Source organism: Ursus americanus, chromosome 2, assembly GCF_024610735.1.
Source record: "Ursus americanus isolate L20-20 chromosome 2, mUrsAme1.1.p, whole genome shotgun sequence".
Taxonomy (NCBI): domain Eukaryota; kingdom Metazoa; phylum Chordata; class Mammalia; order Carnivora; family Ursidae; genus Ursus; species Ursus americanus.
Window position 1 is genome coordinate 22,177,452 of NC_142128.1, and position 105,092 is coordinate 22,282,543.

Sequence of the window (105,092 nt, forward strand, 5' to 3'; positions counted from 1 at the left end):
GAGACTGCTTCTCCCTCTGCCTGCTGCTCCCCCTGCTTGTGCTCTCTCTGATAAATAAATAAATAAATAAATAAATAAATAAATAAATAAATAAACAAAATCTTAAAAAAAGAAAATCATAAGATAAAATACATTTCACAGTACTGCACTGGATTTATTGAAAAAAAAAAAAATCCACGTGTAAGTGGACCCAAGCAGTTCAACTGTGTGTTGTTCAAGGGTCAACTGTATAGACTTTCAAGTGGGTTCCCTATGTTGAGCCCCATGCCTTACCCCATCTTTTGCTGGAGCTGATGCTTCTAATTCCTGACTGCGTTAGTTTGCTGGGACTGCTATAACATACTAACATAGACTGGCGGTTTCAACAACAGAAATTCGTTTTCTCATAGTTTTGGAGGCTCAAAATCCAAGGTCAAAATGTTGGCAGAGTTGGTTTCTTCTGAGTCCTCTGGAGAGTGTAAAGGGTCATCTTTTCCCTTTGTCTCCATGGTCCTCTTTCTGCACGTGTGTATCTATATCCTAATCTCTTCTTTGTATAAGGGCATGAGGCTTTTGGATTAAGGGTCCACTGTAAATGACTTCTTTTAAACTGAATCACCTCCTTATTTATTTTTTAAAGTTTTATTTATTTGAGAGAGCAAGTGGGGGAGGGGTAGAGGGAGAGAGAGAATCCTGAAGCAGACTTCCTGCTGTGCAGGGAGCGTGATGCACTGGGCTGGATCCCAGGACCACGAGATCTTGATCTGAGCGGAAATCAAGAGTCGGATGCATAACTACTAGAGCCACACAGGCGCCCCCTGAATCACCTCTTTATTTTTTTTTAAAGATTTTATTTATTTATTCGACAGAGATAGAGACAGCCAGCGAGAGAGGGAACACAAGCAGGGGGAGTGGGAGAGGAAGAAGCAGGCTCACAGCGAAGGAGCCTGATGTGGGGCTCGATCCCATAATGCCAGGAACACGCCCTGAGCCAAAGGCAGACGCTTAACCGCTGTGCCACCCAGGCGCCCCTGAATCACCTCTTTAAAGACTACCTCCAAATACAGTCACATTCCGAAGTACTGAAGGTTAGGACTTTAACATATGAATTGGGGGGGGGGACAAAATCCAGCCCATAACACTGACATATTCGAGATGCTACAAATTGGTTTGCTTGTTGTTTTCTTACTCCTTGCAAATATTTGATATTATATTTCTCAGTTCTGTTACTATCTTTACCTAATTTCCAGCTTTTGAAATTTCTTAGCATCTCTCTGCGGGATTAGCTGTTACTAACTTGACAGCCTTACCTCCCTCTTCTATAGTTCCCTTGGCATCACAGGGAGCAAGCCTAGAATTACACTTCTAAGAATCTCTTTCTTACTGTTTGCTAATGCGATGTGCCTGTAAAGAATTTGGAAGATGAAAGAGACGTCATTATTTTCTGGTGTCAGTTGTGGGCAGACAGAGGAGCAAAGAGCGGGACCTGAAGTTCTCATTAGCTTCCAGGCGCGTTACTACGTGTCACTTCTTTTAATGCTGAGGGTAGATGAGGAGACAGTGGGTCCTCCCAGAGCTCTTGAGCAGGGCTGGGATTTAGGGTGAGGTAAGTGAGGCAGGGTCATCCAAGGGCAGGGTCAGTGTCTGTTTTTTTTACTTAAAATGTTGACATTTTGTTCATCATGCATTCTTTTCCATAAGTTTGTTTTTTTCTAAATATTGCCTTAAAATGTTCTTTATTTGAATAAGTGAATTGGGATGGTTTATGTATGTGTCAACTCGACTGGGCTCTGGGATGCCCAGGTAGCTGGGAAAATATTATTTCTGGATGTGTATTTGAGGGTGTTTCTAGAAGAGATTTGAACTGGCGGACTAAGTAATGATCACCCTCATCAGTGCAGGTGGGCATCATCCGGTCCCCAAGGGCCCGAATAGAATGACAATGCAGAGGAAGGGCGAGTTTGATTTTTTTTTAAAGATTGTATTTGTTTATTTGATGGAGAGAGAGACAGCCAGCGAGAGAGGGAACACAAGCAGGGGGAGTGGGAGAGGAAGAGGCAGGCTCCCAGCGGAGCAGGGAGCCCAACATGGGGCTGGATCCCAGGATCCCGGGATCATGCCCTGAGCTGAAGGCAGATGCTTAACGACTGAGCCACCCAGGCGCCCCTGTTTTTTTTTTTTTTTTTAACTTGAACTAAGACATTCATCTTCTCCTGGCCCTGGACATTGGCACTCTTGGTTCTTAGTCTTTCAGACTCAGACTGGGAGTGACACTATTGGCTCTGTGATTCTGAGGCCTTTGGACTGAATTATATCACCAGATTTCCTGCTTGTCTAGCTTGCAGACAGCAGACTGTGGAAATTCTCGGCCTCCATAACCACATGAGCCAATTCCTAGAATAAATCTCCTTTTATATCTGTCTATATCTATATCTATATCTATATCTATATCTATATCTATATCTATCTATTCCATTGGTTTGTTTCTCTGGAGAACCCTAATACATAGTGCTTTGGTGCTCTCTTAAAGTTTGTGTCCAAGGCGACTGCCTCACTTGCCTTACCCTATCCCTGGTCTTGACCTTGGAGAGGCACAGAGCTTCTGGGTTGCTCCTGGGATTCACTCACTTTGGTGATGCAGGCTGAGATTGGTGACAGTAGCTTGCTTGCCCTGCATTCCCCATCCTTCCAATGATGGAGTAAGCCTCGACATCCCCCTTCCTACCCAAAATACACAGAATGACTTCTGTTCTTCTGATGGAACCTTGATTCATACAATCTTTCATCAACTGTATTCACTTTTTTCTGACCTCTTTTATGGATTTACATCTGTTTTATTCTTTTAATCTCATCTGAGTAATGTTTTGGTATGGAACAGAGGAAAATTTAAATGTTTAATCTGCACATTTTTCTAGAAATCTCTCTATCCTCAAATTCCCAGAGTTCTGAATCTTTTGAACAATTACTCATCACCCATTGCATCATATCAAATTATAACCAATTGCATGTTCTCTATTTTTGTGGAAATTTAACTCTTCAGTGCTCCTCCTCGCGGCCACAACGTCTTACATTATCTGACCTTTTCCTGACCTCCTTAACCGCATCTTTGGCCAGTTCCTGCTTTGCTCAATTTGTTGTGGCCACCCTGACCTGCTGCTCTTCTTCGGACGTGCCAAACTCATCCTCAACTCAGAGATTTTTGCACTACCTTGTCCTTCCATCTGGAACAGACTTCCCCAGATTTGTCCCCTACCTTCATTCACTTCTCTGTTCAAATATCTTTCCCCAGAGAGGCTTTCAATGTTCTATGTTAAAGACTGTCTCCCCTTACTCCCCATCTCTTTCCTAGGTTTTCATTTCCTTCAAAGCAGCAATCCGTAGCTGAGATTACATAATATATTTGTTTATTTGCTTATTTTCCCTCTTGAATGGAAAACATTTTGTATTTTGACTGCTGCATCCCCAGAATCTTGTATAGGTGCCTACCACATAGTGAGCTTTCCAATATATTTTTTAAAGATATTATTTATTTATTTGAGAGAGAGAGAGAGAGAGAGAGCGCACACATGTGCACGAGTGGAGGAAGGGGCAGAGGGAGAGAGAGAGAATCCCAAGCAGATCCCATGCTGAGCACAGAGCCCACTCGGGGCTTGATCACACGACCCTGAGATCATGACTCTATCTGATACCAAGAGTCGGATGCTTAACCAACTGAGCCACCCAGACACCCCACTCCAATATTTTTTGAGAGTTTACATTGGAATGGATCTCACAATTCTCTGATTTTGGCAAATAAGTTCGATGTTTTATTTTTTTATTTTCCATGGTATTCTGGTGTCACGGGCATCCGCAACTCCTCCAGGGTCTCCATTCCCTGTTCCTGACTCCTGTCTGTGATGGTCTTACAATTCCCAGGAGGATCTCTGGCCTCTGGCCTCTGTCACATGAGTAAGGGTCAGAATCCCCCTCCATTTGGACATGCCTGATCTCGGAGACCTGGAAGCTGAGAGCCCCTGTGGGAGCCCCTCATACCAAGCAAGTGTGTAAGTTGCCTCTTATGATGCCCAGATGTGACTTCTCCCACAAAGGGATTCTTATTTCCTCTATCATTCTCAAGTCTTCCTTACAAAAAAATATTGATTATTCGATATTATTTTTTTAATCTACCCTATCTTTTAACTTAAATGTATTTTAATACTTTTTTATGTTGGAATAATTTAGGTGTGCAGAGAGTTGCGAGGAGAGTACAGAGTTCCTGTATAAAATTACCCAGTGCCCCCCAAGGTTGATGCAACCATGGTACATTGTCGAAACTAAGAAATTAGCCTTGGTATAGCTCAAGTCCAGGTTTTACCTGGATTTTATCAACTTTTCCAGGAAAACCCTTTTCATGTTCCAGGATCCAGTCCCGGATACCTTGCTACATTTAGGCTTCATATCTTGTTAGTCTTCTTTGGTCTTTGACAGTTCCTCGGTCTTTGATTTTCCTGACCTTGGCATTTTTGAAGAGTGCTGGTCAGTGATTTTGTGGAAAGCCCCTAAGTTTGGGTTTATATGAAGTATTTCCTTATGATTCGACCAGAGTTATGGGTTTTGGTGAAGAATATGATAGAAGTTAAGTGCCTTCTTCATCACATTGTATACTGGGGTTCAATGTTTAATTTTATATGTCAACTTGACAGGGCCATGGGGCGCCCAAATATTTGATCAAACATTATTCTGAGTGGGTGTTTTTTTTTTTTTTATGAAAGTAACATTTAAATTGTTAGCCTGAGTGAAGCAGATTGCTCTCTCCAGTTGGGTGGGCCTCATCCAATCAGTTGAAAGCCTGTCTAGAACAAAAAGACCAACCCTCCCTCAATTAAGAGGGAATTCCTCCTGCCTGACTGTATGAGCTGGGTCATTGTTTTTTCTTTTTTGGCGGTTTTTTGGTTTTTTTTTTCTTTCCTGCCTTTGGACTTGAACTGAAGTATTGGCTTTTCCTGCTGGCCTTAGGACTAGAAGTAGACCATTGGCTCTCTTAGGCTTGATAACTGCAAATCTTGGGATTTGTCAACTTCCATAATGATGTGAGCCAATTCCTTATAATATATCTCTCTTTCTGTTTTCCCCCAATCTCTGCCCCACCCCATCTCTTGTTCTCTCTCTCTCTATATATACATATGTATATATATACACACACGTCCTATTAGTTCTGTTTCTCTGGAGAACCCTGGTTACAACAAGGGGTTACTTAATATCGACAAGGGGTTACTTAATATCAACCTGTCTTATCCCTGGGTGATGTTAACTTGATCACTTGGTTAAGTTAGTGGCTGCTAGGTCTCTCCACTGCAAAGTTACTATTTTTCCCTTTCCATACTTTGTTCTTTGGAAGTGAGTCACTAAGATCACATTCAATGAATAAATGTATTTTGAAACTTCATATCACTGTAGCAAGAGTATAATCAGTGTTGCTATAAATAGAGGGCAAATGTAAAAATGAGTAGAGGAAAACAAAACAATGTAATTAAAATCTATCTAGATACTTGTTTGGTTATCCCACTGTAGGTAACAAATTACCCCATAGTAATGAGTTAAAACAATACGATAATTTATTTTGTCCTTGAGTCTGCAACCTGGGCAGGGCTTGGCAGGGAAGTCTTGTGCCTGCTGTAGGGCATCATTGGGCGGATTGACCCACATCCAGGATCGCTCACTCACATGGCTGGCAAGTTGGTGCTGGTTGTCAGCCAGAGCTCAGCCAAGGCCTGGGGCTCAGGGCTTTGGGTTTGGTTCCATGTGGGCCTCTCAGTGTAGCCTGGCTCCCTCACAGCATGGATTCCAAGGGGGAACATCCTAAGAGAGAGCAAGGGAGACAAATAAAAGGTACATCGTGTTTTATGATCTGGCCTCAGAAGTCACATTGTGTCACTTCTGCTGAATTCTACTAGTCAAGATAGCCATGAAAGCCCACCAAGTTTCCAAGGGGAGGGGACAAAGACTCTCCCTCTCACTGGGGAGTGGCAAGGTTCTCAAAAAGCATGTGGGAGGTAAGCTACAAACTGTCCCAATAGTGTTGCCTGCTGAAGGCTCTGAACTGAAGCCTACTCCATTGGTGTTTAAGAGAGAGAAAGAAAGATATTAGCAAGTGTCGGAGCAATTTACAAAACATGCTAGCCCCACACTGAGATTGTTCCTTTTAAAAGGAAATGAATGGAAAGGACATATTTTTCCTTTATTTTTTTAAGATTTATTTATTTATTTATTTAGGAGAGAGCAAGAGAGACCACAAGCAGGGAGAGCAGCAGGCAGAAGGAGAGGGAGAAGCAGACTCCCTGCTAAGCAGGGAGTCTGATGTGGAACTCGATCCCAGAACCCTGGGATCATGACCTGAGCCGAAGGCAGGCACTTAACTGACTGAGGCACCCAGGTGTCCCAAAAGGACATATTTTTCTTATCATGTGTTTCAGAGTCTATAGAGCTACTTTGAACTGGAGCCTCCTTGGCATCCAAACCTTTTCATGTCCCTGCATCTTTACACATGTGATTCTCTCTTCTTCAGGTTCCCTTACTCCCTTCTCTGCCTAGAAAACTCATTTTCACTCTTCCAAACCCAGCTCATTCTCTGAGGCAAGAACAACAACATCCTGTTTATTCTACCCCTTATTTATCCCTAGCATTATAATTTCTCTGAGACCTGTTTGGCTTCCCACGTTCACTAACTACATTTTGAATTCCTAAAACATAGGAACCACATGTTATTTGTAGTTAGACATGTTTGCCCATTTTACCTCTTCTTGCCACACCCCACCCCCACACTATATTTCCTACCTGGCCAACTCCTATTCATCCTTAAAAACCCAGATTGACTAATACTTTCTAAATGAAGTGCTTGCTACCTCCACCCAACTGAATTATTAACATCATCTTCTATAATCTCTCAGGATCTCATTTGTATCTCTAGGACGATGTCTGGTTGGCACAGTGCAATTCTATTGATGGTATACCAGTCTTTCAGGGCTGGGAATGAGTTAAATCATCCTTGTCCTAGACCAGTTCCCCAGCACCAGACCATGAGATGAGAATTCATGTGAAGCAATTTATTCAGGAAGAGCTCTTGCAAGAAATTCCCAAGAGGGAAGGGAAGAGGTCATGGAAAAGGAAGAAGTCGAGCAAGGATGGGATAAGGGGCAAGGTCTCAGAAAGAGTATCTCTAGCCTAACCCTGCAGGGAACTCTGCAATGTTACAGCTCACAATTTGTCCTGACTGGAGGCCAGGAAGCTGGCTTCCATACTCCGGCACCCAACTGTCATTGGCTAAGGGCCACCCCAGAATGCATAAACCCTAGGTACTTCCAGCTTTCTGTGTGAGCAGACAAGGCAGTGGCAATAGCCCAAAAACAGTCAGAGGTGCCGCCATTTGTAGCAAAGCACACAGCTGGGGACAGGCACACAGAAAAGGCAAAAGGATCCCACAGGATCTGGGTAGGGCCCCAACAGTGTCAGCTACAATCCTGGATCTTAGTGAATGTCCTTGGAAAGAAGCAATGACTAGCAAATAGGGGAGGCCATCACCACACTGATGACAACAGAGTCACAGATTGAGGAATGGATTTAACTTGCATCCATGGCCCTGAGCTAAAAATGAAAATAAAACCTGAAGATAATTCTGTGTAAGATTTCACCAGCAAACTGGAAAACACGGATGATTTTTCTAATGAGATAAAAATGGCTGAAATTAATTCAAGAGCAGAAAGAAAATTTAGACAGACCAGTATTAATGGATGAAAGTAATGGATGAAAAGTGTCACAAAGAACAGCCTGCTCCGCCAGAGCTAGAGAGTAAATTGGGTGAATTCTATAACCTTTGAAAACACATCATTTAAATTGTTCCAGACCTAAAGAAAATAGGGACACTTCACTGTTGTTTTTAAAAAGCTGGTAAAACTGAACCCTGACAAGAATACTGAGCACACACACAGCCTACAAGCTGGCTTTCTTATAAAAATAGATGCGAATTTCTCTATGAAATGTTAGCAAGTAGACGAAGTGATACACTTGATGCTATCAATATGGCCTATCACATGGTTAGGTTACAGTGGACATTTGTCATTTCAGGCTGCCTGGCATTCTGTGGTCCTCCTTTCAGAGGGAATCTCAAGACAGATGGGAGGCAGCTCCATCTCCCTGTAGGGAGATATGGTCCTGTCCCTATATCCCAGCAGCCTGTGACCAGAAGTAGGATCTAGTCCAACCAATGGGTGCTTCCACTTTGGGCTTAGGATTTTGAAAGCTGGGACAGCAAAAGCTCGGGACAATCAAATTATTCAAGTTATTCAGAGCGGCTATGGCAGAACCAAGAGTCCAACAATGTGGCTGCCACTGTCAAATGGTGATGCCAATCTTGGGGGCAAGGGCGCATCCAGCTTCACTGATGGTGCCATTTTAAGTAGAATTTTCAGGAACAGGTCCCTGGCTGTGTACTTTCTTCTTTGATTTCCCATATCTGATTCTGGAGCTTTTCTGACAGTTCTGTGAGCTGCTCTATATAAGCCCCTTTTCGGCTTAAGTTAGTTAAAAGTAGTTTATGTTGTTTGTTACCCAAAACCCATGATGGGTATATAGTTAAAGATAAATAATAATAATAATAATAAAATTAAAATTAAAAAAAGCATAAGCTCATCACTGTTCATGCCCAGAAGGCATTTGATAAAATTCAAGATCCATTTCTGATAATAACCCTTTCTGAAGGAGGAATAAATGGACACCACTTTAATGCAATAAATAATATATATCTCAAACCAAGAGCAAGCATCATGCTTAATGGTGAGGCATTGGAAGCATTGCTGTGAATGTCAGGAACAATGCAGGCTTTCCCACTCTCATTAATATCACTTAACAGAATTCTGGATGGGCAATTAGACAAGAAAAAAATAATGGTGGGGTACAAATATTATAAAGGAAGAGGCCAAGTTATTATCTCATGCATTGATATGAGTTCCTGAAAAACCCAAGAGCATCAACAGAAAATTAAAAGAAAGAACTAGAGTATATCAAGGTGGCTGGTTACAAAAATAATTTTGTCCTAGGGACAAACAACAGAAAATACAATGGCATAAAAATATCCCATTCATAATAGCAACAGAGAGGAAAAAACTCATTAATGTTACACAGACCTACAGAAGGGAACTGTAATATTTTGAGAGACATTGAAAATCCTTGTGTAGGGGTGCCTGGGTGGCTCAGTCAGTTAAGTGTCTGCCTTCAGCTCAGGTCATGATTCCAGGGTCCTGGGATTGAGTCCCAGGTCCCAGCTCCCTGCTTGGTGGGGAGTCTGCTTCTCTCTCTCCCTCTGCCCCTCCCCCTACTCGTGTGCTCTCTCTCTCTCTCAAATAAATAAGTGAAATCTTTAGAAAAACCTCCTTCTGTAATTTTTAAAAGAAATACTTTATTCTCAGATACGAAGGTAAATATTGTGATGATGTCAATTTTCCCTATATTAACCTATATAAATTAATCCCCCCTAAGGATTAAATTCATCTGAGAGAAAAAGGAAACAGCCAGTCAAATACTAAGAGGTATTGTCCTACCAAACATTGCAATATATTCGAAACCTATATTATCATGGAATATAGAAACACAACAGCGAGGTAGAACAGAATGTTTAAGAACTCTAAATGTATGTGGCATTTAATATGTGATAAAAAGTGACATCATAAAGCAGTGGAAAAAAGTTAGATAATTTTTTTTAATGGCTCTGGGACAGCTGGCTAGCCATGGAAGGTGGGTGAAAGGCAAAATCCCTACCTCATTTCTCACCCGAAAATAAATTCCAGATGGAGCCAACATTAAAAGTAAGGCAAAAGAAAAAAAAAAAAGGAACCATAATAGCACTAAATGAAAACAGAGCGAGTATTCTTATGATTTTGGAGTGGGGAAAGGCTGTTTCTTAGTCATGTTTATAAAAAAAAAATCAGCCTTTTTGAAAAAAAAAAACTGATCAATCTGACCATATAAAATAACTACAATTTTCTCTTTAATATCAAAACATTGTAAATATGGTGAAAGGTAAATAAATGGTATAGACCAAGGAATAATGTAATTCACATACAAAGTGCTTTTATTAGCCAGACATTTATAAAAGGAACACATCAAAGAAAAAATGGGCAAATGATGTGGGTAGGTAAATCACACCAGTAAAAATACAAATTGCAAAAAAAAAAAAAAAGCATTACTAGTCATTTTCTTGCTTGCAAACAACAGAAACTGACATGGGTTAATTTCAGCAGTAAAGGAATTTATAGGAAAGCTATCAGGCTAGCTCCCCAATAAACAGAGCCAGAGAAACAGGCTTGGGCAGAAACCCAGGGAGGCAGAAACCAGTAAGAACTTCCACTCGAGCAGCCAGCTGGACCCTCACTGCCACCATCGTTGGCACTGCCACCACTTCATGTCTACTGAATATAGAGCCCCTAGATTCACTGATTTGCTGTGTTGTCTCCAACTAACCTTGCATCAATGCTTCCAGAGCCAAGGCCCAGGTGGAAGCATCTGATTGCCCTTGCTTAGGTCACTTTCCTGGGCTCTGGCATCCTGGGGTTGGAAGGGGGAATACCTGCTCCCCTGCTCCTGCCCATGCGTCACAGTGGGAGCTTGAGCTGTCCTGTCTAATTCGGGATCCTTTCCAAACAGGAAGTCTGTTTAGATGCTAGATAGCTAAAGAAACAGCACATGAAGTTCAGCTTCATTCTTACAAATATGAGCACATAACATGACATCTTCGGGTCATTGAATTTGCTAGTGTAAAAAAGCCTGAAAAACTCAATGCTGTCTCCATAGTGGAAAATGTGCGCGCGCCATTCACTGTTGGCAGGATAAAGCCTTTCTGGAGGTCAGCTTGACAATAGGTGTCAAAAAATGAAATGTGCATACCCTTTGAGCCGAGGTGTCAGTTTAAGGCAATAGTTGCAGGGATGGACCAATTATGGATCGCGATGATTATTCACTGCATTGCTCCTTCTAATTTGTGTTTCCCTGGTGCAGCAGGGGTAAGGGCTGGGTACAGAGAGGGATGATGGAAGATTTACTATAGAATGTTGTTTGGGGTGGCTCTTAAAAGACCATCTGGGTGCTCCAGTTAGGAATTCTTTTCCAACCCTGTTCTGGCCAAGATAGGGTAGGTTGGTTTTGGGGCCCTGTGGGGACCGGTAAACCCGGAATGGTGAGAGGGGCCAGATTGGGAAGGGGGTCATGTGTCCAACTAAGGAGGTCCCATGTTGTTTGGATATATTTCTGCCAAAGAAGCAATATGCTATAATGATGGCTACCTTACTAGGGATCCAATAATGAATAAGATGAGCCCCTGCTGGATTGAAGCCTACACTTCAGGGCAGGTGACGGGTTGCAAGCTAACTTCTACTATGGTAACATTAGTGTCGTGACTGAGAGGTGCCAAGAGAGCCTGCAGAAGGGACAAGGAGAGGTTAGCTAAGTGAAGAGGCTCAAGCAAAGTTGTTTGGGACAGAGGAAACAGCTTGAGCAATGGCCCACTGTCTAGATCAAATTGCCTGAGGGTATGGAGGGAAGACCAAGACTTTCCATGGTGGGGGGGGGTGGTGGCTGGAGGGCAACGCTAGTGTGAGAAGATTGGACTCACTGGAAACCACCCTCAGGATTACAGCTAAAATACAGTGATTACATTTTGGATTTCAGCTGCATGCTGGTGGGAAAAGGTAGAGGTGGAAACGGGGCGAGGGCAGGGGCAATGTTCAATAGGGATGAGCCTGAGCCCCTGTCTGGTGATGCTAAGGCAAGGAAGTCAGATCTGTGATGGGTTCAGCCGTAATTTTTTGAAGCACACGATGAACTGGGATTCCACATGGCTCGCTTGGACTAGAGAGGAGGGCCTGGGCATTGGGGTCATATTCAGGCTAAGGCTCTAGTATAAAGAGAAGCAGCATGGTAAACTTCCACTGGTCTTTGACTTTCAGTTTAATAAATTTTAAAAAGTAGGATTTGTTACCATCTGCTGTGTGCCAGCCATGTAGGACAGTAAAAGTAAAGAATGATGTTCTGGAAAGCAGTCAGCAGGACAGTCATGTGGACAAGTCCTATTGGTAGATAAGATCAAAGATTATTTACAGCAGCTAGGAGAATACCTGATCTTGACCAAATCTGGATCTGTCTCGGGTTAAACACCCAGCCCTAATCAAAGTGGCTCAGTGTCTTAGTTTGGGTTGTTCTTAGACCAGAGCTTGAGACAAAAACCTGGGTGCAGGTAGTACATTTGGGAGGTGACCCCGGTAGTAGGAGTGAGGGAGTAGTGGGAAGAGGGAGACAGGGAAGTAGAAAAATCCAGAAAAGCGTTCATTATTGAACTGGTTATGGAGGGCAAATGGGGCTGCCTTCCTCTGGGGACTCTCTGAAGAACCCTATTAAGTGCACCTTAGAGTTGTCTCTCCAAAGGATGAGAGGTCTGTGAGTTTATCCGGTGGCTGGTATTTCCCACTGGTTGAAGGTTGCCCCTGTTGGGGGAGAAGGAGTTGTTAATTCAAACTCCACTCTGGTGAGAGTTTTTTGGCTTTGGAGAAAACCCTCAGGCAGAAAAGCAAAAGGGGTAAACAACAGGCATTTGAAGCGGGGGACTGTCACGGTGCAGTGGCTTACACAGTTTATAGTGGTGGTTGAAATTGGAGATGGGCTCCAGGCATAAAATGTGGGTAGCAAAAAGCTTTTGTTATGCTTGATTTCTTTCTAAAGCTGTTTATTCACTTAACCAAACATTAGAACCATGGTCAATGCTGGGCATCTATGGTCAGCAAAACAGATCTAGTCTCTGCCTTTAGAGTTGATAGTCTTTTGCAGATTTTGAGCAAGCAGGATGGTGCTATGAACATCCAGGTCCAAAACGGAGAAGTGCAAAACAAACAAACAAAAGAACGAAAGAAGCAGCGTGGGAAAACTAATTGAGGGACAACTTCTAAGGTCACTTGACATTTAGGGAGACCACACCCCCAAGACCCTTCCCACCACCTAAAAACAAGCAAGCAAGCAAACTTTTAACTTAATGGCTGGGTATTGTGATAAAGGTGTTGTCAGAGTGCTTGAAATTCCACTAAAAGCTATTCCTTTCTTTTGTCTCTCCTTCACCCATGATTTTCATATTTGAAAAAAACTCAAATATGTCTGCAAAGGTTGAGGGCCATTGCATTCACACTAATGTATGAATGATCAGATTGCTTTCTTCCTGGTGTCTAGATGAGCTCAAGATGAAGTGAAGTATGGATATTTTGACTAGGAGGTGGGAATGTAGGTGATTTGGAGGCAAATGTAGAGCACCCTGGGTGGGGGAGTTAGTCACCATAAAGGCCGTGTTTACTTGGCGTGGGAGGCTCTGGCAAAAACCATTTACTCTGAAATGTGGTGTAAGGTGGGGTTTATGTTTTAAAAAGTCGAAGGGCTCTCCCTTCTCTGATTTCTCCCTTATGCAGTAACCAGGATTCAGGCTAAAGGTTAGCAAAGGACAATCTACAGAGAGGAGGTCACAAACCAGTTGATTCTGAGCTAAAGGCAGCCAAAAGATGTACTTTTTTTTCTGCACTATTTCTTTTTCAGTTGAACCAACATTTAAAAACAGGATTCCCAACTTCTCTTTAAAAAGTCAGATGATCTGAGCCCTCAATTTTGCATGGGAACAATTGGATCAGCTGAGTGGCAGCCACCCCCTTTAGATAGATGTTGATTTGCAGTTTGCCATGGTCCCCACCATTCTTTATATTCTCCCCAACACAGAGTTAAGTCTTTTGAAGTATTAATTGGTCAATACGATGATTGAAACACCATGATTCTTTACTCACTGATATGACCTATCTTGGTCCCTGTGATATTTGTGGGTCTGTGACCTTTCGTTTAGAGGTCAAGTCTAGGGGCTTTGAAACAAACTTGGGTTTGAAATGGATACATTGTACCAATCTCAAAGGCACTTTATTGAAAATTAAAGAAAATATTGCATGCTTTGCACAATGCCTGAAACATAGCAGCTGTTATCAGCATCCGTGAGTGGAAAATTCAAGAGGGTAGGCAAAAACCGTGTTAATTTCATACTTTGTCATATTCCCAGCGCCTAGCAGTGCCTGGCATACAGGAGTAACTATTTGTTGAATGAATGAATGAATGAATGATGGTAGAGCTCAGCGTGGATTTAAAGGTAGGTCTGAAAAGGAAGGTAATTCTGATTATACCGTTTCACTGCAAGTCCAAGGTGCCACCTGGAAGACAAGCCTGCCGGGACGTGCCAGACTCTGTGATGGCGTTCCGGTATGCACGCAGGCAGTCCGGGTCCCTCGGGAGCCTGGCAGAGCTGGATTGCTCAGGACTGGTCAGGGCCATGTCCATCACTTCTTCCAGGGTCTGGTAAGGGGCGGCAACCTGATCTCCGCACTTTCCCAAGGCCTCCGCCTTCAGATCAGAAGACGGAGACCCACACCTGGGGTCCATCCCCGGGCACGAGCTCAGCGCAGTCCACGGCGCCAGGACTGTGCCCACACTAGACATGGCCTCCCTCGGACTTCACAGAGCGGGACCGCCCCGGGAGTCGCGAGTCATTTGGGCTGGGTGGAGGGTCACCTCCATTCCCACAGTCAACATGGCAGCCGCCATGGCTTCAGCGCCCGGCGGGCGGTGCCTAGAGGCGGGTCACGTGAGCGGCCCAGCTGGGCGGATCGCGCGCACGCCCGCCCGCCCCGCCGGCAGTCGCTCGCTCTCTGGCTCGCTCGGCGGCGTTCTGAGGTGTGTAGGGCGTCGAGCCCCCCCTACCCCGGCCCCGTGAGGCGCGGCACGGCGGGATGCGGCGGCGGCCGTGGCGTGGCCGCGGGCCGGGCGGGCGGGCTAGGTGATGAGCGTCGGCAGCCGCCGCCATGTCCAAGGTAACGGCGCCCGGGCCCGGGCCGCCGCCACCGGCGGCGGCGGGCGGGAAGGAGAAGCGCTCCTTCAGCAAGCGGCTGTTCCGGAGCGGCCGCGCGAGCGGCGGCGGCGGCGGCGCTGGGGGCCCCGCGGGGCCCGGGCCGGCCGCGCCCGCCTCGCCCTCGTCAGCGCGCTCGGTGGGCAGCTTCATGAGCCGCGTCCTCAAGACGCTGTCCACGCTCTCGCACCTTAGCTCCGAGGGCGCCGCCCCGGACCGCGGCGGCCTCCGCAGCTGCTTCCCGCCCGGGCCGGCCGCCGCGCCCACGCCGCCGCCGTGCCCGCCGCCGCCCGCCTCGCCCGCGCCGCCAGCCTCCGCGGCCGAGCCGGTGCCGGGGGTGGCGGGGCTCCGGAACCACGGCAACACGTGCTTCATGAACGCCACGCTGCAGTGTCTCAGCAACACCGAGCTCTTCGCCGAGTACCTGGCGCTCGGCCAGTACCGGGCGGGGCGGCCCGAGCCCTCGCCTGACCCCGAGCAGCCTGTGGGCCGGGGCACGCAGGGCCAGGGCGAGGTCACCGAGCAGCTGGCGCACCTGGTGCGGGCCCTCTGGACCCTGGAGTACACGCCGCAGCACAGCCGCGACTTCAAGGTGAGCCCCGCCGCGTCCCCACCCCCAGGAGGGGCCCCTACACCCCGCGTCCCTGGGGCACCGTCTCCCGAAGTCTTGCATTTCTCCTTTCCCGGCGGCGCCGCGGGCTAACTAGCGCCCGGGTCTAAAGAGGTGTGGGGCCCCGACTCTAGGACCGATGCCACTGATAGTAAAGGAGACGCACCCATTCATTCATCGGGTGTTTATTAAGGGCTTACTACGTGCCTGGCCCTGTGATGGGCCCTGGAGGGATATGACAATGAACAAGACCCGCTGCCTCCTTGGAACTTAAATTCATGGGGGTGGGAGTGTTGAGCCTGGCGTCAAATCCTTGTTCTGCCACTTAATTAGCAGTGTGACCTCCGGCAGTTTTCTCATCTGGTACCTACGTCATAGGTGGTTGTGAGCTGCAAACAGGTTGATATGTTAGGTCGAACCCAATGAGGTTACCCATTTTTGACCGTTTTTGACTTACAGGTGCGTTCAACCTGGTATGTAAATCGCTTCCGTCGTGCATAGTACCATGTGTATTTGCTGTGTTTATTGTTTTTATTATTAAAGATTTCGGTAAGGTATGAAGGTAATATCAGATAGTGGTACCAATAAAGTAAAATCTGGTGATGTGATTGATGTGCTGGCGGGCTATTTTAAATGGGGAGGGGGCAGGGTTAGGGTGACCTCTTGGAAGAGGTGACCTTTGAACTGAGACGGGAGTCATCAGGGAGAACCAGCCTTGAGGAGGTGAGGCGCAATTGCTTCCCAGGTGTAAGGAAAGTGTGAAAGCCCGGGAGCCTGGTGCGCTTGCGCTTGAACAGTATCGCTCTGGGATCCTCAAACTCTTTCAGTAAAGGGTCATATAGTAAATGGTCAAGATGCAAAATTGAAGCTCTTGTGTAGGTACTTATATAACAAGAGAAAACAAATTTCCACAAATTTCTCATTGACTAAAATAAAAATATGGGTACAATACTTTGTAATTCAGGTCTACTAATGAGAGGAATGGTATTCTTTTTTTGGAAGGGATAATGTTTAGCTTAATTGGACTTCAAAATTAGTGTTCCCTTTCATCGAATTGATTCCAAATATTTATCTCTACAAACCGTTCTTAGCTCACAGGCCCTACAAAAACAGGCAAGAGGCTAGATATGGCCCTTGGGTCCTCATTGCTGTCTGCTGGTGCCTTCAGAGGTGTGGTGAGCTGAGATGAGAGCCACGTGGTGGGCTGGGCCAGATTGTGAGGGTCTTTTAAGCTGCACTAAGGAAATGGGCTCTCATTCTGAGCAAAAAAGAGGGAAAGGTGATTTGAGATCGTAGGAGGGATACTTTGAGGTGGGGCATGGATATGGTGTTAAATAAAGTGAAATCACGTGTTGAGAAAGTTAACCTTTTCCGTTCTGCCTGTCCTGATTATGCCCAAGAAAAGGTCTCAGCAGCGTGGTGGTAGCCTGACCTTAACACCTCATGCTCACTCTCCCACCTTTCTTTTTTCTTCTTCTTCTTTTTTTCTTTTTTCTTTCTTTCTTTTTTTTTTAACAGAGCAAGCTTTAGGTTTAAAGGCCTCAGCAGGTAACAATAGCTAGGATTTAATAAGGTTGTGTTTTCATTGTGTTTGTTTTTACATTTGTCTTCTGTTTCTGGCAAATGATACTGGCTTTCCATGGGTGCTGTAAAGTTTCTAAGATTTATTTAAGTAAAAATAAATGATTTAGGAAAATACAAAATGGTAATCTGAGGATTCAGCACTTGGTTGAGGACCCACCTTGTTGAGGAATAATATTGCAAGAGTGCACCTATCCCCTTTTAATACATTTTATTTATGTTAATGTCTGTTTTTCTCAAAAAGAAGAGGTGATTGCTGTTTGATTTTGGAAATTTGAATGGAAATACTGGACTGGGATAGGGACTGGAAAAAAATGAGATCCATGTCAGAGATCTCAAAATAAGAAAGTAGGAGAGAATGGCAACCAGCCAGCTACTGTACGTCTTTTTCCTTCTCTTTTTTTCTGTTTGCTTATAGTTGCCCGTCAGTAGCCACAGCAATTGCAAACTTTTCAAGGTCAGAGCCCAGTGTTTAAAGTTTGGTTTTCTACTCTTTCCAAAATGTAAAAATCAATTTCTACAGCATTTTTGTATGTGAACATTTCCATTGCATTTTAAGAGGGTTTTTTTTTTAATCTATTAAAAAGCTATGAACAGAAATGGGTCAATAATTCTAGAAATGCAGAGGCTGATTTATAAGCATGCTTTGGCAAAGTTGAACAGATTCTTCGAGGTCCTATTTTTAAAACATAATCTTCTGAACCTTTCGTAGATTTTACATTGCATTCATTCGTTCACTTCCCATTTATTGAGGGTTTACTCCATCAGTTAGGAATGCATTCAGCACGAGAAAGAGGAAGCCCTAATGATGATGTCTTAAGCAATCAAGATGTTGAATGGGCTCACACAATAAGTCAGGAGGTGCATGTTCTAATGTGGTACAGTAGCTTGAAGGACCCAACAGGGACTCAGGCCATTTCTGTGTTTCCGCTCTGTTGTCCTTGGCAATTTTGTCCCTATTACGTCTTTGGCTTTTTATCCTTAATGTTTGTCAAGGCAGGAAATCACTGGGAAAATAAAAGTTCTTCCAGAAGTGCCCCCTCAGCAGGCTTCTGCTGACATCTCATTGACTTACAACCATATCAGTTGGACACCTCTGGCTGCCATGGAGCCTGGAAGGTGGATGTTTGGGTTTCCCTTCCTAAAGGAGGGATTTGCCTCAGAGGCAGCCTGCCAGAATGTGAGGCACTTTGATTTTGGGAAGACACTATACCTGCCTGTGAAGAACTGAGTCCAGTGAGACCCAGTATGTTCCCCAAGACATCACTTCTTACAGCTTAATGTGGGCATCTTGTTACCAAGCTGTGTTTTGGATTTGGTGGAGCTGGGATGGGGTCTGAGATTCTGCATTTCTATCAGGCTCCCAGGTGATTGTGATGCTGCAGGTCCAGGGAACAGTCTTGCTCCCGGGAACAAGTAAAGCATCACAGTGCAGTGGTCTGCAGCATGAATAGAAATTAGCCAGGCAGAGAAGGGGTGGAGGTGGCATGAAAGGTCATGTGGTTTTGGGGGAACACTGAGACATTTGGTGGCTGGTTACACCATGGAGAACAGTGGGGTGCAGGAAGTTTGGAAGAAGTGTGTTGTAAGTGGATTGTGAATGGCTCTGTAGGCTGTGTTGGTTTGGACATTGTCCTATGGAAGCTGAAATCCAGGGCTGATTCTGATCACTCAGGAGAGTGATAGGATCAGATTTCTTCTTCTTCTTCTTCTTCTTTTTTTTTCTTTTTGCCCCTGAATTAGGTAAGTCTGGTGGCACAGTGGAGGATTACTTTTTTCCCCCCAAAATGTTTTATTACAGCCAAATTTGGTGGGTATTATTTTGAGTGTAAAGAAAGTTGAGTTCAACACCAAGAAGGTGGATTTCCACAGCCCCTTGCCTGTTTGTGGCGGACGTTGATGTTTGATGCAGATACTCTTTCCTTGAGTTCACATTCAGCCTCAGAATCCTGCTCAATTCTGGGCTCCAGGCAGCCACTACCAGTTGATTGAAGTTGGCAGAGAGGATAAAACCAATTTGCCATCTTGAGAGTTTGCCTTGAGGTCTCAAAAAGCACTTAGTATGTCTTTGAGTGTGCTTTTATCGTCTTAAAACTTCCTTAAGTTACTAATGGTTTTCTTTGTAAGTTTTCCAATTAGAATTCTTTCTTGATTTCTAACCACATTGATTTATGTGAGCTTTAGGGGCTTGCCAGGTAAACGGATTTTTGGTTTTGGATGAGCCAGATGGTTGTTAAGGTAGAACTTTCATTTCCCAGAATGAAATGAATTGACTGGCCCAACCTTGGTATGCTTTAAGAAATTTCTCTAGCTGTCACTTCTCTTTCTAAGCAGGTATTTTTCTCCTCTTTGAGCAGGGTTCTCAACCTGAGCTCTTTTGCCTGTTTCCTCAACCTCTTCATTCCTGGGTACATTTGGCCTGTCTGGAGACATACGTTGTTGACACAACTGGGGTGGGGGTGCTCCGGGCTCTGCTCCCCTCAGTGAGGGGGTATCCAGCCCAAAATGTCAGTAAGGCTAAGATTGAGAAACATTCCGTTGCAGGAATGTTTCGAGCCTCCTTAAGGCATTTTTCTTACTAACCCAGCCTTTAGAAGGTTGCCTTGTTACTTTTTCTCCTCTGTGTGTATGTGTTTGCGGCAGCACTAGGGTAAAATTTGGACTCCACTGGCATGTCCTTGGTTCATTGTCTTAGTAAAACAATGAGAGAAAATAAATAATTCTGAAACCCAAATACTCAATATGCTGTTTTTATAGGAAATGAGCTTATTGTCTAACTGGTAGGATACCAGCGTGCGTGCTTCCAGGTTTGTGTAGATGCTGATTCTAGTGCTCAGTGCCCTTTTGCAGTCAGTAAAAAGATGGATGGTCATCTCAAGTAACAAAGATATGTTTTATAGCAGCAGGTTTCAAACTGTGCTCCCAAAGAACAACTGGAACAGAGTGATCTACTGATAAAAGAACTGTGGGGAGTCCTTCCAAATTTGCAGTAAAACAGAAAGTAATTAATGAATAGAAATTTCGCTTCCATATTTTTCCTCTTGAACTGTGGTGCCCGGTTGGTGCTGATTTATTAGTGAGGGTTCTCAGGTTATAAAGGGAATAAATATATAAATGAGTAGTGGCAGACAAGCTAGCTAATCAGGGTTATACTGGCTCCATTTCACACCTTTTTCATAGACTCATGTTGGGGGCTCTCATTTTATGCTGCAGACCTATAGTCTAAGTTTTCCTGGTTTGTGAGAAGATGTTTAGATGTCACAGTGGTTCCCAGGGAGTACTCAGACTTCAGGGTACCCCCTGAATTCATTGGAAAAGAAAAAAAAAATTGTGTAGGTCACATTTAGCTTTGTGGCTGAGTATAGAATAGAAAGCATGTCTCTTCCTGGTCAGTTCCCTTGTCTGTCAAATGCTGTCACTTTTGTTGCAGTGAAGCTACACATCTCTGAAGGAGAAAGGAGGTGGTAAGCGTCATCAAATTTTAGACTTAGAAGGAGATGTGGGGGAGATGTGAGCGGCCTCACCTCTTTCTGAATGAAGGAACTGAGGTTCACCTGCTGGCTAGAGACCAAGGGAACAGAACCAGAGTTCTTTTTTCATTTTTTATTTTTGAGAGAGAAAGAGAGAGAGTGAGCGAGCACAAGTGAGCACGAGCGGGGGGGAGGGGCAGAGGGAGAAGCAGGGAGCCTGATGTGGGACTCGGTCCCAGGACCCTGGTATCATGACCCAAGCTGAAGGCAGACACCTAACCTACTGAGCCACCCAGGCGCCTGGAACCAGAGTTCTGACTTCACTCTTTTGTCGCCCCTGCGTTGCTGAGGCACACACTGTGTCCTGCGCCTATGGTTGCCTTATCTTTACAACCTCTGAAATGACGGTTCTCAACATAAAACATAAAGTGGTGGGGGGGCTGTGTTGAAATGTGTAGCGTTTTTTCCCCTCTAAGATTGTGATGCTGAATCTCTGAAAATAAGGTCAGCAGCAGCTAGCTTTATGTGTATGCCATTGCTTCTCAGACTTAGGCGCTTTTGGAAGTCTGTCCTAAAAATAATCCTTTCAGACCACTTAAATGCATATATAAACATGTGCATACGTCTTTTACATCGATGGGCACTTGCTCCGCATATAATTCTGTAATTTGTTTTCCCCATCCCCCTTCTCTGTGGGTAGCATGACTTGCTTTGTTTTTTGGTTGATATGTCTAAGTCCACCTCATTCTTTTTAACAGTTGTATAGAAGTCCATTGAAGGGTGTTTAGGTTGTATAAAGTTTTTAATCATGATAGCTAATCCTTCAACATATATCAAGTCTCCTTTTCTAAAGACTGAGTCTTAAAAGTAGCACTGCTGAGTCAAAGAGAAGGTGCATTTATTTATTTATTTTTAAAGATTTTATTTATTTATGTGACAGAGAGACAGCCAGTGAGAGAGGGAACACAGCAGGGGAGTGGGAGAGGAAGAAGCAGGCTCCCAGCGGAGGAGCCTGATGTGGGACTCGATCCCGGAATGCCGGGATCACGCCCTGAGCCGAAGGCAGACGCTAACGACTGCACTACCCAGGCGCCCCTAAAGGGAAGGTGCATTTAAAATGTGGCTACATCTCACTGGATTGCCCAGCAAAGAATTGTGGAGGACAGGATTCTCTGTCCACATGGTGCATGCTAGGGCCTACCCCCCCTCCCCGACGTGTGCTTCCTCCTATTAGTGACTGCCCTTGTTCATCATTTTTTAAACTTAAAATTATTTTCTATCACAGGATCAGTTTTGTTTGTTTTGTCAGGGACTGTCCTGGCATACTAGGATGTTTAGTAGTGTCTCTGTCTTCTACCCACTAGATGTTGGTAGTACCCCTCTCCCTACCCCAGTCATGACAATCAAAAATGTCTCCGGACATTGCCAAATGTCCCCTGGGAGGGGGGGGGGGCAAAATTGCCCCAGTTGAGAACCACTGATTTGGAGAGAAGGGGAAATAAATGCAGATGAATGAACTGAGGGGGGGCAGATTGTGGGTGGCCTTGAAAGTCTGTCACAATAGTTTAGCCTTGAGGCTGCAGTCAGTAGTGTTTCAATATAGGCTTGGGCTGTGCAGACACTAATTTGATGAAAAGAATGTTTTTGAAAAATTGGTCTGATGGTGAGCACAAATGAATCAGATGGAGGAGAAAATAAATGCAGGAAGAGGGCAATCATAGGTATGAATGGAGGAAAAGGAGGAGGAAACAGTGAGTCCAAGGAACATTTTGGAGGACATCATGATGTTAATGGGGAGAGTCCAAGAGATAGAGTAGTAAACACCAAGGTTTCAGACCTGAGGGATGGAGAAAATAATGGGGATTATCTGATAGAAATGGAGCAGTTGGAAAGGGGGAAATGGTTTGTGGAGTACAAGGGGCAGAAAAGATCATGCATTTAAATTGAACACATGGGGTCGGGGGTCATGAGATATTTAAGAAAGGGAGTCTTGATAGATAGTAGGAATGATGGTGCGATCTGCGACTAGCTGTGCACACTTGGATTCAGCTGCATATTATGTGAGCTATCTCACGTAATTGTATTTTTATCACTGGACAACTTGAAGCAGAGTCTTGGGTGGTATTTTAAGGGAGTCACATACCCTGTCATGGACTGGAGTGGATTCAATTCTTTTCTTTTCTTTTCCTTGTCTTTAATTCCTTTCCTCTGACTTTTGAGCGTATACAAAATATGTATTTGAAGCAGAGTCGACAGTGTTTGGCAGCTTTAGGGTGTTTGAAGAGTGAATAAGAAGTAGGAAATGACCATAACTTGGAGGTATTGGAACAGGGTGTCTGGGGATGGCACTGTTCAAGACTGGAAGCCCAGAATGGGAAACAGTTCTGGAGGTGGGTGGGAAGTTCAGTTTCAGACAGGCCATGTAGTATTTGAACGTGAGAGTCCTAGGAAAACTTTTTTTTAAAAGTTACATTTGTTGAATGTCTGTCATATATCAGGTACTGTGCAAAATGAATCATTTGAGTTTTTGGTGACCCATGCAGAAAGCAGCTGCTCTTGGAATTATCTCTTAAGTCAAGATACAGATGCAATAATACAGGTGCTTATCCTGAATTGGTTTGTTGTCTCCCTTTGTGTGGCGTAAAGTTTTTAGTTTGACTCTGCCTCTTTTGTTATTAGAGTGTGGTTTGATGGATTTTTCCTGTCCCCGTCTATACACTTGTCACAATGAGGGGCTACTAAATAGGGCAGTGTTCACTGTTTGTGTAGTTCTCCACAGCTGTTTCCTATAGTAAAGACTCTGCAAAACAATGACCTCATGGTTTCCACAAAAAAACCTTTTATATATAATAGTGGAAAAGAAATCATTGAAAGCTGAGTGATTTGAAGTTCTGTCTTCTGTAGCTTTTTCCCTCAAAAATATTCTTGTTTGCTCTGCTGATTAATTGTTTGTTGGCTGTTCCTCAAATGACCTTTTATGTTTAACAAACAACATTTTTGCAGTTGAGCACATCGAGATATCTTGTCTTTCATCTGACTGTGATCTTTCTCCATTTAGAAATCATTGTTTGATGCCCTGGACTGTGGCAGTTCCTAGAGGAATTGGCCAGTCACTGAACATCTGTTGCTTCTTCCCTCCGGTTGTTGAGCTTGGATGGTAGCAAACAATGTGTCCACAAACAAACAGTTCACGCTTTAGAAGATTTCATGGGACTGGTCAAGAAATGCCTTTGTTGCTTCTACTGTTAGGAGCCTTTGTAAGCGCCATCACCAGCTTAGTAAATTCTTTTACTTTAATTCTTGGTATTCTATCTTCCTTCCTTCCTTCCTTCCTTCCTTCCTTCCTTCCTTCCTTCCTTCCTTCCTTCCTTCTTTCCTTCTTTCCTTCTTTCCTTCTTTCCTTCTTTCCTTCGTTTGTAATCTCTATACCCAACGTGGGGCTTGAACTCACGACCCTAAGATCAAGAGTCATGTGCGCTTCTGAGCCAGCCAGGTGCCCTTGGTATTCTAATCTGTATTTATTTTTTTTATGAATATTTTTTTTATAAAACAAAGATTTTATTTATTTGTCAGAGAGAGAGAGCACAAGCAGGGAGAGCTGCAGGCAAAGGGAGAAGCAGGCTCGCCACTGATCAGGTAGTCCGATGCAGGACTCTATCCTAGGACCCTGGGATCGTGACCTGAGCAGAAGGCAGATGCTTAACCAACTGAGGCACCCAGGCATCCCGGTATTCTAATCTTTAAAAGCAAGGCAGAGCTGTCTGATTCTCAGGAGATTTAAGAAACAATAATCATAATAATGAAAATACCATTATTTGTGTGGAGCCAGATCATTTACAAAGTCCAGTTGATTCTTGAACAACACTGGTTTGAACTGTGCGGGTCCACCTATATGTGAAATTAAAAAAAAAAAAATATATATATATATATGAAATTTTTTTGAAGATTTGTGGCAATTAAAAGAAACTTTCTAATGAACTGTGTAGCCTAGAAATATCGAAAAAAATTAAGTGGAAGTTAGGTATGTCATGAATGCATGAAATGTATGCAGCTACTAGTCTATATTAATATTTACTACCATAAAATATACACAAACCTATTATAAAAAATAAAATTTATCAAAACTTAAGCACACACAGACTGTACATGGCACAATTTACAGTCAAATGTGAACAAGTTTAAAGATGCAGTATTAAATCATAACTGTGTGAAATTAACTGCAGGACGTGCTGTACTGCTGTGGGATTTTCATGGCCACCTCCTGTTGGTCTTGCGGTGAGCTTGAGTGTTGTGAGGATCCGCTTATAATGCCAGGTGACTCGATCTTCTCTGTGTGAGCGGTTAGTCTGTCCAGGAAGTTGTATATTGCAATAAAAAGTGATCACTCGGGGTTGTCACTATTAGTAGTTAAGTTTTTGGGGAGTCCAGAGTTACAGATTTTCGACTGTGTAGAGGTCAGTGCCCCTAACTTCCACATTGTTCAAGGGTCAGCTGTACATTCACAAAAATTATTTCATTAAATTTTCACTACAGCCCTCTGAAAGAGGCATTGTTATTCCATTTTTGAAATTAGGATATTGAGTTCAGTGCTAGTAAGTAGCAGAGCCTCACATGGTTTTTATGAGGATTAAATAAGAAGATATAAATAAAGGTTTAGTATAGAAAGTTATACTTAGTTAACTATTCAGTAAAAAGCAGGTGGTGAAAATGAAAGCAGTCATTCTAAGTCTGTGGCCCCCAAGTACTCTTCCTCATTTCTAAACACTGTCTCTTCCGATGGACAGTATTGCTGCCAGACTAATCCTAAAGTTTACCCGTGATTACATTATTTCTCTTCTTAAAAATTGCTTTTACTTTTTCTTTTATATACAACACACAGTATAAATTTCTTAGCTTGGTATTTAAGCTTTTCCAGAAAAATGAAGTAAAAAGCATACATAAAACCAGCCCCAGTAAAATTTAGACTCGGTAGACATAAAACCACTGTTAATTTGCTCTAAATGTTTCTAAATGCCTGCTCCCAATTTCTCTACTTACCTGGTCATGGACTGGTGACAAAAAGTTTGCAGATGGGCACCTGTCCATGGATCGTATTTTGAAGAGCACTACTGTAGTGCTTCTCAGAGTCTGATTTTGCCTGTTGTATTCCTGTAGTTTCAATTAAAATGTACTGTTCCCATATTTCCTGTAAAATGATAGATTTAGAGTCTTAATGAGATTCAGGGTTGAGTTTTTTTTTTGTTTGTTTGTTTGTTTTTTACTTCCCCCTTTCTTTTTTTGGTAGTTAGTGTTGTAAACTTTCATCAGAAAGCCTATAATGTCTGGTCGTGTGTCTTGCTATGTTAGTAGACATTGATGATTATTCCTTGATCCATTATTAGTTCATTAAGGGTTGAAAATGGTGATGATATAACTTTAACATTCTTATTAGTTAGAACACTTCTGTAGAGACTCTTGCCCTCACCAATTATGTACCTCAAAGTAAATTTGGAGAAGAAAGGCAACATAAATGCTTGAGGTTTTTCCCCCCTTTATTTTTGGTTTTCAGAATAATTTTTTAAAAAGACTTTATTTATTTATTTGAGAGAAAGGGAGAGAGAACGAGTGCACACAAGCAGAGAGGAACAGGAGAGGGAGAGACAGGCTCCCTGCTTAGCAGGGAGCCCGAGGCAGGGCTTGATCCCAGGACCCTGGGATCATGACCTGAGCCGCAGGCAGACGCTTAACAGACTGAGCCACCCATGTGCCCCTCAAAATAATGTCTTAATTTCCAGATATGGTTAGTGAGCTTTTTGATGTGTATCCGATGTGTTTCAGTTACAGTTATTAACCTTATTGATGCTCAAATTGTGCCATTTCTGGCCAGTAGGAGAAGTAGACTCCTAAGTCCTTTTGACATAATATTAGTAGTCTGTGATGTCAAATCAGAATCCAGGGAAGATATTCCAGGCTCATCTTGGCAGATTTCCTGCCAGGATCTGGGATCGCTCATTTCTTTAAGGAGCCCTGGTTGCCTTTTATTGGCAAATGGCACTGAGAGGTCATAGTCTGGGCACTAGGGGTGCACGTGACGTCTGTGTCTTCTAAGTAGACAGAGCTAGGAGGTATGTAACTTCTTTTAAAGAAATAATAAATCATGAAATCATATCCCATTCAGGATTTCAGGGTTTTTATTTAACTCATTGGTCTTGTATCTGTTTCTCCTTTCTCCTATGCTGAAAATCCTGTTCCCAGCAGTGATGTAAATTCTCATTTGCATTATCTCACAATGCACTCGTAAGTCTCAGGATAATGATCCCAATACTACCACCAACATACAAGTATTTGAAAAATATTTAAGATACCCCCCTCCCCCGCCGTAGAACATGGCCTACTAGGCCCTGTAGAGTAAAATTACTATGTTTTAAAGTCATTTGGACTTTGTCATCAACTGGATACTTAATTAAATTCATTTGTTTCTTTTTGCTTTTGATTTTTGAGCGATTGCTTTTTAAAATTTAATTTTGTTGTATAATTATGTAAAAAATACATGGCATGAAGTCAAATGTACAGCATAAGATCTATTCAAAGAAGTCTAGTTTATCTTTGATCCTGCCACCCTATTCTCTTTCTCCCTAGATTTTATGGTTTATTCTTTCATTGTTTTAATATAAGCAAAGTAGTTTTCTCTTGCTTTATGTGTTTGTGTGTATATTTTTGTGTGTGTATTCCTATTTTTTCTTATTTAGGTAAATGGTAGCACATTGTATGGAATTTCACCATCTTGCTTTTTCCTATAGCTGACATATGAGTGCTTACCACATGCCCTGCACAGTGGATTATTATTTTTTATTTCTTATAACAGTGTAAAGTAGATACATAAATTATTATTTCCATCTTACAGATGAAGAAACCAAAGCATTTCTACAGACTTTTATTTCTGGGAATCTCTAAATTTCCCGTAATAACTGGTCCTGTCCTGTGTATGCATGTTTATGAGTGAATGAATGGGCAGGGACCTAACTTCTGTATCTGCTTTACTTTAAGCAATGAGGGAGGCAGAGAAAGCCTTGTGTTTAAACTGTAGGGAAGGGAATTCAACCTTAATTTGAGGTCCAGAGCTCTCTGTAGCTGGAGAAGAATAATAGAACTTCTCCTGACCAGAGGTGCTCCCTGTAATTATAAATTAACTTGGAACATTCTTTAATCTTACTCTAAAATAAGAGTCCCTTTTTAGTAGTATAGTGACAACTTGGTAAATCTCCCTCATTTTAGAGCCTTTATTCCATGAGAGTTAGAATAAACTAGAAATGCTAAAGAAAAGACAAACTCCTTTAAAAGCAGTAGCTCATGGGAAATAGCTACTAGTTAATCATACCAGGATTTTAATAGTGACAGGAAGGAAAGACAGAGGAAAGTAGCCTCATTTCCCTGCAGGTGGGTGAGAGAGAGAGGAGCATTGGTAGCTCGTTATCATCTATCCAGCAGGAAGAAGGGTTGGTTAGGTTGGAGACCTGTTGGTCGTTACCCGTTGAGGCCCTGTTGTGATGCCAGGCAGCTGAGTAAGCTGTTGTAACTGCCCACACCGGCTTCCTGGTGATTCCTGATTCTGTCTCAGGCTTCAGGCTGTCAGCATCAGAGGATCATGCTAGGAGGAGGGTGAGGGCAGCCAGGGTGCAGGTCTGCTCCTTCTCTTTTGAAAATCTGAACCCATGAGTTTTGAATTTAGTGAGTGATCACTGGGCCTCAGTTTCCTTATTTTCCTTTTCATTGCCGTATGAGGCCAGCTTCGCACATCACTATGTTTGACAACCACTGGTTCCTTTAACGATGGGAACATTTTAGCAGGAAAAACCAACCAGCCATCTCACACATCCACAAGCCCAGCCTGCAAGAGCAAGCCTGGGACATAGGAAGGGGAGCTTGGTAGGAAGAAGACATGGAGGATCCTGCAAAAGGCCACTGTAGTCAAGTGCTGAAGAGAAATGTGTTCCACCTCAAAATTTTCTCCGGGTCTGGCCTTGCAACTCTAATTGTCTTGTAGCTCACCTTTGATGCATGTGTGCTGTAGGTTTTGACCCCTTGAATTGTAGATTGTTTTTGAAGGGGTGGTATTTAAATCTCCAGTGTTACAGAGCTAGATGGCTCAACTGAGGTATCTGTCCCCCGGAGGGTACTTTTCAGGATGATGTATTGTGTGCCCTTGTGTAGTCACTTTACGATCTTTTTGAGTAACACAATATTAGCCCATTCATCTGGCCTTTTGGGGGAATAAGTCTTTTATGTAAGTTATTTCCTAGATAATTATTTGTTCAAGCATCAGGTCTTTAAATTTTTAACTTTATTATTTAATAGTTGACCTGATAGAGTATTTTACACACTTAATTTCCTAGGAGAAAATCCTGGATATATTTTAATCTGTCCTTGGTGAGTTTTAGACTACTGTGAGCATCATCTACTGTGTTTTTCTGTACAGTGGAGGTTTCTTTGGGGCTACTGGGATTGTAAGTCCTGTGGGATATAACGAGTGGTGCTGGGTGCTGTGTCGTTTGAATTCTTATTTCTGCTTTTTTGTAATGCTCTCTCTTGCTTCCTACCATCTTTCTTCATGGTCCTTCCTTAGTTTTCTCTTGCTTTATCCAGTTTTGCTTTATCCTGGGAGCCTATATACCGCCTGCTTCCTCATTCCTGTCTTTTGCAGTTTTTAATCTGCTTCTAGTTAAGTAACCAGACAAATACAGTCAGCTCTAAATAAGACTAAATAAACTGAGTTAGGGCCTGATTGTCTGGCTAAATTAAGAAACTTTAGTGTTTTTCCTTTTTGAAGTCAACTAACTTTTTAAAACTTTTTTGAAAAAGATTTTATTTATGGGGTGCCTGGATGGCTCAGTTGGTTAAGCATCTGCTTTTGGCTCAGATCATGATCCGAGAGTCCTGGAATCAAGTCCCGCATGGGGCTCCCTGCTTAGCCGGGAGTCTCCTCCCTCTGTACCCCTACCCCCCGCTCATGCTGTCTCTTTCTTTCTCTCTCTCAAATAAATACAAATCTTAAAAATAAATAAAAGATTTTATTTGAGAGAGAGAGAGAGAGTGGGGGCAGCGATAGCCTTGCAACTCTAATTGTCTTGTAGCTCACCTTTGATGCAGCTCACCCTGCTGAGTGAGGAGCCTGATGTGGGGCTCAGTCCCAGGACCCGGAGATCATGACCTGAGCCAAAGTCAGACACTCAACTGACTGAGTCACTCAGGCCCCCCTAATTATTTTTAACTTTTTAATGAAGTATGGCATACATACAGAAAAATGCATACATCATTAGTGTACAGCTTGGTGAATTATCCTAAAGTGATAATGTATCAAAAAGATCAAGAAGCGGAACATCACTGGCACTCCAGAAGCTCCTTCCCCAAGTTTCCCCTGTCCCTCCTCCCCAAGGGAACCATTCTTTTGACCTCTAACACCTCTAATAGGCTTTGCCTGTTCATGAGTTTTATTGTGAGTGAAATAATAAAGTATATATTCTTTTTAAAAACACCTTTACTGAGGTGCCTGGCTGGCTCAGTCAGTAGAGTATGCGACTCTTGATCTCAGTGTCGTGAGTTCGAGCCCCATGTTGGGTGTGGAGCCTACTTAAAAACAACAACACAGCTTTATTGAGATATAACTTACATTATCATATAATTCACCCATTTAAAGTGTACAGTTCTATGGTTTTTAGTATATTCACAGAATTGTGCAACCGTAACCACAGTTAGTTTTAGAACATTTTTATTATTCCCTCGAAGAAACCCCATTCCTAATTGCAGTCACTCCTCATTTACCCCCAGCCTCCCAGCCCTGGGTGTCTACTAATCTACTTTCTGTTTCTATAGATTTGCCTGTTGTATAAATGGAATCCTGCAACATGTGGTTTTTTGCATCTGGCTTCTTTCACTTAGCATGTGTTTTCAGGGTTCATCATTATACTTCATTCCTTTTTATGGTCGAAAAAATACTCCATTACATGAATATACCACGTTTTGTTTATCCATTCACCCATTAATGAATATTTGGGTTGTTTCTACTTTTTGGCTGTTATGAATAATGCTGCTCTGAACGTTCATGCACACATTTTTGTGTGGACGTATGTTTTCATTTCTTTTGGGTATATGCCTAGGAGTGGAATTGTTGGTCATATTGTGACTCCATGTTTAACCTTTCGAGCAATTGTCCAACTGTATTGCACAGTAGCTGCACCATTTTATAGTCCCATCAGCAATGCATGAAAGCTCCAGTTTCTCTACATTCTTGCGGACACTTGTTATTGTCTGTCTTATATTAAAGCCATCCTAGCGGATGTGAAGTAGTATCTCATTGTGGTTTGTTTTTTTAAGTGGCATCTTTTCTTTTAGGTAAACTCTACCCCTGACATGGGGCTTGAAATCACAATCCCTGAGATTGAGTCGCATGCTCCACTGACTAAGCCAGCCAGGCACCCCCTCATTGTGGTTTTGATTTGCATTAAGTGTATATTCTTTTTGTGTCTGGATTCTTTTGCTAAAGTTCATTATGAGATAAAATCTATTTTGATAAGAATATTATCTAAGTTATTGTGGAAAACCTAGAAAATATGTAAAAGTTGAAAGAGGAAAATTGAAAATGTATAGAAGTTGTTTGGCATATTACTTTTTTTTTTTTATTATTATGTTACGTTAGTCACCATACAGTACTTCATTAGTTTTTGATGTAGTGTTCAATGATTCATTGTTTGTGTATAACACCCAGTGCTCATTGCAATATGTGCCCTCTTAATACCCATCACCGGCCTAACCCAACCCCCCCCTCAGTTTGTTTCTTAGAGTCCATAAAGTTTCGTGGTTCATCTCTGCCTCTGTATTCCCCCCTTCATTTTTCCCTTCCTTCTCCTAACGTGCTCCATGCTATTCCTTGTTTTTTCTCCCTTCCGTGTGTGTTTTAACATAATTTAATGTAATTGGTATCAAACTGTATGTACAGTTTTGCATTATGTGATTTTCATTTTATATTGTATTATGATTAATTTTTGTCACAAAAACTCTTTAGATCATTGTATGAAGGTATATGATGACCTATTCTGGTTGTGATGAGTATTTTTTACATATATCTTTCACTTTTTTTTAGGAGCAGAAAATGGTTATTGTTCATTACATATATGAATTCTTAAAATCAGTAAGAAAAATACAGTGACTTTGATTATTTCTTTAGGATATATAGAAGTGAAATTCCTGGTTCGGTGGCTGTCTATTTCGAAGGTCCTTACGTCACATTGTGAACCTTATTTTACAGGATTGTGACATTAGCAGTGTGTAAGAATGTCTGTTGTACCCCACTGTTGCAAAATAGAAATCTTTACGTAAGTGGAAAGTAGCATTTTGTTGTTTTAATTTGCATGTCTTTGATAACTAGCGAGGTAGGATGGCTTGTCTCTTCTTTAAAGTGGAAGTATAGGGGCCCCTGGGTGGCTCAGTTGTTAAGCGTCTACCTTCGGCTCAGGTCATGATCCCAGGGTCCTGGGATCGAGCCCCGCATGGGGCTCCCTGCTCGGCAGGAAGCCTTTTTCTCCCTCTCACACTCCCCTTGCTTGTGTTCCCTCTCTCGCCGTCTCTCTCTGTCAAATAAATAAATAAAATCTTTAAAAAAAAATAAGGTGGAAGTATGCCCATATGAAAGTAACATTTTGATAAGTTAGGGAAATACCCTGTTTTGATTTCACAGACTTCCCTTTGTTTTCTGTGTATTCACACACTCTTCCATTTAGCCTTCACCTTCTACAGGCGGATGACCAAGGCCTGAACCAACTAGAATTGGTCAGTCCAGACCAGGCTGAGGCTGGGAAGGTTCTAAACTGTAGTTTGCTAGGAAAAGGTTGGAGCCAGGACGAGCACCTTGTGCTGATTTTTATGTGATCTTATTTTTGTGATGAGGGTTGAAAGAACTGGCAGAGGCCAGGATTGATTTGGAGACTGTACCTGTGTGTGGCTCAGGAGTCAGCCCTGCTGGACTGTCAGGCACACAGTGTTGGGTGTAGAGAGGCGATATGGCAGGCCCATGACTTGAAGGCATCCTCAGCCAGCTAAGATTTATCGGGTTTATGGCACTCCAGGTTTATGGCGATATGAACACATAATTTGTAGTGAAACTTGCTGGATCTGCTTATGAATGATACCTCTTGGTTACTACTAGTTGATGTTTCAGGTATCAAAATGTAGTAACAATAATGGTTCAAAGCAAAATTATTTCCAGAATATTTTGGATCCCTTTATAAAATTGGCTGTTTAGTCAAAAACATTTTAGACATGTTTTTCATCAAATACCAATACATTCAGAATCAAGAGGATGCATACTTTGTCTCTTTGTGTATAATCACACACGCACACACACACAGATAATAGAAGAAATATATGCATGTTTGGCTTTGGGATAGTTCAAGGCTTGACCTTATGCATCCCCCCACTGCTTGTCTTTCTCACCCTGTTCCTCACACTCTCAACTAAGAACTTTGGCCACTGTGCCAGTGAGTAGTGCCACATGCTGAATTTATAAGCCAATTCTGTTTTCTTCCTCTGCTTCATTCTACTTGATCAGGAAGCTGACTTTGGGTTTTTTTCTTCTTCCTAGGGCTAAGCTTTTGCCTCCTACTTGGCAAGACAGGGTGGCTTAGAAAGGCCCTTGGTGGGTGTCTGTAGGCATAAACTCTTTTTTTTTCTGTCCTCCATTTTTCTTTGATGCTAGCTGCAGTCCCCTTTTTCCTCCAGTGGTAAGATTCAAAGGTTGGTATAGGTTTGGGTTTAGGATTACTGTAGGCAGAAAACTTTGATTTGAGCTTCTTAGGTCTGTCTAGTGGAGGAAAAAGAAATTCTCAGCATCATGCGGTCCGACTCACTAGGATTTGGGGCCAAAGCCTCAACTACAAATAAGGTACATTTCTTTGTTTTGCCAGCCCCATCTTCTGTGCAGAAGATTTGGGTTCCCTGGCCAGTATACGAGGGTGTGCTCTCATAAGATCCCCTTAAGTACCGCTTGGTCATTGTTACAACAAATTCATTTTAGAAAACATGGGAAATATGGAAACGTATAAAGAAGAAAGGGATAACTCGCCTAAAACTTGCCACTCTGAGGCAATGACTGTTAATGTTTCGGGGTATATTTAGAAGGATAAAAGACAAAAAGGTCTTTTAAAATGTACTTCAGAAGTTTGAAATTATGTTTATGTGTGGTTTTGTATCTTCTTTCTGCTTAATTGTATTGTGTATTAATTTCTCCATGTTTTCTAAAATTTAAATATTTGTTCCATGGTAGGAATATATAATAATTTTATAGATATTTAGATAGCTTTTCTAGTTTTTCTGTTTTGACTTTTTAAAAAAAAAATTTAAAGATCTTTATTAAATAAATAATTCATGAATCAAGCAGCATCTCATCTAGCAAGTAGAGGAGACTCCAAGGTCTCTGTTTTGACTTTTAACTGTTGAAGATTATTACACTTCCAATGAGTCCTTTTAGCTAAATCAGGACTCAACATTTGCTTTTTTGACTGTGTTGTTAGTCAAATTTTCCTCCTTAAAAAAAAAAAAAAAACTTCTAAAAACCTTGCCTTATTATAGTTGGGAAGAATCTTAGACTGTGTTGGATAATGACGACTGTGTTGGATAATGACGAAGAGACCAAAAAAGAAGATACTTTTGATTTACTTAAGTTACTTGATTAGATACATAAACACATTTTGGTGACCTGAGCTGACTTTAACCTTGGAGTCAGCAAGGCTTGGCCACATCGGGTGTGCTGGGAAGGATGGACGGGATCGGAATTCAGCGCCACCAGCAGAGCAGCTTGAGCATTGTAAGGTGAAGAGCACCCGCCTATACATTTGCTGATGAGAGACAGATGTAGTTCTCCAGAGCCAGACAGATTGTTGTCTCTGTCTTGTTTGCTCTCTCCAGCGTCCCGGGTCACTCAGGCAGGACATGGTTCTCCTTCACATTCTGCAACTCGATCTTCTAACATAGTCCAAATTCCTCCTTACTCTTCAAATAATAACATCTCGGTTAGATAAACTCCCATTTTTTTGTTTCTGGGCCATATTTCAGTCATAGGAAAAATGCAAATTACAACAAAACAAACACTCATTAACAAGGATTTATTTAAAAGCAAATAAGCTCCCAGAAGCCTCAGGCTTGGTAGAGCTGTAGTTCAATCTCCAACACATGTTTTATGTCCACATTGAGAAGTGACATTCCGAATGATCAAGCCCTGTATGATCCTGAGTCATGTAAGAAAAAAAAAATCATTTCTTGAAGGATTTTGGACAAAAATGTTTTAAGGCTGTTTTAATCAGAGGAGGTTGAAGAATAGAGGTAACTTCGGGCAAGTTACTTCCCTTTTCTGAGCCCAAGTTTTTTTTGTCTGTAAATAATGATAATACTTAACAACATAAGGAACTTCTGGGGGTTAATTTTATAGGAAATAACACCTATAAACAATTAGTATAATGCCTGATACATCATAAGCACTCAGTTATTAGCTGTCATTATTGTTACTGTTTGTTTCAAGTATTGTATTTGCTAGGTATTGGGGAAATAATATTGAATAAGACATTCCAGATCACTGTCTAATGGCAGAGGCAGATATGAGGTTATGTGTTCTGGTGATATGAATAAAATACAGTGTAACGTATGATATAATACAGTTATGACAAAAGAGCCACCCATGAGTTTTAGTGCTTTTGGAAGTGAAACTTCAGAGCTTTTCCAGGGTGGCCATGTTCTTTCTGTCTTGGCTTCACATTAGAAATAGAATTATTATTTTTTTAAATCACACTTGAAAAAGGTTAACAATGATCAGGTCCCACTGTAGATAATTAAATCAGCATCTCTGGGCTGCTCCCAGTTTGTGGTTTTTGTTTTTGTTTTTTTAATTTCCCTAGATGATTCTAGTGTGCAGCCAAGTGTTAAGAGCCAATGCTTTAGATATTTTCTTTTCTTTCTCGATGACATTTTCCAGGCTTGTATAGGATAATTCCTTTCTTTTTTCTTGACTTTTCGAACTTAAATAACAGAAGCTGTGTAGAGTTTTAGAGTTTATAAAATGCTTTTATAGAAGCGTTTTTTATGAAAATAGTTTTATAGAGTTTGTAAAATAAATCTTATTAAAGCTTCACAGCAATTCTTTTAGAAAAGTATTCTCATCCCCATTTTGCAGAAAAGATAGCTGATGCTCAGAGAAAACACACATGAAGTAAAAGGTGGTGGAAAGAGGATTTGAATCCAGGTATTCAGAATCCAGTCTTTCTATTTCTATTGCATTTCTAGTGGAAACTTCCAACCGCTGTTTATGTACTTGGGGGTCTTCTCTTGCTGCCATACTTTCTATCTATATAGTTTTATGATCTGTTGTGAAATCTTTGCTCATTGTTCATCTGTCTGAACCACTTGGGGTATGTTCTTTTTTGTATTTCTCCCTTTCATCCCGGCTCTAATGCTCTTGACCCTACTTCCCCCTTAGTTGTAATTTTTTGAAATGCAATACTCTTCTCAACACTCTTATTAAAACTTTCTCTTTTATATAAGATGTATATACCCTTTCCTAGTCTCTATTTCAGCAGTGAGTCCCTGCTACCAAGTCTTTGTGGTATATGCAAGTTTGTTTAATATCCAAATCTACTCTTTTAACAATGCAAATATACCTTGCTGTCCAAATCTATTCAGTTCCTGAGTTTGGATCATGAAAACTTGGATACAAGGGACATCTATACTTAAGTTACTTATGTTAGGTCCTTCTGTAGTAACTCCCTCTCCCTTGTGGCCAAATGCGAACACATGAACAGGCTCTGTGTGGCACTCTCTACTATTCTCATTGAGTTGTCTTTCTGTCTTGGATGGAAGCTCCTTTCCTTTTGTCTCCTTTATTATCTCTCTCCTCTCCTACCCAGCTCTCAGCTCTGTCCTACCAAGGAAGGAGAGTGAGGGAGTGCATTTGAGGGATGGGAGTAGAGGGCATTCCAGTCATAGGGCAAATATGTGTGCAAGTCTGGAGGCCTTATAGTTTCTTTCATGAGCCCATTGTTGCCACGGCTGGCTAATACCAAGGGCCTCTCAGCCTAACTTGTGTTATGTGAAGACTTCCCCACCAGAGGGGAAGATGAGGAGGAAAGAATGGATGAAGGACTCAGAGAACCCTGTTTGAACATGGCTGCATACTATACCCTGGTATGGAACACCATTTTTCATGGGTCATATCTGGTTTTACAGTATTCATCCATTTGTACCAATTTCATCCCTTATGTTTTAGTTTATTCTTCATCAACTTAGTAGTTGTCGCTAAAGGCAGATTCAAAAGATGAAATGTTTCTCAGGACAAGTGTTCTTATTCTGTTCTTTCCAATACAGTCCAGAAACCAAATTTCACTTTTAGATGCCATCTATGAACTCAGCTCTTCACATTTCATCTTTCTCTTAAAATTTAAGTACTATTGTCCTCCCAGGTTCTGCTTCTTACCCAGAATCATTGGAAATAAATTCTATGTTTCTTCTGGCATAGAATCAAGGCAAGTGGGTGCTAATTTGGTTTGGTAAGTTTTGGCAAGCTACCTTTTCCCTGAAAGAGTAACCCAGCTCCTGATCAAATCAATACCGCCATGTCCATTCCCTGTAGGAGGAGATAATTAATAGCCATTGCTTTGTTGCCTTCTTCCTGGGATTGGGTAAAAATGTGTCTTGAACCGGTTTCTGTCTTTTCCCTAGAGCCCAGGATTCTGCTGCTTCTGTACTAGGGTGCTATGGAAAGAAAGAACTTCGTGTCTGGTATTACCATGCCAGTTGGATAGACTTCATTCTTTTTCTTTTCAGGGCCATGCTTCCAACTCCTTTTTGTTCCCCCCTTTTTCTTTATAAGGGGAAAAAAGTTTTCTGTAGATCTAGGCCTTAAGATTTTATTTGAAGGGTAAAGAGAAGTTTTATGAATTTGAAAGCTTTACAGATTTGTTTGACTTTTACTTTATTGTTTAGTAACTGGATATTAAGGATCATCCTAACTGAAGGGAAAATTAGAGTGATGGTCAAATTTATTTATAGTAGGATGTATATGATTTAAACCAATAGATTAATCTTTTTCCAAACACCACACCCACATACTATAAAATGGACATTAGTATGTAAGGTTTATTTTTAGAAGGCTCATATTCCATTTTTCATAGAAGTGACGAATAATTTCTCAGATTGTAGCAAAACTCCTATTTATAGATGACATATTCCAGTGATAACTTTTTTTTAAACTGCAAAAATACAGAAGGATTGATTTTAGGACATAAATAAAAATAAACTAAGGTTTAATTATGTAAAAAGTTATAAAAGGCAAACCAAAGCAATGTCAGATGAGGCCCAAAGCAAAAATCAAATCACTTGTTGGGACTCTAGTGAAAGAGCTTGGGGGAAGATTTGGGATGCTAGGAGTGTCCTTGATGGCCAACTCAACGGCTTTGCTTTATAAACCAGAAATCACAGGTTCCGTGAGTTACCTAAGATAACCAGTGGTTTGTGGCAGAGCCAGAGATTGGGCCCAGATTTCTTTTTTTAAATTTATTTATTTTTATTTTTATTTTTTTATGGGCCCAGTTTTCTGATTCCCACTATTTTTTCCTTCTTGACTCCCACTATTTTTCTTTCTTCTGTAACATGTATTAAAGAATGGTTATTAGATTATTCTGTGTTTTGTCTTGTCTTGGTAAGAAGTAAAATAAATAGTCCCTTGGGTCTCCGCAGTGGGAAAAAGTCACCATTGTGAAGGAGGAAAAAGGGGCAGAAAAAAGAGCCTTTGTGTTTGTATGTGTTCAGGGAGGTTTCCTGTAAAGCGTCCTTTAGTTGTGATGAGGTGATTTAGGGTGGGGTTGACCTGGAGCAGTTTTTGCCCTAGTTACAGAGGTTGTGGAAGTCCTGTTGCCTGTTGAGTCGTGCCCAACAAAAATCTTGTTGAGCAGCCTCTGCACAGCACTTTGTACACAGTGATTGGGGGGATAAGTGCTTAGATGAGTTGAAGCGATAGTGGCAGGAATCATAAATCAGATTTAATGTAGTCTTGATAAAGAATTGTGTATTGTCTCCACTCTGACATTTGATGGACGCTGCGTGAGCTATCCGCTGTGACACATAATGGAGAGCTTGATTTCGGCTAACTTGTTTCTTAGGAACATGTGTATGCGGAGAACTCTCCACCCCCACTGGGAGTAAATACAAGAGAGGGTTCCTAAACCAGACGCTTGCCAGGCTTCAGGCGGTTTGTGTGCCGCAGCCATATGCCGTGAGATTTGTCATTAGCTTTGCCACACCTGAGACTTCCTCTTGGCAGCTGTCATGTGCTTCTTCCCCAAAAGGAACAACCCAAAACAACTAACAAAAACAAAGGTTCCCTGCCTTCCTGTCTATAACTTCTGAATCCATAACTATCTTTATCTCCTTCTCTTCCGTCTCTCCCACCTCCTGTTGAAGGCACTTCTCTACCTCTTTTCTGAATCCCCCCCTTTGCCCCTCACTGAAGAGTGCTCTTTCTGCAGGTGTCTCCCTTCCGTTGGCTCCTTCCCCTCAGTATGTGAGTCCCTCTTCCCTGTAAGTCTCCCACCAGGCAGAGCATCTTTCCTCCTTTCTTCCTTCTATAAACGAGCCTCTTGCATATGAAGGGTGGTCTTCTTGCGGTCATTCAATTTCCTTACCTTTTCTTCTCTCTCACCGTCTCTGGTCAATATTCCGCTTCACTGAAGCTGCGCTGTTGGCTTCTAAACTTGCTGTTCCACAGGACTGTCTCCGTGCCCGTCTTACTTGACTTTCCCGCAGTTGTTTGTGTCGCTGCTTCCTTCTCTCTGACTCTTCTGGCTGCTCTGATCTGCTTTCGCTTCTTTATTGTGACTTGTCCCTTCTGTGCCATCCTTCCTCAAGAATCTAGTTACCTCCTTTTCGCATTAGATGTTCCCTGGGTTTTTTCCTCTATGCCCATAGGGTAAGAGAGTGCTGCTCTGATTTCTTTCCTGAGCGTGAGACTTCACGTCGCTGGGGATCCTGTAGGTGCCTCAGATTGAGCATGTTAAAAGCTCTCCTGTCCCCCAGTCTCCTCCTCTGTTCCTGATTTCGTTATCCATCGAAACCAGATACTAAAAATCTTGGTGTCATCCCTCATTTCTTCTTTGTACCCCTTAATATAGTATCACCAGTCACATGTTTCTTTTCCATCCTGAGTCAGCCACACCATCAGTGGTGCTGATAGTGCTGATGGCTTCTGTTGGTCTTTTTTTCTTTACTGGGAAATCTTCTCTTTCTTCTGTGGCTCACATTTTCCCACTGTCCACACCAAATGGCTGTAGCTTTGATTTTCTTAAATGCATAAGGCCACAAGCCAAACTATTTCAAGATGAAGTAAGGTGTGAGGTATAAAATGTACAGGGAGATTGAGGAACGTGAAGCCCAAGAAAGAAAATACTGGATTTGATGATACAGGAGGTGTCTGACCCTGGAGGAAGTTTTGTAGTATAATGAAGACACTCCACACCCATTTCTCCTTTCATGTACCTTTCTCAGAGATAGCATTCAAGTGGTATCCTTCTAGTCACTGAAACTTTGTTATCAGCGTCCTTCTTTTCCTTTGCTCACTTTATCCAATTAGTAAATTTTGCCGGTTGGCACTTCAGTATTCTCTCTCATTTGTGTCCCTTTGAATTTTTTCCTCCTTGAATTTGAATCTTTGTAAATCATCTTTTTATCATTCACATTTAATTGATCGTCAGGTTATGATGGTTCTTCTTCATAAGCAAGTTGTAAATCTGTCCCTTCTTTTTAAAAATATTTTTAAAAAGAATTATTTATTTTAGAGAGAGTGTGAGGGAGTGAGTGGGGGGAGGGGCAGAGGGAGAGAATCTTCAAGCAGACTCCCCACTGAGCGTGGAGTCTGATGTGGGGCTCGATCCCACTGCCCATGAGATCATGGCCTGAACCAAAACCAAGAGTTGGAACTTAACCAACTGAGCCACCCAGGCGCCCCTTAATATTTTATTTTTAAGTGATCTCTATACCTAACGTGTGACTCAGACCCACAATCCCCGAGATCAAGAGTTGCACACTCCACCGACTGAGCCAGCCAGGCACTCCCCTATAATCATCTTAATTGGAAAATGCAGTGGACAGTTTTTAGTTTTGTCCTGTTTTATCGTTCTTAACGCCATTGATCACTCTCTCCTTCATAACCCTCTTCTCTTGTTGACTCCTGAGACTCTGTTCTTCTGCTTTTCTTGCTGTGTCTTCGGTGGCCTTTTCTTGGTCTCCTTTGAGGGCCCCCAAATATATATTTGTCCTCTGGCTTGATCTCATGACCATGCCTGGGCAATCTCAGCTATACTCATGATTTCAGCTACCACTCATCTGTTGACTCCCAAATCTTTGTCCTTAGCACACACTCTTCCACTGAGGCCCAGATCTGTATTCTTCATTTGTTTACCAGGTACTTCCACTTGGAGGTTCCACAAAACTTTAAATGCAGTGGATTTGAAAGGGGAATCATTGTTATCTTCCCCAGACTTCCTTTTTCATTTTGTCTTGATGAAGAGTACCATCTGTTGCCCATCATCCAGATATGACATGTTGGGGACATTAATGCCTCCTTTCTCACTGTCCCCATTCATTAGGTCACAAATCCTATCGAGTCTACTGCCTAAATTCCTAAATCTCTCAGGTCTTCCTTCATGTTTCTGTCCTCACTGCCTTAGCTTGGACCCTCATTATTTTCTTGCCTCATCAATGCCTTTGTCTCCTCACTGCCCTCCCTTTGTGCAGTTGTGTCCCCTTCTTCCTCCCTACTTCCAAATTCCATACTCAACTGAAATTTTTGAGTGCTTATTATATCTTACTTACATGTGAAATGTTGTGCATGCATTCTTACTTAACCACCACACTAAATCACCATTCTCCCTTTTATTCTGGAAGAGAGTAGGCCCAGGTCTCACAAATACAAGTGGTGGGAGAGAAATTTGAACCCAGGCCGTATGCTCCAGAGCCATGAACTGAGAACCTTTCACTGCCACCCCTCTTCCCACATTCTAGTCTTTGGAAGCAAGTCACTATTGAAGGTAGAGGGTTAAGGTCCAACTCCTGAGAGGGAATTATTGACATTAATTATTTGGAATTCTATAAGGAAGATTTATTTCTTCCCCTTATTTATTCAATCATTTATGTTTTGTAGTTGTGTTTATTTTATACTTGGGCTTATAATTCAATATTATGTTACTTATTTAGCTCTCATTTTTAAGATGTTCAGGTTATTACCAGCTTTTTGCTATTAGAAAGCCTGATGCATGAGTATTTTCTTAGAAGTCTTGGCATGCTGTTTTGATGGTTTCTTTAGATATATTCCTCAAAGTAGGATTGTTAGGTAGATGCATTTAAGTCTTCTGTACATGTTTCTGGGGGTGGGGTTTTTACATTAAGCATCTGTTTTTATATTGCTGTCTATCTAGGAAGTGCTCTAACACCCTTGAGATTTTGCATCCCTCTTTGGGATTATAAATAGTCATCTTTAAAGCCAGGAACTCAACTATTCATGCTGATTTATTTACCTGTTTAGAGTATTGTGTCAAAGAACGCACTGCAGTATCGGGGAAATTCCCAGCATGACGCCCAGGAGTTTCTGCTGTGGCTTCTGGACCGAGTTCACGAAGACCTCAATCATGCTGTGAAGCAGAGCGGCCAACCTCCTCTGAAGGTGAGGGTGCGCACCCCGCTGGGGCAGCCAGGGAGCCTGGAGCAGGGTGCTCCGTGGCGGTTGAGTGAATGGAGTGAGTGTAGATTCTTCTCGCAAACCTCCACGGAGGGGTTGTCGCAGTTTGCCTTTAGTTAATATAGTGAAACCAACTAAGCTCTGGGTAAGTATAAAATTCAGGGATACCTAGAGGATTTTCCCTGTGTTTACTGCTTGCTGGCAGCATAAGATAAGAGAGTTGCTGTGTCTAAGGAACTTAGAGTCTAGTGAGAGGGGACATATTTGTATGTATGACTAGCTTTAGACTGCAATCTAGTGATTCCAGTTTGCTAAGCTGTTTATAATTGGCAAAATGATTTATATAATGGAAATAATTAAGACCAAAGAGTTGCTATTCTCTTGCCACTTTTAAAGTTTTTGATAATTCTGCACTGTATCTCAAAATTTCAGTCTGTGATTTTGGTATGGTCTGATTCAAGGTCCTTCTGTGCCCGTACACTCTGTACTGTCATAGGAATGTGCTTGCGGCTGGCACTCCCACCAGATTGAGATGTACTCAAGGTCAGGCACTGTGTCATATTTATCTTTGTGTCCTAATGCCCTTTGCAGGGCTCTCTGCACCTGGTAGCAGGTGTTCAGTGACTAATTGTCAGGTGGACAAACATGAAATGGCCAATTAAGTATGTAGTAGAGTGGCTGGGCACCAAAGCGAGCAACACAGCTGGCTGGGGCTCAAGCGGGTGGGCACTGTGGTTGGGGTTATTTCCTGGAAGAGGCCGGAGGGAGACCTTGAGAGCTGGAGGGAGATGGGAACACCCTGTGGAAGGACTGCTGGACTGCCTTGGTGGGGTAGAGAGACCAGCACAGGCACGGTCTGTGGGAGAGCGTGTGACATGCATCCTCGTGACCCCTGTCCTGGCTGCTGCGTTCCCATGTCTTTAACACATCCTTTTCACTGGAACATCTGGACCTGATGCACAGCTTGTAGAGGAAGTCAAGGACATTTGTGACTGTTTGAGGTTCATCTTCCATCAAGAATTGGTACTTCTAGGGGCGCCTGGGTGGCACAGCGGTTAAGCGTCTGCCTTCGGCTCAGGACGTGATCCCGGCGTTATGAGATCGAGCCCCACATCAGGCTCCTCCGCTATGAGCCTGCTTCTTCCTCTCCCACTCCCCCTGCTTGTGTTCCCTCTCTCGCTGGCTGTCTCTATCTCTGTCGAATAAATAAATAAAATCTTAAAAAAAAAAAAGAATTGGTACTTCTAATCTGTGAAATTATACTTTCCCTTTTTTTAGCCACCATCAGAGACTGATATGATGCCCGAGGGACCATCTTTTCCTGTCTGTAGCACTTTTGTACAAGAACTTTTTCAAGCCCAGTACAGGTATGAGCATATCAAATTGTCTCTGATGTGATCTGCTTGACGTAGCTCTAGATGACCTTACTGTGTGTGTCTTTCATTTTTGTTTCTGAAGATCTTCTTTGACATGTCCTCACTGTCAGAAGCAGAGCAACACTTTTGACCCTTTCCTCTGCATTTCTTTGCCAATTCCTCTACCCCACACAAGGTAAGAAGAACAGATTTAATGAAATTAAGACGGTACATTCCTGTGTATTCCTTACCTCTGTAGGCTCCTGTTAGGTCTCCTTACTTATTTAGACAAGTAATGGGATTAGTGTTAAATTGAATACAGGCATTGTTAAAACCTCACAGAAGTCTACTGGTCTGAGTTTGCAGGGCGAGCAGGCGTATGGGGCAAGCAAGTCTTTTTACAGTCCCTGTGGTTGTCGTCTGTTCAGTTGCTCATCCGCTGATACTTTGGGGTAGGAGGAGGGTTGTTGAGTACCTTCTAGATTTTCCAGAGACTTTATATTGCACTTTTAATTAGTTGCTTTATTTGAACTGTTCTTCAAAATTTCTGAGAGTTAATGCTGTTGTGAAGAACATACAAAGCACAGAGTCAACTGTTGATGTATTATATTTTGTTTGCCTTTTCCAAAGATGCCTTGATTATTGTTTTCTGGTTGCACTTAGGTCCAGATGAGATTTTTTTTTCCCCCTTTGGCTTCCAAATAAAGGTGTGGGTTAGCTTCAGTTTTGTGTTAATTTCCGATCAGGTTTGTTTTGCTTCTGTATTTTGGTTGAAATTAGTGCCTAATGAGAAGATCTGACTTTGATCTACACAGGCCTCTCTATGTCACCGTAGTGTATCAGGGGAAATGTTCTCACTGCATGAGGATTGGTGTGGCAGTGCCTCTGTCTGGGACTGTCGCCAGGCTTCGCGAAGCAGTGTCTATGGAAACAAAGATCCCTACTGATCAGGTAATAAGCCTGCTCAGGCCAATTATACACATGAGCCAAAAAGTGTTGCTTTCTGTTCTCCTGGAATTTTTTAACAGTCGTCTGCCAAGTATGGTTAAATAGGAATGTAAAACCAGTTGTGCCTATGTTGAGGAAAGAAAATCAAGACCCAAAGGGAGAAAATGTACTTCAAAACTTTTCATGCTTCATTTAACTGTACATATATTTTTAAAAAGGAAAACTGTGACTTGACACCAAGACCTTCTTTCAGCTTTGTTTATAAAGTATAATTATTCAGCCTCTCTTAAACTATCCTGTGGATGCTTATGTGGGCAATAGGAAGGGCATCCCTGTGGTATTTGAACGTCAGAGAAGCTTAGAAAACTCCACTAGTGGCTCTTGAAAACCCCTTTCCATTATGGTGATAAGAATGGATATCTTCTTGCTGTTATAGTACATACAGATGCTTAGTGTGGTTCACTTCCTGCTTAAAGCTGGGTCAGAGACTTCATTTAGATGAGAGAAGGGAACGTTGTGCCCCTTCTGCCTTCTCTTTTCGGGTAATTTTTTGATAAGTAGTTATATTTAAATTGACCCAAAATACTTTTGGTCTGTTTGTGACTTAACATTTTTGCATACAGTTTTTACTCAATTCACTATTATGATTTATTTAGAAAAACATTTATTTTAGATTTACTAAGAAAGATGATTCTGTGGTAGAATAACTTTTCCCTAGATAGCTTCTGGAAGCTGCTGTGTAATCACGTGATTAATAGAGGTATTTTGTACTTTGGCCTCATGTGGCTTCGTTTGGTACCACAGTAAAACAAATACAACCAGCAGTGTTGCCTTAATACAGCGAATATCTCATATTTTCATAGGCCAAGTACTGGCGTGATGATAAAATAGTCATATTCTTCCTTCCTCTCAAGTGCTTTTTGATTCTTTTTTTCCCTTCAGGATGAGGGGAAAGACCTAAAGAGGGAGGCAGGCTGAGGTGTGTGTCCAGGGCAGATCTGGTTGTATCTTTAAAGCTCCCAGTGCTCTCTGGTTCTTTTTGCATGTGGTTTAAATGGCTGATAGAATTACAAGTTTGTTTTTGACCTTAGCTTGCTAGAGAAAGTAAATTATCTTGCATGTTCACCTGCAGAAAAACAACGTGGTCATTAAACTCATCAGAAGAAAAATGTGCTAGGGATATTTTTCTAGGACTATTTGTGGAATGTGCCACTGGCCTCTTTCACCTCACAGACTTGTAGTATGTTTGTGTTGGCAGAGGGGATTTTAGGGGTCCCTTCCAACCCCCTCATTTGAAGGAGGCCCAGAGAAACCATGTGACTTGTTCAAGAGCGTAGGGCTGGTTGGTGGCAGGCTGGGACTGGAACCTCTTCATGCCCAATCCAGTGCTTTTTCTCTAGACAGTGCTGCTGAGCATGTAATGAGCATCTAAATGTTTCCATTGTTTTTCCCCCCCATCTTTTGTGGGGTTTTTTTGTTTTATTGTGAAATACACAACCATTTCAGAAACAGGACTTAGAAAGTGGAAGTATCTTGTCCTAAGTATCTTGGAACTAAGAGTTACTAACTCTGATACTGTGTTGTATATTCGCTCCTGTTTTTTCCTGTGCATATACTACATTCGTTATTTTATAAAAATGGAACCATTTACACACATTATTCTTTATGTTACTTCTTATTTAACTAAGAGATCTTTCCATGTTAGTGTAAATATTTATGGCTCATTCTTTGTAATTACAGTAGGACTATAATATATTTAGTTCCTATTGTTGGACATTTGAGTTGATTTCCTTTTTTTTCCCATTACAAAATCCGTGGTTGTATGACGTTTTTTAACCTGAAATGAAGAAAAGGTACTGATGTAGGAGAAAGTCTCAGAATCAGATGTGGACTCTGTGCCTGCTGCGAGACTGAATAGTCACATACTCGTTGGCAAGTCTCCCAACTCTCTTCAGTTTCTTCCCCTTGTGAGACAAGGGCCTTACACTTTATCATTTCCTGGGGGCTCTTCTTCATGAAAACTTAGAGGAACTCTGGATTCAGTGCCGTAGGGTTCTGAAATGAGAGTATGTTATACATTTACAGAGGATATCGTGCTTCTATGATTCTTTTACTGAAAGCAGATAGTATGGGCTCTGTGACATACTTCAGAGCCCTCTCAAAGTCCCTGTAAGCCCAGATGGGCTGGAGAAGCTCATGGTAGAATCGGGAGATCAATTCGTATTGGCTTTCCAGTTATCCAACTGTTTACATTTTTCCCATTTTTAGATTGTGTTAACGGAAATGTACTATGATGGATTCCATCGTTCCTTTTGTGACACAGACGACCTGGAAACAGTCCATGAAAGCGACTGCATTTTTGCCTTTGAGACTCCAGAAATATTTAGGCCTGAAGGAATTCTCAGTCAAAGAGGTAAATGATTAGCATCTGTTTCCATAAGAGTTTGCAGGTTTCACAACTGTCTACCCTTTGAGATGTCTATTATATGATGGCATAATTTTTTAAAATTATGGTAAAATACACATAACACTTATTTTTATGATGGTATAAATTTTATGGTAACATTTCTCTGGAAGAAGGCAGTCCTGTTTCAGGCAAAGATATTTCCTTAGTTTCTAATCTTTCCTGCTCGCAGTTGAAGCAGCTCCTGAGGCTCAGAACTGAATCTTCCCTCCTTTTCAGTGCCAGTTAAGTGGCTTCTTAAGCATCTTATGACAGCATTTGGAAAATGCATGATGCCATAGTTGCTTTTTTTTTTTTTTTTGCATTTTACATTTTGTTACCTCCTCCGATGCTTAATTTCTAAATTCTAACTCTTCGCTATAAAATGTTTTCTTGATACCTTGCTTTTAAAAAATTTGCATCAATACGCAGCAAAAGGAAGTATAGCTGTGGACAGTGCTGTTCCTTTTCCTGTGGTTTGGGCTGTGATTTGGAACTTAGCCTGTCTCTCTCCTGTGCTTGGAGGATTTGGGGGCTATTTCTGATTTTGAAAGTCACTAGGCAACTCAAACTTTGTTCCTGGCCTTAGTGTTCTTCATGGTTCTGGGGCTTCTGTTCTTTTTCTTTACTCCAGTGATTATTAAAGAATGAGAGGCCCCTGGGAACTGGTTAGAAATGTAGACTGCTGGGCCGCACTCCAGACCTGCTGAAGGAGAAGCCCTGGGGGTGGGGCCCAGCATGCTGTTTTTCACAGGTGATTCCAGTGCACACCAAAGTTCGAGAACTGCTGACCGGAGAGCCTAGTCTCAGCAGTGTCTTCCTACTGCCATGATTTTTAGAACTGAACCTCCCTGCTCATCCTCTTTTCTTCTGCTTCCATACCCTGACTTTTAACTGTCCATTAGAATCTCTGCTTAGAAGTCCTGTGTCGTCTTAACACTCAGCATTTCTTAGACCTGATCCTCCTGCATTTCTTCTCTGGAATCATGGTACCACCATCCTTCTTTTCACCCAAGGTGGATCCAAGCACTTCTCCCTCGAAATTCACACAGAAATGATTAAACGCTGTGTAGTTTTCTTCCTCATCCTCTCGCTGCTGGTACAGCTCACACCAGTCTCAACTGGGCTTTTCTAGTAACTTCTCTACTAACTGTCTTTACCCCTAGACTTTCTTCTGTTAATTATTTTTCCATGGTGACACCAGACTTATTTGGATATACATTTCTTTTTTTTTTTTTTTTTAAAGATTTTATTTATTTATTTAACACAGATAGAGACAGCCAGCGAGAGAGGGAACACAAGCAGGGGGAGTGGGAGAGGAAGAAGCAGGCTCATAGCGGAGGAGCCTGATGCGGGGCTCGATCCCATAACGCTGGGATCACGCCCTGAGCCGAAGGCAGACGCTTAACCGCTGTGCCACCCAGGCGCCCCTGGATATACATTTCTGATCATATTATGTGCTTATTGATTTGCCAGTGTTTCCTCTTTGAGATGAAATCTGAACACCTTGGAAGAATGCATGGCCCGTCATGGTTGGTCCTTGCCTTTCTTTCCAGCCTCTTTACTCTATTCCTTCTCCTTCCCCATGTACCCTATCTAGGTTCCTCTGTATTTCTCAAATATGTCATGTACTTGTATACTTTCCAACTGTTTGCCCTCTTGAGAATTCATTTCTCCAGCTTCTTTCTCAGCTCCTACTTTGTCTCCCCTACACACGCCTCCCTGCAATCTCCCCATCTCACCCAGTCCTAAGCAACCACTATTCTACTCTATCTCTGTAGATTTCCCTAGTTTAGACGTTCATGTGAACAGAATCATATAATATATGGCCTTTTATGACTTGCTTCTTTCACTTAGCATGTTTCAAGGTTTATCCATGTTGTAGCATGTATCAGTCCTTCAGTCCTTTTTATGGTTGAATAGTATTCCATCGTATGTTTATACCACATTTTGTTCACCCATTTATCTGTTTGTTTTTTTTTTTTTAAGATTTTATTTATTTATTTGACAGGGATAGAGACAGCCAGTGAGAGAGGGAACACAAGCAGGGGGAGTGGGAGAGGAAGAAGCAGGCTCATAGCGGAGGAGCCTGATGTGGGGCTCGATCCCACAACGCCGGGATCACTCCCTGAGCCGAAGGCAGACGCTTAACCGCTGTGCCACCCAGGCGCCCCCACCCATTTATCTGTTGATGGACATTTGGGTTATTTCCACATTATGAAATAGTGCTGTTATGACCATTCATGTACAAGTATTTGTTTGGATACCTGTTTTCAGTTTTTTGGGGATACACACACCCACACACAAACTTCCCCTAGGAGTAGAAACACTGGGTCATGGTAATTCTGTGTTTAACCTTCTGAGGAATTGTCGGACTGTTTTTTGCAACAGGTGAATCATTTTTCATCCCACCAATATATGAGGGTCATAATTTCTCCACATTCTGGCCAACATTTATTATTTTCCATCTTTTTGATTATAGCCATCCTAATGGGTGTGAAGTGGTGTGTCATTGTGTTTGTATCTGCATGAGAAATGATGTTGATCATCTTTTCATGTGCTTGTTGGACATTTGTTTACCTTCTTTAGAAAAACGTGTATTCAAATTTTTTCCTCATTTTTAAATTGGGTTGTTTGGGGTTTTTTTTTGTTACTGTATTGTATGAGTTCTTTATACGTGCTGGATTCTAGACCCTTACCAGATATATGACTTCCAAATATTTTCTCCCGTTCTATAGGTTGCCTTTTCACTTTCTTGATAGTGTCTTTTGATGCACAAAAGTTCTTAGTTTTGATGAAGTCTAATTTTTTTCTTCTTTTGTTGCTTGTGCGTTTTGTTGCTTATTTAAGATTTCATCCTTAAATCCAGGACCATGAAGTTTACCCCTGTGTTTACTTCTAGGAGTTTTGTAGTTTTAGCTCTTACATTTAGACCTTTGTGCCATTTTGAGTTAATTTTTGTATATGGTTTGAGGTGGGCGTTCACCTGCATTCTTTTGTTGTATGTAAACAGTCGGTAATCCTAGCATCATTGGTTGGAGATGGCATTCTTTCCACTTTGAATGATCTTGGTGCCCCTGTTGAATGTCCTTATTTTAGTTCCTCTTTTCCTTCATCACCTTACTTCCAGAGGTGCCTCTGGTTTCTGAACCTTTTGGTAATTCTGTACACTGGGGTGGTCAACTTTCTTTACTGCCAGCCTAGGATTCAGTTACCTCTGGTATTCCCATATTTACCTTATTATTTTCTAGGTAGTCTGTTATTTCAGTTTCAATTTTTCTTTGACCTAGCAGCTTCTTTTTGTTTTCTAGTTGCGTTTTCATGTGTGTGCTTTGTTCAAATTGTGTTCTACTTTTAATTACATAACAGTAAAGGAGTACTCAGTTATCACCACCTCCAGAAAGCTTTTCCTCACCACCCCCACCCCCTCCATTAGGCTGGCTGACTTCCTCCTCCTCCCTGCCCCAGTCACATCTTTTGCTAATCTCTGACACCAGCATGTTGTGTGCAAATGATCTTTTTTCTCCTCTGTCCTTCCACCACACAGTGAAATTCTCTGCAGTTGGGGCTGTGTTTTATCTTTCTGTACCTAGAAGTTCAGTATAGTTCCTAGTGCACAACAAGAGCCCAATTAATGTTTGTTCAACTGAAAATTTGCCCAAATCCCCTTTCACACCCTTATTGTTAAGGGTTAACACTAAGTTTCTGTTTTTAAGTGAATTTGGTGAGGTCCGAGGTTATCATCTACTAACCAGAGAGTGCCTCTGTTGGAAGATTGTACCACTTATTGAGTATGTGTTAGCCTCTGTTAAAGCCTTGTAAATAACTTATTTGAGACATATGAAGCTGCTACGTTCCCCGCTTTGTAAATGAGAGGGCGAAGACTTGGGCAGGTTGACTAACCGTTCCAGTCACGCAGCTGATAGTAAGTGGGTGTGCTTTTTGAACACAGCTTGATTTCTGTGCAGTTGAGTGGTACCCCTTCATCTTATTAGGGACCCTCATCACTTTAAAACAGGTCTTCCCAGCCTTCTACAAGGAGCTGGGAAATGAGGTCGTTCATTGTCTCAAATTCAGACTTCTTTTATTTTTATTTTCTCATACCAGCATTTAAAACGGCTGTGGAGTGAAATCTGTTCTTTCTTCTGTGATTTCTTTTTGGTGTTTAAGCTTTAAAAGTATTCTTCTCTTTAATAGCTTGATGAAGATTCCATTTTTTCTTCTAGTTTCTGTATACTTTTTTTTAAAACTCTTAATTCACCTGGAATTTATTTTGATTAACCATATACCGGTCATTTTAAATTGCTGTAATGCTGATGTCCCTTAATAGGTTTGGCAAGTCTCATATTGCTGGATATTTAGGTTATTGCTAAAATGGTGCTATGAATACTTTTGTATAAGCCACTTCTTATTTTATTCTCCTTTCGGTGGTGGTCTTATTTGTGTGTGTGTGTGTGTGTGTGTGTGTGTGTGTGTGTGTGTGTGTGGTGGTGGTGGTGGAGGACTTTCTTCTTTTTTCTTTTTTTTTTTTTTTTTTAAGATTTTTTTTAAAATTTATTTTGAGAGAGAGAGACAGACAGAGAGCGAGCACGGGGGATAGGGAGAGGCAGAGGGAGAGGGAGAAGCAGACTCCCTTCTGATCAGGGAGCCTGACGTGGGGCTTGATCCCAGGACCCTGTGATCATGACCTGAGCTGAAGGCAGACGCTTAACTGACTGAGCCATCTAGGTAACATGGAGGGCTTTCTTCTATTTGCAAGTTGGGGTATAATTTTCTTAGGCTGTACTTCCAGAGGATTAAAGAATTGAACAATTATTTTTAATTTTATTTTTTATTGAGGTATAATTGACATATAACATGTTAGTTTCAGAGGTACAACATAATGATTCAGTATTTGTATATACTGCAAAATAATCATCATAGGAAGTCTGGTTAACATCCATCTCCATGTAGTTACAAAATTTTTTTTTATGATGAGAACTTTAAAGATCTACTCTCAGCAATTTTCATATATACAATATAGTATTATTATAATTATAGCCACCATGCTGTACGTTACATCCTATTACTTATTTATTTTATAGCTGGAAGTTTGTACCTTTTGATTTCCTTTCACTGATTTTGCCTGACAGCCCGCCCCCCCCCCCCGCAACCACTAATCTGTTCTCTGTATATGTGAGCTTGATTTTGTTGTTGTCTTAAATTCCACATATAATGAGATCATATGGTATTTATCTTCCCCTGACTTCTTTCACTTAGCATGATGTCCTTAAGGTTCATCCATGTTGTTGCAAATGGCAAGAGTTCCTTCTTTTTTATGGCTGAGTAGTATTCCGTCGTAATGAACTATTGTTTAGTCAAGCACTTAATTGAGTTTCTACGGAGTACAGGGCATTGTACTAGGTGCTCAATTGCTAAGTAGCTCTGATTGACAGCTCTGTTTTCACCTGATTTTCAGCAACCTGTATCATGCCCATCAATCATATATTTTTGTTCACTTAAATGTAGGTCCATCTAGTGTGGTTGATTGTATTAAAGTTGACATGTCTTATAATGGCTGTGAATCTAGTAAGTGTGGTTTATCTTTTGTTTCTTATAACTCTGGCTCTTTAATTAGAGAGAAGAAACTGCAGTTAGAATATTGAAGATCATTCCACATTTATTAGTCTTAATTTTTTTTTTTTTTTCAATTTATTTGGTTGCTGGTTGCATCATCTTACCTTAAATTTGTCTTGGTGGATCATCTCTGCAAACTTGCTGTTTTAAACTGTATCCAATATTCACTCAAGTGAAGAGGTTGGGTTTTTTTTTTTTTTTTAAGATTTATTTATTTATTTATTTATTAGAGCATGCGTGAGTCAGGGGAGGAGCAGAGGGAGAGGGAGAGAGAGAGAGAATCCTCAAGCAGACTCCCCACCAAGTATGGAGCCCGATGTGGGGCTTGGTCCAAGGACCCCGAGATCATGACCTGAGCTGAAATCAAGAGTCAGATGCTCAACTGACTGAACCACCCAGGTGACCTCAAGTGAAGGGTTTTAAATTTCAGTTTTCAAGTTACATAAAACTAGTTTAAAGGAAATGATGGATGCTTAAGTTATTTAATGGTGGGGTGCCTGGGTGTCTCAGTCGATTAAGCCTCTGGCTCTTCATTTCAGTTCAGGTCTTGATCTCAGGGTCATGAGTTCAGGCCCCACTTAGGCTCCATGCTGGCTACGGAGCCTACTTAAAAAAAGAAAAAAAAAGAAAAAAATTATTTTAATGGCTAGGTAAGTTATCTCAAAGTAGATCATTTGGGGTTATTTTTTTAAATTATCGTTCAAATTACATAATGCAACTTCTTAATTTCTCTGTTGGGTGAATTTCTTTGTAATAAGTGAATGAAAAGAATTTTGAATTGATAGAATAAGTTGTTTTTAATTTTTTTCCCCAGGAATCCACTTAAACAACAATCTAAACCACTTGAAATTTGGCTTGGATCATCGACTGTCTTCTCCTATACAAGCAGCAGTAAAGCAAGGGAAAACAGACTTGCCCCCGACAAGAGCAGAAAATGACAAGATTGTTCTATTAGTGTGTAACCGAGCGTGTACTGGGCAGCAAGGGAAAAGGTAAAATCCGGCTTACTAAAGTGCTGAAACTTTAAAAGTCCAATATTTTCAAACATTTTGAAAAGTGGGGATGAAAAACCTTTACTTTTATTAATTTTGTATTCTGATATGTGTGTATGTGTATAAGTTGACCTGATTTGAGGGGTTGGGAGGGGGAGAATATAAAATTAGGATGATAGAATCTGAATTAGAAAGGCTCTTCAGGCTCGTCTAGTTTGTTAAAGCCTCGGTTCATGTGTTTATTTTTAGCTCAGGTTCCTCATGGGGCCTATAAGGCCTATATCCAGTTATTTAACAGCTTTTTTTTTTTTTTCTAATTCTTAACATATCTACTTGGATGGTACATGCACCTCAGTCTTATGTTCCAAACTGAACTGATTCTCTTTCTCTGTGAATCTGGCCCTCCAGTATTTCCTGTCTCAGCAAATGGCAGCACTATTCATTCAGCTGCTTAAGTCAGAAATTCGGGAGTTGCAAATCTCTCTCAAATCTGTTTCCTCCTAGGAATTTGTGGGAGTTTTAGACTATCTTTTAAAGCAGCTCTCTCACAATAGTAATGTAACCTAAGAAATAATGAAATATGGATATGTATCAGGGACAATGGACTCTGTTTCTACTGTTTTTGAGGGTAGCATTTTATTAGCCTTTTAAAATGTTGCTTTGAAATAACTTCCTTATTTAATGATGGTTAAATAACATAAGTATGAAATATGTTGATTTGTATATTTATGATATTCGTTAACAAATACGTTAGTGTTTACAGTGTGTTGGGCACTGTTGCAACACTGGGGATAGAGCAGTGAACAAGACAGACTGTGTTCTCGTGGAGCTTACATCCCAGTAAGGACAGACCTACTGTAAACAAGTAAACACATGTCCCTTCAGACAGTCCTCACCACTTTGAAGATATTAAAGTGGGCCGGGGTGATGGAGTGCACTGGTGGGGGGCGGCCAGACCGCGCTAGAGAGGGGGACAGGGAGGTCCACCTGAGGAAGCAGCATGGAACTGAAGAGACAATGTGAGTGATGTGAGCTTCTGGGGAGAAGGCTCCGTGGGGAGGGAACATGAGTACAAACACCCTGGGACTGAGGGGAACTTGGCATGTTTAAGGGACAGAAAGAAAGGCAGCTCAGCGCGATAAAGAACTTGCGGAGTCCCTTTTGTGATGCTGTTCTCTTACAAGTGAAGGCATGACCATGTGAAAATAGGAGTGGCTGATTTACATGTGCGTGTAATTTCGTTCACATCACGGTGCTGTTTGTGGAATACTGCTGTGTATAGACTGTTGGAATGGCTTTCTTGATCTGAGTGCCTCTGCTTCAGCCTGAGTTAGGGTTTATCCCTTGGCTCCTTCGTTCATTCATTAAGCATGTATGGATTTCTGGGCGTTGGCTGTTTGGGTTACTGTGATAAATCACAGTTCCTGCTGTCAGATAACTCAGTCTACTGATGGAGACAGGAAGATAGACGGTATTTGTAGCGCGGTGGAGTTAGTGCTGTGGCCCAGATAGCACAGGGAACAGATCAACAGGGTGCTTCCTGGAGAAGAATCCCTCTGTTGGGTCTTGATGTGAGTGAGTAGGAGGTGGCCTATAGGAAGAATGGGAGGGGTGTTCTGAGCAGAGGGAGGTGGCCGCAGAGAGAGTGAGTAGGACACATGTAGGGCACAAAGTAGGTCTGAGTGACCGGGCTTGGGTGAGAGTGCAGCTGGGCCAGGGGTCCTTCACCCTGGTTGCATATCAGAACCACCTGGGAGTTCTTCAGCAAATCTCCGTGCTCGGGTCACATGCACGTGCAGAGTGATGACAGCAGAATCTCGGGGGCTGCACTTGGGCATCACTGTGGTTTAAAGCTCCCTCGCTGATCTTAGTGTACAGCCAAAGCTGAGAACCGGGGTCCTGCCTCTGATTCTCTTAACTCCTGGGAGCTCAGCACGGGCTGGGGCCACATGGCTTCTACTGTAGGCTGGGAGCTAACTTTCAGTGTCACTTACTTGCCCGTGCCTTCCTTGTCAGACAACCAGGCTACAGCCACCTGACTGCTAGACCTTCCAGCCCTGTCTGTTCCTCCAGCACACAGCCCCTTCCTGATATGTAGATCCATGCTGCTTGCCAGATCATGTCCACTCCCGTCCTCTTTCCTCACCACATTCATTGATCCTGTCCTTTTGCTACCTAGTATCCCCTAGAAGCCATTTTGGCACATGAACTGTTAAATTTCCTTTAGAAATCTAAGCTTCTCTGCTGACTTTTTCATCCACTTATGGGAGTAACTATTAAATTTCCTGTTTGTTTTATTTTGAGAACTGTCCTAAACCCAATAATATAGTCGGTCCATTTTAAGAGACCATGAATAAAGAATTACAGTATTAAAGGGGTTGCCATACTTTTAAGGTGATGGCAGTATTTATGTGTGTTAGATTTGGACTGCCTTTTGTGCTGCACTTAGAGAAGACAATAGCTTGGGACCTTCTGCAGAAGGAAATCTTGGAGAAGATGAAGTATTTCTTGAGGCCCACGGTTTGCATCCAGGTGGGTAAGAATTTCGACACTATAGCATAGCATGTGTATGTACCCAAGTGAAGAAACAGTCACTGTGGGAAATTTGAATTTCAGACCTCTGCGCTTAGGGAAGACCAGGCGCTGAACTGGGATGTTGAGGAGCCCTGGTGGAAAGCTGTTTGGTAAAATCAGCTTTGTTCAGATTTTCAAGACTTAAGGATTTACCCCTCATTTTCTGGCCACTGCAAGAATTCCTTGAACTGCTAGGTATTTCTTTATAATATGTATTTATCTAATAAAGATTAGCACAGTCAGCTTTGAGAGACTTTGTAGAACAGCTATCTGTGTATTTTCAAAATTAGAATTACTGTATGAAGGTGTCCCTGGAGGACTTACATTAAGTTAAGGTTCAGCCTAAAGCAGCATGTTACTTGTCCTGCATAACGTATTTGGTATGTAAATTGCATTTAGGTAAATCATCTTTAAAGTGCATAAAAGTGGCTCAACAACCTAACAGAATATCAGAGAGAAGGATTTTGCAAAAGTGTTTGCTGTCCCTCTCATTTGTTTTGGAAATGCCACTGTGACACACATGCCCTTGAAGAGAAATTCAGCCACATTTTCCTTTACTGTTTGATGCAGGTGTGTCCATTCAGTTTGCGTGTTGTCAGTGTTGTGGGGATAACATACTTGCTGCCCCAGGAGGAGAAGCCGCTATGCCACCCAACAGTAGAAAGGTAAAAATTGATCAATCAGTCACCTTCTAGAATTTTATTTTTGCTCCTGTGTAATTTCTAGTGATGTCTTATATAGTTTCTACCTAAGTGTGGTTGGCTTTTTAGGCTCATTTAGAAATTAAGTGTACTTATTTTACTTTTCATTTGTATTTGAGTATGATATACATGATTTTTTGTGAAATCAGGAAAGCTTGGAGTATTCCTGTCAGGAAAGCAAATTAATGTATGTCCCAGGACTACAGATAAATTACACTTCAATATTCAATCAGGATGGAAGTTTTCCAAAGTAGAATTCTTATCATGCTACTTTCCTCCTGGAAATCTTAAATGGAAACCTGTAGCCTAAAAGATAAAAGCCCAACTTCCACTGTGTACGAAGCTCTACACAGCTTGAACCCTGCTTGCTTCCTGCTTGTCAGGCCCCGTTCTTTTCCTCCCCCCATCTTTGACCTTCAACAGTATCAGAGCATGAGGATTGTTGGAAGGTGTGGCACGGGTTCAGGTGTGCCTTTACATGTATGGTGTTCTCTATTGATCATTCCGTTCCTTTGAGCCTTCTTTCTGTCCCTCCTCTCCCTCAGTAGACTTAGTCACTTCACTCTGCTCCCTCTGTGCTTGGTTTGTGGGGGAGAAGGAGAGATGCTGGAGCAGACTTTGTTTCCAGGGGAACTATTATCTGGTCTCTTTTGGGTTGGTGAGAAATGAGACAAAAAGTTGGAAAGGTCATAATATCTAAAAGTGATTGTGGACAGCCATATGACATGAGACTGATTTCTTCCAATCTCTTTATTTCTATACTGGACATTTTAATTTAAGGATTTTTCAGTCCAATTGTAACCTAGTTATTCTAGATACGAGGTCATAATGGTCTCACTAGAAACTTTTTCTGATGAGGAACAATGATGAAGATTTTCAGTAATCACATTATGATATTTAATTTCAAATAGGACATAATCACATAAGTAAAATCAGTTCTTGAGAACATAATATGTGACTTCTATCTCCATGCTGTAGGGCGTTAAAGTCTTGCGGACCAGGTGGCACTGCTCATGTGAAGTTAGTGGTAGAATGGGACAAGGAAACAAAAGATTTGTGAGTATTTTTTTTACTTTATGCTTACAGAATCATTGTTTTAATGATCATTTTAATAGCATCCCTTTGGTCTTTCAGATTAGCTGAAACAAATCTCTCTTTAAGTATCCAAGTGGGTTGCTAATCCTTTATTTAACCAGTTATTTCTTTCCTGTACATTCTGTTGTCTGGATCTCAAAAACCTCAGAATATTTGTTTCCTGCTGATCAGACAAAGCTATTTATTCATTACTGTACAGGGCCAGTTACTTTTTTTTTTTTTTTTTTTTAAGAGCATGCTCAAGCAGGGGTGGGGGAAGGCAGGAGAGGGAGAGAGAGAGAATCTTAATCCACGCTGGGCATGGAGCCCGACTCAGTGCTTAGAGTGGGATGCTTAACCAACTGAGCCACCCAGGCACCCCTTTGATTTTTATTATAGGCCCATTAACTCTAGTAAATTATGCCAAATGCATGCCTTTAGATACAAAGGACAAGAATATACGAATTAATAGTTCATGGCCAATCCCATGAAAACCAACTCCCAAGTGATTTCTTGAAAATAACTTTATAGATACAGAACTTTTTAAGAATATTTTGGAACATAGAAAAGTTGGGTGACCAGTTGGATAATCTGTTTGCTTTCATTACACATTGGTTCTTTTTGGTTATAAATTTATAGTCACATTGTGAAGCTGCAATTTTTGGGTCAGTTTTGTAAGACATTCTCTGATAAATACCTGCCCCTTCCCCCATGGCAGCTTGTTTGTAAATACTGAAGATGAATATATTCCTGATGCAGAAAGCGTCCGTCTGCAGAGGGAGCGTCATCATCAGCCTCAGACTTGCACTTTATCCCAGTGTTTCCAGCTCTACACCAAAGAGGAGCGGGTAAGGAAAGGCCTGGCAGCACTTCTTGGGTGGTGAGGGTGGCAGGGAGGGGGGCGGGGCAGGATGACACCAGAGAAGCATACGGTGCCCCAGAAAAGTCCCCAGATATTCTGCACTCATAATAGGCACCTAAGTGCTTTCCCTTTTAGGACTTTAACAATAAGTAGTTTAAATTACTAGAAAACTTTGATTGAAATGTTCTAGAAGTAAACCTTTGTAGTTAATATTTTCCCTTTTTAACAGTAATACATTGTTTTGGTTTCGATTTAGAGATTTTATTTATTTATTTATTTGTTTGTTTGTTTATTTATTTATTTATTTATTTATTTATTTTTAAGACTTTATTTGAGAGAGAGAGAGAGATTGCGTGTGAGAGAGCTAGCACAAGTGGAATAGGGGCAGAGGGAGTGGGAGAAGCAGACTCTCCACTGAGCAGGGAGCCCGACTCAGGGCTCAATCCCAGGACCCTGGGATCATGATCTGAGCCAAAAGCAGATACTTAACCGACTGAGCCACCCAGGTGCCCCTTGATTTAGAGATTTTAAATCATTTGCGCCAGTAACCAGAATAGTGATTCTTAACTTTTTGGTACTAAGAACAGAGGTGTCAGAACCTATTTAAATTTCAACTTAATAAAAATGAAGTAAAATTAAAAATTCAGTTCCTTAGCTGCATTAGTCACATTTGGAGTGCTCAATGCAGGTATACACAGAAAGTTCTGTCAGAGAGCATGCTTTGGGCCACTCAACACAGTGCTTTGCAGATAGTGAGGGCTCCGTAAATATTTGAATGGAAGAGTAGACAGATCCATGGATAAATAAGTGTCTGTGGATGGGGCCAAGGCCTGTGTGATTTTTAAAACTCTCCAGAGTTATGCACCGTGAGCATCCTTGACTAGAGCACTTGGTGTTCATCTAATCTTGAGTTGATGTTTAGGATCATAATTTTGACTGCTAATTGTTACTGCTCACTCTTGTATGTAGTGAACCCGGCAATTTCAGGGTTAGAGGGGACTTTAAAACCCCTTTTTTCTAATGGTTGATATCTTCACCTAATTGCAAATAGATGATTGTCCAGCCATTATTTGAATACCTTAGTTATGAGGCATTTGTCTCATCTCAAGAGACACACCGTTTCCCCTCTGGATATCTCTGATGGTCACTGAGGCTGCCTTGAAATATGCCCCAGGTTACTACAGCCAAAAGGCATTCTCTCTCCTGAATTCGTTAAAGATATTTGAGGACAAGTCTTAATTTTCTTCCACTTGTCTAACCTTTAAATATTTGAAAATACTTTCAATATTCTCACAGAGTCTTTTTCCCCCCAAGCTGTTCATAGCTAGTTCCTTTAATAATAGTTTTTCATAAGACCTTTTTTTTTTTTCCCCAGTTTGGGGCCTGTTAGTTGGCTTTTTTTTTTTTTTAAATGTTTTAAAAAAGATTTTATTTATTTATTTCAGAGAGAGAGAACACAGGGAGGAGAGGGAGAGGGAGAAGCAGACACCCTGCTGAGCAGGGAACCCAATGTGGAGCTCGATCCCAGGACCCCGGGATCATGACCTGAGCCGAACGCAGACGCTTAACTGACTGAGCCACCCAGGTGCCCCAGTTAGTTGGCTTTAAAATGGGTTGATGGCAGACTCTCTTTGAAACTTTGTCCTATTTGGGATTTTTTGGTTATTGTGTTTTTTTTTTTTTTAATTTGGGAGATGTTTAAGAATGGCACAAAGCTTAAGACTGAGCAGGTCTACTAGATGACAACATTGGTATTCCACAAACATCTCACTGATCTAAAAGGATGAGTTCCAGCTGGCAAGGTACACTTTAGTAGGGATTCATTCATTCAGTAAGTGATTATTAAGTACATACTATGTGCTAGGTGCTACGCATGGTATTAGGGATGTAATAGGGACCAAGCCAGGTGGTGTTTCTGCCTTTGGGCTGTTTATAGTCTAGTGGGGATAAATAAATAAGTCAAGGAAGCAACTTAATGTGGTTGAGAAACAGGAATGAGGCCAGTGTGCCTGGAACACGGGTGAGGAAGAGAGTTGTGAGAGTCTGTCCTGGTCATAAAATAACCCTAGCATCTAAGAGTAGTGCCTGGCACAGAGAAAGCAGTCAGTAAGTACAAACTAGAATGAATGAATAAATGAGTATTACTTGGGGAGTTCAGTCATTAGGTCCAAAAATAACAGTACAGGTACAGAGGAAGAGACAGGGAGATTTAGCAGCAGACCGTGAGACAACTTTGGGTTCAGTTGTCTGTAAGCTCAGTATTGACCCACAATGTCACTTGCCAGCCACCGTTAGCTGCCTTAAGGGTACTTTAAAACAGTGTCCAGAATTCAGATGATGATAGCACTGCTCTTTTCATTACCTCAAATGTTCACGGTTAAAAGAGACTGACAGACCAAGGCGCAAGAGAGCGGCTAGGGGATGGTGCATCTGGAAACCATGACGCACTGAATATCTTTTGACAGAGGAGGGCTTAAGTGGGGATCTGATAGTTATTTTTAGGTGCTTAGAGGACTGTCTGTGGATGAGGGATTGGACTTAATTATATCTAAAAAGCAGAACTTAAAGATTGGAAATTACAAAGGAGAATGAATTTGTCTTAATATGAGGAAGAACTCTCTGACAGACCATCTGAAAATGAACTAGCCGCCTGCTGAGATAGCCGTGCTTCATTGGCTACGCAGAGTTAGCTAGACCAGTGATGCTTCGAGTATGGTCTGCAGGTCTAGGAGCTCTTTGTAGCAGTTTACAGTTAAGCACAGAAATCAGAGACGTTTTAGAAAATGTCATAGCTGTTAGACATTGTCAGGACATTCTTACTGTATCTTGTACAGTATTCGTATTGGAAATTAACAGAACAAACAACAACTTTACCCTTTACCACAAGCCCTGGGACACATATGGAGACTATTAATATGTCACACGGAGGTGCAGACTTACCAGGTGACCACGTAGGTCCCTGCCAATCTAAGTGTCTGAGCTACTTCCATCCACCCAAACTTCTATTTCTCCCCATGTTTCCTACAAACATGATTGGGTCTCCCTGTCATGAAAAAAAAAAAAAAAAAATCTCCTCAGTCCTGTTTCCCTGTCCAGTGACAGTGCCTTCCTTTCTCCTCCCCTTTCTGCTTCATTCCCCATTAGTGGTTTCAGCTCTCTCCCTCCCTCCATCTGACTTGCACTTCTGACATTACCCTCTGAAACGCTCAGTGGCCCATAGTTTGCTCAGCTCTGTGGCCTTTGCTCCATCTCCGTCCGACCTCTCCAGGATCTTGCCATCCTCTGTCCTTGGTGTGCATAAAAGAGAATGCTTCTGTTTGCCTGTTTTTCTGACTGCACATCCTCAGGCTCTGGTGGCTTCTCAGCTTTGGTATTTCCCTTAAAAAGAGGCATTTCCCAAGATTCTGTACTTGACTTCTGTCTGTCCCATCTCAGTAGGCATTGTCATCCATACCATGGTTTCCGTACCTCATCATGTTCATGGTCCCTGATCTGATGCATCTTCTGAACTCCAGGGGGATTTAAATCTCTCTCCAGACATGCCTCATGGGCACCTCTAACTGAATATGTCCCCATTCTGAAACCCTCGCCTGCAGAGATGGCATATGTGGACTTGAAGCCTCAGATTGACGTTCAGAAAGATCTTGTTGATAGCAGGAAGGGGAGTGGATTGTTTAGAGTGGTTCAGTGCTTGGGAGAGAGATCATTTAGGAGACTCGCAGAAGTCCAGGTAAGAGCATGGGTGAGGGCTCTGAATTAAGGCCGTGTTAGTGGGAATGGAGTAGAGGAGACAGGTGTGAGGTGTGGCAGAGACAATTATTTGGATAGATGTGGTGCTGGAGGAAGAGGGAAGGGTTTGAAGGTTTGGGATACGCCCCCCTCCTGCCCCTGCCGCCGGTGCTGCTTTTGGTGGGTGGTAGTGTTGTTGTTGAGGTAAGACATGGAGGAGGAGGAAGTATATTGATGAAAAGGCAGTGGGTTGAGTTTGGGAGTTTGTGGAATTTGAGGTTCTTCTGTGACATTGAATATCCTCTGTGTAATATTTACCTGTTCAGTCATCCCTTTTTGAGAGAGAATTTATTCAGCAAATCTTCGGGGGCCACCTCTGGCCAGGTGTCTCTTGTGATTGTGTTTTTCCATTGACTCCCCATCATATTGGTTTCCAGAGAGATTCTGAGTCCTACCATGCCCTGACCAAGAAGTGAGTGTCGCGCTCTCCTGTAGAAAGTCTTGCCTTAAGTGGCGCTTAACAGAAGTCATTTCGTGCTCCTTGTTTTCAGCTCGCCCCAGATGACGCCTGGCGTTGCCCGCACTGTAAGCAGCTGCAGCAGGGGAGCATTACATTAAGCCTCTGGACTCTGCCTGATGTGCTTATTATACATCTAAAGAGATTTCGACAGGTAGGTAAATCCTCTGTAATAGTGAGAAAAGCTGTGACCACGTTTCTTACACCCCTTCCAGTGGGCTGCATGGGGATTCTTCAGGTGCCACTGTTTTATCAAGTGTTCCCGTCCATGTTGTACAGACACATCTGGCCCAATGTTTGGGGTCATGTTTTGTTCTTACCCAAAGCAAAATTTGAGCATCCTGTGACCCTTTAAATTCTAAACATTTTAGTTCATACTGCAGATATTTTACTTTGTTTTTGAGGACTTACTTTAGATTTGTAAATGTTGTGTTTTAACTTTTGGTAAGTGTACTTTGGGATTTAAAAAAAAAATAGAGCTCCTTTCGGGGGTGGGTAGAATTCTCTTTGTACATAAAGTAATAACGGGTGTCATCCTGCTCCCAAGAAGCTGTCATATAGTTGGGAAGATGAGTCATAAATATATACAAAGAAAAGCTGCTTTGAGCTGTATTACTCTGAGTCAGTTTTTCCAGAAAGGCTATCTATTCCCTGAGGTTAGGTTTGTCCTGGGCAGGCCCCATTGTAGGAGAGGTAAAGAGGTAAATCTTTAAGGGGTGTCTGAGGCCTGGCATAAGGTTTATATCTGGAAGATTAGGAGGAGGTATCTCCCAGGTGAGGTGGGAGCAGGGCTTCGCACGCACGGTGGCCAAGGAAGCGATGTGTGCAAAGCCCAGAGTGCAGATAGCATGTGCCAGAGACTGAAAGCAGGCCAGTTTGGCTGGAGCTCCAGAGGGTGGGGGAAGCTGTGAGTTGAGGTGGAAGGGCTACGCAGGGGCTGGTTGGCCAAGCAGACCCTTATGGGCAGAGTGGGAGTCTGATAAAGGGTTAAGCAGAGAAGCAACATGACCAAATTTGTGATTTGAAGAGACTATCCTGGCTGCTATGTGGAGAATGTGAGGCTGCACAAACGAAGCTGGGGAGATCTGAAGGGAGCCATGGCAACCATCCAGGGGAGGGATGCTGATCGCTTGTGTGGAGCATTGGCAGTGGAGATAAGACCGGAATAGAATCAAAGGATGCTTAGGACTTGCTGGTGAAGTGGAGGTGTCTGGGGTGACACCCACAGGATCCCTAGGGCTGGGCGTTCACTCAAAGGTTTGGGGTCTGGCTCCTATAATAGTAAAGAATGTCCCAACTGCATGTTTCCATTGGGATCTGCAGGTAGACAGCTGGTGAGGTTCAGGGCCCAGCCTTCTCTGGCCCCTTCCGCACATGCACACTAACTTCCTTCACTTTCTGTTTCTTTAGAAGGTATGTCCTCACCCTTCCCACACCATGGACTCAAAACTGCGGCGTCGCTTTTGTCTTCTTTCTTGTCCCTCCCCTATAGCCAGTCACCTCTTCAGCTTGGTTGTGCCTCTGCATGGCCTCCTGAGTGTGTCCCCTTCTCCCCATTCTTGCTGTCAGCCTGGCACTTCAGACCCGTGAGACTTCCCAGCTGGTTGCAGTCACATTGTCTTCTACTTGATTCCTTAGCCTCAGCTGCTCCTCCCTTCGTGTCACGTCCTGTGCACTGCTTCCACAGCTCTGATGACATTCCCTCCTCCCTCAAGCCTCAGTGCTTGACTGCAGAACAAGGTCCAGATTCTTTAGTCTGACCTTCCTGACCATCCAGGGCTCATCCTGCCTTTCTCTTACGAACATTTTCCTTCTCTTAATAGATCCATGGCTCCTTGGGGTGGGCGTTAGCCGTGCCTGGTTAATTTCTTAAAGCTCCCACAGACACAGGAAACATTCAGAAAACAGCTATTGAGCTGATGGTTGGATTTCAGAGGATTTCCCAGTGACCTTAAAGGAAAATACATATTACCCAAGATTATCAACTAAATGAATATATTAAGTCAGTGTTACACGTTACCGTGCTTATTGGGGGAGATGTGGGGGGAAAGGGCAACTGCTGATCCAGCGGCTATTCTGTGCTGGCACTGCACATCGTCTCTTACGTACACGATCACTCCATCCCTGCTCATGCTTCTGTGACAGAGGTATCAGGATGAATTGCCCAGTAATGGCATTTTGTAAGTCAAAGACCTAAAACCCCTCTATGAGATAAGGCAACGGAGACTCAGAGGCTCATCAGCCCGTATATGTAGGTCATTGCTTGCTCTACTTTAAGTGGTATTACAACCTGTTCCTCCAGATAGTTAAGACTGTGAGTGAGTTTCCCTATTTTGTATGTGTCTTGGGAAACAACAGACAGTTAACTTAAACCACTCTAGCTGATAGGGTCTGCATTCCACACAAAACTGATCTACCATCTACTTGCATGAAAATATCATCAGAACTTGTTTTTCTTCTTGCAACAGGAAGGAGACAGGCGTGTGAAACTTCAGAACATGGTCAAGTTCCCCTTGACTGGCCTGGACATGACACCTCATGTGGTTAAGAGAAGTCAGAGCAGCTGGAGTTTGCCATCCCATTGGTCTCCGTGGAGACGGCCCTATGGACTTGGGAGGGACCCCGAGGACTACGTCTATGACCTGTATGCTGTGTGCAATCATCATGGCACCATGCAAGGGGGGCACTACACAGGTCTGCAGTGCGAGAGGCCGGGCGTCTGTGCTGACCCTTCCTTCAGACAGGTTTTGCTTGTGACAGGGTTACTTTTGCTTTAGAACCTTCCTTTCTCTTCTAGTGGACAGTGTGCCAACTTTGAGGGCAGTTTTCATCCTCTGGATCTCTGTCCAAGAGCAAATAAATGAAAATTCTTCCTTCTGTTCTGGAGTTTCATCCTATCATGTTCCTCTTTATATAGAATGGGCTTTGGAAAATGCCGAAAACCCGCAGGTACTTGGGAGGCCCCATAGTTTAGAGACAGGAGCATTGGGCTAGAAGCTAGACACCTCCTCCACACTCTGTGACCTATAGTAGGTGACCTTACATGAACTTGGTGACTACACCAGTGAGCTAGAACCTGCCTCTTGGGGTTGTTGTTGTTATGTTGTTATGTTATATATATGTTGTTACCTAGGAAGAGCTTAGGTACTTTCTGTATTATTTTCCCTTTGTGATGCCTAGGCCATACCACTGCTTTTCTGATTGATGTATAAAAGTTCAGGGTTTTAGTTTATAGAACATTTTAAATGCCTTAGTATTGTTGAGTTAAAGATAACATGTTTTTAAGTTTTTATTTGGAATTTTATTTTGCACTTGTTTTAGCTATAATCACATGGTACATGTACAGCTAACTTGTGTATGAATTCTAGATCAAACTTCCATGATGAAGAACCTGCCTTTTTTCTTTTTTAAATTTCCAATTTTTCATGAACCAACCTTTGTAAAAAATACAGTAAAAATATCATGGTAGTGTCAGATTGCTATTTAAGTGCTTATCTCAGTTTGGGTGCTTATCTTGTTATGGACTGGGACCAGTCTGTGAACCACAATTTGAGTAACACTTGCCTAGAAAACACTTGTGCTGGGAAGAAAAGCAAGTAGAGTTATTTGGTAGATATACTGTGAGACCGTTAGTGACTTGCCATGATGCCTTAGTTGCCTTGCTGTGACTGGGAACAAACCACCCTGAAAAGAAACAGACTGATGCTAGTGCTGGGCTGCTCTGTCACTTGTCTTGGGTGAGTCCCACTCCAGAAGGGCAGCCACCTCTCCAGCCGGGTCATTTCTATATCAGCCCTGACGCTGCTGTTTCACCAGCTCCATGTGCTGCCTCTCTCTCCACTTCTCTCCCCTTCTGGTCCTAGGAGTCCATAGCTATCCATGACTTCCCTCCCCACAGTCAAAGATTCTTATTTTGCTCTTCTTTTCAGGGACCTGTCCCGTGTAGCCCCTCCTTGCCTGGGTCCCTTTCATTTCTTAAGGTTCCATGCTTACAAATATGGTTGTTGCCTGTTGAGGGAGTCACTCTTGGCACCTCTCAGGACTCTGTGCCCTGCCCCTGGAGTGTTCAGTGAAATATTCTAGCACTCATTTATTCTCACTCCAATAAATGGGTATTTTTAGAAAGTGTGATAAGAACGTACCCCTCTGGATCAAACTTATCACACCCCTTGATATATCCTTATAAGATCACATGGCTTCATGAACACTAAGTTCTTGTCTGCTTTTGTTGGTATCTGAATGGTCTTTATTTCTATCTCAGGCTTAGAATTGGAACTGGAGAGAAACACGCATTTATGAGCTCAAATGTTCTTAGTTTGCCAGCGGACTTCCACTGGGGCCTTGTTTGTCGTACCCCTGAGGGAAGCAGGGTGGGGTAGTTTTAAGTGCAAGCTTAGGGACTAGATACACCTGAAACGAGCTGGACCCTGCGCTTCACCAGCTGCTTGACCTTGGGCAATCTGGTTAATCTTTTTGAGCCTCTGTAAAATGGGAGTAATAATAGAACAAATCTCATAGGAGTAGCTGAGAAGTTTGGCACATAATAAGCGCTAAACAAATATTAACTGCCGCTAGTATTAGTATCATTATTTCTAGTTCTATTTTCTATCTCTAATAAATACTAAAATGTGACAACATGCTTATATCAGGGTTTCCCAGCCTCAGCACTCTTGACAGTTTGGCTGGATAATTCTTGCAGTGGGGACTGTCCTGAGCATTGTAGAATGTTGAGCAGCATCCCCAGTCACCCATTCAATGCCAGTAGCACCCTATCCCCTAAGTGTGTCAGTCAAAAATGTCTCCATTCATTGCCACATGTCCCTAGGTGAGCAACATTGTCCCAGGTTGAGACCCACTGGTTTAAATAAATAAGTACATTGTGTTTTCTAAGATTAAATAGAATTTTGTCCATTTAGAATAGTTTAGAATTTCCTGAAACATTTTGCCTGAGCGTGCTAGGCAGTTTGGATTTTTTACCACTGTGTGTGTTACTACATGCAGCCTTAAAAAGCTCTTGAATTAATGATACGAGCCAAAGCACAGGTGTCTGTGGGCAGAGTGGACTGGCTGGTGCTCCCCTCCCCCGGTACTGATGACAAGCTCTTTTTTGGCAGCATACTGTAAGAACTCCGTGGATGGCCTCTGGTACTGCTTCGATGACAGTGATGTGCAGCAGCTGTCGGAAGATGAGGTCTGCACACAGACGGCGTACATCCTTTTCTACCAGAGGCGGACAGCTATTCCGTCGTGGTCGGCCAACAGCTCAGTGGCAGGTAAGGCCAACTTATTCTTTGGCAGTTTTTTCTAGAACAGAAGATTGTAATTAATGGTTCAGAGAACTTCTCCACAAGGTCTCATGACTCTGTGGGGTTGATCAGATAAATCCTCACATTTGTTTTTAATATGGAAACCAAAATGATTGTGGTCAAGGAAATAGGGGTGGAATGTGTGAACCCTCAGAGTTCACATGGAAGCAGGTAGAACCTGTCTCAAAGTGAGCTTGTCATGTTTGCTTGTGGAATGAATGAATGAATGAATGAAAGAAAGAAAGAAAGAAAGAAAAAGAAAAAGTAGTATGGCATGCTATTCTAAAAGCGGGAATGAAACTTGGCTTTGCCATGTTTTGGTTTGATCATCGTCTTGGAGCACATCCCATCCAAGCCACATATTTAATCATCTGTAATGTGGGAGTACTAATAATACCTGCCTGATGGGGTCACTGTGTGCATCAGATTAGGTAACTGTACCTTAGAGCCTTTTAGAAAAGGTGAAGGCCATTAGAAATAGTTCTTTCTGGGGCGCCTGGGTGATGCAGTCATTAAGCGTCTGCCTTCGGCTCAGGGCGTGAGCCCAGCGTTCTGGGATCGAGCCCCACATCAGGCTCCTCTGCTAGGAGCCTGCTTCTTCCTCTCCCACTCCCCCTGCTTGTGTTCCCTCTCTCGCTGGCTGTCTGTCTCTGTCAAATAAATAAATAAAATCTTAAAAAAAAAAAAAAAAGAAATAGTTATTTCTCCCTGTGAGGTCGGCCTGTTCCATTAGAAGGATTGAAGGCTGTAGTCATATTCGATGGGCTGGGTTTAGCTGGATGGGATCTAGTCTGGATGCAGCCACAGATAGTCCAAACAAGGCGATGCATGCTTCTTAATGCAGAGGTTAAGAGACTGTGGCTGAGGACAGGGACATGGTAACATGGGATCACATTAGAGAGTATTAACCCCAGATCCCCTTGTAGCTTGTGAGGGGTAGGTTCGAAGCTGCTGAAAGGCGGCACGGCTGAAGCAGAATGAGCCCCTGCTAGAGTCAAGCCCCAGTCAGTACACCTGCCTCTCTGTAACCACTCACTCCGTTAAGTGAGTGGGAACGCCAGTACTCTAGTGCTTTCCCCTGGTGCTTTCCAGAGCCTGAGATATGCTTGGAAATTACACCCTCTTGAGGTCTATTTGAGACATGTTCAAGAGCAGTTTCTATTGCTCTGGAATATATTTCAGGGCATCCCTGGAATGGACAGTACAGATTGACATACAGCCTGCGTGTGTGCATGTGTGTGTGTTTGTATATTAACATCGTGAAAATGACGTAACGACTCCATAAAACAGTGAGGCTAACAAGATAACGGAGCATGCCACTTTTGTTTGCTCTGTGTCAGAATTTTTTCTGTGTGTGCTTAGAACAGTGTCTGGCAGTAGGTGCTTAATAAATATTTGTAGAAGAGTATGAACGATTCTCTTGCCAGGACTTAAGACCTACACTTTTCATTACGAAGTGTCTGTGCCTATACTTGCATTTCATTACTATAAACATGTGCGAGAGCCTGCCCTCCTTCTTCTAATCTTAACAGGATATTCAAGCAGGCGCAGATCTGCTTGGGGTCTGGGAGTTAACACTGACGTCAGCCACCTCCCAGCTCCGGCAGCAGCACTCTCGTGAGGGTGTGTGCCAAGCCACCGGCCTGGGATTCTGGCCTGACCTCAGTGCCCACTTCCTTTACTGCAGGCTCTACGAGTTCTTCACTGTGTGAACACTGGGTGAGCCGGCTCCCGGGGAGCAAGCAAGCCAGCGTGACCTCCGCAGCTTCCTCCAGACGCACCTCCCTGGCCTCATTGTCCGAGTCGGTGGAGATGGCCGGAGAGAGGAGTGAAGACGATGGTGGGTATGGGTTTTGTAACACATTTCCACAATGGTGTCTCACAGACACAGCACAGGGTCCCTCATGCTTAGGAACTAAGCCCCAGGAAGACTGGGAGAAGGTAAAAGGGCTGGTGGTAGCCCCGTGTGTAGCTGTGGGTTACAATCATAAGTGCCATTTTCTATAAACCGGGTCATTCACTTTTCCTCTGTGACCTCTAGGATGACTTTCTCCTCCTATTTCATTATTTTCCACTTCTAAGGTCTAGCGTGGAGGCTGGAACTTTAACTCTGTACAATAATGGATACATTTCTTTCAAAGTGCTTTTCAAAGTCCCTAAAATAAACTGTAAGGGGACTCCGCAAGGTGGTGATTTGCCCAGGACCTCCTGGCAAGGAAGAGTCGCTGTGCTAGCTCCAGTGGGGGCTTCCCGACTCTTGGCTTCTCCCCTTTCCACCGCGGTTTCCTTTAGAGGAATTTGTGGCATGTTCTTTTAAGTACAGAAGCATCTAGAACAAAAACTCTTGCCTCTCCATAAAGGCAGTTTTTAAGAATTCTGAAGGTGGTCACAATACAGAAATTGGGGGAAATATTGATACAAATAGAACTCTTTTTTTTTTTTTTTTTTTACCTTCACTTACTGCTTGAGTGATGGCAGCAGAACCCTCAGTTCTGACAGAAACCCCAGGTGGTATGGGAAGGATCAGGCAGCCCAGGCGCTGATGCTGGGAGGAGGTGAGAGTGAGCTCAGCCTTTCTAATGAGAACAGTGACTCATCTCCCAGCAAGTCTCCTTCTGTGGCCTGGCATGTTGGTCGCTGTAATCTGCGTCTGGTGGTGGGTAATTGTGAGAGCGTGAACTGGAGGGAAACAGCAGGAGTCTGGAAGGGGGCCGCCTGGCTGGGGAGGTCTGCGTCATTGTAGCTCTAGCCCCGCTCCCTCTTCTGGCTTGTTGCCTCTTTATTTGTAAAATAACAAGAGTACTTAGCTGGAATTACTAAGCTCCTGACATTTTATGGAAAACCAGACAGTGGATCTTTGCTTAAGTAGAGGTTTTTCTCAATGCAGACTTTAAATTTAGAATTCTCTGTTGTATTAACAGTAAGCTGATTTGCCCCAGTCTGTTTTTAAACAGTGTAGTTGGTGAAATCAGTATCCTCTTAAACATCATCATCACAGTGGTGCCCGGGTGGCGCCCACAGAACAGAGCCTGTCTCTGGGGATCTTATCTGGAAGGTTTTATAAATACCACAGCTACAGTACTAAGTATGTGTGGAATTTAATTTAGAATATTTTCTTTGGAAGGAAGTTTTAAGGCACTCAAAATAGAAGTAGGTAGTTCTAATTATGAACTTTTTCTTCGGAAGTTTGAAATCACTCAGGAGTATTGTTCTAATTATGGATATTGCATTTAGAAGTTTGAAGTCACTCAGGATGGGAGTGTATCGTCTCTGGTTCTTTCCACCAATGTGCTGTTACAGTCAATAATTACAAGCCAAGCTGCATGTGGCATTGAGTTGGGGGCAAGGGCCTGTGATTCTGGTGTTAGCTCTGCCTCTGATTCTGTGTAACCTTGAGCAATGGCTTGACTTCTGTGGGCCCTGGTTGCCCTTGGTTAGATGAAGAAGCTGGATTAGTAGCTCATATTTACTGAGCATCTGCAAAGTGCCAGGTGGGCATAGGACTTTCAGGATTTTATTTAGTTCTTATAGTAGTCCTGTGAGTTAGAGCAGATAGCCTATGGGCCAAATATGGCTCCTGCCTTTATTTGTGAATAAAGTTTTATTGAAACACAGCCGCACCCATTTGTTTATGTGTCTTCTGTGGTGGCTTTTGTGCTGCGGTGATGGAGTTGAGTGGTTGGCCCACAAAGCCTAGAGTATTAACTCTCTGGGTCCTTAAGTCTCTTGACCACTGATGTACAGCAAGAAGTAAAGAGACAGTTTGCCGATCCCTGAATTAGAATGTCCCTATTTTATAGATAGGGGAATTGGGCTCAGAAAAGTTGAAGTCACATGGCTGCTCTTGTGACACCAGACATGCTGGCTCTGAAGGTCATGCTCCTGTCATTCCACCAGGCTTGCCTTCCTTCCATCTTCAGTATCTTAAGGTGTTCCTGGGACGTGTTTTCGGTTTAGCTTAATGCTATTCTCTCTGCTGCATTCAGGAGGTTTCTCAACTCGACCATTCGTGAGAAGTGTCCAACGTCAGAGCTTGTCATCCAGATCTTCTGTCACCAGCCCCTTGGCCGTTAACGACAATTGCATTAGACCTTCTTGGTCCCTGTCCGCCAAGCTGCAGATGCGCTCCAATTCTCCCTCCCGGTTCTCAGGGGACTCTCCGATTCACACCTCTGCCTCCACCTTGGAGAAGATCGGGGAGGCAGTAGATGACAAGGTCTCCATCTCTTGCTTTGGCAGCTTGAGGAACCTTTCCAGCAGTTACCAGGAATCAAGGGATAGTCACAGCCGACGTGAGCACAAGGCTGTGGGTCGGGCCCCTCTGGCTGTCATGGAAGGCGTGTTCAGAGATGAATCAGACACCCGCAAATTGAACTCCAGTGTTATAGACACACAGAGCAAAATCTCAGCACAAGGGGATCGTGTGCCCCCCATCTCTGATCCATTTGATAACAATAACCAGATCGCTTATGTGGATCAGAGCGATTCTGTAGACAGCTCTCCAGTCAAAGAGGTGAAACCCACAAGCCACCCGGGCTCCCTCACAAAGAAACCAGATGGAACAGCCAAGAGATCTCCCAGCTCCAAAGGCACTTCTGAGCCAGATAGAAGCTTGCGGAAGGGGAGACCAGTCTTGGCAAGCCAGGAATCATCTCTTTCAAGTACGTCCCCTTCTTCTCCTGTTCCTGTAAAAGTTTCTATAAAGCCCTCCCGCTCCCGAAGCAAAGCAGATTCTTCTTCCAGGGCCAGTGGAAGGCATTCCTCCCCTGCCCCTGGCCAGCCCAGAAAGGAGTCCTCCCCCAAACCCCAGGACTCCATGTCATCTCCTTCACCCCAGAGGCAGAAATCATCTTCCTCCCTCACCTACACTGCTTCCTCCACATCTGCCAAAAAAGCCTCGGGCCCTGCTGCAAGGGGCCCCTTCCCTCCTGGGAAGAGCAGGACTTCAGACCGGAGCTTGAGTAGAGAGGGGTCCAGGCAAAGCCTGGCTTCGGACAGAGCCAGCGTCACCTCCAGCTCTAAACCCAACTCCCCTCGGGTGAGCCAGGCCAGGGCCGGGGAGGGCCGAGGGGATGGAAAGCACGTCAGGAGCTCCTCCATGGCTAGCCTGCGTTCCCCCAACACAAACGTGAAGGCTGGTCTGAAGAGGGACAGCAAGTCAGAGGACAAGGGGCTGTCCTTCTTCAAGTCAGCCTTGAGACAGAAGGAAACCCGGCGGTCGACTGACCTCGGCAAAACCACCTTGCTCTCCAAGAAGGCTGGTGGGAGCTCTGTCAAGTTGGCTGGTAAGAATGCCGTGGATGACAAGGCGGAGAAAGGCTACCAGCCTCCAGGTTCCCAGCAGCCAAATGCAAGTGCAGTTGGAAAAGAGCAGCTTGTCTCCAAGGACCCTGCTTCTGCTAAACATTCCCTGCTATCTGCTCGCAAATCCAAGTCTTCCCAGCTAGATTCTGGAGTGCCCTCGTCTCCTGGTGGCAGGCAGTCTGCTGAGAAATCCTCAAAAAAGTTATCTTCTAGCATGCAAACCTCTGCACGGCCTTCTCAAAAACCTCAGTGATATTTCTGCAATCCAAGTGTTTTATCTGTAAAAATGTTTATTTATTTAGAACCCTCTCCCTCCCACCAAAGCCCTCTATGCTTTTGTTTTGTATGTTTTGGGTCATGTGCCTGGTGTGCGTGTGTGTGCACGCGTGCGTGCGCGCGCGTGTGTGTGTGTGTGTGTAGAATTCAACTGCAAATTGTTAAAAGCGTCGCCTTATTCTGCCATTGAACCAAATAACAGCCATAGGCAAAGCATTGGTACCAAGCTAACTGGAATAATTGTAGACGAGACCCTGGGCGGTCCCTTTAGCAATTGTGCATATTTCTTTCTAGAGAACTCTAATGACTTTCGTTGGACACTAGGGTTTGGAAACCTGTGAACCGGTTAAGCTGTCATTAGTGTGTGCTATAGAAGGATCGGTTATTTGACTTGGGTTTCATCTGAGCAGGTTTTATCCTCACAGCTGATTGTCATGTGGCACCAGGAGCTCTAAAAACTGTGACACTAACAATGAAACAAACCGAGAGAAGACTGTTGCTTTCTGCACTTTGGCCCCATCTACCAGTCTCTGTAAAGGGCAATATTTTAACACTAATGTTTCTCAGGTATATACTCAGCTAGTCTAGTGTGGATGCGCATCAGTAAAACTATTAATGAAGAAGGTGGCCTGTGAGCGACTGTCCTTTCTCTGACTGCCACAGATAGAAATTTGTAGAGGTAGAAATGAAGTTTTTCATACCTTCATGTCTGCAAATATGTGTGTACCATAAGCAGTCTTGATTCTTAGGATATATCCTAAGAGGTGGCACATTGGACAGCCAGAGAGCCAGTCACTAACTAATTTTGTTTTCCTTCTAAATTTGCTAGCTATGGCCATTGGGATTTTGAAATGTAGTAGAGCAGTTAACACCTTCGGAAGGTTCCTGGAAAAAAATGGGTTCTGAACTGGATGCATGAATCTGTACCATTTTCCTTCTCTGGTGTTGATCTTCTCTATGTTAGAAGCCGAAAGCTCCATGCTGCCCTGTGTGCGCATGGCTGTGTTTCTTGTTAACTTGGAGAGGAAAGGAATTGCCTAATGCCAAAAGTCAGTTGATGGTGTGTTGAAGCAACGTGTGACAAAGTATTATGTGTGCGCTTCTGATGCTGCCTGTCAGTCTCAGTTGTAGACTGCTTTTCACTAAGTCATTTATTTCTTCTTTGTGCTTAAGACTTAATCTCTTACCCAGAACTCACAAGCAGGATTGGAGCATGTTCCGTCTGGCATTGTCAGTGCAAATGGCATTTCTTGTTTAGAAAACAAGGAACCTCACAAAAATCTCACAGATAAGGGAGATACATAGTTCTTCAAGCTTTCTTAGAGGTATCCTGGCAATTTTTAGCGCTTTTTTTTTTCATTTTTCTATTTTTTTTAAATGTCAAGAGAGTCATGATCCTGATTCTCTTTGAATAGCATTTGTCACTTTGCCATGAAATATAGCATGCTAAATTTATACGCTTTTAAATATTAACTTTAAAAAAAAATTGTAAACCCTTCCAATTCTTCCTGATCTCTTGGTGCACAGATCCATTTATAACCTCCCTTTTCAGTATTGCTGTGTGTGAAGTAATTAGAACACATACACATGCATAGCTATGAATTCTGCACTGCCCTTTTTTTTTCCTGTTTTCTCCCCCCCCCCCCATGAATACCTCTTGGGAAATATTTCCAATAGGTTTCTAACTTTATTTTGCTGCTACTTTGAGCATTAGCAGGTAACTTGCAAGTCTGGAGTCCATTTATGTTGAGGGTAGCTGGAATTTTAGACCCTTGCAATTTTTAAGACTTAGCTCCTCAGCCTTGTGAAAGTTACAATAGTGCTCCATGAAGTTCATTGAACGTGAGCCTGTTGCCCAGTGCACCGTCCTGTACACACCCCTTCACTAGGTGTCGCTGTTGCACTGAACAGGCGTCTGGTCTCCCAAAGCAGCGTTCCTCTCCTCTGCTGTAGTGTGACTGTTGACCACTGGCTGCCCTCAGTGTTGTCACTGCTTCCTCAGGCACACTGACAGCCCCATCAGTGTTTAGCCACTGCTGGTTTTTCTGTGTCACTTTTATTTCCTGGAAAGGATGCACCAAGTATGGGATCGTCACTATCAGGAGATGAGTGTTTGTCTGAGCCTCTTGTCTTTGAAATAGGTAAATCTCATTTGAAATCTCCTATCTGAAGCTCTGAAACAGCCTTAGAATTATAGTTTGACTACACATAATGTTTTAATAACACCTTTTTCTGAGGCTATTATCAGTTAAGCATTAGTAGAATCTAGTTTTATTTTCACAGTGGCAAATATTTTTATTCTTGAGTCCTCCAGGAATGGATTTTCCGTTATAATTAGTGTTTAAAAAACAAAAACAAAAACAAAAACCAACAACTAAAAAAGAACTCTACAAATTTCTTTTAAGTTTCCATGGGATCTAGAAATAAAATTTCAGTATCTGTAAACTATATGTGTATGGAGTTTAGTCTTTTTTTTTTTTCAGATTAAATGAAAAAAAAAAAACAGGAAGTATTATAGCATTGTCTAGGTACCTTTAAGCTGTTCCATTTCTGTGCTTGGTAAACAATGAAAATCTCTTCCATAACTTCTAGGTACAACCTTTAAGCCACAGAAAAGAATACTTGCCCAAAAGTTTGGAGGTGCTCTTTGAGGTGTGAAAGATCTTCTGGGAAAATTATTGGTTCAGTTCAGTTGCTCAGTAGGTTAGGGACTTGGTGTTTGCTTAGCTTTTTATTTTCCCGGTGATGTTTGATGCATTGAGCATATCTTTGCTTTGGGGTTAGAAATGATCTACCAAGGATGGTGGGCCTGAGTTTCTGGGTGACAGCCAGGTGGGCCTGATTAGAGCAGTCATTTCCTTGTAGGCACAGGGTAATCCCTGACTTGAGTGTGGCACTTTAATGTTTTTGCTTTTAAAAAATTTTTTATTTTTTATTTCTTTTCCTGCGAACATCCAGTGCACTGAGGCTATGTCATTCCTTCAGATGGCCCTACACCTTGCCTTTGTAATCCCTTGTATAATGTGGAAGCACAACCAAACCGTTAAGCTCACGTCATCTCAAGATCACCTCCCAGCCCTTGTGTTTTCCCATCCTAAAAGCAGCCTAACTGAAAGGAAGTAAGACCTCGCTGGACCAATAGAAATGGATGTGGGAATATTTGTGGTCTGGTAAAATACTGTAATTCTCTATGAAGCTGCCCTAAACCCTTGTAATCATTCTTTCCTCATTCATTCATTCATTCTGCAAGCATTCGTTGAGGGCCTGCTTTGCTCATAAAGGCAAGTGGAAAGTGTCAGGAATTCGCTGTAGCCAAGGAGCCCTGGGAGCCCAGCCGATGAGCCAAGGGATGCTGGTGATACCCTAAGTGGAGTGATGGTCCCCCCAGAACAAAGAGAGCAAGTGGATTCTGGTGAACCGGCCAAGGCCTGTGATCCTCTTGAGCAAGTCTCTCCTGTTCCGGAAACCAAAAGTGCCCTTCTTCATCTTCGGAGACATTTTACTCTTACATCCACTTTTTCAGACTGAGCTGTCTCTACTACTTAGGGGTTGAAAATCCATTACAAAGTCACTTTCCATTAGAATTTGGTCATCCACGTGTGTATGAAATAGATATGGGGATTGGGGGCAGGGGACAAATTGCCATCCCTCTAAAGTAACTATCATGGAAAAAACTAGGGACAGTGTGTCAAGGAAGCAGTAGTGTCAGCCTTTAGGAAAAATGGAGCAGAGAAGGGCTGTGAACAAAGCTCACTTATTTCAAATAAACGTGTTTTTAAAAATAGATTGACATCTGACGTTACATTTCATTCTGACAAATTACCGAACAGCTGAAGTTGTTTCCTATGTAGGTTATCGGAATTACTGGATGCCAAGATAATTAGTGTTTCTGGGTTGGATTTTTGAGATAGTATGCAAATCATAAGCACAGTTTCAATAAAACACATATTCTGTGAGGCGTGTTGAACTTGTATTATTTGGAATTGAGAAGAGCAAAATTTGCTGACAAACCAGTGCCTATATCATAAACAGAAAGAAGCTGCTACTGTGCAGACTGTCAGTCTTTACTTTTGTAAAGGATACGTTACTGTTAAACCTGACTGCATTTTGGGGGGGGGAAATCCTGTGCTTTCTTTAAACAAACACTTAGTGTTCCACACTGCCTTTTGATCAACTCTCAAAGTGTTTGTTTTGCAGCTGCAATTTGAGCATAACCAGTCATTTTTTTCCCCCAAGTAATGAAAACAATTTTGCATGGCCTCCATCTATCCCAGAAAGCATGTTCTCACCACCTATGCAAACAACTAATAAAATGTAGACTACCCTAAATGTAAATTTTTAAAAAGGCAATTCTTGGATTATGGAGCTCTATTTTTGCATTTGTAATTTTTTACATGTGGCTTAATCATCAATACAGAAGAGCATGAATGTGTTTTCTTGTTTTGCTTTGCACATGTTTCTCTTTGCTGGGTGGTGGTGGTTTTTTTTTTAATCATTGGCAAGATTGTATGTAAAATAAGTATTTTGCAAGTAGGAGTGGAGTTGGATATGTTGAACACACGCGGGTTTATATACTGTATTTAGCCTGAACACTTTCCTAAAGTATTTTGGTCTAAAAATAACCTGCCATTTTCTATAGATTTTAATTTTTTATATCTTCTAGGGTTCTATCGTGGTCACAAGGAGAGAATGTGACTTCTAATAATGCTAACAATTTTAAAATGCTTTTGTAGAGACTTAGAGCTGTCTTGGAAAGCTTTGGAGCTTCCCAACCACTGGTCACAATAAGACTAAGCTCGTGGAATTTATGGTAGCATTCTACAGTGGATTAGGTTCTAGATCCATTGCATATGCATTTAAAAGGCGTTTCCTAATTTTGGAGAGAAGGGAGATTCACTGCAGGCTTGGGAGGCTTTTTTTCAAATCTCATACGCGTACTCTCCCCAAGATTCTATTAAGCCTCTTCTGAATGACTTGTCTGAGATTCTGATACTCATCATTCACTAGAATCATCTAGAGAACTTTTAAAAATACCTGGGTCCCACTCCCAAGCTTTTGATCTAACTAGTGTAGGGGCAAGTCCCAGGAATTGCCGTATATTTTTAAAGTCCTTGGGGGTTTCTGATTGGCGGTCAGAATTGAGAGCCACCGTGCTATACTATCCCTGTGGTGAGAATCACTGCCATGTGAAGCACTCACGAGTGACTCAGATTCTGTTTCGTTGGAGAGGAAAGGAAAAAAGGAGTCAGAACCACTGATATTAACGTCGATGTTTTGAAATAAGGGAGCCTTTCTGAATTGAGGCACTATTTGGGTGCTCGGAGCCTTTGGTGGGTGGCCCAACACTTGCCAGTCTTGTGGGATTCAGTGGTCTTCAGTTTGCTGGAGCAGACAGCATCTCCCGTGGGGTGTGTGTCCTTCCCAGAGCCTTTTCCCTGGATGCCACCACAGGGCCAGACCCACAGGGAAATTGGCAAGTCACTCTAAGAAAGTGCTGAAGTAAAGCCTTCGTGGCCTTGGAAAACCTGTTGCTGATTTTGATAGGATGACTGTTTCTGTAGTAATTACAATAGCGAACTACAGGCTGCCACCTAATTTCCTAGTTAGCTCATTCTCTACTTATCCACAGTGTTGTTTCAGGAGTTATTTTTGGCTTAAAAATGAATGTGAGGCATTTTATTTGGAGTCTTTTTTTTTTTTTTTTGGCAACCCTCCGTGTTTTTTCATGTAATTATAAAAAATCAAATAATACTCATCCAGAAATTCGGCAGTATACGTTACCTATGGAGGAGGCAAATGAAATTTAGTTTTAATCTGTGGTGAGCTGAAGGCACATACGACGTCTTCAGAGTAGCCTGCTGTGCTTCTCAGGTGGTTTCATCCTGTTGAGCTGATGCTACGTACAAAAAACAAAAAAACAACTTACATGTTGTTTTCAACATTTCCAAGAAATGAAGATCTAAGTAAAAATCCAAGTTGAAAATCCCTCTGTAGAAAAGCCCCTCGAAGCAGGGCGGTCTGTTGTGGTGGTGAATTAGCTGTGTGCAGTTGCCTATAGGTGCTATTCTGAGTGGCGCGGTGTCCTCGTACCAGATGGGAAAGCAGTTCCGGTATTTTCTGAGCTTTCTCTCTGTCGGCCTTTCAAATACGTGTTTATGTTCTCTGTTGGTTTGCTCACCAACTGTGCCTCTCACCACTGGTTAAAATCGAATTCAAGCCCCATTACAAAAATAGTTTCTTCCCTGAATGCTTCAGTTTTACACTGGAATTTCTGTAGTTGTCTTAAAAGCTGCATGTCCTATCACTGTACACAAAATGCTTTGAGATTGTTCATGCACCGTTCGTAACGATTTCTGTATCATTTTCTTCTTTAGTTGTACAGTAATACAGAAGGCAGGATGTCTCTCCTTGAGGCTGGAAGAAAAGTGTACCATACATTTTAAATTATTTTAGAAACAAGTGCATGAGATGTGTCACTGACTTCTGTTATTTATTTGTATGTTTTATTATTCAAGGTGTATGCACTTTTAAGAAGCAAAATTTATATTTTTATGTTTAAAACGTTTATTTCTGGAACAGCAGTTGATTATATAGTATACAGTTGGAATTAAGAGAAAAGTGGAAAATGTAACAAAATATAATAAATTTATTACATGATGCCCTCCTTAAGCCATATTCCTCTTTCTCCTCTTGCCAACCTATATCTTTTTGGTGTTGACTAGCCTTGGAAATTAAACAGGAATTCTCTCTACCACAATGATGTCTACAAAACACTTTAAAACCATAGTGTGAAGTGAAAAAAGCAAGTTACAGAAGAATACAGACAGTCTATGTGTAAAATTTTAAAACCAAAAAAATCACATCTGTGCTTCTTTAATTTTCACAATCAGGGATGATTATTTCTACTTTCTCTAGGAGGTGGTGTGTCCTGGGCCATGGGGCTGGGCAAGAACTCACAGTCTGGCTCAATTCCAGCGAAGGAGCCATTCTTTTCTGGGCCCTCTCTTGCCCTAGATATCCTTGTTTTTAACCTGATGTTCTGAGAAAAATTTTCCCAGTCTTTACCTCCCCTAAGGACAGGACTCCCTGTCAAGGATGTCACATTACTTATGACCACTTGGGGGCACCAAAGATTGCCATCGTCAAATGTAGTTTATAAGTCTAGTGTGTTCTTTGCCTCTCTGTTGACATGGTTATTCATTATGATTTGAGTGCATTTTCAGCGAAGCAGGGGTTTCGGTTTAGATGAGTACCACCAGCCATCGTTTTTCCCTGGAAACTATTAACTTCAGGTCATAGAGGAGATCTTGTTTTCTAAAGCACAGCCTGATGGTTTAGGATTGGAACAGGGAAATGATTCCTAACCAAGGACAGGTGTGAACCACATGCCTTAAAACCAAGGTACAGCACTTATAAACCTTTCTAATTTTAAATAGTGAAGTTTTGTTTTACGTTTCATAGAGTTTAACCATGTAGTACACTGATTATTCAAGAGTCTTCATTATGCCTGAAAGTATTTGTGTGTCATAAAGTACATAGACATAATAGTTATACAGATATTTAAGGATCATTTTGTCTGTCTCCATAGAATTTGGAAGATTATTTTTAAATATTTGAATGATCAATATCTCCCTGTACACGTTTCTTGGAGTCAGTCTTCCTGGAGAAAGCAAAGGCATGATGAAGCCCCTGGCCCTGGACCACATGTTCCTCAGTGCCCAGGGAGTGATTCTAGGCCGCTATAACTCCATAGGATGGGGCTTCGGCCTGTTCCCCACCCTCAATGTCCCCTTTCTCTTTCTGAGCCTGCTCCTAAGTTCTCCCAGGGCTGGTTTTTGTGGTTTTGGTTTTCTTTTTTGCGTGCCTGTTCTGAGTCTTGGGCAGCTGCACGCAGGTCATCTGGTAATCTCACCGCTCTGGGTGGGTTGGATCTACCTCATGTAGAACTCTCTGGAATTCAGTCTTGATCTGGTCTGGTCTTACCATGTTTCTCACCCCCTGTCAACACTGGCTACACAGAAAAAGGACAAGGGCTCTCTCCTAGAGTGATAGATTTTTGCATCATGCCATATAGCCTGATGGCCTTGCACCTCATTTCTTCAGGAGTTCAGGGCTGTGATGTTAATCTGACTTATTCTTTGTATTTATAACAGCTCAGTTTTTCTTCAAGTGGGAAGGTTTTGGGAGCAGATGAGGATGGGTGATGCCAGCTTCAGAGTTCCCAGTCCATGAAATGTGGTGGTGGAGAAAGTGCCCTATTACTGTTGCACTCAAGATCGATGTCCAGATTTCTTTGTTTTGCAGTGCTTCCTGTATGCCCGAATACTGGGGATATGACCATGTCCTGAGAAGCTCACCATCTAGCCGGTCTAGCCGGGGTCAAGTTGGTTGATAGATAATTAACATTTCAGTGCTTACCGGATGCCATTTACTCATTGCTCTTCCCTCAAGGCATCACCACGTTCCCATCCCTCTTCCAGCCCACTTCCTGGAATCCTGCGTAGGAGGCTTATCTCTGAGGTACCCACGTGGCCCATCCTGTCATCTCCTTCATGTCTTTACCCAGGTGTTGCTGTCTCAGTAAGGCCTTCCCTGACCACCCTTTTAAAACATTGCAACCCGCTTCATGTTCTCCCCCACTCCCTACTTTATTATATTCTTCATGTAACATGTCACCAACTACCACAGTCTATATGCAACATAATCTACAATATATATGCAACATCAGTCTATCTGCAGTATATATGCAACATAGAATATGTGCAATATATAACATTTGGTCTATATGTAGTGGTATTAATGCTACATCAGTCTATAACCAGTATATATGCAGTATATAGTCTATATGCAATATATATGCAACATATAGCCTGTATGCATATACAGTACATATGCTCGCTTCTATAGCTTGTTTACCTGTTCTGTTCACTGCTTTTTTCCCAGTACCCCAGAGAGTGCCAGGCATATTAGCACATAATAAAAAATAACTACCTGAATTAGTGGATTTGCTTGAGTAATCCGCTTAACCATTCTGAGTCCCCTTCCTATCTAGAAGATGAAGAAGAACAGTACTTGCATCACGGAATTGTGAGAGTTAAATAGGAAGGATGCCCATAAAGCGTCCAGTATGGTGCCCAGCATAGAGAAAGTGCCCAGGCAGTAGTGCCATTCATAATCATAATGATAGGGTTGGAGAGAGGGGCTGGCTCCCATCGGAGCTTTTCAGAAGAGGGGCCATAAGAGCAGAGCTCAGACCTTCCTGGCTGGGGAAGCTGCTTGTACTTTCTGGAAATCTCAGGAATCCAACTTTCCTGGAATGTAGGGCAGGATGGCAGGAAGCAGCAGATGGAGGAAGAAGGGAGGCCGGCAGAGGCCTCATCTAGAAGGCCCTTTCATGACTTAGGTCTGTCCTGAAGTATATGAGAATCCAGGAAGAAATTTTAATTTAGGGGAGAGATGAGATGCAGTTTGTGTTTAGCATAGTCACTGTGGCAACAATGTGGCACCAGTGAGCCCAGGTTAGGAGCTTGTTACAGGAATCTGGGTGCAGTCTGGAAGACTGACCTAAAATAGTGTTGGGTGGACAGAGACGTGGGGGAGCTCCCAGAGGGGTGACTTGCTCAGGTCCCGGAGACAGGCTGCTGGTTCCAGTTCTGGTACCGTGACTTCCTAGCTGGACAGACTTTGGCAGATTACTTAACTTCTCTGTACCTCAAAGTCTTTACCTGTAAAATGTGGCTGATTATGTCTACATGATCATTGGGAGGCTTAATTGGAGTGGTCGGTTTATTTACATTTAATACATTACATTAATTACAAGTATATTTGATTTTATCTTCCATCTTACTATTCCTTTGATGTTTGTCCCACCTGCTTTATGTTTTTTCTCTTCTTTCTTGCCTTTCTTTTAGATCAGTCAAGCATTTTTTAAATTCCAGTTTTTCACCTCTGTTAGCTTGTTACTCATCCTCTTACTCTTTTTTTAGTGGCTGTCCTTGTGGTATCAGCATGCATTCCTGATTCAGAAGAGTCTAAGAAAACTTGGTAATTTTTGCCCCTTCAGGGTCTTAGAACACTTCGATTCCATTTTACCCTTTCCACCATTTGTTACTGTTTGCTGTGCATTCCATGTGTATTTAACATGTATAGATACATAACCCACATAACTAACATGGTTATGAATGTTGAAAGCCAGTGTTCATTTAGATGCACCAGTACGTTCACCTCCGTTTCTCGTCCTCCCCTCCCGTGTTCCAGTATGTCTCCTGCAATCCTTTTCCTTCTGCCTGAAGAATTCCTTTTAGTCTTTCATTTTTTTCAGCCTGTGCTAATGATGCACTCTCTTAGCTTCTGTTTGATTGGAAAGGTCTTTATTTTGCCTTTACTTTTGGAGGGTATTTTCACTGGGAATAGAGTTCTAGGTTGCAAGTTATTTTCTTTCCTTTTCATTCCATGGTCTTCTGCTATTATTATTTCTATTGATAAGTCAGTTATTAATCTTATGGTTGTTCCTTTGAAGGTGTGTTGCTCGGTTTTTTTTTTCCCCCCTAAATGCTTTGAAGGTGCTTCTCTTTGTTTTTCATTAGTTTCATTTTTAAATGTGTTATTATTCTGTACTTTATGAATCAGACCTGGAAACTTTTTTAGCCATTATCTCTTTAAATGTTGCTTCTGATCCATCTTCCCAGCCCGTTTTAGGACTCAGTAGATGATGTCACTGTTCACCCAGCTGCTCAGTCCAGACCAGGGATCCAGCCTTGACTCTGGTCTTTCCCTCAACCCCCGTCCTTACATTAGATCCATTCACAGGCCCTGTCCAGATGTAGGTCCAGATGTAGGAAGTGTCCACAAGTAGGTCCTACATCTGCCCGCTTCTCCAACCCCACATCCTTTCTTCACTTTCAGGCACAGAAGCCACCTCTTAGTGCCTTGACCAGAGGGTCTTATTTCAATTTTATGCATATATAGACTGTGGCTCAGAGAGAGTAAATAACTTACCCAAGATCACACAGATAATGAGTGATAGATCTTGGGTGTAAATTAGGCCTGATACTACAAGGCTTGTGTTTTTTCACATTATTACTCCCAAATCCTTACATGATAGTAAATAAGGGAATTAAATAAACATATAGAACTGTGTTTAGGCATGCAGTTACTAGAAGGAGAATCTAGATTTTATAAAGTCCTTTTCTTTGTTATCTCTGAGTAATTTTTATTATAGCAAATTCAGGAAATGAGGAAATTTCTGCTTTTTGGTAACAGAATTTAGGAGAACCTCCTTGGCTCAAGTTTTTGAGCCAACTAAAATGTAATAATTTTAGACTCAGAGAAAAGTTGCAAAAATAGTTCAGAGAATTCCCATATACTCCTCACCTAGCTTCCCCAAACGTCAGCGTATTGTGTGACCATAGTACAATGTTCAAAACCAGAAACTAGTATTGGTACAATATCATTAACTAAACTACAGACTTTATCCGGATTTCACGAGGTTTTCCGCATCTGTCCAGTCTCAGGCCCTGCAATGCATTTAATTGTCATGTCTCCTTAGTTTCTCCAGTCTGTCACAGCACTTGGTCTTTTTTGACTTTGACAATTTTGAAGAGCACTGGCCAATTAAGTAGAATGTCCCTTGGGTTTGTCTTGTGCATTGTCCCAATTAGATTGAGGTTTTGCATCTTTTGGCAAGAACATCACAAAAGCAATATGCCCGTCTCAGTGCATAGGGAGTGCATGATATTGATATGTCCTATTACTGGTGATATCAGAATCTTGGTCACTTGGTTAAGGTGATGTTTTTGGGTTTCTCCACTGTAAAATTACTATTTTTCCCTTTGTATTTAATAAATGTCTTAATGTCTTGGGAGAGATACTATTAGACCAGGCAAATATCTCTTCAGACTTTGGCCAGTTCCTCAAATTTTAGGATCTATCAGTGGATCTTGCCTGTGACAGTTTTTATTACTGTAGTCTAACAGCAAAAGAAGGACATTTTAATAACCTGATTTCATAAGTCCAGAAGCAGAGCAGGAGCAGGGGTTGGATCAGTGCCTCATCAGTGTCATAAGGACCGTGGTTGTTCTTCTGTCTGCCGTTCTCAGCATGGTAGTCTCTGTCCCCACAGTTGGCCTTCAGTGGCTATCATAGTTGTGTAAACTTGACAACATCCAGTTGTACATGGGACCTGTTTCTGCCCAGACCAGTAAGAGAATATTTCCCAGAGACCATCCCCAGCCTCCTCTAAAAGTCCTTCCCTCTTATTTTTTTTTTTAAGATTTTTTTTTTTTTAATTTATTCGACAGAGATAGAGACAGCCAGTGAGAGAGGGAACACAAGCAGGGGGAGTGGGAGAGGAAGAAGCAGGCTCATAGCAGAGGAGCCTGATGGGCTCCATCCCAGAACGCCGGGATCACGCCCTGAGCCGAAGGCAGACGCTTAACCGCTGTGCCACCCAGGCGCCTCAAGTCCTTCCCTCTTATTGACCAGGATCTTGGTTACCTGCTTATGACCAAGTTGCAAGAAAATTAGGAAGTATCTGACATTTCCCACCAGTGTTTTGGAGGGTTAAAGGGTGGGCTCTGGCAGAGAAGAAGACTGGGGGAGTGAGTGTGGCGAGACAGCCCAGCACATGAGGCAGTGCCTTGCAACTAAATCTTTGTAAATCTCGATAAATCTTTGTGGAGTCAATGAGGTTCTTTGTCTCTTGCCTAGAGACATAACGGGCCATTACTTGGAAGCATTAGAGCTGTTGATTGTGGAACCAAAGAGAATGACTTAGTGGATCAGGGGAACAGTGAGGACGTCTTGGCAAGGATGGTAGAACGGCAAACGCGGGTCCCTGGTGGGAGGGTTCCAGCTCTGCGACACCCTTAAGCTTCACTGTGCTTTGGTCTCCCTGAGGATGATGCACCTCTGGCCCTGTTGTTCCCTCTCCAAAACCTGGAGAGACCTCACAGATGCATTTTCGAAGGAAGACAGAGAAACCTGTCTGCTAGACCCAATTGCCTCTACTCAAAAGGCTCTCTAGAGGCAAAGGGGACTGAGAGGAGGTCCTGCTCCATACACTCAGGCTTCTGGCTCTGGGGGCCTTGGGCACAGCCTGGTAGCTTGTTTGGTAAATAATGACATTGTTATAAATATTTAATAAGTCAAGGGACTGCAGCACATGCAAAATTGATGAGGTCCCTGTGTGGGAAATGTGGGCTTTTCTCTGTATGTGTGCTCTGGAGGAGGCAGTTAGAGGCTGACGTCTGCTCGGGCTGACACCTGTATTTGTGGTGGGGCTGATGAATGGCCGGAGGAATATTCACCATGTTTAGGAAGCATCAATCCATCATGCTGGAGTTTAGGCTGAGGGAGGAATTCACAGTTATCAATATTCTCCGTGTTTATTAAGCACCACGTGCTGCATGAGACAGTGAGTCCTGCACCAGTCCTGGGAGCAGCGCCTCCAGAAAGGGCACAGTGGCTCCTTGATGAATGACTTTAATAAGCAGCAGCTTGGAAGTACCTTCAAGTAAGAAACTAATAACAATAATTAGATGTTTCTTAATCATTTATTTATTTTATAATTTATGCCCTGCCTGCTTCTGGAAAAGGAATGGATGTGGCTTGCAATTAAAACACATCTACCCAGGATGGTTCAAATGAAGATAAACATGAGATCAGAAACCGTATTGAGGGAGTGAATTTTTCTTAATCAACTTTGCTGCTACCCGCCGAGAATATTGTATTCCCTCTGCTCAGCAGTCACCTTTTGCTCCACGGAGCCACGGGATGTGGCAGATGTAAAGCAGCGGCTGGAGGTGTCGTGGGGACAGGAGGACGAGGTGGGAGCATGATGTGACCTGTAGTCTCAGCATCTCAGCGCTGGGCTCCCAGCCACATTTGCATTTCATTTATCATCGCTCCAAACAAATCTGTGTGTCTGCAGCAGGGTGGCATGAAAAATTAATGCCCCTGTGTCAGGCAGAGCTTGTCAGAGTGACAGTGCAGAAAGGGGATAACAAAGGGGCGATGTGCATGGCACTTTCTACTTAACAGCCATTCTCGTGTTCCCTGAACGCCTTCTCCCAAGCCTGTGGGTCGGGCGAATGGGGCTTCAGCAGCCAGAGCCTGCCTACAAGCTCAGCACAGAAAGCCTGTTTCTGTGTAGAAGCTTAGGCCCTGTGTCTGGCGTGTGCTGTCCCGGAATAGAAGTGGCTGTGGTCAGAGCTGGGTGACCAGTGTCCCAGTCTTTGCTAAGCCATCCTGGGCTCAGGAGCAGAAGGAAGGGAGCCCCTCCAGAAGGTTCTTGGAGAGCAGGCCAGGGCAGAGATGTGCTAGAGAGGTTCCAGGATGGGATTACCAGAGGACCAAGTGTGTAAGAGGACAGAGAGGGGAGGTTCGAGTGTCTGACGCCTCAGAACCTCCATGAGACTAGGGCTTTTTCCTGTACAGTTTCAAAGCTCCACAAATGTTTGCTCAGTCAGAATCTCATGCTGGCTTCTTTCTAACCTGTGGTCCTTGTGGTGGGAAGAGCCACCTCCTTCCTGCAGCAGGGATGGTCCAATGGAGTGGTTCTGAAATCATGGATCCTAGAGCCAGACTGCCTAGGTTCAAGTCCCAGCTTTACTGCTTCCTAACTTTTTGTGGCCTTGGGGAAAAAATTTTTTTTAACATTTTTGTGCCTCAGTGTCACAGATGTATTTAGACAAATGTCTGGTGCTTAATGTCAATTGGGTTGGTGATCATTATTTCCGAGACCTTCATCCAAGGTGAGTGGCTGAGGAAGGCCATGGAACTCAGTGACCTAGCCTTGAGCCACATCAAAAAGGTCATGTGGCCGGAGCTGTGTAGCAAGAGTTAAGAGCTTGATGACTTGCTGAATGGCCTTGGGAAAATAAACATGCTCTTCTGTCTGGTTGACCCACTGAAAAAAAGAAGTCCCTCTTGCCTCAATTCCCCCACCAAGCATGAGTACAATGTGATGGTAGGTTTCTGAGATGAACCGCTCTGACCCAAGGCAGGGCCGAGCAAAGCACTCTCTTCTTACGAAGGAGAAAGGAACGCAGCTTTCCTGCCCTCTATGGAAATTTAGTAGTAATCTTCAGGCGCTGCATCTCTTCCCTCATTGCACATTAGAATCCCCTGGAGAGTTTTTTAAAAAAATTCCTAACATCTAGAACCCTCACCTAGAGATTCTGATTGGTCTAAGGTGAAGCCTGGGTAGCATTGTGTCTTTATGGCTCCCTCCATGTTAATTCTACAGGTGGTGATGAGGGAGTCCAGAGAATCTGCGGGAGTTGTGCAGGATGGATGATAACAAAGTCAGGAAGGCATGTGCACCTCTGGTATAAGGGCTGCGACATGATTTTGTACAGGACGTGGATGAGAGATATGGGAAAAATTGCAAAGGTGACTCTAAAATGTCCGGAATTTGGAGAAACTCTGGGGTAGATCATCCGCTATGGTTTGGGGCTGGCCGGGTTTCCTGCTCTAGCCCTTGAAATAGGAGCTTCTGCCAACATTTAGGCAAGTATTTAGAGGTGTAGAGAAGTGAGTTTATTTCCCGGGGACAGTGATCTCATCCCCTGCAGTACAAAGTGGCAATTATCCTCCATTTTCCATTCTTTGCCACCCTGCCAGCAGCTGTATTTCCTAGCCTCCCTGTGGGCAGGGGTGGTCCTCTGACTAAACTCTGGCTAGGACGGTGTAAGGGGAAAGGGTGCATGCAACTGCTGGGTCACATCTTTGTAAAGGAAGCAGGTTGCCCTCCACTTCCTCTCTCTCCTCTTCCTGCTGGCTGGGGTGTGGTGGCCCCTGCAAGCAGAACTGAAGCCACATGTCAGGGAGGGCAGGGCAGCCCCACAGCTCTGGACTATGGTGCCAGAGGAAAGGAGAGCCTGTTATTTTACTGAAGTTACCGCATTGTTAAGTCTTTGTTTCAACAAGATAGCCTGTCTCTAACTAATACATGATACTTTTGGCACCAACGTTGGCCCACTCCAAAATTCTAGGAAGAGGACAGGGAAAAGTGGAAAGAGGAGGGGGAGTAGGAGGACTCCCCCTCCCTTTGCCACCTAGGTGATCTGCGTTACTCTCTTCTCAAGTACCAGAGAAGTCTTCCCTGACTCTGTGATCAATTCCATCCCCTCTCGTACCACCACCAAATGCCTCTTTAGTTCCGTGCACCCTCAACTTACAGCATTCATCACAACTGTGATTTTTACACCCCCCTTTGGCTCCTGTTTCACCTTCGGGTTTGCTCTCAGCTGGTTCAGGTTCTTGGTTTGTTGTCCAAATCCTGCCAGAGCAGGGGGACATTATTCCTTGACCCCCTTGTCGCCCTGTCATTAGGAAGCAATGATCTGCAGTCAGACTCTGTGCCTCTTTCTCAGATTAAAACATGGTCCAGATGGAGCCCTTCCTTTTCTCTGTAGATTCCATTTGGTGACCTAGCCTTTTGCTGAAGATTGGCTCATTCATTCAGCATGTATTTATTGAATGCCTACTGTGTGTCAGCCACAGTATGCCAGACACTGGGGATAGAGTGTTGAGCTAAACCAACACGCTCTTTGCCTTCATGTGGCTTACAGTCAAATGGAAAGAAAGTATTAACAGAATAACTTCATTGACCCACATTATTTGCAGAGAAACATTTGCATTTTTCTACTTTGCTCAGGCCTATCAGAAAAATGAGAGCAATATTAGCTATCAGTGGCTTTTTTCCCTGGAAATGAGGAGAACTCTGGTGTCATTTCGGTTTTTATGATTTAGATTTGTCCCTCTGATGAGTCAGCAAAGAAATAAGCTGGAGAAAAGGATTTTTACAGACCAGATAACAATTTAAAGCTGTGCGTCTGCCTCTCTCTTCCAGTATCTTACTGAGGCGTCCTGGCTTAAACCAAAGGGAAAGCTCTAAGCTACTCCTACAAATAAAAGTAGTATCCCTCCACACCTGAAATCTCGGAAGTCTTCGTGGAGAGCTCAGTGTGGGGGTAGGGGGGACCCGCTAAAACCCGTGGCCTTGAGAAGATATTGCCAAAAAAGTGATGGAAGGATTCCCCCACCTCCAACCTCCCTAAATCCCATAGCATCTGTGGAATCAATGAAAGGACAGGGAAAAGGACCAGTGAGTACAAAACAATCCAAGGGACAAATCATGAGCTCTAGGGAGTGGGGGTTCTACCGTGATGGCTCGGAGCCTGCATTCACGACCTGTAGGGGTAGAGGGGGGACCCTGTTGTGTGTGACCAGTACCTGCCAGGTAGCCCCTTGGGGAGGGAGTTATCTAGGGGGTGAGGGGAATAACTAAATAAATGCATAAATAAGAGAAAGAACTTTCAATTATTTATGAAAAAAGGCTTTTCACAGACTGAATATAATAATATGCCATAAACCAAGGGAGTATGTTTATCTCAACCTTCTGCAACTGAGGTCAGTTAGACAATCTAATGATCAAACAAAGTAGAATTTCCTTCTCCTTTTGGTCTCACAATCCATCAACATGAGGAGTCATTAATGAAGCTCACTCTCAGCTACTGGCATTGAACTATCTTCACCTATTTCTGAGAAAAATCTCTGGACACGTGAAGGAATTCATCAAAGTGAAAAAGGTGGTGTACCCTGAAGACTCAGAACAAGGGACACACCATGCTGCCGTGAGATTTAGGGGGGCAAGGCAATGACAGAAGCACACTCAGGTCCTGTGAAAAGGTATCCTCAGAGAAGCAAAAGGAATTTTGGAGATACAAAGCATGATTTCAAAAATGGGATAGCATATTCAAATGAATAAATTAAAAGGCTTTATCAAGAAACTCCTCTAGAATTTGGTTAAAGAAGACAAAAATCATAAAAGACAAGATATGAAACTAGATCAAATTATTCAATACTTATGTAAAAGGAGTTCCAGAAATACATAATAAAGTAGATGGAGGGGAAGAAATAATCAAAGAAAAGAGAATTTGCTTGACCTGAATACTTAAATTTTTATGTCAAAAGGGCTTCCTGATTTATGCTTAGGACTAATTGAAAAAAAAAGTTCTGCACTTGGAGATGTTTTGTGGGTTTTTATAAATTCTAAGTATAAAAAGAAGATACTAAAATTAGCTAGGGGAAAACAAGAGCAAACTAAACCTAAAGCAAGCAGAAGGAAATAATAAAGATTACAACAGAAGTTAGTAAAATAGAGCTAGAAAAATAATATAGAAAAATCAGTAAAACCAAAAGTTGGTATTTTGAATGAGTCATCAAAATTGGCAAATCTTTAGCAAGACTGATCAAGAAAAAAAAAAAGACTCAAATTACTAAAATCAAGAATGAAAAAGAGGACATTTGTAATATGTAATAGACCAAATACGTATTTGGTCTTCATCCTGGTTTTGGCACAGACCTAAAACCTTTGGCATTTCCTGAGTGAGAAAAAAGGTAAACGTGAAAGGAGTGTTTTTTGTTATTCATAAGAAACCCCTTCAACCACACCTGAGTTTGTTATTGAGATGACTTTGGGAGAGCCCCTAAGGAGGGAGTGGGTGCTGGTTGCCAGGGGAACCACCTTTGTGCTTAGAGGGTTGGAAATTTCAGCCTCATCTCCCAACTTTCAGAGAGGAGAGAGATGGCTAGAGGATGATTTAATCATCAGTGGCCAATGATTTAATCACTCTTGCCTACATAAGGAAGTCTCCATAAAAATCCTTAAAGTGTAGGGTTTGGAGAGCTTGTTGGTTGGTGAAGACAGAGGTGCTAGGAGGGCATGGAAGCTCCTCACCCCTTCCCATGTAGCTTGGCCTACCCATCTCTGGCATCAGCTGTTCCTGAGTTGTATCCTTTTGTAATAATCTGGTAACCTAGTAAGTAAACTGTTTCCTGAGTTCTGTGAGCCATTCTAGCAAATTATCAGGCCTTTAGGAAGGGGCTGTGGGAACCTCTGGTTTATAGTCAGTTGGCCAGAAGAACAGGTAACAAGACAGACTTGCAGTTGGTGTCTGAGGTGGAGGGGTAGGGGCAGCCTTAACTCTGGAGGGTCTGCACTAACCCCAGGTAGACAGTGTCAGAGCTGTGAAATTATAGGGCATCTAGTTGGCATCTGCAGAGAACTGGAGAATTGCTTGGTGTGGGGAAAACTCTCCCACACTTGGGTGTTAGATGTGAAGTATTCAGAATAGTAGTAGAGATTTGAGAGGAGAAACAGTGAATTTTTTCCTTCTGACAATATTACTACTGACCTTACAGAAATAAAAAGGATTATAAGGGAATAATACTGTGAACACTGTAGACAAGGAATTAGATAGCTTAAACAGAATGGACAAGTTCCTAGAAAGACGAAAGTAGCCAAGAAGCGGTAAAACATCTGAATAGACACTGAACAAGTAGAGATTGAGTTAGTAAAATGAAACCGAAAAACTACCCACAAAGAAAAGCCCAGGCCGAGATGTCATTGGTGAATTCTACCAAACATTTAAAGAATTAATACCAGACCCTTCCAAAAACAGAGGAAGAGGGAACACTTTGCAATTCATTCTATGAGGCTAGTATTACCCTGATAGTCAAACAAGTTAAAAACATCACAAGAAATGTGATATATCCATATCATGAATATGGATACAAATATCCTCAACAAAACTAAACCAAATCCAGCAGTGTATAAAAGGGATTCTACACCAGGACCAAGTGGGATTTATCCCAGCAATGCAAGGTTGGTTTAATATTCCAAAGTCAATTAATTTCGTGTACAATGTGAATAAAGGACAAAAGTCACATCATTTCAATAGATGCAGAAAGGTATTTGACACTAACATCCCTGCATTATAAAAATACTCAACAAACTAGGAATAGTAGGGAACTTCCTCACCCCGATAAAGGAGATCTATGAAAATTCCACAGCTATCATCATACTTAGTGCTGAAAGCCTGAATGAATGTTTTCTCCCTAAGATCAGGCACAAGAAGGATGTCTGCTCTCACTACTTCTATTCAACATTGTACTGGAGGTTGTAGCCAGGGCAGTTAGCTAGAAAATGGAATAAAAGCCATCCAGATAGGAAGGAAGAAGTCAAATTATCTCTAAGTGCAGATGACATGGTCTTGTATGTAGAAATCATAAAAAATCCACTAAAAATGATTAGAATTAATAAATGAGTTCAGTGACATTGCAGCATACAAGATCAATACGCAAATATCAACTGTAGTTCTATACACTAGTAATGAACAAACTGGAAATGAAATTAAGAAAACAATTCCATTTCCAATGGCATCAAAAAATCAAATAGTAATACACTTAACGAGAGATTCAGAACTTGTACACTACAACTACAAAACATTATTGAAAGAAATGAAACAAGATTTAAATAGGCTCATACATTGGAAGACAGTATTGTTAAGATTGGCAATACTTCCCAAATTGATCTACAGATTCAACAAAATCTTTATTCAAACCACAACTGGCTTCTTTGCAGAAATCAACAGGCTGATGCTAAAATTTATATGGAAATTTATGGAACACAGAACAGCCAAAAAGAAATTTTGAAAGAGAAGGATGAAGATGGAGGACTCATACTTCCTGATTTCAAAACTTATTAGAAAGCTACAATAATCAAGACAGTGTGGTATTGGCATAAGGACAGACATATGGATCAATGGAATATAACTGAAAATCTAGAAATAGACCCTCATATTTACAGTCAATTAATTTTCAACAAAGACATCAAGACAACCCAGTGGGAGAAAGTATAGTCTTTTTCAACAAATGCGGGGATAACTGGAATTCACATGCAAAAGAATGAAGTTGAATTTCTGCCTCATTCCATGCACAAAAATTAACTCAAAATGGATCAAAGAACTAAATGTTAAGTACTAAAACTATTACATTCTTAGAAGAAAACATAAATGTAAATCTTTGTGGCCTTGGCACCAAAAACACAAACAGAAGGAAAAAAATAGGTAATTGACATCATCAAAATGAAAAATGTTTATGTTTTAAAGGACATCATTGAAAAGTGAAAAGACAGCCCTTGGAAAGGGAGATAAATTTTGCAAATCATATTTCTGATAAGGAACTTGTGCTAGTATAGATAAGTCTTACAACCTCAAGATGCAGAGACAAATAACTTTAAGAATGGGCAAAAATTCTATTTCCCCAAAGAAGATATACACATGACCAATAAACATGTGAAAAGATGCCAACATCATTACTTATCAGGGCAATCAAACCCACAATGAGATGCCACTTTCCACTTACAAGAATGACTAAAATAAAAAAAGAGATAACAAGGCTGGAGAGGATAAGAGAAATTGGAACGCTCACACACTATTGGCAGGAATGTAAAATGGTGCAACCACTTTGGAAAACAGCTTGAAAGTTCCTCAAAAGGTTCAAAAATCCAGTAATTCCACTCGCAAATATATACTCCAAAAGAATAAAAAATAGGTGTTCAAACAAAAACTTGTACATGAATATTCATAGCAGCATTATTCATAGTATAAAAAAAGGAAACAACTGAAATATCTATCTACCAATGAGTGGATGAAAAAATATGGTATACTCATACAATGGAATAATCAGGAACAAAAAGAAATGAAGTACTGATACGTGCTACAACATGGATGAACTGTGAAAACATGCTAAGTGGAAGAAGCTGATCTTAAAAGACCATATAAAGTATGTATCATTCCATTTATATGAAATGTCCAGAATAGGCAAATCCACAGAAGCAGAAAATAGATTAGTAGTTGCTGAAGGCCGTGGGCAGAAGTAGGATGGAGGAGGGGTAAGAGGGGTTGGGGGCATTTGGGTGAAATAGGGAGTACTTCTAAGGGGTAGAGAGTTTCTTGTTGGAGGGATGAAAATATTCCAAAATAGATTGTGGTGATGGTTGCACAACCCTGAATATACTAAAAACCATGTACATTTAAAATTAGTGAATTATATGGTATGTGAATTATAGTTTCAATAGAGCTGTTATAAAAATAGCAGTGGTGAATCACCGATATCAGTGAAAATTAGAGTTGGCTAAGCAATTGTTAGTGTGGTTGTTAAGGCTATTATAATTGAGAAAAATGTTTTATTGGGAAAACATATTCTTTGTACAATTATCAACATTTTGACAGCCTTATTTCATCTCATATTTTTAAAGATCAGTGATAATCTAGGACCATATAAACTCTTTTACATATTTAGAATACATATTTAGCATTTTTTTTCAGCTGTCCACAGATGAGTAGAAAAAACTCACTCCTCTTGTGTCTTTCTCCTTTAATCTCATTTACCACACTCACAACACTTCTGATGCCATTTGTGTGGTGTTTTTTTCCCCACACAGAGCGATCTCTATGATACCAGCTGTGTAACCTACAATTCAATTAAATTCTGACACTAACTGGAGTAGCACAGAACCTATAAGTTAAGGGCCCAGTCCCACAACACTGCCCCCCACCTTGGATGCCATTCAGAAGTGGTAGGTCCCAGGTTACCCACAACTTCTGTTGATTTGGCTACAAATCAGAGGTTCTCATGACCACCCTTACCCCCCTCTTTGAATTGAAGTATTTGCTAGAACAGCTCATAGAATTAAGAGAAACACTTATTTACATTTACCAGGATAACATGTGAAGAGATGAAGAGATACATAGAGCAAGGTCTGGGAGGGTCCCAAGCACAGGGACATCTGTCCCAATGGAGTTGGGATACAGCACTCTCCTGGTATGTGGATGTGTTCACCAACATGGAAGTTCTGCGGACCCCATATTACTGGATTTTTATGGAGGCTTCATCATGTCAGCATGATCAGTTATTGACTCCATTTCCACCCCTCTGCCCTCTGTGGAGAATGAGGAGGGGAGAGGTGGTGGGACTGGAATTCCAAGCTTCTAATCATAGTCTGGTCTTTCTGGTGACCAGCCGCCATCCAGGGGTCACCCAGGAGCCCACCCAGAGTTTTCTCGTTAGAACAAAAGACACTACTATCACCTAGGAAATTCCAGGGCATTTAGGAACTCTGCCAGGAACTGGGATCAAATATCAAATATTAGAACAAAAGAAGCTCTTAGTGCTCTGATCACTTAAGGAATCACAAGGGTTTGGGGAGTTCTGTGCAGGAACTGGGGGCAGAAACCAATGTGTCTCTTTTCTATTATTCACAACAGAATACTTCTAAAGGATTATTATTTACTGAAGATGAGAATTGTCTATCTTGTTTACATGCTGGATTCTTTTATGATTCAGAAATGATTTCAGGTGCAAGTAATAAGAAACCCAACCACAGTGGCTTATACAAACATGAGGCTACTTTTTCTTCATATGAGAAATCCAAAAGTAGGCAGCTATGGATATTAGTTCAGATGCTCAACAATGTCAAAGCAAATATTTCTGGGATTCTCTTGGTGTTTCTCAACATTAGCAGTCAAGACGGGAAGAAGGAGGAAGAAGACAGGACAGCACCAACATCAGAAAAGTAAAAGCTTAAAAAGAAAAGAAAAGAAAAAGCTTTCCCAGGAGCCTCACCAACTTCTACTTATATCTGGGTCACATTGCCACCTCTGGTTGGAAAGTGGATAGGAAAAGGAGGGTCAGAGATGAGAATAGGAGGCAGGACACCAACCAACAATATCTGGTGGGATCTCAATGTCTATAACAATTTTTGATATATAGTAGGAGGTATCTCCACAGTCCTTTATAAATATCTGTTGAATGCATATGGTAGAATATTCACAAATATTCAGCTCTCCTCCATTGAGAGGATAAGACATCCATGCTTTGTTGAACTCAGGTGTCTGAACTTTCTTCAGCCAATGAAATGGACACAAAAGTGGCTCAAAGAGCTAGGCCCTCTTTTCTCTGCCCCTGTGATCATGGAACCATTTGTCAAAATGGAGCTTCTATCAGCTCAGATCCCTGAATGAGCATGATGAGAATGCCCAGCTTACCCATGTTATTTAAGCCACTGAGAATTTTTGGTTGTTACTGCAGCTTAACCTAACCCATCCTGACTGATACAATGTTTGTACCCAGGCAAAGAAATTCACAACAAATCCCCAAATTAAAATTTTACAAACCATATTTCCTGATCACATTAATAGCAAGACTGTGCCTAAATTAAGATAAATGGTAGCCATCTGGAAATTAAACAAAATAAAAAATAGCCCTTCAGTCAAATTGGAAATCGATACTGAAAAAACAGGCTAGACATTTAAGATGATGAGAACACGATAAAAATACATACGGGGGTGTGACTAAAGTATTCATAGTAAAATCCATAATCCAAAGCTGTTACTACAAAAATAAATATGCTTAAACATTGAAGATTGAGAATAATTGGATTAAGAATTCAAAATAAAAAGCTAGAAAATGAACAGCAAAATAAAAGCGAGAGGAAGAAATTAATAAAGATAAGAGCCTACATTAATCACAAAGCAAAAAGTCAGTAGAATTGATTAATCAAATCAAGGACCAGAACTTTGAAAGGATAAATCAAATAGACAAATCTCTGGGAAATGTGATTCCTCTCAAAGCAGGTGGAAACATAGATAGATATTCAATGTAAGGCATGAGAAAATGACAATATAAATTGCTACAAGATTTCTGGTGGGCAGATTGACACAACTGTCAAAATGCAAAATGTGCATACCTTGAAAACTTGATGAATAAATAAACGTTAGGTTGAACTGAATGAGGTTCTGAAATGTTGAAGTCTCATGGAAAAATACTACCTTTTTGTAAGAAGTTTGGAACCACAGACTTGGTGAACAGGGGATAAAGTGGAACCCTCTTTTCCATCAGCCTTTGGAGAGAGATGTGTCTCGATCATTTTGATCCTGGAGATGGGCCATACGACCTTGGCTCCATGATCCTGTGAATCAGTCCTGTACAAAGGGGATGATCCCAGCTATCCTACTTCCTTCCCTTCCCGCTTCCCTTCTGGAAATTTTTCCTGGGTTGACAGACAAAACCATCTCCAGGCTCCCGGAGCTTCCCCAGACTCGGTGTTCACAGTAATGCCTTCGCCACTCACTGAACTGTCCTTGTCTGATGCCTCCAAGGAATCTCCTTGAGTCACCTTGCCTCTTTTCATGCTACGAACCAAGGCCTTTTTGAACTCAGGTTCACATCCCCTCTTCTTTCACCATGTTGCCCTAGGCTTTACTCAGCACTTATGGCTGGAAGGCTGGGGCTCATTCTGAGCACAGCCCTTACTCTGCCCTTAGCATCTTCATCACCCATGGGAAGATTTCTTTAACGCCCAGAATCCTAGAATGCAAAATGCAGATACATCCAGTCTTCTGGCCTAGAGTAGTCTCTGGCCATTGGAATTTGTGGCCAGAAATTATAGACTATTCTCTCAGTTATGCATGTTTGCATTTATTCATTTACTCTAGTCACTCAAAAAAAAAATATTTATTTGCATACCTATTTAGTGCCAGATTCAGCAGTGAAACCAACAGAGGAAAATCCTTGCCCTCCTAAAGCTAACATTCTAGTAGGGTGGATAAACAGTAAACAAAAGAAGTGGGTGAACTATAGTGTATGTCAGTAGTAAAATCTATGGAGAAAAATAAAACAGAGGTGGAGGATAGGGAGTATGTAAGGGGTAGAGGCCCTTACATACACTGAGAGGTGACATTTGGATAAAGATGTGAGGGAAAGTACGCCGAAGCTTTCCAGGAGACACATATTCCAGGCAGAGGGAATAGCAAGTGAAAAGCCCTAAAGAGGAAGCCTATGAAGATTATCCGAGGAGACAGCAGGGAGGTCAGTAGTGCTGGAGCTGACTGAGCAAAGGGATGAGCACTAGGAGGCGAGCCCAGAGGGAAGAGTAGGCTGGAGGCCATTGTCGGAACCCTGGCTTTCTTCTGAGTGAGCTGGGAGCCATTGGAGAACCCTCAGATGGGGAGGGACGTGGAAGGACTCTGGCTGCTCTGCTGAAAACACACGGTAGTGAAGCTGGGATAAACACAGGAGGCCAATCAAGAGGCTTCTGTAATAATCTGGTGAGAGGTGATGGTGGCGTGGGCCTGGGTGATGGCATGGAGGTGACACCTCGGCAGTGCTGCTGAGAAGGGGGGTGTGAAGAAAGGTGACAGTGACGGCTCCAATGCCAGCTTTTAACACCCAGAACACGCACCTCCTGTAGGAATCCCTGCAAGGTAGTGTGGGCTCTCATTGCTCATCTTCTAACCCCTTCCTCTCCGAGGACCTGCATGAGGTCATCTCCAAAAGCTGTTCCCTAGAACTCTGTGATTCTCCCTCCAGAGGGCTCTGTTCCCCACTGTTGGATGAAAAATGAATAGGATGAGAACACCAAGTGAGCACGGGCTCATCTGAATTCTGCCTCAGCCCCCTAGCTCTCTTCAGTGACAGGAAAAAAACATCACCGTGTAAGCTGCTCAATGAGAAACAATATTTAATTAGGGCTGAGAGAGTTAGACAAGCAAACAATTAAATGTTCTATTATGATCAGTCTTTAGCCATTTAAGCTTCAGTTCAATAAGGAATCATTATAAAGTTCTAATAGAAATGAAAATATAAATAGGGTGGTTTTGTGTTGCGTTTCAACCATTGCCTCAGCCTTGCAGATCTAAAGTTGGTTTGACCATGGCAGATGAAGGCTCCCAGCCACAAGGGGACTTAACACAGACAGGAAGGAGGTGGAAGGCAGGCATGTCCACCAGCAGGCTGGGGCGCAAGCAGGAGCCTTTCAGCTAAGCTTGTTTCATCCTGCACAACGGGGCTTTTTCATTTTATTTTTAATGTCTGAGAAGCAACACAAGAATTCTGTCTGGGAGGCAGGAGAGGCAGCTTAAAAGAAGCTTCTAGATCTCTTGTGAGATGCTGGATTATAGAATAAATATGTCTAATAAAATCCCCCTGGTTACCCAGCTTTGAGGATTTGGAAATAACTTTAAGACTGTTTCTTGAAGGAATTGCTTCACTGCAACTGGAAGGCTACCTGCTCAGGGCACCGCATCACAGCAGAGGACTTTGGGATAAAGATATCATCCATCACTGAGGTCTGAGTCTCTGCAGCCAGGACACCCGCGCGGCCTTCTGGGGATGTAGAGAGGCAAGTCCAGGTTACCTCTTCCTTTTGTCCGTTCAATGTCTTTTTCCTCTCAAGGAGTTCCCGTCTCTTCTCTGGAATATCTGGTGTGTCATAGGCTCTGGTCTGGATGTAGTCCTAAGATAAGTCAGTTCTTTGCGATTGCAAGTGACAAAAATCCCACTCAAATTGGTTTAGGCAAAATGGAGAACCTGTTGGTTTGTGTAACTGAAAAGTCTGGGGCTGGATCTAGCTTTGGACATGACTGGGTCCAGGTGCTGAAATGAAGTCCATGGGAATGTGTCCCCCTCAGCCTTGACTCTGCTTTCCTGGGTGTTGGCATCATTCACAGATAAGTGTTCCCTGAGTGATGGCAAGAGGACTGCTGGAAGCACCAGGTTTATACATCTTTCAGCAATGGCAATAGAGAAGCAACATCTCCTAACACCTCTAGTTAAAGACACTTTGGGTTACATGCCCATCTGCAATCTGATTTTGGTGCCCAGAAGAGTGGAACACTCAGATTGGCCAGACTAGGGTCACATGCCCATCTTTGAATCCAGTGGTGGGGTTAGCCCCTATAGTAATTACTTGATTATGAATGGGAGAAGGGTGGTTTCCCAGAGGAAAATCAGAGTATGGTTTCCAAAAGTAGATGTTTGCTAGGTAACAGTAACAGATTACCCCACATCCTTGCCTTCTGGTTTTCACAGTCATGATCAAAAGCTTGTAAGTCCCTATAAGCCTATATACCAGGCATGGTAGGATTGCTGTTGTAGCTTCATTGCAAAGGCAGTGGCCAGTGAGAAGAAATAGTCTGGACACCATGAGAGAACACATATCCTGCCCTTGATCTTCCAATATCTTTCAGGCTCTGAACTCTGGACTTGTAGTTCCCTTATCTACTTTAGGGTCTTGTTCAAGACTGGTCATGAGCCAGGAAAGAACACACATAAAATGAGGCACAGAATGAGTGTCTCAGGCTCATGGATCCAAGCCTCGAGAAAAGACCCTCTTTTTTCATTGCATTAGTCTTTGGTTGCCATCAGAACTGTAATATCTAGAGCAAAAGTTGGCAAACTTTCTGTACAGGGCTCAGATATTAAATATTTTAGGTTTTGCAGGTCTCTGTGGCAACTATGCCACCCTGCCGTTACAGTGCAAAAGCAGCCATAGACAAAAGTGAACAATAGGCTTGGCTCTGTGTCAATAAAACTTTATTTACAAAAACAGGCCACAGGCCAATATTGGGCCATGGACCATAATTTGCTGGCCTCTGATTCAGAGCACTGTTACAGGTTGGGCTCCTTGGAACACTGCAGTGGAGATAGAGTGCAAAAGGTTTTTTGAGGAGTAACACCTGTAAAGAAAATGGGAGAAGGCAAGGTGGGACCAGAGGAGCCCTGAAATGACATTTCAGACCCTATGAGGTCTCTGCCAGCCCAGGGGCAGCTCCGGAGCCCAGGCTGCCCATTAGAGAAGTCCTGCCTTGGCAGAAATGACTAGGCCCTAGTACCACCACCTTGCTCAGTCACTGGTCAGGGGCCAACCCATGAAGAGTGTTACTTTGGTTCAAATGCTAAGGACCCTGAAGGAGCTGCCAGATGGAGGCTGTCAGCTATTCATACTCCTTGCCACTGGGCAGCTTGCTTCTCTTGAAGAGGGACTTGAGTGGTGAGTCTCTGGGTCTTCCACAAGCCCCCAGATGAAGCAGTAAATGTGGGGGAAGAGTCTAGGGAGGAAGAGTAGGACTTTGGCCTGCCTCTAGAATGGCCCAAAAGGTTTAGATTTGGGACAAAAGTCTTCCAGTCCAAAGTGCGATTTCACCCACAGCATTTTCTCCTGAGAACCTGTGGTGGCATTCAGGGGCCTGGCTCCTGGCCAAACTCATCGTCGCCACCACATTTGAGATTAATAAAATTCAGGTTTTTTTTTTCTCTGTTGGCCAACTTTTGGTTGTAGTTTGGCTTCCCATGTGACTTTCTCTATAGTAAAGATTGTGCTGGCCATTGGGCTTGAGTGAACAGTTATATTTCTCATTGTAAATTAATAATTTGAAATTATACCTTACGTACCAGCCTCTGTCTCAGGTAAGTCTGCCTCAGAGAAAGGGTCCACTGTCAGAGTCTGGACAACATTTCAGCCTCATCAACTGAGAACTGGACTGTGACCCACCAAAGCAAATGCCACCCCCTTAAGGCTTTTTGGAACTTAAGAAGTCCACCTTCCTTAGAAACTCCCCTAATGTGTCAAGCTCTTCTTTGGACCTTCTACATGACAAACATATGAGAAAGTTGTTTGGGTGGATGACAACCACCAAATCTTGTAAGATGTAAAAGTCCCCACCATTCACCAGCACCTGTTTTACCATGAGGTCAGTGCTGAGATTAACAACCATAAGCAGAATTCAAACGCCCCTACAGTGGGTCTGAAAGACGCATGGCTCTCAGGCTGACTGCACTTCCCTGCGTCCCTTGCAGCTGGCTGAGCATGGCCATGGATCTAAGGTCTAGCCAGTGGGATGTGGAGATAGATAAGCCACGCGGTCATCTTCTGAGTTTTGCTCTTACAAGAAAAAGGGCACACCTTCCCCACTTTCTCTTCCCTTTTCTACTCTCTGGGATATGGATGTGATGATTGGAGCAGTCATCTTGGGCCATAAGATGGAAGCCATGCAGTGAGGGAGGCAGAGCAAGGAACTAGAAGGATCCTTGTACTCATATCTGGATGATTATGCAGACACCATACCAAACACTGACAGCCTATCTAGACTTTTTAATGACAGAGAAATTAATTTCTAACTTTTTTTTTAAAGATTTTATTTATTTATTTGGCAGAGAGAGACAGCCAGCGAGAGAGGGAACACAAGCAGGGGGAGTGGGAGAGGAAGAAGCAGGCTCCTAGCGGAGGAGCCTGATGTGGGACTCGATCCCAGAACGCTGGGATCACGCCCTGAGCCGAAGGCAGATGCTTAACAACTGTGCCACCCAGGCGCCCTAATTTCTAACTTTTAAGCCACTATTATTTTGGGTCCCTCTCTTATAAACAGCTGAACTGATATCCTAATGAATTCAGGCCTTTTATTCCTCATGTGTGCAGCGAGAGAGGATCAGCAGAAGATTGCAGGCTCTTGACAAATGTCTAAGAGGGTACAGCGTGGGCAAAGGAGCTGTGAGCTGAGGGTTAAGGAATGGTGGCTAAAGGCTGGTTGAGGAGATGCATAGCTCTGGCCCCAGTGCCAGGGTCTTAACTGGGGAAAAGAGAGAGAGTGATCAGGAAACAGGAGAGAAAACCATGGGGTATTTGCTATATTCCAGGCACTGTTCCAGCCCTTTACACATTACCCAGTCCACTGGCCAAAAGTCCCAGGAATGCAAGAACTTAAAGTGGTTTGCCACTATATTCCCAGGGCCTAGAATAGTGCCTGGCTCATAGTAGACCCTCAATAAATATTTGTGGAATAAATGGATAAATTATCCTACAGTAATTCAATCAATGAGATCAGTAGTATGTAGCCTGATTTTAGCCAATGAGGAAAGCAAAATTCAGAGACATTAAGTAATTTGCCCAAGGTTGCAAGGTGGTAAGTAGCTAAACCAGGGTTGAAAACCAGGTGGGTCTGTAGCAAAGCTTTGGTTCTTTTCTCTGCTTGGATATCATCTCTTTTGGGAATACAGAATTTTATGCTTATATGGCCAGAGAAGCAGTATTTCTATGTGGATCAGTGTTATTCAAACAACTAGTCTTAAATTCTGTTTTGAAGTAGCATAGAGTCCCTTCAGGATATCTGTCTTTACAAGCAACAGGGAAGCTGAAACCATTGTGTGAGTCCAGGGTACAGGTGGGTCCACTGGAGGTAGAGGAAAAGAAATATCTGGAAGGAGCCCAGGTTAGCATGAAATTTCTGTGCTTAGGTCGAAGACAGTTGTGCTGTGTGGAAAAACCCCATCAGAAACATTATTGTGACTATGAATTTTTTTTGCACATGTGCAATAACCAGAGGGGCTGTTTAGTGATGAAGATTAGCCAAAATAGTGTCCTCAAATACAGGCAAAAGCTGTAATT

General features: G+C 42.5%; 1 protein-coding gene across 1 annotated transcript; it reads left to right on the top strand.

Annotated features, from left to right (window-relative positions):
- Positions 1–14,720: 14,720 nt before the first annotated feature.
- USP31 (ubiquitin specific peptidase 31) lies at positions 14,721–80,689 on the top strand. The gene is made up of 16 exons (XM_045776492.2): positions 14,721–15,512; positions 42,171–42,308; positions 43,602–43,690; positions 43,782–43,874; positions 44,494–44,629; positions 46,895–47,039; positions 53,500–53,677; positions 56,098–56,209; positions 56,822–56,916; positions 57,931–58,008; positions 58,745–58,874; positions 63,169–63,288; positions 65,603–65,828; positions 68,249–68,407; positions 70,128–70,280; positions 72,427–80,689. Exons 1-16 carry the CDS (start codon positions 14,877–14,879, stop codon positions 73,995–73,997), a joined length of 4,059 nt encoding a protein of 1,352 aa, XP_045632448.1. The 5' UTR covers positions 14,721–14,876; the 3' UTR covers positions 73,998–80,689.
- Positions 80,690–105,092: the final 24,403 nt, after the last annotated feature.

What these genes read in the sequence shown, in the direction of transcription:
- USP31 (XM_045776492.2), top strand. Translation starts at nt 14,877, where the DNA reads ATGTCCAAGGTAACGGCGCCCGGGCCCGGGCCGCCGCCACCGGCGGCG. An exon ending in GGCCCACGGTTTGCATCCAG is followed by an intron (nt 56,210 to 56,821) that starts GTGGGTAAGAAT and finishes TGTTTGATGCAG; the next exon opens with GTGTGTCCATTCAGTTTGCG. An exon ending in TGCCACCCAACAGTAGAAAG is followed by an intron (nt 56,917 to 57,930) that starts GTAAAAATTGAT and finishes TCCATGCTGTAG; the next exon opens with GGCGTTAAAGTCTTGCGGAC.